Below are 117,368 nucleotides of genomic sequence, written 5' to 3' on the forward strand. Positions count from 1 at the left end.
ATTAATTTAACTATACATATATTTTAGACAATCTTATCATAACATTGAAATTTTAGTATTGATCCAGTTAAAACAGTTTACTCTCATCAAACAAGTCAATATTTCACAGAATGCTTCTGTAGTACTCGGGTACACTGATATGCAATACAAATACAAAGCATCTACAAAATGCAAAATCCAGAAACTGTGCAGAGAATAATTTTTAACATGAAGAAAGAAAATGAAAGAAAAACAAGAAAATAAAAATAAATATCTATTCACATAAAAGTGCAAGTCTTTTCCTACCCATTACTGGAACAGAGCAAAATGTTCTCATAGGACAGAGACAAAACTATTCCAACCACACAAAACTACCAACTACAGAATAATGCCTCTAATTACATAGCTACCCAATATAAATTAAGCCAGAGCCCTAGTGTGATATCCTACATCCCCAGATTACCTATGTCAACAATTATTCTAAATTAATATTTTAGAGATGAGCTACCCATTTAATACAATTTGTACAAGTCTATCACCCCTAGAAATTACTAAGACTATCCCAGAAGAATACAACACAGATATAGGGTTAAGAAAGTAAACCTATGGAAGTTTTGTCTAAGGTAGAAGATTAGTGCAAGTTTATGACCTTCCTACATCCAGTTTACAAAGATGTTGTTAGCTACCTGCACAAAGAGATACTTAGAAAAAAATTCCTAAATACAAATGAATAAAGATATATTTCACTCCAGCTATGAAAAGATTAAATTGATATTCCCAGTCACATATCAAACCTAATAGCAAAACATTGGAGAAAAGTACAAATCGTGATCTGAGCTATTAAAATGATCAACTGTTCAACATTTTAAACTATGAAGTCCTCCACTGATTAATTTAAAATTCACTGCTTATCAAAATTTAATACTATTTTTTGTTATTACTATCACAATATTTATTAATTGCAACTTCAATTCACAAAATATAAATTGTCATCTCATACAAAAAATGATCTACTGTTATTTGGACACTAGTAAAACTTTAACTTTCCAATCAGTAGGAAACGTAAGACACATACTTTCCTATTATATGGATGAGCCTGACAGAAACTGTTTCGTAATATCCTAATAAATTTTACTTAGGAAATACTATTACTCTGAAAATAACATATCACGATAAATCTCTATGTTCTATCAAATGTTAGAAGTTTTATAACAAAAACAATTTTTCTTCTTATGAGTTGAAAATAGAATAAGACTTGGTTATTTATTTGGACATAAAGAATTTTAGTAGATAAGTTTTGATTTGTTTTGAATTTCATGCAAAGCAACAAGAGGGCTATCTAAGCTAGCTGTCTCTAATTTCACAGTGTAAGACTAGAGAGAAGGCAGCTAGTCATCACCATCCACCACCAACTCTTGGGCTATTCTTTCACCAACAAATAGAAATTGACTGGCACATTATAATGCCCCCATGGCTGAAAGGGTGAACATGTTTGGTGCAGTGGGGATTCAAATCCGTGACCCTCAGATTACAAGTCCAGTGTTTGAACCACCTGGCCAGTAGATAAAACTGGCATAGCTGGAATTTTTAACACTAAGGAAAGTAGTTTATTTAAACTCTGAAGAAAAATTTGTAATTGTTTTATTAAACTGCAAACTTTGCAACTTGATAAACATAATTGCAGTTTATTATTTTATGATAAAGGGCCTGTTTCAATTTGTGAAAACTCAGTTTATTTTCATGAATCATGAAACTCACAAGTGAGTGGCTAAATTAATCACATGTACATCACAAGTGAATTACAGGAGTTCTTTATTCTCAGTAAGTCTAAGTTATGTAGTAAATCCTAACAAATCCTACTGAAAACACAAAATTACATTTAGCAGACAACAACAACACAGGTAAAAAAGTATAAAAGTTACTGTAATTAATAAATAATAATTATCATAACATACTTCTATTTTGGCAGCAACAAATAAAGCAGTTATTCCTAAGAGCTGGAGTTGTTGTTTTGGCACATTTTGCTGATTGGCGAGGTAACGGTCGATAAAATCTTGTGCTAAATAAAATGATTCTCTATGGAGCCTGTATACCTCACAAACCTTAAAAAATAAAAACAATGATTCATGAAAGTTCACTAATCTAATATACTCTAAAATCTTTCTACAAATAAAAAATATTAACACTACATATGTTTGCAAAAGAAATTCAATGAATATTAAAATTTAACACATCTGAGAATGAAAAAAAGACAGCTCATGAAATGCAAATTAAAATAGTATGTAATGCGCATTAGAGAATATTAAAATTCAGATGATTTTTTAAAATCATTGACAGAAAAAGAAATAAATTTTCATTTGTTTCAACATTTATTTTACCACTCAAAACTAATTGAACAATATTGTTGGAAAAATTATAAAAACAAGGCCATAATAAAAATTCCACATTTGCAGATACAAAAACTCACTTCTATTAACCAATCTAATAAAATTGCCCTCATCCGAGCTTGGAGACCAGGGTGCCGACAAAGCAGCTTGGGATCTCGAGGGTAAACTGAATCCTTCTGAACCATTAGTTCCCAGACTTCTTGAGGGTCTGCCCAGGAGAAATGGGGTAAAGGAGAGTCTCGTTTATTGTGTGCTTCTGGGGTGAGTATGCATGTCAGTCCGCGAAATTGACTAAAGGTGAGAGAAGGTAGCATGTCAGAAGGGGTTCTCTGACCATCAGGCATTTGTTTGGAACTACTGCTTGTGCTAGCACTCATAGTTGTAGAAGGAACAGAATAGCAGTTTTCACTTTGAGTGTTACTTTCTTGGCTACCTGGATCCCAGCAAGCCTGAAAAATATTATACAAGTAATTTCACTAAAAATAATATAAAAACATTTAAGACACTAAAAGCCATTCAAGTTGATAGTCTTTCTTCTAATAGTAACCCAACTTCATCTAAATTATTTTTTTATCATTTACCTATCCATAAAAGGTTGGAATTCAAAATGTCAAGTCCTCAGTTAAACCATTCCACACAACTTGTATTACTCTATGAAAAATGGGCTTCCTGAAAAAATAACTCTAGCTTCAAGTTTGCAAAGCTAATATTAATGTATTTCCACTATTAAAAATTAGTACTACTAGTAGTTTGTCTATGATTCCAGTTACCTCTATTTCTTTTTCATTTCAGTAACAATATATGTCAAACCTTTATCAAAGCTTCAAGTTTTTAGAAGTCTTTTTTTTAGCATCTCAATATAGAGAGAATTCCAGTTAAGAGGTTTCACTAATCTCCAAGGACACAATTTTAGTACAGTCATTAATCATTTATTTTTGAGTAATCTGATTCCAGAACTGTCTCCTCATATGACAACTTAATACAAAAATCACTGGTTTTTTATCACTGGTTATACCAATTTCCTTTTCTCCAAAACAATTAAGCTCCTTTACATTATCAATATTAACACAACTTCTCACTAGTTCACTAAAACTATTTAGGTTCATTTGCATTTAATAAAGAATATCTAAAATAACAGCATTACACAGCAGCTCATTACTATCAGCTTAAGCAAAAACCATGTTTACAGTATACTTATCCAAAGTACTGACAACATAATAAGCAAGCATTGTAAAACAAAGATATGAAAGAAAGCAAAAGGAACATCAAATGAGTTTCAAAAACACCCAAAAGGCATTTCCTATCCACTTTTCTTACCTCTTCCAACCAATGTCAAAAATATAGTTTTCTAACTAAACTTCAGTACTTTAGATATCAATGACATCATCACCAAAAATGCCACAAATTCTATCAAAAGAAAAATGAAAACACTTTTCTAAACTGTATACATAACTGTTTTAGAAAATGTAAATTTGGGGATGATTTGTGACAGGAAACTCCAACAAGCTGCTAAAACAGAAGTCAAATTAACATAACTTTAAAAAGCAAGATCATTCTTTTGTAGAATATGGAACCAATGAAACTACATTAGTACTTCTCCAATTGTCAGTGTCTTTAGAAATGCCAGATATATTTCTTTTTAATTCATTAACAATTCCAAACCTTCTAAATGCTTCAATGTTTTATGATAATCCTCTTCACAGCTTATTACAGTAAAATGCTTCTAAGAATTTAATAAACATTTTACTTCAATATTATTAGATATTGAAGACTTTCTCTAATTTAAAAAACATTTAATGTAGATAGATTAGAAATTTAAAATTTTTATTCATTTAGTTTTTGACATGTTATTTTTAAACAAAATAACATTCCTATCTAAACCTGTAAGTAATCAAATATTACTCCTAACTCATTTCATCATATTCTCACATGTACTGATTTCCTTTTAATTAAAAGTAACTGAAGAGGAGCTGCAGAATAAGAGGTTGATAAAAAAAAATTTAATGCAAAGAGAAAGTTAATTATTTGACTAAGTTTCAAGGAAAGAAAAACTGGACAAAAATTAAAACACTATGAAATAAATATCAAAAACAACTGTATCTTGTAGATTTATTTACTGAAGGGTTCTCAGATCAAGTCATTCAATATTTTAAATCTTCAAGTCCCAGACTTAGAAAATCTGCAAATGTATGCAAAAAAAATCAACAATCCTGTTCTTCTTAAGATGCAGGTATTACCCATGGGACTGGTGGTCACTCATTACAAAATAAGAAATGCTAAATCTGATCTGCCAGTAGAAAAGACCACTCAATTTCAATGAAGTATGTTACACAAGTGTACATGATAACCCTTGTTGAATGGCCTAGGTCAGCTGGTATGTAGGATGAGAAGAACTGAATTCTCTTGACAAACTTTCAATACTAATATTACACATAAAATGTAGAAATTTTGTATTAGAAAATGAGGTGAGCAGTAAATCACACCTTTTTAAATTCACAAAAATGTAAGAGAAACCCCATTTATTTTCACAATCATTTCATATATGATTTATATAGAGAAATAATTGTGAATAAACGGGATGCAATTACCAACAACGAAAACCGATACACAAATTTCACTAAAGAAAATAAAATACAGCTACCTCCTAGCATAAACATCATAAAACAGTTGAAAACTGAAAGTAAATTACATGCCAAGATAAAAATCCAGGCTTTATATTAGTGGATTAATAGATCAGTCTGAACGAAAACATACCACAAGGGTCCATAAGAAGTAAATTATGCCAAGTGTCAATCAAAATTAAATATTTTTCACTCCTACTGTTTGCTTTGTAACAACTATCATATTTAATGTAAGTAAGCTTGTCTACTGCTATATTATTATTTTTATATATGCATATAATTTCTTATATTCCACATCATTTGTCCTACTTTACAGCAATTTTTTTTAATGTGATCACTACAGTTAAATAATTTCAATCTTTGGTATCTTAATCATAATGAGCTATGATAAATATTTAGAATGGTTAAAAATGGCACTGGCTATTCTGTCATGATAACTACTGTTTATGATAAAAGGTCAAAATTAGATTTTCTTCAAATTTAAAAACATTTAAGTCTTTTATTTCATAATGTAAAAGATAACCACTGGGAAAAAACATTTTTATGTACACACTGTATCTGTCGATTAAATTGTATTTTACTTGGTAAAAATCAAGAGTAAATTGGTTACATGCTACAAATTATCATTCAATGAAATGTAAACTCCTCTGCAATTAATAATATTTAGTCACATTGTTTACCAAGTTGGTCATAAAAGTCACACAGAAGTAACAGCAAGATACCATTCATTAATACCAAGTGAACATAGGTGCCATTTGAAATGCTATATCATTGATTATCGAGCTAAAGACAAGGTTAAAAGTAGTTTTCTGCTACTTCCTACAATTTAACATTTGCAAGATAAAATGAACAAAATATATGTAATTAAACAACTTAATGAGAAGGTAAAATACCCATTTTACAGACCACTATCCTTACAACTCTCCTTGAGAGACCAAAAAAATGATACAAGTATGTTACATGAAAAACAAGTGTTACAAATTGGACATTACAAACACTGGAATGTGGAATAACAAGGTGGAAAAAATTATATTATCTAAGATATTTTGAGAGAATAAAAACATGAAAACTCTTCCAAGTTAAACAACTTGTAATATTTAGTCTGAAAATCCAACAAATTGAAAAGACATTTTCTACATAATTGTAAAATGAACCTGCATCTTTAATACATGGATAACCACAAAAAAAACTCAGCTAGAACACTATTACTTTAACAGAATAAACATCATTTTAGTTATTTAACTCAACATAAAAACAACAGAGCCATACACAAGTATCAAATGAAATTGTACTTCAATTTTTTGTTCACGTTTATATTTGTAGTAATTAACTCACTACTCTGTACTGCTATGCAACCATAAACTTCAACTAAACCTTTTTTTCATTCCAAATGTTTCAAAGTCTCCTGGACGAACACATTAAAATTACGATTGGTATCATTTGAAAAAATTTCAAAAATATTTTCTTATAATAAAAGAAATAAACTTATTTACTCAATAAAATACTACTCAGTGAAAAACTATACAACATTTATATGTAACATGCATATATCACTATCCTTACTAGAACACATTATGTCCATCTACAATTAACACATTTTTTCACCCACATTTGTAAATTACTATAAAATTTATAATGCATTCTTTGAATAAAAAAATTTAACATGAGATAACTGTCTTCTGAAATACTTACTGAGTCCCCTCACCAAAACTTAGCATATTTATTTCACTTACTTTTTATATGCATTACTAACCTTACAATCCTAATATTTATCACATATTAACAAATAACATTAGTACTTATTCTTGAAAATGTACAAATTTTAGCCTATAATTATTTTACAACTTCTTTTACATTACTATATTCAAGTTTGACGAGCATTTGTTAAATTTAAAAAATTATGCTCCCAAATTTCATTAATTTGCTTTAAAAAACTATTTCATGACTATAAAACATATGGTAAACACAAAAATGTTAACTTAAAGTATATTTCAAACTATTCCTTCTTTTATTTATTATAATCATTTCACACGTATACATTGCCGCCTTTAGTTTTAATTGGCGGGAACTACCCCCTAGCGTAGGTCTCACCTGATTTTCGAATTCCTGTCGTCTTTTACTCACTTCATTCTCTCTCTCACTGCCCTAATAAAACAAGAAATGAGTATTAAAGTCACAATCTTTGTTACTTTGCTGTTACAACTCCAAGTAGCGGAGTAAAAATAAATAAAACTTAACATTTTGTCGTTAACGAAACTCAAGAGACCTCCGAGTTAGCTTACCTCAAACTCTTTCACTGCTTTCCGTTTTCGGCGTAGAATGGTTGGCTGTAATCGAATCTCTAATTTTCCCCTGGAATTCCTCACGCTGAAACGAAGAAACAATAAGCTAATCTTTTAAAATAACTCCACACATTATAACCTAAGAGTAATTACACAATACTGCAAAACTTATTGTTAGCATAACATATTGTTATTAAATTAGTACACCAGTAAAGCATACCATACTTAATAAAATTTGTTAATAATAAACGACATGAAACTTACCTTCGTTTTGACATTCTATTAATTTGGATCAGTAAATCGCAGATGTAATCCTATATGTAAAATGATAATAAAAGAAATTACCAAAAGAAAAATATTAGGCCTAACATGAAATTAAAATGAGTAACAAGTACAAATTACGTAAGTTATCACTCATCTATAACAAAACTTAACATTTCTCGGCGGTAAATTTTGGCGGGACATACCAGTCTTCGATGAGTGTAGTCACTGCTTATCATTGGTTTAAGTTTTTTATTTCTCTTAAAATACAAGTCACGTTGGAAATCAAAGTCTCACGAGTTATAAATTAACCATACAAAAACAATACTTTTCCTTTTGCTATACAAAGGCGCCAAACTTCCGATGGAATGCACATTGTCCAGTAAGAAAACGATAGATGGGGTATGCAACAACCTCTAGTCCAAAGGGCCTCTCTCTCACCTATTGCAAAGCAGCGTTCAGTATGCTTCTACCTTAGAAGTTTAAGTCGGACATTTCATACTAAAGTAATACATAATTTGCATGCTAAAACGGTTTGGGCTATTCCGATATATCACTAAAGACCTTCTAAGATAACGAATACAAAATAACAAATGTCTAAACAAAGCGCAAGCCAACACCCATATTTTTAACAGACACTACTGAAATGAAACAACCTCTTACCCTATCGTTTTCCAGCTGACTGACCCGCATCGCGCCAAAACACATAGCGACACCAAGTTATTTACACGAGCATGATGGGTAATGTGTCGCTGTGATGAAGTTACTTACACTGATGTCGTATAAGTATCACAACTTGTAAGAAATTTACACTAATATTTAACCATAATTTTAAGTATTTTGTCTAAGTTACATAGACACACATTAGTGGATGGATTTTGATCATGTACATTTCCAGTGAACTAGCTAGTAGCCTTGTAATGATATTGGTATTGAAATTTTATAACAGTGAAAACTTTGCATTCAATTATTAGATTATATTCACGTGATAGAGCTTGTAACTAGCAAATAGTGTAAGCACATATTTCGTTAATTTCTAAGAATACTTATTCGAATAATTTAATCAAACATTATATAATCGGTGATTAGTACCTAGTAGGTTCCAAAACTTTATTTCTGTTTAGAAAGATATATATGTATGTATACACTTCCAACGCCTTGTTCATTTATGTGTCTATCGTGTCGAGTAAAACGTTATGCTATGTTCTTGTTCTACAACTTCCGTAGTTCATCGTTTTTAAATTAACTAGAAGTCGTTAATATTGTTATCGTGAGAATAAGCAGGCCAAAAAGTTTTCCATGCAAATTTTCAATATACACATAAGTTTTTTGTAATTAATTTTCTAATTGTATTATTCTTTCATAGCAATACAATGTCTAAGTAACACAATTTCGCCATAAAAATATATCCCAGCTGACGACGGCCATTGATACTAACGCATGCGCATTGCACTTTTATTTCCTGACGTAGAGTAGCATATGAACTTTGTAGCCTTTTCATTGGTTCTTATTTTTGCGGGAAGCTTGAAAACCGGTTCACGATGTAAACATACCCACGTGCTTTTATTGATATGGGCGTAGTTTTTGAGGCGGGACACCATGCTCAACAAAATTCACTCCCCATGATAATAAATTAATATTCAGGAAGTTAGTTTGGAAAAATATTTTATTATTTTCTCCAAATTACGTTTTGCTCATAACATTATTCATTTTAAACATCTTAATTATTTATTCTAATCAAATGAAGTTGTGTACTATAGGTGGTCTAGTTTAAGTTGATACAACTCACAACTCATTTCAGCTGATCATAGTATTCAACGCAAATAAATGTTTTTTTTTTGTTTCAAAGCAAACTTGCTTTACAATTTACACGTTACAAATCCAAAAACAATCAATTTATGTACACTTACTAATTTTCTTTCACAGGAGAGTTTCATTATTTTCTTTTATATTTAACATCCTTTTTAACCTTTCCTTACATTTTCTCACATTTTCGTTCTTAAAGTTACAACAATATTACAAATGGTTGTAACAAACATTATCCAAAGGTTATTACATAACCATTACCATGAAAATAACTTTTATGTATGTGCCTTTTTACTCTTTTATTTGATTTTAATTGGCATTCTGTTATTTTCTGTGAGAAGTGAATATTCTGCTTCTAGTATCATAACTACCTTTGTTTAATTATAATTCCTGTATGAAAGAGATTACTGAACATTTAATTCATTTAGGATACTCAGTCAATTTTCTCTTTTTTGTTTTGCTATCCATAAAACAGAATCTTTTGTAAAAATAAAGTTAACAAATAATTACTTAATTACTTCACTTTCATTATTCTTACCAGAAATGCTATTTTTATTTTCATGAATACTGTTATTTCAGTTGATATATTCTAAACATTTATTTTAAGTAAATACGTCTTTGATATGTGTATATATATTTTTTATCAATTGTTCAATATAGTTTAGATGATAAAACATCTAACTTAACAACTTTAGTCTTTTACACATAATGTAGACAAAAATTGACAAACTTTTTTTATCTATAGTACTTAATAAGACAAGAGATTCACATTTTAGTTATAAAGTAGGAATAACTGTACTTATAGATGCATATTATTAAAATTCTGCACAAAATAAAAAAACGTGTAAATTTGATTTTTTTTTGTTCTCATCCAACTCCAAGTTCTAAATCAATGTATAATCATCTAGCATCTTAAGTCACTCTTTAATTTCAGTTGTAAAGAATCTTACACTGAAAAATTAATAGAGGCAATACAGGATAATTTATTATATACAGTTGTGTATCTGTATAAGTTTAGTATACCACAAGTTTAGCCTTGTAAGTTCTCACCAGAAATGGAGTGGAGGCACTTGATAGGAGTTCGTCAATTTTTACACATATTTACCTTAGAATAACAACTAATAAATGTTACATTTATTATAAAAATAAAATTAACTGTGAAAGTACAAAGTTTTTAATATTCACTTCTCCTATTTTAATATTTCAATCAAAAAACAAAAACTATAAGTTTTCTTGTAGAGTTTGTTTTTGAAACTAAAAATATTGGAAAGTGAACCACTTATTTGAAGCTTATGTTACTTTTAATAAATCTGATGTCCTGGTACTTATGAAGCATTCAGATTGTCTCACAAAGTTCTTTTTCTTAATCAGTCATTTCTTTGAACTAAAAATATTAATAAAGTTATTTCAATAGAAAGCAGAGATATAAAATGTAACATTTTGTTCTTGTTAGAAACATTGATGACCAGATAAAATTATTATTTCACTATGTAAACCATTTGTGCAAATTATACAACTGAGATTTATGTGAACAGTTAGATATACTGTTGTCTGGTAGGGCTGTGCACATAATTAAACAAGCATTTTCTAATTTAAAAGAAAAAAGTTTTAATCATGTTTAATATATATTTTACAGCACATACATACATGCGCTCACATACATACAACACTATTTTTCTCTTAGCAATGTTCTTCATAAAAATATTAACAAAAAGTAACAAAATATCACAAAAACTGTTTTACTGAATATAAAATAATCAGTAAGTAGTCAGATGTTCTTATTAAAGGTAATTAAAAAAAAAAGAACTACATCAATGTTGAGTTAAATTAAACTACAGGTAAGGTTGTTATTTGTATATAGTACAAAGCTGCATAAAAGGCTATCTGTGCTCTGCCCACCATGGGTATCAAAACCCAGTGTATAGTGGTACAAATCTGCAGACTTACCAGTGTGCCACTAAGGGGGTACAGGTAAGGTAATAGAAATATGATGGTTCTTTTATCTCCAGTTTTCTGTTAATAAAGGTTTGCAAAGCTAATCAAGTGGAAGTGAACCTTTAAACTGAAGAAAGTTAGGTGAAAACTTGAATTAAGAATCTGAACTATGACACCACGATACATTCACTCATATAAGAAATGAGTATTTCACTTATAGGACACACAAACATTAATAACCACAGTTGAGGGGATTACTTTATTGCACTTCACTGTATATTGTTTGTAGTTAAAAGCTTCCAAGGTTTTAAACTGTAAAGCTGAAAATTGATGAGCTTATACATGATTAAAATTTTCTATTGAGTGATTAAATTATTTAGCTGATAAAGTTTCTTTGGAGAGCAAATATAGGATCTTGAAGATACTGCATGAAGTTTCAATAGGAACAGCACAAAAGAGGTTTTGATGCTGGACATTCAACAGACATTAATCAACATGTTAGAGGCTGTTCTTTGATCATCTCTAGAACATCAAAAATGTTGAATTTACAGTTTTCAATAGCCTGCTGGAAAACAAAACCACACAGTTAAAGATTCACCTAGTGGATAAAAAAAAAACATACTTATTTACATCACTAAAACACTGCATGAATATAACTCTTCAATCAAAACAGGATTGGTTAAAATATCCAAGAATAATTTTAAAGTATCATGATATTAAAAACAAATTTTTATTACACAAAAATTCAAAATATTATTCTTTTCTAAATAAATAGTGACAGAAACACAGATTATTTGAATGAGTAACAATTTTCATTCCCTCATTTTGATGATAAAATGTATTTATGTTAGTACTCATTCATGGTATCTATTTCCAGTATTCATTTTCATTACGTTCTTTCATATTATGTATTTCAGTGCCTTCTGGTTAAGAAAAAAATGCATAATTTAAATTTGAGCTTTTAAATTTTCCAGTATTGTGTGTGTTTGAAACAAATTAACAATAAACCTCAGAAAATAATTATAATAGTAATTTTTCTGCATACAATACAAATAATTGATATTTCTCTCTCTTCTAACTTAACCTGAATACTGCATATTCAATATGGAAAACTTTTCTTTCACTGTTTTTTACAAGATATAAAATACTGCATTTCCTGCTTGTATTTCTATTTTTTCCTCATAAAGTCAACAGCCCAAAATCATGGAAAGTAATGCAGTTTGACTTGGATTTTACTGGATTAGTTCAATTTCATTTTAGACTTCTGTTCTGCTAAATTCAGAGTTCTGACACATCTTCCCTCAGATCAAAACTATTTACCTTCACATGGCATTGTAATTGCAAGAATACTTTCCTAAATATCAAGTAGCCAAATAAACTTGTTATTAAACTAATTCCTCAATAATCATAAAAGCACTAGTCAAGAAATAACTACAATATCCATTCTCTACCAACATATAATAATGTGAAAAACAGAAAAGGAACTATTTAGATATTTCAATCACTGAACAACTAGTTGATGTCCAAATACACATACATTTTAATATTATATAAAGCCTGAGTTTTTAATTATTCATGATGTAGTCCATATTTCAGCAAAAAATAAAATATTAAAGTGATTTTATCAAAGACTTTCATCTGGTAAGTTGTGAAACCAATAACATTTCTACTTAAAAAAAACAACCAAAAAACAGTACATGTAGATCACTCATCTTTGTACAGTTAACAAACAGCCACATCTAACAGAAAAATGTGGCATTTGTAATTTTTAAATATATTTTACAACAGAAAAAATAAAACAAATGCTACTTCAACTGCATTGGCACTAAAGGTGGTTCTACAAATGCCATTCAACTATATGTAGCAAGATAAGCACAAGGGGCAATCAATCAATGACAATACATGAAGTAAACAACTCTTTTCTGTGTTTTTAAGTCATATTTTACAATTTCATTAACAGTATTGATTAAAATTATTTTATATATCCACATACATCTTTATTATACATTGTTTGTTTAGTCTTCTATGATTTCTATGTTGAAAGTTTCGTTAACTGTATTGGTTAAATTGTTTGTTACATATATGAGTGTGTGTGTAAGAATGTATATGTTCACCAAGTATGTGTATTTAGAATTAACCTCAAGTCTACTAAGTTCACTGAACCTCTTGAGAAGCTATTGCAATAATGACCAAATATATCACTAACAAAAGGGTATATGCAAGTAATGGATCAATACAGCTTGAAGGTGGCTTGAATAGGTACTGAATAAAACTTTATTACAAGTTCAACATAGTAAAAAATTTACAAGGATAGCAAAGTTTGTTGAATTGTTGTACATGTGTTAAACTGCAAAGTTTGTTGAATTGTTGTTACTGTGTTAAACTGCAAAGTTTGTTGAATTGTTGTACATGTGTTAAACTGCAAAGTTTGTTGAATTGTTGTACATGTGTTAAACTGCAAAGTTTGTTGAATTGTTGTACATGTGTTAAACTGCAAAGTTTGTTGAATTGTTGTACATTTGTTAAACTGCAAAGTTTGTTGAATTGTTGTACATTTGTTAAACTGCAAAGTTTGTTGAATTGTTGTACATGTGTTAAACTGCAAAGTTTGTTGAATTGTTGTACATGTGTTAAACTGCAAAGTTTGTTGAATTGTTGTACATGTGTTAAACTGCAAAGTTTGTTGAATTGTTGTACATGTGTTAAACTGCAAAGTTTGTTGAATTGTTGTACATGTGTTAAACTGCAAAGTTTGTTGAATTGTTGTACATGTGTTAAACTGCAAAGTTTGTTGAATTGTTGTACATTTGTTAAACTGCAAAGTTTGTTGAATTGTTGTACATTTGTTAAACTGCAAAGTTTGTTGAATTGTTGTACATGTGTTAAACTGCAAAGTTTGTTGAATTGTTGTACATGTTAAACTGCAAAGTTTGTTGAATTGTTGTAAACTGCAAAGTTTGTTGAATTGTTGTACATGTGTTAAACTGCAAAGTTTGTTGAATTGTTGTACATGTGTTAAACTGCAAAGTTTGTTGAATTGTTGTACATGTGTTAAACTGCAGTTTGTTGAATTGTTGTACATGTGTTAAACTGCAAAGTTTGTTGAATTGTTGTACATGTGTTAAACTGCAAAGTTTGTTGAATTGTTGTACATTTGTTAAACTGCAAAGTTTGTTGAATTGTTGTACATGTGTTAAACTGCAAAGTTTGTTGAATTGTTGTACATGTGTTAAACTGCAAAGTTTGTTGAATTGTTGTACATTTGTTAAACTTAGAGTTTTATTTAGTGCCCATTCAAATCAACTTTAAATTTAAGTGCCTGAAAGTGGGTTCCTTTTCATCAAAATGGATCAATACATTCTAATCCATGTAAATAACAACAGTATATACATATATATAAACTTAATTACATTCATTACTGGATTATTTCTTAGTTCTGATTACACAAGATTTCTTTGATAATAAGTTACTAAATAAACAACAGAAATTTAAACAATGTCTCATCTAACAAAATGTAAGTGTCATATGAACACAAAACATACAAATAAAAAGCAATAATGAAGCTCATAGATTCACCACTGACAAAGTCTTTATTCGTATATTTCCACTGCAGTGATGTGGTTCTGTTAATAGTTAAACCTCATTTTGATTTGATTTTCAAAAATAATAAAAACAAGAAACTTCAGTACATTAGCACAATAACTATATGTTTAATAAAATTTAAAAAATGATTTATCAGGGATAAACAGTGAAACTGTTATAAAGTAACAGCATGCCCATGGAAATATATATAAAATACACCAACTATTCCAACTATTAATTTAATTTAATTATTAACTAAGTTAAAAACTAAAAAAAAAATGAATGGAAAACAGTTCTAGCTTTGGAAGAGGCCTAATATTTTTTTATTTACTTCACAAGGAAGGAAACATTTGCTTTTTTTCCCCCTTTATTGTTTTTTGTATTTATTAACAAAGTTCTGAAACATTTTTGGGAGTTTGTGGGTTGTTATTTTTATTATTATTTGTCTTGATTTAACTTTTTTATGCTGTTTCCACCCCATCAACCATCTCTTCTTTGTGTTCAAATAAACTGTGAAAAAACACCATAATATTAAGACTGTGTGGCACAGACACTACACAAAAAATATATGTCACATCATTCTGATTTATTTTGCTCTATTTTCATTAAAGTACAATGCAGTACAAGGCCTATTACTTCACATTGCATGTGTGTTGTTTATTTGTTTCTTGGATTACCCATAAAACTATTAAGAAGTTATCTATACTTGCAGTCACTAATTTTGAGGTGATAGACTAGAAAGAAGACAGCTGGTCAATATCACCCACCACCAGCTTCTGGGCTGCTACTGTCAGATCAAATAATGGTATTTGTCTACCACCATATAATATATACAGGGTCCCAAATTGCAGAGTGAGATTTATTTATTTTTTGATAATAACAGTGTGCAAACCACAGAAATTTAGATCCACAGTCTGGAACATTAACCACTACAATGAGATAGATAATATAATTCTATATTTAAACATAAAGGAAAACCTGCTAACAAAAAACAAAAACAAAAACTTTTGATGGTAACAATTCTAAACTCTAAGAAATATAAATAATTACAGTAAGTGCAATAACATATATATTGGAAGCAGATTCAAATTCTATATTTATAATTCACACAAAAAGGAAATTGCATAAGAATACTTTTTCATAGAATACTAATTAGTTGACCTGCTCAAACACAATTCTAGGATTTTCAGACTTCAATAAACTATCTTTAGGAATTTCTTTTATTTTTTGAAATAAATCAAAGATAGGCTTCAAAGATGTCTGCATAAGTGATTGAAGCTCCAGTGATTAGTACAAAAATATTAGTAAATCTAAGTAAAGCAAGCAAGGTTCATTATGGTTAAATCTTAATTCCAAAGATCCAATATCTGTAAAAATGAATGTAAAATATCTGTAAGAGATATGCAAAAACATTCTACTCTTCATCTTCATTGAAATAACCTTTGCAGTACTCAAGATTTTTATTACTTGTTGTAAATCACTTACATCAATATTTACAAGAAATAGTAAATAAAATATTTTTATTCTTATGTTTATCAAAATATTTTTTATTTTGCCTAAAATGCAATTTTTCATTGAACATAAGATAAGTACAGTATTACACCAAATATGAAAAAAAACTTGCAAAAAAATAACTTTTAATGGTAATAATCCTAAATTCTAAGAAATGTAAATAATTTCCATAAGTGTAATAACATTTATATCAGAAGCAGGTTCAAATTCAAATCAGTGAAAGATTTACATTAAACTGTTAAATTAGTAGCTACAATACTTTAATGATAAAGAAAACAACAGTAATTACTTCACTAATACATTATAAAAATATAACTACCTAAACAAATTCAGAAAAGTTCTGTTTATAACTGTGATTAAAAAGGTTTTTTTTTTCACCTTAACTGAAACCAATACATTTCATTCTGCAGTCTTCTAATGTCTGAGTCCAGTCAACATAACTACTACATCCTTCACTAGAATAACAACATACAAATTATTAATATACTACACTCAAAGAAATAATATATACATCAAACAACAAACATCATCACCACATGCTATTATTTACAGTTTTACATGCTGTTGGTATTTGAAACTGCAATTCATGTCATGGACATTTTATGTAAATCTAGATTACGAAGTAGACCACTAGGTTTGTTGCTTAGATGTTTCTACACTTTAATAAAATGTCTTTTATTCGTCAAGGCATCTGCAAACTGTTACATATGGATTAGCATTGGAGTTTTTACAATAAAGTCACTTTTGTCAAAAATAGCAACATAAGATTCACTGTTATCTCCCAGAAACTCTTGTTATACACAGGATGGTAGATAATGAATTCTTCAAAAAGGAAAATTAAACAAAACAATGTCCCTTTAACACACAGACAACAAAGAACCATTTGCTTCTTAAAAATTGTCCCTAAATAATCACCCTTGAGAGAAAGTAATAACTTAAACTCACTCTTTATTCTTCAGAAAATTAATAACACCATTTTTCAAACTTTTGTAACGTTCTAGCATTACTAGTACTGAAGTTAACTCATTAAATGAGACATTCATCACAACAGAAGAAATAACTGTTAACTGGAGAACACAGCCTGTATTTAACATTTCTCATTTTTACTGTTTTCAGAACAGAGTGAAAAAAAAATCAAAGTCTTTAACCTATTGATACTCTGCATAGCCCCCGCTAGTACAGTGGTAGGTCTATGGATTTACAATGCTAAAAATCAGGGGTTTGATTTCCCTTGGTGGGCTCAGCAGATAACCCAATATGGCTTTGCTATAAGAAAACACACACACTCTGCATAAGCCTACATAAATATCAATAAGATCACTTCTTACTCTTCCTTTCTCAAACCAGAATAAGTTCAGAAACTTTATCCTATGAAATAGCTCTTCCATCTGTGGAGTCATCTTGGTAGCCCTCCTCTGAACCTCTTCTAAGCCAATATATATATATATATACACAGAAAGACCATATTTCTACAGTATTCCAAGTTAGGCTTTACCAGTAATTCATAATGAGACAATTAATTCTTTTGACTTGTAATCAGTAAATCTATAGATGCACCTGAAAAATCTATTAACTTTGCTAATAACATAATAGAATTGCTTAAGTAGTTGAATGACTTGTTTACCATTACATCAAGATCTTTCTCATTAGTAATGATGTTGAGTAGATTTCCATCTACATTAAAAATGTGATCCAAATTATGATACCCCAAATGCCTTACCTTGAATATACTGCAATTAAAGATCCCTTACCAAATTTGTGTCCAACTAACCAACTGATCCAATTTATGCTGTGGTATCTCAACATCTTCAGTGCAGCTAGAAATATTCTAGAGTTAAAAATTATCCAAAGACTTAATAATTTAATAGTTGTGTCATTATCATCATCATCATTATAGGTGCAAGTTAAAAGCAACAGCCCAAATAAAGACCCCTGACACTAGTATTAAGGGTTCAATCTGAATTTTAGTTGGAATTTGTAAAGGACCACCAGATAAAGGTGGTGAAATTAATGAGAAACTCTAAAGTGAGATAAGGTTTTCAACTGCAAATGAGAATACAATTTGGGGAAGGGGTTGTTAACTGAGCAAATGAATTAATTGGAGATACTGATCAAATGTGGAAAAAACAATTTGAATAAATTTTTAAATATTCATATATATGCTATGTTTGTTCCTTTGGACACAAAGGAGTGGCTGTAAGTAAGAGACCAGATTGGCTTATAAAGAGTGTAAGTGATAAATTTAAACAAAAGCATATTACTCAAGAAGTTTAAGTTGACTTCTATGATGGGAGAATTACAGAAGATAATGAGATTAAGTCAAACAGGATATTACATAATTTAAAAGAGTATACAAAAATGGATGGTTGAAGATGTGAAAATCAGCAGTAAAGATTACTTTAAATACATTAAGGGTAAGCAAAATACTGGGATTAGAGGAGGACCTTTGAGGTATAAAAAAAGGAAGTCTCATTTCTGATGATTATGAGAGATGACTCTAATACTCTAATTTTTTCTTCAATTCTTACTAACAAACATGCTAAGTGGGAACCAAATCAAACTAGATTACATTAAGTGTGAGTTTATTAAGAACAATTGAAAAGTTAAGAGAATGCTAACTCTCCTTAATCAGAAAATATCTTCCCAAGAGTCTTGAAAGATGTTAAAAACATGGATATGTGGGCTACTTGCTACTTTTTCTTTTTTTTGTAAGCCCTTAAGTAGTGGGCAAGTGCCAGAAGATTGGAAGCTGGCTAATGTGTTACTCCTCTTTTCAAAGGAAGCAATAAAACTTGTTCAAGTAATTACAGGTTATAAGAAGAATTTTTTTTGATAGACTGAAAAAAACAATGCTTTGCACAATTACTTAACAAAGGTTTAAAATTCCGTTGAATAGTCAACATGGTTCCAATAGGGAAAAATCTTTCTTAGTGTTCTCTTGACAATTTTTGAAGAAGTTACTGATTACATAAGTAATAGTAATGATGTAGATTTTGTGTATCTGGATTTTCAAAAGGCATTTGACAAGATGTCACATAAAATGTATATAAAAATTATGTGGGAAATAAGTGGACTTGTTGGATAATAAGGTGGCTGGAAGGAAGAGAGTATGAAGATTAATATAAAAGGAGTTCAGTCAAATATTGGGTTGATGACACAAATGGAGTACCTCAGGGCTCAGTGTTAGGACTTTTGATCTTATTTTACATCAATGACTTAGATGAAGGATTGGTCAATAGCTTACTTACATCTACTGATTGTATTAAGGTCTGGTGTGTTGCTAACTGTGAGAAGGATGCTGTTGCTTTACCAAAGGATTTATATTACTTGTTGAGTTGGGCAAAACAAATAGCAGATGGATTTTAATTTGTAATATATGCAAGGAAATGTATGTGGATTATTTTACATTAATTAGCAGTATAATCTAATGGAAATAACTTTAACAGCATTATTTGTGAAAGGGATATTGGTGTTGTAGTTGACCAGTCTCTTATGCTGAACAAAAGCATTGTGTAATTGCTTGTGGCAGGGTAAATAGGATTTTGGGTTTTATCCACAAAAATACTTAAGTCTAAAGAGGTTATAATTTCATATTTGGAGTATTGTGTTCAGTCTTGGCCTCTATCTTAAAAATGATATATAATAATTGGAAATGGTTCAGAGAAGGGCTACTAGGAGGATACCTGGAACAAAAAGGGTTGTCACACAAGGACAAGTTGTGACTCCTTATATTGTGTTCTCTTGAAAAAAAAAGCAGAGTTAAAGGAGATCTGATTGAGGTGCTTAAAACTAGAAATTAACAGTGTTGGTGCATCATCTTTTATATGTACATAATAATAAAAATGGTAGGATTATAGGCCACAAACACAGATATTTGCAGGGTTGTAGTCATCTTCAGATATTTTGTTTTTATAATAGCCAGGGTAGCTGGCTCTTTTGAATGGGTTTCTTTCAAATGTATTGAAATCAATAAATTCAAGGCAGTTAATGAAGAGGCTTGGTACTATTTAAGAGGTAAAGGCTAACTTTGGGTTGTTGTTTTTTTGTAGTGGATGGGGCAGCATAGATGGACAAACAACCCTTCGATGTCATTAAAATTATGTTATTGTATCAAAATTTGTATATATATAACAAATTTTTTTTCATTTTTTTTGTTTAGTATGCGATAAGTATTTATCACTAAAGAAATGGAATTACAATGAGTAAGTTTGGTAGCAATTAAAAAATAATATACACATTGATTTTCTCTGCACAGCTGTTACATATTAACTGTGTGTATACCTAAAATAAGCATCAGTGTCTACATTGTAAGTGCACCATGTCTCAGAACGTAACATTAATGGAAACAAAAAAAAACTCCTTAGCCCAACATAAATTGATATTTTTATTGTTTGAAATGGACATATTAAATATTGATCCTTTTTAGTGTTATTTACACTGAACTAGCATAAAATCACTGTTGATTTCAGTTTTTATGCTTCTAATTTTATTTGAGAAAAATTTAGAAGTAATACTATGAGAAATTTGTAGGCTTACATATGTGTACATATTGTTTAAGGAAGACATAACATAGCAATTGCCATACCAAACTTGTCATGTCTTATTACCACAAACTCGTCCTTGGCACTGTGGAGTTAGGGGTGCATTAAAATAAAAGTGATGTCAAATTCACTATTAACTTAATAGTAGCCTAGAGTTGGTGGTAGCTGCTTTCGACTAGTTGCCTTCCCTTTTGTTAACCATTTCAAAGCAAGGGACAGTTAATACAGATAGCCATCCAGAAGATTTATGCAAGTATCTGAAACAAACGTTTTTTTATATAACATCTGAGTTATACAGTTAAGTCTGTAAAACAGGGGAACAAATTTGGCTCATCTTAACATATGGTTACTATTAAAAGAATTAATCTTAATAATCAATGATTTACCATCATAGCATGTCACAATTGACTCCCTTATTGCCACAATAAGTGAAACAAAAACTCCTTGACCCAATATAAACTGAACTAATGTTTGACTTCCTAAACAAACTCAAATTACAACACATAACTTATTTAAATAAAATGTGTGTGTGTGCTTCTATAATATCAAACCATTAATAAATATTAAAGTTTATTTGTGGAATTTTGCTAGTCTTATTATTGAAGTCAGAAAGTGGCCAGTTATCATAACATTTTGGTTTCTATAAATTGAAATAACTAAAATTATCTCTTGTGAGACACCATAGGATGCCTGTTATAAAATAAAAAGATCTTAGTATTGTGGTTCATCAGTATCTTAAGCTAGCCAAGAAATGTGCTATTGATAATTGTAGGTAAGACAGGATATAAGGTTGTATCTACAGAAATACTTAATACAAATCTAAAGAGGTTACAATGCCAAGATAATGAGCATGATTCTCACAGTTAATGGTGAAAATAGCAAGATTATGGCAGATGGATGCCATCTTTATTTTTATAACAGGGTGGTTCATCTTTGGGACAGATTACCTTTAAATATGGTAGATGTAATTAAGGGAGTTTGAAGGAAAGCTTGATAAACAGTTGATACCATCATCTACAGAAGCAAAGGCCCTAACAAAAACTCCATGCTTGTGAGATTAAAATGCATGGTTCCTAAAATTATATTGGGAATTATTAAAATAATTAATTAAATGACAAGTTATTTTTACAAATATTTTCTAAATTTCTTTTGAGAAGAGATTCAAATATTAAACTAATCTGTTTATAGTATTCTAAACTATCCTAGTCCCTCAAAAAGGTTGGGGCAGAACAAAAAACAGTCACATATACGGGCTTATTGTCATGCTTACACACGTTAGTAACAAAATTTCATGTTTTAGTCAGGTTAGTAGCACAAAATAATGTTTTGGCACAACATAGGAACTATTGGCTCACCTTTGCTGTCCCATCTTCTAAACTAAAATAAAGCTATAAAAAAAACATTATTAAAGCCAGCCCTGATCATTCATGTATTTATCAAGCTTTCTCTTAAACCCACTTAAATTTACTGCCTCCACAACATCTGAAGGCAACCCATTCCAACAGCAAATCACTCTGTTAGAAAAATAAAACTGTCTTAGTTGAAGATGACTCCCACCCTGCCAAAATTTATATTTGTTTCCCATAGTTCTACTATTCTCACTGTTAAGTATAAAAAATGATGATGCTTCAACACCATCAATTCCCTTTTCAGCCTTAAACATCTCAATCATATCTTCTCTAACTTTTTTTCAAAAGAAAAAATTTGAGAAATTTCAACCTCTCCTTGTATGACAGCCTCTCTATTCCAAGTACTATTCTAGTTACCTTTCTCTGAAACCTTTCCAACAATTCATTGCCCTTCCTTGATTGACTGACTGGATGTAGGTCAATTCCAACATCACATTAGTTTTTAAAATGTACAATTAAAAAAAAAATTTACTCAGATTCCTAAAAGTTGGCAGTTCTGTTGGTATCACATTTATTATATCTTCCAATTAACAGGAATTTCTCCGGAAATGACTTTTGGAAATAATCTTCAAACTGTGTTATATACCAAAGTGATTGGTTATTATTAATTTTCAATTGAAAATATTTAGGAGATATAAATATATAAAGACCAAAATCTAAATTTCATCTTTCTCACAGTTATTTCTTCTGTATAAATAGAGTTTAAGATAGCATACTCCCCATGTTAACACAAAACAAGTTAACTTCAGAATATCCTCTTCATTAGAGTCAACACCACATCGTATGTACGTCAAGCGAGTCAATGTTTTTAAAAGCCCACATTACTGAAGTAAATATAACATTAGTAACCCTCATTTCACTTTAAGTTTGGATAGAAGAATCAATCTTTTTTTACTTATTTCCAATACATTATTGGAAAACTCGCTTTTAAACTATATAAACTTGAATAATTTACTTAATTATTAGGTAAATTATGAGTGATTATAACATATTTTGTTCATGAACCTTTATAAGTGTATTAGAAAAACACTATTTAAAATATGTTTTGCTTATTAACACAAGTCAACATTGATGTGGCTGAACCAACAGAGACAAAAGTGCTCCAAATTGATAGGCCTATTCTTTACAGTTGTTTTAATTAAACGATGCCCCCCACCCCTGTGACACAATGTATGTCTGCGGACTTGTACTTCAAGATCCGAAAGATTCGATACCCGTGGTGAGCTGAGCAAAGATAGTTCTTTGTGTAGCTTTGTGCATTTAACTGATTAAAAACAAAGAATAATTAATTATCACCCACTGGAGTGGATTTGCCGTACCTACACGAAAGTAAAGACATCACGCGGACTCTCCAAAATACATAAAACTTTGTTAACCTGACGACGACCGAAGAAGGTCGAAACATTGTTCGCTCTTCTACATTAAATACTTTCTCAACCCAAACGAGCCGTTTTTGCATATATAAAACGGGGATTCCCCCAAATTCGTTTCTCCGCTAGGACGCCAAAATACAATACTTAATCTACAGACTTGGACATTTAAAACTATAGCAGACAAGAATGAGCCGTACTGCATTTCACAGGTGCTACGAAATAAACTCTGACAATAATTGAATATCGAAAATAAAATGGGTGCCCTCGAAATAGTTGTTCCACTAGTGAGTCAAAAGTATGATACCTGTTCTGCATGAATAACATATTTAATTAAAGAAAATGCGGGAAACTTTTGCGAGCGGATTTTCACACATCATGAAATAAAGTGAAGTATACTACAGTCCAGAAAAAAATGACTAGTTACGAATACCTAGATATATTCTCTAGAACAGTGGTAAGCACATTTTTTATGGCATCTCTCTTTCTAAACATGAGTTTTGATTAATTTTTCCTTCCTCCACCTCTTTTAACCCATTTGTGATGGAAGGCAGCTAGTCATCACCACTCATCGTTTGGCTACTTTTTTATTAACGAATAGTGGGATTGACCGTGACATTATAACGCCCCTACGGCTGAAAGGGCGAGAATGTTTGGTGAGATAGGGATTCGAACCCGCGACGCTGGTATTAGAAGTGGAGTGTTCTAACCACTTGGCCATGCCGGGCCCAGTACATCGGTCTATCTTTTCTAGATGAAGAGTTTATAGACACAAGGTCAAATATATCATGGCCATGTACATATATTTAAGTATATACTCATTACTCACACACGCATACAAAAATAAGTATACATTTCTACAAAACCTTGGTATAGAATATAGAGAATTTTTGGAGTTTAGTACAAGACACTTTTATTAATGTAAGTACAATAAATTAAAACTTAAATGAACAACATAAAAGTTCGCTTATAGTATATAAATTTTAATTGCATTTTTAAGATTTTAATATGTTTGGATTTTAACAACAGTTGAAATACGTTTTTGACATTGTTATGTGTACGTATTGAAATAATAGGATCGAATAATACAAATAATAAACATTCTTATAGATACATTTATCCCACTCTATATTCTGTAATATTATAGTTCATCTGTTCAATTACACATATTGTCTACTTACCATTATTTGTTCAGTTTGTTTCAATGACCTAAATTCAAGAATATTTGATATTATTTTAATATTAGCTGAAACTTTAGGAGATGTATCGGTATTCGATTAACTGATGACAGTTTAGTTTCAACTAAACAAGCAAAGTTTGTACGTTATCGATTAGTCCTGATGAAGTTCGACACTTCATGGCCAGGTGGGTGAAGACGTTCAACTCGTAATCTGGCCATCGCGGGTTCGAATTCTCGTTGCCCCAAACAGCCGTGGTGGCGTTATAATGTGAAGGTCAATCCAACTATTCGTAGGTAAATGAGTAGCCAAACGATTGACAGTAGGTGATGATGATTAATTGCCTTCCCTCTAATCTTACACTGCTAAATTAGAGACGGCAAGAACAGATAGCCCTCGTGTAGCATTGCGCGAAATTCAAAAACAAACAAAATCTGATGAAGCTGTCAAAGCGAAACACTGAGATAAATTAGATGCATTCCAGAGATGCAAGTCGTTATTTTATTTACGTGATTGACAGACAACTTTAGTTTCAGTCTTTATGTATTCTTTGTTTTGAATATATGAAAGAAAAAACCCTTTAAGTTTTTCGTGTTTCGAGATACATGTGTTTTTTAGTTATTCAGGGGCAGGCTAATTCAAGAGCAATAACTAAATTGGGAGCCCCGGTTAAACACATAACATATTTTATTATGTAAGATGTACATTATCCTAATATCTGAGTGTATATTTTTTTTTCACGACTAATTTCATAAGGAAATTTCTATCAGATACACATGCATCAACTGACAAGTTTGTAAGCGTTAATATTGTTTCCAAAAGTAAACATTCTATTTATTTATTTTTGTTTGCGATAAACTCATCAGTTTCATTAAATCGTAGTATAATATTAAAAAGTATTTGAGCTTCTAGACGAGCTTAATTAATTATGCATCTTACTATAAGTTTCTAGCTTGGGTAAAAGTTGTGCGAAAGGCTCTATCCTTCGTGCTCAAGGTCCCAATAATTCTGGGCCTGACAGGGCCAGTTGGTTAGGGCCCTTGACTTGCAATCTGAGGGTGGCGGATTCGAATTCTCTTCCCACCAAATATGCTTGCCTTTTTAGCCGTGGAGACGTTATAATATGATGGTCAGTCACACTATTCGTTGTTAAAAGAATAGCTCAAGAGTTGGCGGTGAGTGGTAATGACTAGTTGCCCTCCCTTTAGTCTGTCACTGCTGAACTAGGGATGGTTACTGCAAATAGTCTTTATGCAGCTTTGCGAGAAATTCAAAACAAAACCCAACAATTATTTCTCTATCTCTGGACGAATAACTGTTATCGCCTGCGTAAAAATACCAACAGTAGTTGGCTTCAACGGCTGTTCAAATTATATATAGAAGTTATGACCCTCAAATATGCGCAATGAGAGTGACCAGTCACATGTTAGTTCATGTTGCTCTGGGTAAATACGAAATGTGTTTGAAACTAAACAACCTTAGATTAATCATTTTGGTTGACGATCTAGACCCGAGAGAGCATCCAGTAAAAATGACCTTTCAAAGTTAGTACACTGTAAGCATACACAGTGTGTTTTTAGTTTACATTCAATAGATATTGTTAATTTTGTCTTACACTTTTGTCCAATCTTTTTACTCCACTTAATAGTTACTATGTTAAGTTTGAGTTTTAGTTACACTTTGTAATCGATATGTTGATTGACTAACCAGTTATTTACTGAACCATCTGATAGATCTTTTTCTACTTGAATATACAAGAGTGGATTAGTAGGAGAAACTTGGTACTGTGATCGTAGGATATTGTTACTGCGGGCTTTGCTATTAGCTGCCGAGATCTGTACTGCTCTTTAGTTGCACTCTTTTTTGACTCAAGTTTAAAAATACTTCATAGCTAGAAAATAACATTTTCCACGACTAGAAGCATTTATAACAAAGAGGAAAAGGCAGTTAGAGAGGAAAAACTGATGGTTAATAGAATGGTTAGGCCTAGAAGAAGATTAATCTTTGGCTTTGGACTTTTGCTGATGCTCAAGAGATCAATGACTTTAAACTTGTTGCAACTATGATGTATATGCCGACATCTAGAATGTCCCGAATTATCCGCCTGAGAACTGGCTAGTGGCAGTAGGTGAGATAGCAAATGTCAACTCAAGTTAACGAGTCATGCGGTAGTGGTGAGCCTCCATGAGTACTGAGATATACTGCAGAGACGAACATGATTCAGAGAGGAGCTTGGAACCCTGTAGAGTCAATAAATTATCTGCCTAGAGCAACTCACTGCTTTACCATCCATGACCAAAAGTCTACCAGTCTTCACTGTTTCTACCATGCTATACTAACAATGCTGAGGAAATTTCATTTACACGATGATTGGGAAAGAGAGTTTCTGACCACAATCACGGACCGACTAATACCAAGCAGATTTCTCCTCTGATGTTCAGTAGTATAGCCATGAGCGTCCACAAAAGTTTTTCCATGGGGGGGGAAGAGTCTATATATTTATATATATACTGAATGGATAAAGAAATGTGTTTCTCATTTTCTCATGAGAAACAGATGCCCTCTTTACATGGCCCATGTGTACGTCCAAGGAAAGTCTGAAAAACTTCACTTGATTACTTCAAACCGATTAATGTTTGAAATGAACAGATTTAAAGACAGGCAGTGCAAAGCTAGATGTTGAACATTATTCTACTGTTCAGTTTTACGATGCTAATTCAGGTTTTGGGTTTGATTACTTCATCTCAGGATAGGCTTTTATTGGGTGTGAACTTTTTATTAAGCTGCTTACGAGGTGACAACCGCAGGGATTTCATCGACCAGGGGTGCAGCCAGAGGGGGGGGGGGATGTAGGTGCAAAAGCACCTGTGACGTAATACCAATTAGAAACTACTTGTCCGTTGAAACGATTTTATATTAACATGTATCTTAGTGTTCTTGACGTAACATTCACACCTATATTTATAGTAAATTATCTTTCTCATAAATAACACAGCTTCAGATATTTAACACAGCTTCAGATATTTAACACAACTTCAGATATTTAACACAGCTTCTGAATAAATCTGTTTTACTCAATACCAGTTTCACGTACCTTCTTCAGAATCTATCATATGCCCCAAGCTCGACATAGCCAGATAGTTAGGGCGTTCGACTCGTAATCCGAGAGTCGCGGATTCGAATCTCCGTCACACCGAACGTGTTTGTTCTCTCAGGCGTGGGGGGGTGTGTTATAATATTTCGATCAATCCCACTGTTCGTTGGTAAAAGAGTAGTCCAAGAGATGGCTGTGGGTGTTAATAACTAGCTGTTATATAACTTTCTTAACACGTATTTCATTTTTATATCAGGGATGAAACGAATATAGGCTTTACGATATGGTTATATGTATGTTTCACTTTCCAAATTTCTGATAGACATACTAATGTTTTCTATATATATGGAATAGTACAAGTGATTAGGTGTCCTTTGTTTTGTGGAGTTTTTTGGGGGGGTTTGTGCGTTTGTTAAGTGTCTCTTGTCGTTACTACTTTAATAAGTAACTGGTTTTCGTTAGTAAAACGTTGTGTTAAGTGTCCAACTTCGTCATCAGTGTTTTCAGAGATGCATACAGTGTATGCTAACTTTAAAATACTATTTAGAGTGCCTAGTTTTCGGTGGATTACATGATGAATTTTAATGGTGAAACCTTGGGAGGTGGTTAGGGTGTTCGACTCGCAATCAGAAGATCGCGAATTCGAATCTCTGTCACACTGAACATTCTCGTTCTTTCAGACGTGGGGGTGTTAATATAATACGATAAATCCCACTATCCGTTATTGAAAGAGTTTCCCAATAGTTGGCGGTAAGTGGTGATAACTAGCTGCCTTCTCTCTAGTCTTACACTGCTAAATTAGGGACGGCTAGCACAGATAGCCCTTGAATAGCTTCGTGCGAAATTAAAAACAAACTTATTTATAAAGACATGTCTACTTCAGCGTTTATTTTAATTTCACTACATGCAGATAAAATCAGCATAAATAAACTAGAGTATATGATTGCCCCTTATTAGTCCTGCCTTCTTAAACAGTGTGGTTATTCTAAATAATATTAAAAAATACGTAACTTGTTTTATCGCAATTTTACGTATTTTAAAGTCTGTTTCTATTAGAAACAATATAAAGTATGAAATTAATATTATTTTTCTGACATATTTACAAATAGTTCAAAAAGTCCGTTTTTAAAAACGAAACTTTGGTTCATACACGAGTCACTAAATTAGTAGGCCTAGCATTGCAGCATTTCTAGCCCAGTGATTCTGATTTTATGTATCAATCCAAAATATTTCTTCAAGTTAATAAAAGTAATTCAATATTCTGGAATATGAGTTATTTAATATGTGGACGAGATACGTTACCTAAAATATACATCACTATAACTCACGGTTTTATACAGTTGTACTTCCCAGCATAAATATTGATCATCTACATAAGAAACTGGATTGTCTTCTGCTCCACATCAGTGAGCTTTGAACTCAGTCTCTAGTGGGTTGAAGAAACAGCAGTGTTGTTTCACCAATAAATCTCAGCTCCTCAGCTATTTCTCTGTATCATCAAATACTATCTCACTGAGCAACAAGTGTAATATTTAGAAAATATAGTCTGTTTCTTTCTTAAACTTAGAAAAATGCTACACGTGTTTCCATATACCATTATATTGTGTTGTTTCCTGTTTGACATAACATTTGAGGTAAAACTTGCTACTGACAAATGGAACAAAGGTACTTTAAAGGGTTAAACTGCGTTGTAATCGTCTGAAACAATGTTTCGCTACCTGAGGATTCAAGATATTGTCATGCTGTTATTATAGAGTGGATCATAAAAAGCAATTTACACTTTTTAACCAATAATACGTTTGCATTTACACGTCTTTTTCTGATTTTTTGGTTGCAGATAGACGATGTATTATGCATACAGTTTGGTACTTTCAGAGAAAATTCAAGTCTTTCTGCGAGAGCTCAGACCTGCTGTGGAAATCTCATCATTTCTAACTGGTAAACGTGCATGTTGCCTTTTAGTGATCCTCATTCATCTACCTTCCTTTTTTTGTACAATAGCTCTACCACTCTTATTATCATTTATGTACTTCAATTTATTTTGCTTTATGAAATAAAGTGTTTTGATTTTGATTTCAACATCTTATATTGTCTCTCTTACGCCTCCTGTTATAAATCATCACCCCTGTCCTTCTACATGTTAGATCCACGATCCTCTCTTTATTGTGAAAATTGAGCAACTATGAGTAAGTTAGATCCTTCATGTACCACAGTATGTATGTGTACGTTTGTAAAACGATGCTTAATCTTTGATACGGTTTTTAACACTTCTTATCAAAATTCTTTTGGTTGTAAATATCAAGATATGAACTTAACTTTACACTGACCTTCTGATGTAGTAAAAACTAAATTATCAATTACAAATTTAGCAGGATAAAATAAAATTCTTCAACCTTTGATTTGATTGCATTTTTATCAAATTTAACCTGCTAGAAATTTTGCTCTTTAACAAATCATGAAACACCAGTTTATGTTTGGAAGCGAATTTGAAGATTTCAAAGAAATGCTAAAGACTTAGGGAGCTGCCTTAAATATGACTGAAGTTATTAAGGACTTGTTGTTGGTGGAAACTTTCCCTATTTAAATCCACGCTGAAGGAACCTTGACGCTGACCCAGAACCATGTTTTTGAACTGTATAATCAGTAACACCGGGTGTCCGTTAAATCCTAACATACCGATCGGAGAAACCATGACTATCCCAGAGTCAAGGCTGTGAACTTCACAGCCAGTTCCACCGATAAATTAATTGTGGTTCATATAAAAACAAAGAAATAGTTAAAGCTTAAACATATTGCAATGTATATTTACATAATGATATTTATGTGCACCTCCAGTTGCAAGCTGACGTTAATGGACCTTTAGTGCCATTGTTACGTAGTGGGGATGTCAAAAAACGACAAAGCTTCAGAATTGTTCTAGTCAAAACGTGTAATGGTTTTATATCATTATTTTGTTTAGCTCATTGTATTAATTAAATACAAGAAAATTAAACTTTAAAGAATGTCTTAAAAATAAATAAATATAATGATTTGCACGTTCCATATACGCAAGCCACCCAGTGGCACAGCAAAATGTCTACGGACTTACAATGCTTGAAATTGGGTTTCAATGCTTGTGATGGGCAGAACACAGACAGCCCATTGTGTAGCTTTGTGCTTAATTAAGAAACAACAAAAGAAACTTAATTTTCAACTTACAAATAGAGGGAAGACAAACAGACAAATCATATACGTAATTTGTTTGTTTTTGAATTTTGCACAAAACTACTCGAGGGCTATCTGTGCTAGCCGTCCCTAATTTAGCAGTGTAAGACTAGAGGGAAGGCAACTAATCATCACCACCCACCGCCAACTCTTGGACTACTCTTTTACCAACGAATAGTGGGATTGACTGTCACATTATAACGCCCCCATGGCTGAAAGGGCGAGCATGTTTGGCGCGACGGGGATGCGAACCCGCGACCCTCAAATTATGAGTTGCACGCCTTAACACGCTTGGCCATGCCGCGCCTCATATACGTAATAACTAATCTGTTGGCACGGCGTGGCCAGGTGGTTAAGGCACTTGACTCGTAATCTGAGGGTCACGGGTTCGAATCCCCATCACACCAAACATGCTAGCCCTTTCAGCCGTGGAACCGATATAAAGTCATGGTCAATCCCACTATTCGTTGATAAAAGAGTAGCCCAAGAGTTGGCGGTTGGTGTTATGACCTGCTGCCTTCCCTCTAGTCTTACACTACTAAATTAAGGACGGCTTGCGCAGATAGCCCTCGTGTAGCTTTAAGCAAAATTCAAACTAATTTGTTTTACTTAATACGTTTTGCATAAGTGCCTGCTAACCCATGCGTTCAGCATAACATACTTAAAACTATTGCTTGAGGCATTAGTTAGTTATGTCAAAAATCTGGCAAAATAATTGATATTTTTGTTTGTTTGTAGTTAAGCTCAAAACTAGACAACGGGTTATCGAACTCCGGTTTTTAGAGCAGATAGAAGTATTCTATGGTGGGAAGATGGAACTGTTACAAATACGTCATGCGTGGAACAACTAAAAAGTATTACAGAAAGTGATAATAAACAATTTAAAAATAGAATTAATCAAATGAAGAACTCAAACAAAGAAATGTCTTAGACAGGAACAAAAATAAATGTAAAATTAAATAATAATTAGGATTAATTGATAGTTATTCAATGTAAATACTTGAATGAGTAACGGGCTAATACGGTACACATATGGTGAAGTGAGAGAAAAAGAGAAATAATTTCTGGTTTTCTTTGAATTACGCACAGAGCTACACAAGGGCTATCTGTACTAGCCATCCCTAATTTAGTAGTAAAAGAAGGCAAATAGCCATCACAACCCACTGCCATCTCTGGGCTACAAATAGTAGGATTGACTGTCACATTATAACGCTCCCATTGCTAAAAGGGCGAACATATTTAATGGGACGGGATTCGAACCCGCAATCTTCAGATTGCGAATGAAGCGCCCTAACCATCTGGCCATGTTAGGTTTGAAAGAAAGCAATTTGAGGAAGCTCCAATAGGAAAAAGACACGTTTGAACATTTTTTACTCCTACTGCTTCGTCAAAAGGACAGTGAATTGAAGGGCCTGGCATGGCCATTTGGTTAAGGCACGCGACCCGAGGGTCGCGGGTTTGAATACCCGTCACACCAAACATGCCCTTTCAACCGTGGGGGCGTTATAATTTGACGGTCAACTCCACTATTCATTGGTAAAAAAGTAGCCCAAGAGTTGGCGGTGGGTGGTGATGACTAGCTGCCTTCCCTCTCGTCTTACACTGCTAAAGTAGGGATGGCTAACGCAGATAGCCCTCGTAGCTTTGCGCGAAATTCAAAACAAACAAACAAATAGTGAATTGAAAACTAGACAGGAAACAAAAAAAGGATTGTTCCGCAGTTTGAAGAAACAAACTAATTAAGATAAAACAAGATGCTGGAGTTCGTCATTTCAAATATTGGCTCATGGCAACAAGCTTTAGTAGACTGAGAAAGATCTGTGTTAAAACAAGGACTCTCCTAATGAAAATCAGTCTGCAAGACTATTTTCAAAGGATAATAATAATCAGAAATTGACAAATGTGGAAAAAGTGACACGTCCCAATTTGGCATATTTCTTAAAAATAACTGTAGTGTTCTGTTTCGTCCTGTAAATTGTTAGGCAAAAATAAAGTGTAGCTGAAAGATAAAGGTTTTTACTCCTGATAACATATTAACTAAAATTCAAGAATCTAACGAGGCAAGCAGTTTACACATAAAATGGACAAAGTGCTCTGGTTGAAAACGAATTATTCTAAAGTAAATAATACAACTCAAACATTAAACAATATAAACGGCAGTACTTAACGAGCATATTTGTTATTATAATTGCGCTAGCTCTGCATTTTTGAGAGAAAATCGAAGCTTGTTGTGGAATAGTTAGAGATTTTTAGTCTAAAATATTTCTGTGTTTCAAATGTCAGTTACTTTTGATATGTTTCTTAGATTGGCATATCCGAGCATTATCATGTAATCTAGTTTGTCAGAATGAAGATGTGAAGACCGTTACCATTCGGCTAGAATGTCGGCTGCTATAAACATTATAATCAAATATAAATTCTTCTTTAATTTTAAATTTAAGTCACTTACGTGCTGTTTAAATGATAAAACTCTCATTTTTTGACAGCAATTAACATACACGTGTTTGAGGAACTTCAGTCTGAGAAAGCAGAGAATAATTTGGTTATCTGAGGGCAAGATTTATAGTCACGTCCCCCCACTGGGTCGGCGGTAAGTCTACTGATTTACAACGGTAAAATCTGGAGTTCATATCCCCTCGATGAACACAGCGGATAGCCCGATGTATCTTCGATATCAGAAAGCAAAGAAACACACGTTTATATTATCCTGATGGTCATTTTATCTCGAGGGTTTTAATGCAAGGGAAAGAGATAATTTTTTTTATAAAATCTAATGTAAATTCGGGACACAACATGGTCAGGTGGGTTAAGACGTTCGACTCGTAATCTGAGAGTTGCGGGTTAGAATCCCGGTCACACCAAACATGCTCGCCCTTTCAGCTGTGGGAGCGTTATAATGTGGTGGTCAATTCCACTATCCGTTGGTAAAATAGTAGCCCAAGAGTTGGCGGTGGGTGGTGATGACTAGCTGCCTTCCCTCTAGTCTTACACTGCTAAATTAGGGACGGCTAGCACAGATAGCCCTCGAGTAGTTTTGCGCGAAATTCAAAAACAAACAAACTAATGTAAATTTAAACAACCGATACGGAGATTTGCAAAACAGTGTATGAGCCGGAATTTCTCTCTTATCGAAATATATTTGTAGGGCCGAATTAAGGAACTTGGGCGTCTTAGGTCTATTGCAATTTTGTGGCCCTAGGTAAAAGCTGTTAGACTGATGATTCACAGTCGCGCTGATAAGACACAAATAAGCTTCCTCCCGAATGTTTAGATTATATTCTTACATTTAATCTAATCAAATCAAGTATTAAACATCGAAAATAATTGGTATATTATTGTACATATTTTCTCATTTTATAAGGCACCTTATTTTTTATAAAGATTTATAACTTTATTTGCCCTTGGTCATCATATGCGTACAATATATAAACTGAATAATTAATTTTCCATGAAACACTACTAACAAGTAAATTATTCAAGAACGACAGGAAATCGAGACACGCAATAAGATACGTAGAAACTATGACTACCTGCTTTAAGCAAAAAAAAAAAAAATGAATACAACATTCCACTTTAAAAGTACAACTAAACATGATGGTTATTACCATAGCAAAAAATCATCCAAATCAACACACTAACGCATTAAAGGGATATAATTAGGACCCTTCAACGAAGAAAGAGGGCATGAGTGGTTCAAAAGACAACCCTGAAATTCAACACAAACTATGTGAAAAATAACCATAAGTTTACAGAATACAAACTGAAAACCTAATTTATTAAAAATATTTTAATATTCCTCAAATTTGATTTGGTAGGAAGGGCAGTACGAAAAGTGAACTACGTACTAAAACTCATGGTCTGGCACGCTAACAACTGTGCCGCGCTTCGTAGTGGAAACACAGACTTAAGTAATTTGCAGTGGATGGATTGAAATACAAGACATGATGTTAAAGTTGAAATTGAAAAAAGAAAAAAAAATCTCGATAAAAGAACTTTGTTCATGAGAAAACCTGGTATTTTGAGGATGATTTATTTGTTCTAATACAAAAAAAAACAAATACATTATTAAAATAATAATAAAATGAACCGATAACATTCTATTAAAATAGTGAAAAAATTGAAATAAATTTGTTTGAAAGCGAATCAAGGGGGACTCGTACGATCGGCAAAAGTAACAGCTAAAAGGTTAGGATATGGACAAAATTTTCACATTTTTCTCCTTTAAGATAAAATCGAATTTATTTGAAAATGGCAAAAAAAAACCTTTCTAGAATTCGTTTTTTTTTTTTTTCTGTAACTAACCGATCGAAAAATAGGTTTAAATGAATCAGGAAGTACCTGTCTCTACTGTACGTAACAGTCGTTCAAGCAGTCCTCTTCACACCAGGTGAAGTAGGACACAACGTAAGTACTTTGTGAAACAATACCGTATATTTCCGTGATCGGACCCCAATATGGAAAGTAACACTTCTATATAGAGTTGAATATAGCGCAAGACCACCGACAAATGTACTTGGGATAGTGATATGAAACTATTTGTTACAGAATATACATGTACATAGCGTAGAAAGTCGAGAGTAAACAAACTAGATTTATATAAACTCGAATGTGAAATGTTGCAAATCCGAACTTCGAAAAACTAACATTTTTATAGTCTATAGATATAAAATATGTAACGTGGATTTTGCGTACAGTAATTATTTCCCTTTACCTTTGGGTTGTCATCAGTCTGACATCAAGTTAAATTAAATGCAAATTTAAAGTTTACTACGCAATTTAGAAAAATTACCTAAATATTGTAATCTTCAACTAGAGAGGACAGGACGACAATGCAGAAAAGCCGGGACGTATTGCGTGATGCTGCACGCGACGAACCACCTTCTCGAGACTCGCTTAGCGTGACGAGTATTCTCACCTATCACACAAACTATTAACTAAACATGTAACATACAACAATAAAAAGGCAAGCACTTTAATACGTAAAAATAAAATGTGCAATCATACTACAAAATATAACTTTTATATACAGAACCCAGTAGAATACAAATAATACATTATAAACCCTACAGCGGTAAGTCTACGGATTTACAACGCTAAAATCAGGGGCTCGATTCCCTTCAGTGGGCTTTCACATAGTCTGATGTGGCTTTGCTATAAGAAAACATACACACAAACCCTAGAAATCAATGCTTTATTTTAGTGCATATATATGTATATAATAATAATAATAAACTGATTAAAGATCTGAGTTGGCCAATTTTATTGTTTTACATCAAAATGTGAGTATTTACAAGTTACGTTTGTTTATCTAGCGAGACCCGGCATGGTCAGGTGGGTTAAGGCATTCGACTCGTAACCTGAGAGTAGCGGGTTCGAATCCCGGTCGCACCAAACATGCCCGCCCCTTTCAGCCGTGGGGTCGTTATAATGTACAGTCAATTCTACTATTCGTTGTCAATTGTCAGTGAGCGGTGATGACTATTCACTGCTGAATGGTAAGCACAGAGTCTCAGCCTATGAGTTGACAGTTGAGTCAACTTGGAAGTCAAATACATCACATTCTTCACAATATATCGACAATATTTGTTAAATTGGTTTTACTTTGTAATTAGTAAGTAATGAGATTACGATCTGTATAATGGGCCGTTTTGAGTATACCCTAAGCTAACCTCTCGTTTTAACCCATCATTTCTGTCTTGGAAGAGACATGGGGACTTTTCAAGGTATTTTTAAAGAAAAAGTGCGCCTTACAAAGCGCCAAATACGGTAATTGTCGATCAGGTCTTTACTACATTCTCTAAATTCAAAATAAAGTTCACCTTCAGGTCGAGTTGGCCTTCCTCGAGGAACTTTAGATTTAAAATTTAAAGTAAGAAGTTGACAAGACTACAAGAATACTAGATGAGTAAGAATAGTTGATCTAACTGTTGTTCTGTGCCAAGTGAAAAATGAGTAATGTAATGACGTCATCACCAGTTAAAGCTCCTTGGGCAGATTAAGAGTTCATAGTCCACCATAGGATTTTAGTCTATGAAACATACATTCAAAATGTAAACCGATGTTTCTCAAAGTTTCATACATACCGTCTATGTTAAAGTATAGTTTATTAATGGATTTTTAATGTTATTTTCAATCACCAATAAAATAGTTTAGGTATTTGAATAACGTTAGAACTTGCCACTAAATCGTTATTTCGCATTATATAATGGAACAAGTATTTAATTATTCCATATATATATATACGTGTACTGATTTTTGATTTTACAATCTTTAATAAAATTGATAAAAAATCTGTAACATATGTATCTAATCATAAACTATATTTTGCTGTAACTTTCTTGAGATATTTCAAACAAAACTTCCTATTTGTACCTTTGTCAACATATACTGGTCAATTGATGTTCTCCCTACATTTTTCTAGGTATAGTGAGAAAACATTTCACATGCTGTTTAGTTGATTTTTATCCACTGAATTACATGTGTGCAAAACGAGAAGAACAGAGCATTGAAATAAATCATTCTCTGCACCTTTTCGATTCCTAAAAATAAAACTTCAGAGTTTTACCTATTTATATGTTCTGCTTTGTAATCACCGAATTTGGTTTTCTTGAGTTTGTACTGTTTACAAAAGACAGCTACGCATTGGTAAAGTCTTCTTTAAACTTCTCAAATCAAATACTGTGCATCAGTAGCATCTACTTTTATTCTTTTGGACGTAAATGCTTTATTCGATTTGTATGTTTTAACTAATATGGTTGGTTGGTTTGAACTTTCGCGCAAAGCGACATGAGAGCTACATGCGCTAGCTATCCGCAATTTAACAGTGTAAAACTAGAGGTAAGGCAGCTAGTCATCACCATCCACCGTCAACTCTTAGGCTACTCTTTTACCAACGAATAGTAGAATTTACCGTAACATTTTAACGCTCCCACAGCTGAAAGGGCGAGCATGTTTGGTATGACAGGGATTCGAACCCGCGACCCTCAGTGTACCAGTCGAGTGTTTTAACCACCTGGCCATACCGGACCTAACTAATCTGTTTTAATGAGTGTTTACCACTAATAAGTATGTATTTTTGTATACAATACAAACACAGATTTTGATTAGCAATCAAACTACAATTTATACGTGTTCATTACCAGAAATTAATTTATTCTGACTGTTCACCATTATCAAAAGACATACTTATCAAACACTACTAGTATATAACACAAATACAATTTGGTAAACAATTCAGGACATTATAATTTTTCGAAAGGAAATAAACACTTTTGATTCATGCTTCTTTTGGGTGAAAATCACGTTTACTTTACGGTGTAATTGTGATATAAACAAATTCCATTTCATGGTATTATTTATCTCTGTCCATCTTATTTCTATGTTCATTGTATGTGTGTGTAGTGTTATATTTAGGTAGGGCTAGAGGAGGCGCAGCCCCAGGGCCCATGGTCTTATTTGGGACCCATTAATAATTTTATTCTATGTAAAATTACATGGGATATAGGACTCACAAAAATTATTAACCCCTGAATCCACACAACCTTAAATCCGCCACTGTAAAAGTGCCAAAATATTCACTGCACAAGTACGACCTGATATCGCTATACAGATTTGTTAGTATATTCTTCAGAAAACCTTCATGTGAGCTCTCCAGTGGCACAGCGGTATGTCTGGGGACTCATATCTCTAAACACCGGGTTTCGATACCTGTGATGGGCAGAGCATAAATAGCCCATTGTGTAGCTTTGTGCTTAATTCTAAACAAACAAACAAAATTTTCATGTGAATGCAAACTTGAGAGTTCTTCGTGAATAATACCTACATATGTGGCGAAGATATATTTGACACACATACTCACAAACAAAATGAAAATGTGATAAGGACATACCAGTGATTGTGAATAGTTTGCCAGCTGCCACTATTCCAGATTTTCTAAAAATTATCACGCACTATTCTTATTAATAAAAATCGCACGAATTACAAATATTTTGTTGCCAAATCCCACTCAATAGCTATGAAAATAAAGGTCACATACCCCACTCAAAAGTTGATATCATACCCTCAAAGACTTATGACCACATATTTGTTCTAACAACTGAGGGCTACCTCTGAGTTTCAATCATAATGACTGGTGAGTGACATCACTAGTGTAGGTCTTGTTGCACATTTTCTTGAACATTAAACTCCCCCCCCCCCCCCAAACTTTATTCAAATCGTCATATCACCATAACAATGATATCACTGCTAGGAGCTGCTACAGCACGCGATTTTTGTTCTAACGTGTGTCAGCGCCTCACCTCTCTCTACGAAAAGGCTCCTAGTTGATCATGAATACATCATATATTGGACTTAATGGTGGCCTTGGAAGTATTAATTTGACAAATATTGTTCACCATCTACAGCTTGTTTCTAGTCACTTCAAGGAGTTCTCTCCACCATAGTGCTTCAGGAAGTCAACCTATATGGCTCATTATTTAAACTGTCATTGGGAAACGTCAGGGTAACAATGCTCAGTATCTCTTATTTGATAGTTTTCACCATCGTCTTCAAACGTGGCTGATTTGTACAAAAATTACTAACACCACCAAGATTTAAGGATAAATGAGGTTTTTATTCATTTATCTTTGTAACTGGAACGAATGTAAAACTTTGCCTATTAAAGTTCTTGATAGCATTTAGTTTAAAGAAAGTACTTCTGCAAGTAAACTGGAGGTATACTTTGATATCTTTCTCAGATCAGGTTAATTATCTTTCTCTCTGGTAAAGTTTTCGTTGAGAGAAAAGGTATCTCTTGGACAGTGTTTCACATCCAAAAAAGGATTAATATAGAGGAATCATTGATACCTCCGCTTTAACTAGATTCTAGCTAATAACACCAACGTTTGTTTGATGGAGGCAACTAGTTCTAATTATAGGATCAACCAAAACTAGTTACCTAATTACCTGTTATTTGCAACAATGGAGATTTTTGGATCTAACATGTGAAAGGACGGGCATAGTGATTCGTAGCATGTACAATGAATAAAATAAGAAATGTTGTAGTTGGGATGCAAATAAAACAATTAATTGAGAAAAAATAAAAAACAAGGCAATTGAAGAAGTAAACAAACTACTGAAATAAGATGAAAATGAATTAAAATAACTATTTAAATAAGAAAACAAGAAAATAAACTGTGTTTAAAACTGAAGTAAGAATAACTGACATTACTGACAAAAGCAAGAGATAAATGTTTAAGTAGGAACGAGATTTCAGTTAATACTTTTACTACATCGAGGATTAATTTTATTCGTTTAAAAATGCGAAAACTGTACTCACAACTCACATTCTTTCTATAGGTGTTCAGTAAAAAATTAGATCACAAGTACCCAGAAATCTGTTTTTCACAGACAATCTCAAAGCATTAATCTATATACAAGATAAAAAAACATAATACAATATTCAGTAAAACAACAGATAGTGTCACAGTGCGATCAAATTTAGCACTTACTGATCTTGAGTGGATATATTATGCTGAAAATCAGAACTTCAAAATATAAAAAAAAGATGTAGCTATGAAATAAATTCCGTGGGAAAGTGAAATATGGAATATTTTCCCACCACTTCCTTAATTGTAAAATTCCAAAGAACACTGGAAAACTGAAGAGGCTGACGTAAGGTGCACAATCTGTATAAATTATTTATGGTACAGTAAAAACGATCATTTGTCAAACAAGCAATTACCACACACACACACCACTATATTTGTATAGTGTAAGTAATGAAAATTGCTCATTTGTGCTTTAAGTTCTAAATGTTTCAAAAATCATTAATTCGTTGTCATAAATTGAATTTGTCAGAAAGTTTACAATTATTCCTTGATAAATATCTTAATGAAACTCCTATTATTCAGCAGATTTAGCTCATTGCCCTAAAGAAAATTAATTTTATTTGAAGACATCACATGTGATACTATGATCAGTTTTTCCAAAGTTAAATTATATTTACGATTTCCAAATTTGACGTCGAAAGAGCAAAATATATATACGACTAAGTACAGCAACTTAAAAAAATTATAAAATAAGAACGTTTGGTCATTAGTATTTTATATGATTATATATGCTGTTCTAAATAACATAAAAATATTCAACTCTGTCGACTTCTTCCTATATTTAGGAATAATCAGAAGATTCAGAAATGTCACTTAATACTGTCGAAGCGCTCCAAAGTTTTAACGAGGTACTAGAGACAGCCCTCTGTGTCACATTTTTCCTAAAGATAATTTAGTTTTGTTGTGTTTTAAATTAGCACAATGCTACTCACTGGACTATCTGTGCTCTGCCCATCACAACTAGTAAATATCATTTTTTACCGTTGTAAACCTGAAACGTACTGCAGAGCTACTGGGAGCCCCCCCCTCCCAAAAAAAAGTCAATTTATTAGAATTTTTCTCAATTCACTATTACAATAAATTTTAATTCACTTTTTAGGTCTGCACACTGCTCACCACAATTTTAAACTTATTGTTGAGCCATTGGGAAGGTGATTATTTATCATGTTTCTTTTACATTTTCATAGGTTTGTTTGTTTGTTTTTGGAATTTCGCACAAAGCTACTCGAGGGCTATCTGTGCTAGCCGTCCCTAATTTAGCAGTATAAGACTAGAGGGAAGGCAGCTAGTCATCACCACCCACCGCCAACTCTTGGGCTACTCTTTTACCAACAAATAGTGGGATTGACCGTCACATATACACCCCCACGGCTGGGAGGGCGAGCATGTTTAGCGCGACGCGGGCGCGAACCCGCGACCCTCGGATTACGAGGCCCCATTTTCATAGGAATCGAATTCAATAAAGAATATTATGTAAGAAAAGAATTTTATTACTTAAGTGCTTTTGGAAAGTTGACTTTCCCTTGATTGTGGTAAATGGCAAACCATACTTCATCAAACATGTCCTGGGTAAAAAATGGTGTAGGTAAAAGTGTTAATACCCTTACAAGCCGTTCTGAGATACATTTTTATTTCAAGTGCGTTTTTTGTCATCAAGAATTATTATTGACTCATTATAAGCTGATTTCATTATTTTTAACGGACTTAAAACGTTAAAATGAGAGTTCGATTCTCCTTGGTGGACTCAGCAGGTTTCATGATGTGGCTCTGCAAAAAGAAAATTCAAACATTATTTTAAAATAAAATATCATGTAATTATACCAGCGATCCCTTTAATACTACAACCAGGCAAGCCATGGTCTGGTGTCGTAAATGTAAGGGAGTTCATTCACCATGTTTTTACCGTGGTAAATTGAATAGGTAGTGTACTCTTGTGCTTGAAATTTTCACGTTTTCAAGATATAGCATTAAGAATGTAGAGTAGATAAAATAATTAACATCGCAATGAGCAGTGTAAGCGATGAATGTTTAAGGGAACTATTTGTTAAGAAGGAAGCAGATAAAAACGTAAAAGAATTTCTGGCTGAAGTAGGGCTTCATTTACCACCACAGAAGGAGATAAAGGTATTGTAATTAAGGTTTATCTAACTTCTGTAAGTTATAAGTGAAAATATAGGACTGTAAGAGTAAGTGAAGAGTTGCAAAGTAGCTGTATAAGTGTATCATATTGCTGCCAGTGTTGTATGATGTACCATCCATTAAACAGCGTGTATATGGGTTTTGTGCCATTTGGTACAAAATAAAATTAGTTTTAAATGTTGATCATTAATGCAATGGCCGTTGGAATATATTATTATATCGGATAGTACGAAATTTGTTAAACCATTATTTTTAAAATATGCTACTCACCAAAAGTAACTAGCGTGCCTTAAAATGATACTGGTTTTATTATTTTTAACGTAGTATTTGATTTAATAAGGCAAATCCAAAGAACATTAAACAGTGGCATCAAAGTGAGCCTCATGAGGGAAATTTATTGATTTTTTCAACAATTGAGTTTGGTTTCAGCTTTAAAAAATGATAGATATTATTGTAAATAAGGAAGTAGTAATGTTTATAACGTGCAAGAAGTTTCAAAAGAATTTGGTGGACTTGAAAGCATCCACACAATTTATGACTGAAAGTGGTCTCATCTTTGCAGCTGTTAGTAACAGTATTATTAGTTTAATGCCATGGTGGATTTCAGAATTATTATTAGATAAAAGGCCTCATTAGCAGTGTATATGGTAGATGTAGTGTTTGACCTATTTTTCTTTGCAATATGGTAAATGTACTGTGTTTTACATATAAAATGTTTTTATTTGCAGTATGGTAAATGTACTATGTTATACATATAACATGTTTTTCTTTGCAATGTGACAGATAGTGTGCTTGACAAATAAAATATTGTGTTTTCATTTATAAAGTCTGACAATACTGAAATGAAAAAGTTTTATCTCTTAAATATATATCCTAAGTATCTGAACAAAGTACTAAAATTGTGGAATAGGAAATGGGTAAATTAACAAATTATTTGTGAATTTAAAGTTGAGTAGAGTGTGGTTGTCATACTTGTTTAGAAAGCCCAATAGGGGTCTTATTTTAGTATATATGTGTACATTGTTTGCTGTGCTACTAATATTACTTTATTAATATGACCTTTAAACTACCATAATGGGGTCTTCAGGAGATGTAGTTTATTTACCAACCAACTCAATGGTAAGATTGTTATTTCTTTATTTATTGCTTTGTTTATTCTGAAAGCATAAATCTTCCTACAACTGTCTGTAAGCAGGGAAAGGTGAGGTAAATGTGGGACTTTGTGAGCTTGAGTGCACACATCTTGCTCTTTTATTTTATTTTAAATATTTTCTTATCTTACTTGTAATATTTTTCTTTATATGTGAGGCTTTGCAAGTGGACGATAAGACTGACAGACAGTGTATTTCTGCTGCTATGTATGTTTTGGTGCTGCAGCCATTTCCAAAAATAAGCCTCTATACCTTTTACTATAACCTGTACCCTGGTGACTTTGTTTTGCTGTGCAGTGTTATTGTTTAAGGCTTGTTTTATATTATAAATGTTTTATTTTCTTCTGTGTTTGATTTTGCTGTTTGTAATGCAGTTCTTTTTTATTTAAATATTAACTCCTTAGATAATGTTTACCTTGCATATAAGCACAAACACATGCACATAGGTAATTCAAAATTGTGTAGCTTATAAACTTGTTTGCCCAGAAGAAATGAACCAAAGTTTGAACTACCCATTTAAAAATACAAGTTATGAACTGATGACTTAATACTAAACACCAGAAAATTAAGGTGATAAACAATGTATTGAGTATTCTTCAAGTTACAGTTTTCACAGTTATCAAGAATCTTGATTTCAACTAATATTTCCCCTCGGTTTGAATTCCTGTATGTGGTGAGGGGACCTCCCAGGGAAGGTTCTGTTCTATCTGGTTACCTTCTCTGGGATCTAAACATCCACCCACGTGTTTGCTGTGCGTGATGAACCATGAAGGGGAGGAGAGGATTCTGGTGGTTGAGGGGTTCAACCCTAACACACCACTTTGGCCTTGAATTCCTGTAGATGGGCGGCCTTTGGGTGGCCCCCCTTGGGTTAATCAGCTGGTCCACTTGGGCTATAGTCAACCAAGTACCAGTGTTGGAAGTTTTCAACGGGTGATGTGGATATTGTCCCTGATGCTGGTGTTTGGGTATAGTGCTCACGAAACCCTGGCGTTGTTGCATTGTCCTTGCATGACATTCTAATGCATCCTCTCGTAGGGCTCCATGGTGGGTGGGGTCAGTGGGTACAGAAATTTTTCTCTTTTCCTATGGATACTCCTTAAAAAGATTTAAATAAAATAGTGAATAAACAGTCAATAGGTAAGCGACCACATCTTGAAGACTCTGAGCAGCAATCTTCAACATCTGTAATACACATACCTCATTTTCTTATATTACATTCGCTTTCAGAAAAACCTTTAGGGCAATTGTCCCCCTTTTTTATTCAGAAGGGACGAGAGGGTCTTACTGGCTCTCCAAAGTCAGTAAAGAAGCTTCGATCTGGAGACATATTAGTTGAAACATCTACAATCCAACACAGTGAATTCCTCTTGAATTAAATGGCAATTGGGGATATACCTATTGAGGTTACCCCTCATGCTACCTTGCATTCATCATGAGGAGTTATTGTTGAGAGGGGATTTGAAGAACGTCCCCGAGTCAGAGATTCTTGCTGGTCTCTCCACTCAAGTAGTTTCTGCATTGAGGTGCATCTCCACTCGCAAAGATGGAGTTACACTGCCAACAGATACCCTTGTTTTGACATTTACATCATCATGTGAATCTGCCACCATCAAGACAGGTTATCTAATTTGCAGGGTACGGCCATACATTCCAAAACCTCTCCGATGTTTCCAATGTCAGAGGATCGGCTACTCAAAGACATCATGTTGTGGTTCCCTGACATGTGCTTGTTGTGGTGGCAAGGACCATGATGCCTATGAATGTGACATGGACTCACATTGCATCAACTGCAATGGTACTCACCCTTCCTACTTTTGTTCTTGCCCAAAATGATTGGAGGAAAAAGAGGTGCAGTGTTTGAAAACGACTCATAACATTAGTTATCCTGAGGCTCGGAAATTCCTGCCCACCACTCCATCTCGGACATATGCTGCTGCACTTCGTTCCACAACTACACTGGGAGTGCAGACAGATCTCTCTGTGCCTCTAAGAGAATCATTTTCAAAACAAATGAAAAGGCTTTTGACCTCCATGGTTAAAAAAGTTGATCAATCGACTTTCACACCCATCTCTGTTCCTCCCATACATTCCAACAAACCTCAAGATCCACATCCTTCAGTTTCAAATACAGGCATTTCTTCTGATACATCTTTTTTCTCCCACCTCAAGAGGCAAAACAATCATTCATTCATATCCTCAGTCACTGGAATCCCTTTCCAATAACAAAGACCTGCCCAATCGACCCAGGGCAGGATCCATGGAGGTTGAAAGACCTTTTCTGACTAAGGACAGTAAGGAAAAAAGACGTGGTCATAAACAGAAGGGTTCTCCAGCCACTTCGCCTACCCATCATTAAAAATGGCCACCTTGATACAATGGTAATGTCAAGGCTTACATTCTAATCTGGATGCTTTCAAAACACTGATTGCTTCTTACCATCCTGAATGTCTTTCCTTACAAGAAACATTTCTAAAACCTGCTGATACAGTCACCATTCGGCAGTTTTCTCTGTACAGAAATGACAGGCTGTGTGATGGACGAGTACATGGAGGGGTGGCACTATTGGTTGATCAGCATGTGCCCACCCTGTCTTTGTCACTCAGCACACCCTTGGAAGCCGTAGCCATCCGTGTTTCCTTGGGTCATACCATCACTGTTTGTTCTCTCTACCTGTCCCCTGGAGAGACATATGATCAATCAGACCTTGATGCTCTCGTTGAACAGTTGCCACCTCCCTTTCTACTCCTGGGGGACTTTAATGGACATTATCTCCTCTGGGGAAGTGCTGTTATTGATGGGAGGGGTCACTCTGTAGAGCATATGCTCTCTGATCACAAACTTTTTCTTTTCAATACTGGTTCTTCCACTTATTTTCATGCACCTAGTCAGATTTTTACCGCTATTGATCTCTTAGTTTGCTCCCCGTCATTATTCTCCCATTTTTCATGGAGGGTTGACAAAAATCCACTAGGCAGTGATCATTTTCCTATACTTTTGAGGGAGACTGGCCGTGATTGATGCCACCCTACTCGCGTACCCCGGTGGAAGCTGGATCAGGCAGACTGGTCCACTTTCACTGCTCTCGCAGAACTTGATCCTGCCATTGTGAATCAGTCATCAATAGACAACTGTGTGGCAGCGGTAACTGGCTGTATTATACAAGCAGCTGTTCAGTGTATTCCTAAAACCTCAACATGTTTTCCACAATATCCTCGTCCATGGGGGAATCCTGCTTGCCACTTAGCATGGAAGGCTCAAAAATGGGCTTGGGATACTTTTCGTAGATATCCCACACTTTCGAAAATCGTCACTTTCCAACGGGCCTGTGCACATGCTAGGTGGGTAAGACGTCAAAGCCAGAAGGAATCTTGGATTAAGTTCACAACTAGCATATCTTCTACCACCAGTTCCAAGGTCATATGGGACAGGATTCAGAAGGTCAATGGGCACTACAATTCTATTTTACTCTGGTCAGTAGGTGGCTGATGTTCAGAGCATCGCTGATACTCTAGGTAAAAGCTTTTGCCAGGTATTTAACACTTCTGCTTGTTCCTCCACCTTCTTGGCCATCAAGACTCGGGCAGAACGTTCACCTTTTTCCTTTTGAACTGACTGTCTCTTTGACTATAATTGTCCCTTTACACTGGTGGAACTGAAAATGGCTCTTCATTGATCCAGCAGTACATCTGTTGGACCTGATGATGTACACCATGACATGCTGTGCTATCTCTCTCCTGCTTCTCTTGATATTCTTCTAATGGTTCTCAACCGGATCTGGCAGGAGAATGTTTTTCCTAATGCCTGGCACCAGGCTATTATCTTACCTTTCTCTAAGCCTGGAAAAGATTCCAATATTCCTTCAAACTACTGTCCAATTGCTTTTACGAGCTGTCTCTGTAAGACCTTAGAGAGGATGGTTAATGCTTGTCTTGTTTGGTTTCTTGTATCAAACCACCTCCTCTTGCCCACCCAGTGTGGGTTCCGACAACAGCACTTCACCACGGACCACCTAATTTGACTTGAAACATCAATCAGAGAAGCCTTTCTCAAATGACAACATCTTGTATCAATATTCTTTGACATTGAGAAGGCTTGTGACACAACATGGAGGTATGGAATTTTGTGAGACCTCCACGTATATGGGTTACGTGGCCATTTACCCATGTTTATTAAAATTTTTTTAATGGACAGGAGATTCCAAGTTTGTGTGGGTTCGACACTTTCCTGTTCTTTTCTACAGGAACTTGGGGTCCATCAGGGCTGTGTTTTGAGTGTCACACTTTTCATTATAAAGATTAATGCCATCGCTGAACAACTCCCTCTCACTGTTGCAAACGGGCTCTATGTCAACAACTTTCACATCTTGTGTCAGTTGTCGAACATGAGATATATTGAGTAACAACTACAAACTGCTCTCAATCATGTACTGAAGTGGATCATGGCGAACATGTTTAATTTCTCTCTTTCTAAAACCATTTGCATGCACTTTTTCTGCCAACAGGATATTCACCCTGATCCTGAACTCTGTATTGGTGAAGTTTCGCTGCCAGTGGTCCCTGAGACCAAGTTCTTGGGGCTTATCTTTTACCGTAAGCTGACCTTTATACCACACTTAAAGCAGCTACAGGTCAAATGCATAAGAGCACTGAACATTCTCCATGTCCTCTGTACCGCCAGTTGGGGAGTGGATCGATGTTCTATGTTACAGATATATCATGCTCTTATTAGATCGAAACTCGACGATGGATCAGTGGTCTATGGCTCTGCCAGATCCTCAGCCTTAAAGATGCTAGACCCCATTTATCATCAAGGACTTTGACTCTGCACTGGGGCTTTCCGCACCTCCCCAGTTCAGAGCTTACACATGGAATCTCATGAACCTTCTCTGCACCTTTGCCATTTGCAACTATCTTTACTATATTCTTCAAAACTTTGTTCCTTACTGAAGCATCCCACTTGGGGATATGTTTTTCTTCCTTGGAGGGCCATACTTTTTCAGAACAGACCATCTGCCATTCATCCTCTTGGCCTTCGCATCCAGGCGCAATTGGATGAGTTGGGTCTGTCCTTGGATAACATTGCAGAATCTACTGGTCAGCCCATCCCACTATGGTTTATTACAGTCCCCAAATTGGAAGTACTGAACATCTTTCGAACAATTTTTCCTTTTCAATTTATAAGGATGGTTCCAAATCAGGTAACTCTGTGGGCTCTGCCATGGTTTTGTGGTTGCACACAGAATCCCCTCTACAGCTTTTGTGTTCACTGCTGAACTGTATGCCATTTCTCTTGCCCTGGATCATATTGAAGCTAAGCAGTACTCCAACTACACTATTTATACTGACTTGCTTAGTTCTCTACTAGCCCTGGAATTTCTTCACGTTAGCTCACACCCTGTTCTCGCTGATATTCAAAACCGACTGGCCCATATCTCATTAACATCTACTTCTATCCAGATTTTCTGGATATCAGGCTATGTTGGTATTCGCGGGAACGAGCTTGCAGACACGGCAGCTAAATCTACCTGCTCTGGCACTAACACCACTGTTCCTATTCCGTACATGGACTATGGTCCTGTATTCAAGGCTCGGCTCCCTGCCAGCTGGCAGTCGACTTGGAGTGAGCAACGCGACAACAAGCTTTTCAAATAAAACCCTTTATTGGGCTTTGGCCATCTAGCTTCCATAAGGTTCAGAAGGAGGAAGTTGTTCTCACTAGACTATGCATTGTTCACAGTTTTTTAACTCATCCTTTTCTTTTATCTAGAATTGTTGCACCAGTGTGTAGTTTGTGTAACACTCAAACCACTCTAAGCCACATTTTACTTTCTTGCCATCGTTACGACTCTCAGTGACTGCACTATTTTAAACATGTTCTGTCCCAAGGTTTGTCCATAACATTAGACAGTGTTATCAGTGATGGTGACATTGTCTACCTTGATAAAGTTTTTAGTTTTTTAATGCTTTTTTTAATGTCATTTAAGTGTTTGATATTTATTTATCACACCTTTTTAATTGTGGTTTCCTCTCAATCTCTCTAGTTTGATTTGAAATTGGAAAATGGCCATGACATTAAATAACTCGACACCAGGACTGGAAAGGCCAACTTCAGGTGACTAACACTGCTGTTTGAACTATCCGTTTGAACTACCTGTTGGTCGTCCTGGCGATTTATTATTACAATTTTGCTGCATGTCTTTTAACACTTTTATTACTTTACTTTTTGATACTGGCCATAATGACACACAACCTAGATCCAGGACTGGAAAGGAAACTTCAGGTGACTGACGGTGGTTCTTGTACTTACCTGTTAGTTTTCCTGGTAGGTTATGATCATTACCATTATGTTACAGAAAGTCCTTTATAACTTCTATTACTGTAGTTTCTCTCTTAACATTGTAGACTGGATGTTAACATTGGTTTTATGCCATTTGTGTCTTTTAATTGCTGTTTTGTTTTTTTCTTCTTTTCTTTTTATGTATTTTACTACATTTACTTTACTTTTACTTTTTTACTGGACATTTGGTTAATCATTATTATGATTTTGCTATATGTCTTTTAACACTTTTCTTATTTTACCTTTTGATAATGGCTGTAATGACACATAACCTGGAACCAGGACTGGAAAAGCCAACATTTATTGTAAATAAATGTACATTATTACATTTTTGATAATGGCTGTAATGACACATAACCCGGAACCAGGACTGGAAAAGCCAACTTCAGGTGACTGACGGTGGTTCTTGAACTTACCTGTTAGTCTTCCTGAAGGGTTATGTTCATTACCATTATGCTAGAGTAAGTACTTTACAACTTCTCTTACTCTGCTTTCTCTCTTGACATTGTAGACTAGGTGTCAACATTGGTTTTATACTTTTTCTGTTTTTCAATGCTGTTTTGTTTTACCTTCATTTCCTTTCATGAAGTTTACTATATTTACTTTTTTACTGGACGTTTGGTGTAGATAGCGTTGCTGCTTTGTGCCATAAAATGCTAAATCAACCAACCAACTAACAAACTTGAGTAAAAGAGGTAATAAGTAAGTTTTTGAAGCCATATTATTTGTCCTTATTTCAGTACAATACTAAATTGTTTGATAACTTTGCTTTTTGTAAATTTTAATTGGTATTTTAACTTGTATTCATAAACTATCTATGATCTGCAAAATATTTGTGGTAATTTTCATGCCCTTTGCTCAGACTTTCCCATTCTTCCATTTTTGCACACATCATTTAAATTATGCTTTCTTGCAGGCATTGTGTTAGAAAAATAAATCCTAGTTTGTTTTAAGAAAATTGCAGTCAGGCAAACAAACTCACATACACAACCTTATTTTGTAAAACTATACATAAAATAAACAAGTCAACTAATGATGTGTAATATCATATAGAGTAAGAAACAGTTATTATTGTTCAGTGTATAATGTGTTTTTGAATTTAAACAGTAACTCAAAAATGAATAAAACCCTTACTAAAGAAAAAGTAGCTAAAATGGGTTTATAGATGTATATGAAACAAACTTATTGTAAAGTAAATGTGTTCACAGATGTATATGAAGCAAACTTATTGTAAAGTAAATGTGTTCACAGATGTATATGAAACAAACTTATTGTAAAAGTAAATGTGTTCACAGATGTATATGAAACAAACTTATTGTAAAGTAAATGTGTTCACAGATGTATATGAAACAAACTTATTGTAAAGTAAATGTGTTCACAGATGTATATGAAACAAACTTATTGTAAAGTAAATGTGTTCACAGATGTATATGAAACAAACTTATTGTAAAGTAAATGTGTTCACAGATGTATATGAAACAAACTTATTGTAAAATAAATGTGTTCACAGATGTATATGAAACCAACTTATTGTAAAGTAAATGTGTTCACAGATGTATATGAAGCAAACTTATTGTAAAGTAAATGTGTTCACAGATGTATATGAAACAAACTTATTGTAAAGTAAATGTGTTTTTAGATGTGTATGAAACAAACATATTGTAAAGTACATGTGTTTGTAGATGTGTGTGAAACAAACATATTGTAAAGCATGTGTTTATAGATGTGTGTGTGTGTGTGTGAAACAAATGTATTGTAAAACATATGTTTATAGATGTGTGTGAAACAAACGTATTGTAAAGCACGTGTTTATAGATGTGTGTGAAACAAACGTATTGTAAAGAATGTGTTTATAGATGTGTGTGTGTGAAACAAATGTATTGTAAAGCACGTGTTTTATAGATGTGTGTGTGTGTGAAACAAATGTATTGTAAAGTAAATGTAATATTGTTACGAATATAAACTTCTGTTGATAAATATGTAAATAGATTTAAAAAAAATGAAAAGTGTAAGGTTGTGAATGAACTGAGCATGTATATTTTAGGCCTAAATAAATTGAGAAAGCCCTTAAAAATTGTATTTATGTATATATTTTTTTTCATCACCTGAAGAGTTGTTCATCCGAAGAATCACCACCTCAACACATGATTAATATAAGTTTTGTAATGAGGGTAGTAAAAATGCAGAAAGTCAAATTTTGTGTTTCACACATTAACATAAATTTTAAAATTAATATTGGCAGTATTGTAAAATACACAGTATTTATTGTAATTTACCAAAAAATCACCACCCCAGATTGTCCACTTGGAGAAGCACCATTATGTCAAATGTTTAGGTGGCAGTTGTTTATCTGATCTTTTTTGTAAGTAATTACACACAGGTTGAGTGTTGTTTTTAGGAAATACTGTGCAAATTTGAAAACTAAACTTGAAATCAAAGCCAGATGACTAAGCAATTAAAAAAAAAGTGCTTTGGTTTTGAATTAAAAACTGATATAGAATTTGAACTTCTTGTACAAATACCTTTCTGACAATTTGAGATTTATAGTGTTTGATCAAGAAATATTTTAGAAAAGTACCAGACATGTAAATGCAAGCATATTATTCATATAGCAGAATGTGAGGGGCTGCATTTAACTTGGTTTTGATATTATGATTTAATTGTTTACATGAATGGAGTTATGCATTCAGTAGACAAAATTATTATATTTGTATGTTGATTTAATGTAACGATGATTAGTGCATTCAAAGAATGATTTACTAAACTTTCACTTCCTTTGAGAAGCTCTAGAACATTGAAATTAAAGTAAATGAAGAAAATATGGATGTCAGTGTGAATGAATAATGTTGATTTAAATATTAATTCCTTTCTGTATCATAAGTTAAATGGATAAACCTCTGGGAAACTTTAAGTATCTTTAGTAGTTTAATAATTATTACTGGAGATCAACACAACAGTTGCATACTAAACACTTAGCAAGTAATTTTTGTGGAATCCACAGTAATTAATTATCTTTTTTTGCTGTTATTTAATTTCTAAAGATTTTTTTTTTCCTTCTTCAAGTGTGAAAGAGAACCAGTAACACCACCATCTGCAACAAAAAATATGGTTCCTTATGATGCATGCAGTGTTCCATACGAAGATATAGCAGAACAACTTAAGACTGATTTATGGCGTGGTCTGACATGGAGTGAAGCCCAAAACCGTCTGTTGTTATATGGTTATAATGAGTTTGAAGTAAAACCAGATGATCCTTTATGGAAGAAATATATTGAACAGGTAAATAAAATAATTTACTGAAAGTGAATACAACTTTAGTGTATGATTGAAATTTCATTGTGCCATTTTTCTAAAGCTCTCTATATAAATAATGTAGTTTTAACAACAGGAATTAAAATTTAAAGTGCAACATAATTTGGTGAATTTGTGGTATTGCAACACACTAAGATTTTCTTTTAATAAAGTTATTTAATATGCCAGTTTTCACCACATTCTCTCTCATTCACAGTTACTACACATATCAGTGTGTTCTTTTGTGCAGTTGCAATTGCATGTACAGTTAACATAAACATAAAATTTAAAAACAACAATAAAGGTATTCATTCATATTGGCTGCTCATCTAATAAACATTTAGAAAAGAACAAAAGATTGAAAACAAACTTAACAGTAGACATAATGCTGTATTTAACTATTTAGTTTCAAATGTATTGAACATTGATGTGGACACTTTTTTTTGTTATATGGTTGTAGCAGTGCACAAAATGTATACACTAACTTCTCATTATCTTTAATTTTATTGTAAAAGTACTAATTTTTTAAAGTATCCTTCTCATTAATTTGTGGATGTAATTTTTTTTAACATGATTTGACACAACGTAACTTTATGGAGAACAAGGAGTCTATTGTACATTCAAGTTGTTCCATCAACTAAATTAAATCACGTCCTCACACAGAATAAGTTATTGTTTTACTCTGAAGCTCATGTGAACTGCCAAAGGTATTTGCAAGCTTCCAGCCTTGGAAAAGCTCCCACCTAACTTCATGTGAAACCATGTGTATTTGCACCTCTGCATGGAGAAATAATCAGTCTAACTGAACCATAAAAAAAAAAAAAGAAATTATAAAAAATTACACATTAACTGAGGGAGTAGCAAACACATGGTAAAATCTTCCAAGACCCATTTGCCCCCAACTATATTTTTAGGCCATCCCAAATTTTAAAACTGCTGAAAAATAAATCTGAATTGTGTATTTCTATAAATGTAAATAAAATCAAGCATTTGAAGTAATTCACCCTTTATCCAATAAACCACTTGCTCAACACTAAAAGGTACGTAAGAAAAAAATGAAAGTATGAAATTAGTAGGGTAGTGTAACACACTGTGCTGTACAAAAAAGGAAATCTCTAACAGTGAAAATAAAATATAGAATGCATAAAATTAAATATTCAAGAAAGAACATCTACGTCCTTTGAGACTGTTAGTAAACAACAGTAATAATAAAAATACTTTCCAAAATATACCTCTTATAGCTATTACTCAAATGTCATGGTTTTTCCTTGAGATGTATTTCTGTACATGATGAGGGGATCTCCCAGATAGTTCTGTGCTTTCAGTCTACCTCCTGGGATCTAAACATCCATCCATATGGCACAGAAGACTCAAAAAACAGGCCTGGAATACCTTTTGTAGGTATCCCACACTTTTGAACCTCATTTCTTTTCAGTGGACATGCTGGGTAGGTCAGACATCAAAGTTAGAAGGAATCTAGGATTAAATATAGATCTAGCATCTCTTCTACCATGAGTTCCAAGATCATATGGGACAAGATTTGAAAGATATCAGTGGATAGTATATTTCTGCCCCCTTTCAATCTTGCTCTCTGATGGTTAGGAAGTTGCTGATGTCCAAAGCATTGCTGATACTCTGCAAAAGCTTTTTTCATGCATCTAGCACTTCTGCTTTAACCACTACCTTCTTAGTGATCAAGACACGGGGAGAACGATTGCTTCTTTTCTTCCAGGCTGATCATCTCTATGACTTTAATTGCCCCTTTATTCTCATGGAACTTTAGCATTAAACATTTTTTAATGGACCAGCAATTCCAAGTTTGTGTGGATTTGACACTTTCCTGTTCTTACCCCCAGGAACTTGGTATCACACAGGGCTGTATCTTGAGTGTCACACTTCATTATAAAGACTAATTCCATCAGTGGACAACCTCCAATACAGTTGCAAACCTCTTCTATGTCGATGAATTTCACATCTCATGTCAGTCATTGAACATGAGGTTTACATGAATGGCAGCTACAGATTGCCCTTAATCATTTACTGAAGTGGACCACAGCAGATGGTTTTTACCTTTTCTCACTAAAACCATTTGCATGCATTTCTGCTGCCAATGGGGTATTCATTCTCATCCTGAGCTCTGCCTTGGAGAAGGTGTGCTTTCTGTGGCCCCTGAGACAAAATTCTTGAAGCTTATCTTTGACCAAAAGCTGACTTGTATTTCACACATGAAGCAGCTACATATAGGCAAATAGCTCAAAGTTCCTTTGCTCTTACAAGAAAAGTTACTTTACCTTGCTAAATGCTATTTCAGTCAATGATAATCATCACAGTCTTTAAATGATCTATGAAAAATGCAAAAGAAGCAAGTTTGGGATAAGCTGCCTTTGAATCATTTTTCTTGTGTTGATTCTTTGATTGTGTGATTTTGCTCACCACCACCAGGTGGAAGCATTTTTTTTACTCTAAAAAAATACTTCTGCTTCTTGAATTTTGGGGTTCTAAGGTGGAGTTCACATATATAGTTTTATGTTGAATCAATTGCTAGCATGCAAGTTGGTTAAAATATTTGATTTATACACTCCTCCCAGTTTTTATTTGAGTCTTGAATTTCATGTTATCCTACATGGGAGGCATAGTTCTGCCCCTACATTTGATTCCTGACTTCTAACATTAGCTCCTTGGTACATTGTTACTCAGAATACATTCTGTCTGCATCCAAGGTTTCTACTGCTTATTTGAATTGCCAGCATCATTGGTGATTATTGTACACCCTTAGGGGTGTTTTGGGTCTAAGTTGCAAGAATTTTTGATAACCCTAGCTATGGGTCCAGAAGTTTTATAGGTTCTTTGGTTAAAATTTGTCATTCAGTTTATACCTTCTCCAAACCCATCCTGTATGGTTTCTGTTTCCTGTAGTTTATCTGGATTCAGAGCTTATTTCTAGGGTTATCTGAGTCTGGGAGTAGTGAGAGAGTTGTGATAGTTCTTCAGAGTTTTTATTCCTGTTTGTTTTTGGTTCTGTTAAAACGAGATTGGCATCCAGTCATTAATCTTCCTTGTCTGTACCAATGCTTATATTCTCCAAGGTTCATAAGTTTACTTCTTCCTCAATTTGCACTCTTTTTTTTTTTTTTTAATTGGAATTTTGTGTCCAACTTGTTTGTAATTGGCTCTTATTTGCACTTGCCTTAGCAGTGAAGTCCCACAAGCTTCAAGTCAGAATACCAAATGCACAAAACCATAATTCTTATTAAATAGATATAATCAACTTTCAAATACGGTTACACTGCTACAAGATAAGTGCAAGTGTTAGTTGTGAATGTACCAAACTGGCTAGAGAATGTAAAAAAGAAAAGAAAAAGTGCATTAATTTCCTTTCACTAGTTCAATATGAAACCCCTATAAGCTAAAAAATCAAATTAAACTAAAAATATAAGCTCTACATGTTAAAGTGAAACAACTGAAGTTTTAAGGTAAAAACATACTTAACCCAAACATTTTGAAAGACCACACAGAATTTATGAAAACAACCATGCCCAAAAATTCTAAATCTAAAAATCCCTACAAAATGTGCCTAACAGTGAAGAACCTGGCTTTGAATACAGTATACAAGCAAAGCTGAGTTACTCACATTATTATGTGTTCAAATGTAAGGATTTGGAAACCATAGATCAATACATGATTCATAGTAAATAAAGACAGCCTTCTATTCCAGGACATCAGGAATAAAGTCACAGCTTGTTTCCAGCAAAAAAAAAACAACTAACAAACTTGTTTAATGACCAGTTAGTGGACCCTTATGCAGCTATAGTAAGGAAAAGATGAATTACTTACTTGAGCATGCTCTGCATGCAAATGGAACAGAGAGAAAATGTTTTGTTTTAAATTTCTGTACTCAGGGTGTAGAAACACATGGTTATATCTTGTAATACATCATGCATGTAAAAGGTTAAATTCCTCTAAGTTCGACTTCTGTTCTTATAGTTTACACACTTTTTTCTCTGTCTCCTTTATTTTATTTAGGATAGTCTCAATTTTCTTTAATCTACAAACTGTACAAACAATTGGCACCTCTTTATTACTAGTTTTTTTTGTTTTTAACGTGTACATCAGACCTGATTTCTCAAATGAAGCACACTTATGTTACACCCTTCAAACTATAGGCCCTTCACAACTACATGTTTATTTATGAATGAATAAATAACATCTTAAATAATGTAAGTACAACTTGCTTATTGAAAATGCTATTAACTATAATTGCTTAGGACTAAATATATTGTTATTTTATAACTACTCTGTTGTCACACTACAGTAATTAACTTGGTCTTTAAAATACAGAAATGACAGATAACTAGCATTTATGTGACATTTATGTACTGTTTATTAAGACTACTTTATAGCCTACTGATAAGTTGAATTACAGAAAAAAAGTGACTGTACACTTGTTAAGCTTAATCTAATTTTAATAGTTAGTAATACTTGCACAACAATCATAATTTTAAAGTTTAATGCTACTGATACCGTTTATTAATTTTATTAAACCTGCTTGTAATTATTCACACAAATTTGAACAGTATAGTAAATTTATGGTCTATACCATAAGAATTTGAACTGTTAACTTTTAAGATATCGTTTAGCTTTAGTAATGCTGAAACAAAAATGGATTTTACTATTCAGTAAAAACAATGAAAATGTTATACATTGTTTTGTATATTTGCTTACTAGAAATTAAAATTTATTACAGTATAAGTAGCAAAATATTCAGGCACACTGGAGGGTCTTTAAGAATACTAAATAAATCTAATAAATTGGCTTCTTCCACAAGATTGTCCATTCAGGATTATACAAACTGCCAAGATGATTGTGTCGTTACATATCCAGTATAATATCTATCTTGTATCATATTGCAATCAACTTTGTTGTGTCACAATCAGTCCTAATTATGTGTCACAACCAGTCCTAATTATACTTTTTTTTCAATTGTACTTTCAGTTTCTCTCTTCTTTTTTTTCTTTTTTTTTTATAATTATAAAATTATAATTATATTTATAATTATATTTAGTGCCTATTTTCTTTGTTTACAGATTTAAGGAACAGATTTATTACTTCCCACAAATATTTGTATTTGAGCTGTCTTATCCAGAAAGTATATTATCTGACTATAGACTACTAGAATTCATCATGCTTCACACACTCACTATATTGGTGGGTGCGATGAAGTCAGAGGAAAGTGATGTAGTTTCATTTGCTCTACGAATCATGATGATGAAAGCATTCCAAGATATAAGCATTATGTACTGTAATGAATAACCAGCTTTAGTTGGTGTTGTTAATTAAGATACTGTTATTGTATGGCTGACTACGGTACTGTAATGGGTGATGAAACATGCAAAAAAAAAAGTTTTGGTAGAAATGTTATGAAGCATGAAATTAATACACCATAAAAATTTAAAATGTTACCCAGTAGAAAAGAAGATCAGTTAATTGTTCATTGTGAGTATTCAGACTAGTGAAAACAGTATATGAATAATAAACTTAATGTATCATCCTCCTTTGTCTTCACTCATATCATACTAACATCAGTCTTCCTGTATATGGTTCATATAGTGCAAGTCTGATTTCTTTCATGCAGTAATTAACAAACAAGTTTTTGTTTTTTTGTATATTTAACTCAGCTAAACATACTAGTTTTTACATGTGTTTATGTTTGATTAATTATCATTAATTGTGTTTTCCAGTTCAAGAATCCTCTTATAATGCTGTTACTGGCATCAGCTGTTGTCAGTATTTGTATGCAGCAGTTTGATGATGCTTTCAGCATTACAGCTGTAAGTATTCTCAAAACTGTTTTTTTTGGCTTTTGGATTAAGTATACACTTTAAAAACATGTTTCTTAAGAAAAACTGTTTCTAACAAGCTTTTTGAATCATATTGAAAAAAAAATGAAATTATTGAGGGTTGTAAGTTTAGGATAAGAAAGTGAAAAAGTTAATGATTTCACCTTGTAGCAGTATTTTATTAAAATCTACCATATTCTTTAAAATTAAACTGTCAAGACCAAGACTATTTTTTGTATGCCATGAAAAATATAAAAAGTGATAGTTACACTAGGATATAAGATAAATCTTAATGAGACAATTGGATTATGTTTCAAGTCTTTAATGTGCATGTTATATTAAAATATTAGTCCATGTAAGCCAAATCATGACTTAACATTGTTTATTTTAATCCAAGATGTAAGTTAGGTAGGTTAGATTTTTTCCCACTGATTTAATTAGTTTTTTCATATACATATGATGCTTTGAAAACAAACTTAAAGTGTAAAAACTTTGAAACTAGTTTTTGCATGTACAAAATATCAGCGATGTTTAAAGTGGGAAATATGTAATCAGCTGGAACCATAATACTATTTAGCTAAACCAAGTATACACACACAGAGAGAGAAAGACTTTGTTTGCCAAGGCCAAAGAACAACATGAATGTATTATATATTGCTTGGTTTATAATGTTAATACACCTTCATACCATGTAGAGAAACAGGTAGTTTTATGAGTGTAAGTTAAATGAGAGCACCTTCTTCACCTAAGAATTCTTAGAACATTGTTTTCGATGTAATTGAGTTTTTGCTCATTTTGAATCTCATACAAGGAATAAAAATTTAGAAAAATCATTAGTACCGTAGAAAATTGTATTTAAAGAAAAGGTATATCTCCAAATCAGAGATTGGAGCCTAATGATAAAATCATAGCTAGGAAAAAATGTTTGTGGATAATTTCCATCATAGTTAGTCTTAACACGATTTATCATTTTATAGTTCGTTTGATGTATGATATTGCAGTTGTGATTGATAAAGAAATATCTTTTGTAGAAAAAATCACAGAGAAATAAAAGCATAATATTGATCATTTTATAGTCAGTCATATAAAGTTATATTCTAGCAAAAAAAACTGCTATTTGTTGGGCAACTTTTACTTAAATAATAGCTTGAATGGGCAAATGAGAATAATTGAAAATGAATGTGAAAAGATATATGTATAATTGAAGATAAAAGTGTTAGATTTTTTTGTATATATTAAATGAAATATTCTCATTTCACTAGAGAAATATTGACTTTTTTATTTTTGGTATAGCCAAAATGTTATGTGTCAATGATCATAAAAATTGAAGCTAATTAAGGTATTTTATTGGATAGTTTTCCAAGAATGTAGGAAGATGTAAAAGTCTGTAAATGAAATGTAAAATAAATCTAAGAGTTTTTGATAGTTTCTTTAAAAACAAATCTTAAATAAATCTATTTGAATTCCAAAGCTGACAATTCATGTGTGTACCAGATATGAAAATATATTAATTTAGAGATGATAAATATTAAGTAGAAAGTTCATGTCAAGCTCAAACACTTTTTTCCAGTAAATATGGTTTTGATACATAAAAAAACAAATCATATTTCAGATCCATTGAATCAATGCATCTAGATATTTTGGTTTTAAGTTATTTTAAAAAGAACTGAACAAAAAAATAAATACATTTCAGATATTCTTTTAGAGCTTTATTGAAATAACTTTGTATGATAAATGTAGAATGAAAAACATGCTTATTTAAAAATTGTGGTTGAAAAGAAAAAGGAAAGAAATTATAAATTTATCACCTTATCTATTAAAATCTATGTTTAGTGGAAAACATTTCAAGTAGGTAGGAGTTAGAGACAATTTAAAGTTTAAATTATTTCAAACAGAGCACTTTTGCTTTTATGTCATAAACAGTCCTATTAAAGGAATAAAATATTCAGTTAGAAACAAATATATTTTTAATAGCTTTACAATATTACACATTAGTACATAGAGAAGCTAAAAAAGAAATGTTTCAATAATATAAGAACATTGAAAATTTTCTGAAATTCACCTTTTAATTTCAACTGTAGAATGGGTAGCACATTTATTGCAATCATGTTTTATTTTGTATACATATGTAATAATGCTTGGAATGTGTTCCAGGGGGGAGTAATAGTTTGTTTTATGTAACATAACGTTATGGACAACAAAGGACCTATTGATCGATCTCGGCTGTCCCATCTTTTGAGCAAACTAAAACTATTAAATAAATAAATTAAAAAAAAAACAGCTCTTATTATTCATATGTATGTATCAAGCTTTCTTTTAGACACTGAAATTTACTGTCTCCACAACATTTGAAGGCAACCCATTCCATAGACTAACCACCCTATTTGAAAAATAAGATTGTCTCAGCTGAAGACGGTTTCTACCTTGCCTAAGTCTACATCTGCATTCCCCAGTTCTATAATTCTAGCTGCTAAGTATGAAAAATGCTGATGCATCAACATTATCAGTTCCTTTTACAATCTTAAACACTTCAATCAGATCCCCTTTAACTCTTCTTTTTTCAAGAGAAAACAATTCTAAGGATCTTAATCTCTCCTAATATGACAACCCTTCCATTCCATACCATTTTATAAACCCTTCTCTGAACCCTTTCCTACAATTCAATGTTCTTTGTAAGGAAATCAACCCATGAATGAACACAATACTCCAAATGTGGCTACCAATAAAATTATAATGTCTTTAGACTTCAATATTTCTGAGATACAACCTAAAACCCTATTTGTCCTACCACAAGCAAACGACAACACACTGCTTGGATAGCTTAAGAAAACTGATCAGCCATTACACCAAGATCCTCTTCTTTCATGACATTAAGGCTATTGCCATCCGAAACATTATAATTCAAATTATGATAACTCACATTAAGTATTTTACATTTATCATAATTAAAACCTATCTACCATTTATTTGCTCAACTCACTAAATGATTTAAATCCTTTTGTAAAGCAACATCATCTTCACAGCCAACAACACCAGATATCTGGATATCATCAGCAAATTTAAGTAATGTCTTGAGAATTTCTTCATCTTTGTCATTAAGCTAAATCAAAAATAGTAGTGGTCCTGAGACTGAGTCCTGAGGTCCACTGCTTGCAACACTTGTCCAGTTTGGCTGAACATTTTTTGTAATAACCCTCTGCTTTCTTCCATTGAGCCACTCTTCTATCCAGTTAACTAATTTATTTCCCACACGTATATAGATGTTTCTTTACAAGCCTTTTATGTGGCATTTTGCTAAATGCTTTCTGAAAAATCGAGATACACCAAAGCTTCACCCTCAGCCTCATCTACCTATACAGTAACATTTTCAAAGCATAACAGAATATTTATAAGACATGTTGACTATGTGATAAAATTCTAAACATTATTAAATCACTTTGCAAAATATTTTTATCAGACTTTCTTAAACTTTTTCCACAACTGATGTAAGACTAATAAGCCTATTATTACTGGGACAACTTTTACTATCTACCTTGAAAGTAGAAGTGACATTAGTTAATATCCAGCCTGTTGGTATTTGTCAACTATTCAAGGACTTGATAAAAATTGTGGAAAGTGCCTCACATATCCAGTCATTGACCTCCTTTAAAACCCTCAGAGAAATATCATCTGGTCCAGGAGCCTTATCATTCTCTAAACTTCACAGTGTTATTTCAACAAGCTCATAAATTTTTCACTTGTCTTATTCAACTTTGCTTTTGTCTGTCAGCTGCTCAAGATGAGGAATACTGGTTCAGTCTTCATTAGTAAAACCTGAAGAAAAACCAGAATTTAATAACCTAGTCATCAGATACAAGACTTTCTTTATCATCCTTCAAAGGTCCTATCCCCATTCTAACATCTTGTCTACCCCTAATATTCTTTAAAAAATCCTGACTGTTAATTTTCAGCCAAATTTTTTCATACATTTTTTTTGATGTCCTAATTTTTTGTTTGACTAACTTTCTTGATCTTCTGTAACTTGGGTAAATTTATATTTCTTAAATTCATGATGCTTTTATTTAAATTTATCTTTTTTACTTTATGAGCTAACCTGGTCTTTTTTACTTGCAACTACCCTTTTCTTTTTGTAAGGAATATATTTATTTTGAATATTGAAAAAAAAAAAAAATTAAAATTTATCCACATTGCTCAGTGTTTCTAAATAACTCAACTGCTCAATTCACAACAGATAATTCTTGTTGCATCCCTTCAAAATTAGCTTTTTTGAAATTTGGAATCAAAATATCATTATCCCAATTTCCATATGCAACAAACATTAAACCTAACACAACAATGGTCACTTGTACATTTATGTTCCCAATTTTCCACCCTCTCAGTCATTTCAGTGTTAGAAACTATCAGTAAAGCTAATATAGCATTATTTCAAAAAGGTTCTTTGACCAGTTGGTGAAAAAAATCTTTTTTGATCAGTTTTCTGAAACCTTTCTTCCTCAAAGTTTGACCCTAGCAATTTTCAACCAATATGTTTGAAATTAAAACCACCCATAATTATGACTTCATTAACAGATGAAATCTTAATCTCACTGTAGAGTTTCTCACTAATTTAAACTTTTCCATTTGGTGGCCTGTAACAAAAACTAAGACCTTTTTTTCTTGATATACACTTACAGAAACCTAAATGGATTCAATCTTCTTGCTGTCGTCCTTAATATTCTCAACTTGGACAGGATGTAACTCACATTTACATATAGAACCTCTCCTTCTCTTTACTACTTTGTCTCTATTAAGTAACCTATAACAATGTATTTTAAAGAAATTCCTGTCACCAAAATCATCTGTGTTTAACCATGTTTCAGTTATTCTTATTACATTAAAACCTTCTACCAATATCCTAAGGTCATTTATTTTATTTCTTATACTTCTAGCAATACAATAGTAACAATTAAGCCTATTTTTATAACTACTTTTGTGCTGACTTCCTAGGCTAAACTTTCCTCTATATCTTAGTTTTGTTTCATCTAGTTTACTGCCACTCTCAACATTATCTAGTCCTAGTTTAAAACTTCCCTTACAGCTGAGTTGTTAACCCTTGCAAATGTGCCAACCATTGTAAAAAGTTCCTTTCTCCCACTGAGCTGATTCTATAAGTCCAAACAGTTAACCTGATCATCTTTACATATTAATTTCAGGCTAGCATTTAGCCCAAGTGACCTACTCAAAACTTCATTTCCACAATTAATTCATGGTAGTATCCCTGACACAATTAATTTATGGTCTTTATCTTTAAATACTTTTATCACCTCCCTGTATTTTTTAAGTAGCTGCTCTGACCCACTTTTTCTTATATTGTTAGCCCCTACATGCATAACAAAAACTGTATTGTTGCCAGTCCCTTTCATTATATCTATTGCTCTGTTAGTTATATATACCTTCCATCTTTGTGCCAGGGTAGCATAATCTAACTCTTCTCCTCATTTACCTTGAAGACTATTCTGTCCACATGGTGTTTCAAGGAATTACCTATAACTACAACATCTTTTAAGTTCATAATCCATATTTTTGTCTAATCCTTTTGCTTTTCCACCCTCTACATAAAATCTACATAAAAACTGAAATTTGTTGCTTAATAGAATAGGGTTTTGGCAATTATGTTTACTACTTTTAACCCTAATACATTCTAACTTTCTGAATGTCATTATTAATTGTAACTGATGCCTTCATTACATGTAAAAGCTTGAGCTCGTATTGAAATCCAGCTGTCATTTCCCACAATTTATACTTCTCTATTTCCTCAACTTTAGTTAGGATAGCCTTCAGCTTTTCCTCCAACTTGCAAACTCTACATATAAATTGAACATTCTCACTACTAGCTTACCTAAAAGTGCATAGTGGTCCAGAGTTTCCAAATAAAACCTAATTATTGCTCTATCACATTTAACAAACTAAGGATGCTTAACCCTGAACTATTCTTAACTATTTTATTATTTGTAGAATTAAAACTAAGCCTGAAGAACTGATACATGTACTAAGCCTAACCTAATGTTATACTACTGATTCCAAAATTGAAAACTTGTACGTACTATTTTAGTCCCTAGTCTTACTAAATTTAGTTGGTTGTTTTGCTATTCAACTCTAATTTCTAAAGATAAAAATAATAAAACAAAATAACATTAAAAAATCCACAACATTATAAGAACTTTGCATTTGAATTGCTGTTTAGCAATAAAAATCACTTCTTTCTCTATATGCTACTTCATTGTTCATATCACTGTGTGAGACATTGGTAAGACTATGGATTTGCAATGATAAAAATCAAGGTTTTAATTCTCCTTGGTGGTCATGGCATTCATTTGAAAATTACCAAAGTAAAAAACTGAAATTTTTTGTCACAAGTTGTAAATATGTCTTGCTATTATATTAGATGCACATGCAGCATGATATTCCTTCCATACTGTATTTTAGTATTACTGTATTGTTCAACACCCAGTTTGCTAATCAGACTGAATATGGGACAGAAGGAGGTGTCACAGTTTCAGCTATTCAAGTAAAGACCAAAAATAATTTACTCCAATAAAGGGCTTGATATAGTAACTTTATAAAACTATATTGGACCAAAATAACTCTCCTTTCAATAATAGTTGACCAGAAAGATGCAGTTTGTTTAAGTGAGTTGTATAGACTTATGTTCTTTTTTTTTGCACAAAATTAACTACCTTACAATGGCAGACAAGTAAGCATTGTGAAGCCTTTTTTGGCCATTTTTATCAGTAGAGTTAATGAAAATTTGGAGAAAATGGCTGAAGAACCAGATCACGTATTACATAATATGAGCAGTCATTACTATGTTTTTTATGGAATTTTTAATGGGTGTATGGACTATCTCACAGTCTGGAAGCTAATATGAACTCTGCTGAGATGGTATAAAATTTCAGATCAAGATATTACAAAAATGTCCAAAGTTATACTTGGAATTAAAAAAGAGACCAGTAGAAAGTTTTAGTTAAAAATCAACTTATCAAACTTTGACATGTATATTGAGTGTTAAAAAGACAATTCTGATAAGTCAACTCTGGTTAAAAAATATGGTTGTTTAGCATTAGAGTATTTTAATGATGAATATTAGTTTATAAAAGTATAGAAGTCTAAGATGATATTTAACAGAAACTCCATTTCACCCATTTAGAGATTTAGAATAAAAACTGTTTAAATTCTTCATTAAAATGTGAATATAGCTTTGAGTGAAGGAATGGCATTTATCACTGTGATAAAAAGAAATGTTTACCATGCAGATCTCTGAAACAACTAATATTTTTGTTTAATAAAGTTTTAATTGAAGGATTTTATGCAACACAGTACTAAACATTTCTCTATACTGCAAGTTTACCTAATGATTATATTATACAAGTTATCACATTGCATTTATTTTGTGTACATAATAAAACACTCACTGGAGGTGGTCCTGTTTTATTGTAGGGCAGTGAATGTGTATGTACTCTGAGGTTACATTTTTGTTTTTTAACAGAGCATTGTTTCTCACCAGACAACTATAGTGATTTAATATATACTCTGATTTGAACTTATTTCAGGCAATTCTCATTGTTGTCACTGTAGCATTTGTTCAGGTATGTGGGCTAACTTATAAACCTATAGTTATAAGTATATGCTTTAAGAAATAATGTAATCTTGCACTTAAGTATTTTGTTTGGCGTTAAGCATTGGTTAACAAATATATATTATAAATTGGTTTTATTTTCATGAACATGTTTCTAATCTCTGCAGTATTCAGTCTTAAGCAAATAGTTATATTTCAGTCAATTTATTATTAGAGTTAAACATAGTAGAGATAATGTTTACAAAGAGATTAATTACACATTGTTTAAGGCTATTAACTGTCCAAATTTGTTATTGGAAAGATCACTAAATAACTAAATTGATTCAGACCTTTATTACAAATGCTGATGCAAAGCTGAATAAATAGTACATAAATGATAATGTAAATTCATTTAAGCAATTTCACATTTACTAAAAATATAAGTTAAAATATTTGAATAATAGGTACTTTCAAGCAAAAGCATCCATCCCCAGTGATGGGAAAAGTTTAAGTTAATCTATCAATTAAAATTACTTGATGGACTATGAAAAAAAGTTAGTTGTGTTGCCCTCTTGGTTTCACTTAGAGCCAAAGTTTTGAGCTATTTATATTACCCAATGTTAAAGGTAATTGTTAAGCATTTCAGGTATGGTAAGAGCCATTCAGTATAACGTGGTAAATCTACATTTGTATTCTTTAAGTTATGTCACATTTTGAAATCATAATGATAGGATGATTAATTCCTAACACTGGGCCAGCATGGCCAGATGGTTAAGGCACTTGACTCATAATCCCAGGGTCATGGGTTCAAATCCCTGTCACACCCTATCAGTTGTGGGAGTGTTATAATGTGATAGTCAATCCTACTATTCATTGGTAAAAGAGTAGCCCAAGAGTTCGTGTTGGGTGTTGATGACTAGCCGCCTGACCTCTAGTCTTACACTGCTAAATTAGGGATAGCTTGTGCAGATAGCCCTTGTGCAGCTCTGTGCAAGATTCAAAAATAAACAATCAGTTTCTAACAATGTATTGCAGAATATCCTGCTAACATAATAAAATTTTGGAGGACCTAAAGGGGGACAAACACCATGGTTTGCAATATATATAAGATTGGTGCATATTGGTAAACATTAAATTTATAGTAATGTTTAGGTTGATTTTTGTGATTATGGTGTTTGTTTTTTTGTAGTAATTACTTTAAATTATGTATCTCAAATTCTACTTTATTTCACAAATATAATTTTTTTCATGAATTCTAGAGGTACTTTTCTTAAATCTTGCCAATTTTATTTTTACAAATGAAGCATTTTCTTCTTGTAAAAACAAATTTTAAGTAAGTTACAGTTAAATAGTTACTACAAAACATAATGCTTATATGTTTAGAGACTTGTATAAAAAAATAATTTTGATATGATTACCTCATTACAGGAGTATAGATCTGAGAAATCTTTAGAAGAGCTTAATAAACTGGTCCCACCCACTTGTAACTGGTATGTAAGAGAAAGAGTTGTTTTTCATTAATTGAATGTCATTCTTTACTTTTATTTCTATAATTAGAATTTTTATATAGCATTTTTAACTTAAATACTATGAAAGAAAGTCTTACATAATGATAAATAAGCAATTTTACAAGTTTGTTGCCTTTTTTAAGTTAAAGAGCTTCTTGTAGTAATGATCTCATTGAAAAATGTTTGGTTCTAAGAGATGGTGGCCCGGCATGGCCAGGTGGTTAAGGCACTCGACTCGTAATCCAAGGATTGTGGGTTCAAATCACTGTCACATCCTATCAGCTGTGGGAGTGTTATAATGTGACGGTCAATCCCACTATTTGTTGGTGAAAGAGTAGCTTAAGAGTTGGTGGTAGGTGGTGATGACATAGCTGCCTTCCCTCTAGTCTTACACTGCTAAATTAGAGACAGCTAGTGCAGATAGCCCTCATGTAGCTTTGTGTGAAATTCAAAACAAACCAGATGGTGGTTCTATGGCTATGTCTTGGTATTTATACACTTTAATTTAATTACAAACCACTGTAGTTAAAGAAATTACTAATTCTTTTACAGTTTATTTTAGATAAGCAATTCAAATAATTCTTGAACAGTACATTTTGGCATGTTTCTTTATAATGCATAATTTCACTAATTATTAATAAGGTTTTCAGATTTCTCACCTTTTATTTATTAATGTCTGTGTGTAAGATTTTTAATTTGTAAATATCAATTATACTCAATTCACAGGGCCTGAAACTAACTTTTTTTTGCTTACTGAAAAGTATTTTATAGTTACTGACAAAAGAACCACATATGCTTTTAAAAATAGAAATCACAAACCAACTTTTTTCTTTTTTTTTTTGTTAAGAACAATAACACCATTTATTTACAATAAGATCTGAAATGTGCTGGCATAGCTTACAGATTTATTAATAAATTGTTTCACTCTTTTACCCTTGTTCAGTGCATTTGAAAATCTGGTCTGTGAATGAATCCTCCATAACCTCCCTCATGTCCTCCTGTTTTTCTGTCATCTTTGGTGTTGATTGATCAAGAAATGTGAAAGTGTTAAAAAGAGCAGTTACACACATGTATGTGCACACATATTGAAGTTTATTTATGTAGATATGTTATTCAGTGAGTGTCCCCTTAATTGTAGTTCTGAAATGTATATCAGAATTCATTTTCCTTCAGGTCTTTGTCATTTTGCCAAGTATGTCATTTCATCTGTACACCAAGAATATTTTGCCGATTTTCTCCAAAATCTTAAAAAACCACAAACATGTAAATCCGTAGACATACCGCTGTACCAGCAAGGGACTTTTACAATTAATATACAACAAATGCATATCAACTGGAAATCATAGGTAAAAACATTTAAGTTTTAAATTTTCAAAGAAGTACGTGCAATATTGTTATATGTCTGGCACACTTCTTGTCTTCTGCAGAAATATTTTACCATTTGCACTGTTATGCTTGGCTAGTTATTCAGAACTTTGGAAAGAGCTGTACTCTATCGAGTTTTTCCATTGGCTCTGCTTGGCTAAGAGAAATGATCTTCAATTATTTCTGTTGCTTCATTTACTCTCTTTTTTTTTAAGCCTCTTTGAAGAATGTTTGATATGTATTTGTGTATGAAACTTTAAAAATTGGCTTCATGGCAATTTTCAACATGTAGATCTTGCAGAATTACTAGAACAAGACTATTTCCTTAATCATGTAACAATCGAAAATTACTGATTGCTGATTATTTTTAAACACTATTGGCCAAATTCCAGTTATGTAGAATAAAGTTGTTGGTGTCATTTTATAGTATTGTTCACTGGCTTAAAAATTGAAATGACTACAGAGAGTATACTTTGAAGTTTCATTAAATTTGAAATGGTTCAACTTATCACTAAATGCGCCATACAAAAAAAAAAATCCAATTTTTATTTTTTTTTGAATCTGTGTTTTTGTGAAAATGATCTGGGTGACAGTGTTTTTAGTTTCTCAGAAATCAGTTTTCTGTGATAGGATGTTCTACAAATTCTGATTGTCACCAGATTTTGATTGCTGAATCTGTTATTGGTAAAACTTTGATCTGGTGCCAACAGTGCGACTATGCTATATATATATATATATTTTACCAAAATTAGCACTTGTACTATATGTTCCATATCCTCCCATCTTATACTTGAATTCACTAGGCAAAGCAGTTACAAACTTGAATGGTTGCTTCCATTACATCTAGAATATTTTCAGATTTAGCATTTCATGCATTTAAGAGCTTGAGGAAAAAGTTTTTATTATACAGACACAATTTTTTTTTTACTATTTCAGTTTCATTTTGCAAACATTGGTCACCAAGGAAAAGAAATTAATATGCAAAGTACCATTAATTTTGGTGTTGAATGTCCTACATGCTTTATCATTGTGGTAGATTCTGTATAATAATATGTAGTTTCTCTGACACTGTTTGCTGAACATAAATTCTGAGTTTGTCACTGTTAAGTGTTGCAGTGAAATGTGTAAAATGTCTTCAGGCATTCAGCTTATGATTAGCTTGAAAGCCCCCTTTGTGTAGTAAGGTTAATAATGTTTAATGTTTCAGTTTATGATTGAAGTCTTTTCGTGATATATGTTGTTGTTCTTTGGTGTTTTTTACAAAACTTGCTACTTTGTCTCCTGCTTCTTTGTTTTCTAGGCCTGTTGTGCCTGAAATCTTGTGCTTTTATAAAATACATAAACAGTGAAGAAAATTAGAAAGAATCAGTGATTTCTATACTATTAGCTTTTCTGTAGAATATAACACAAATTTATTATACATCACAATTTGTCTTTATTTCAAGTTTGAGAGAGAGTCGAGTGGAAACATTTTTAGCAAGAAACCTGGTACCTGGTGACATTGTATTGCTTAATGTGGGTGATAGGGTTCCTGCTGACCTAAGACTTTTTGAAGTAAGTGTCCATAGTATTTGGGTTTAATATGTCCCTTGTATTTATTACTATATAATAAATATGTCACTAAATATATTTATAACTGTTAGGTTATGTTAGTATGGATTTATCTAATATGTGTAAAATAAAGTAATTGAGAAAAGCTATCAAAAATATTAATTTATGAAAGAAAAATAAGATATTAACAGTAATTGAGAAAAGTTATCAAAAATATTTTATGAAAGCAAAATGAAATCTTAACAGTACCCATTTTTATATTGTGGACAGTTAGGTTGTTCTGAACATGCTCTTTTAACTTGATTGGTAAAAACCAGTCAGGTTCAAGGTAAGTTATCAGACTTGGATTTTTTTTCTACATAATAATTTTCCACTGAAAATTTCCAGTGGGTCTAATTGATCATTTCTGCTAATTATTGGTGAGATTTTATTTATTTTTGAGCATGTGCTTATGTTTAAATGAAGTTAGAGTACAGAAACAGATCCAAGGAATGAATGCATTGGATAGTTGTCAATGTGTGTATGCATTGTTATACTGGAATACTTAACAACATAGGTTTATTTCTGGTAAAAACAAGAAAGCTTGTATAATGTATTTAAATTGTTTGCTGAATTCTTTATGTTAAATGGCAATTCTGTGTTTTTTCTTAATATCTGCCTTTCAATGACTTGTTTTTTAATGCTTAAGTGATGACATGTTGCTACTTGTTTAAATAATTTTGCAGGACATGTTAAAATAATAGAGAAATGCTAATTACTCGTTATTGAAACATTTAAAGTGTTACTTAGGTCTTTATTTCACTGTACTCTAGCAGACCATAATTAATCTTTTTCAGTTTCAGATCTTTATTTTATTTTTAGCAAACATGTATATTTGATACAGATATTTGTTGTAAAAACAGAGTTGTACTATTTTTTAAAATATATATATTGTGAAATTAGAATTTTCAGTGGCATACCTTTTTTCTTAATTTTCTTAACTGTACACGTAATGTGTGAAAAAATCATTGTCAACCATTCCCATAAAAGAAACATTTAATGAGAAATATTGGTAATTTTAAAATAGGAAAATGTGCAGGACAGCATTAAGCCGATAACAAGGCAAAGTGAACTGCTTTCATTGTGTGTAAGTTATAACTAAATATAACTCTTTGGAACAACAGATAACTTTTAAAATAAAAGTGAAAGTACAAAAATAAAGAGGATTATAATTAATAACTGATGATATAGTGTATAAAAAGTGCAACAGGTAATAAAGTATAAATTTTTTTTTTAATATTTCAATATACCAAATGCTTCAGCCTCATTAACCAATTTAAGCTACATAGAGACCAAAGGCATCACGAAGTACTGGCACATGGGCCTGTGTTCTGATTCTGTTTGATAGTTCCCCAAATACCCAACTGGTATACTGAAAAATCAGAAATCCATAATTGATATTATATTGAGATGGTGAAAATTCTTGAGCCCTGTGAATATTTTAAATACATAGTGATGTCTGTTGATGCTGATAGAATCATGAAAATTATTTTAATAGTGTTTACCATATATTGCAACCTACCATAAAAGTATTACATTGATAAGCAGCTGTTATTTAGATTTTCTTTTTCATTAACAATGTCTTTGTTTTATATTGGAGACTAATTTAGCATCATCCACAAGAAATTAAAAACTTACAAACAAAATTGTATTTGAAATGTGGACACTTAAAACATGATGGCCAATGAAAAGTTTTAGATCTAAGTTAGATTTTTTGATGATGTAGCTGTATATTGTATCATTGTTATACATCTGTAAATACTTACCTGAAATCTGGGCTTCACACGTGCTTGTTAGCAAAATATAATCATTGACCCAATGACATCACATACTTATTCAGTAGTTTTCAGCCTTTTCTGAGCTGGGGGCCAGTTCTAATCGCAAACTGTTATGGACTGTTTCATACAATATTAAAATTTTAAAAGTATTTTTAAATTATATTGTAAAACAATATACCTAAGTATCAGTATTTTATGAAAATTTTTTTTATTTAAACCATATTGTGGAATATCTGAAATATTCCTGTGAGCTGGTGGTTAGGAACTACTACAGTAACTCACTTTGTGGGAAGAAATTTGGAAATATACATGTATGTGATTCTGCATAGAAGACACACATTTGCATATACACACTCACAGAAACTGTTATAACAAATAAAAGAATACTTTAGACTCTCCATCACAGATTATGTTTTCAGTTTGATCTCTGGTTGAAAGAAATCTATAATCATTAGACAGTTGATCTACTGCTTAATACCAAATAATAAATTAGGCACAATATTATAATATTATTCACACATCTAAAGTAATGTAGGGTACAACATGGGAGGTAGAAAAAGATGTAAAAACTCCCTAAATACTTTTACATGTTACAATTGTAAGAAACCTCATTGTATATTCTTTCATTTTTTTCATTGACCAGGCTGTGTTGATAAGTTTTTAGTAGACAAAACTGCAGTTCAAAATGGAGGGTACAGCAAATAAAAGAATTTCTTAGGCTCTTTGTTATAAATTAATTTTAAATTTTTTACCTGTGATGAAAACAAAAGAAATCTGTAATAGTCATTAAACAGTTGGTTCACTGTATAAAAACTTAGGTACAATAGAATAATATTATTCACACACACAAATTAATTTAGGCTACAATATGGTGAGCTAAAAGAGATCTAATCTTTGGTAGTTTTTCATTATACGGGTAGATGAGCACATTTGAATTTTTTTCAAGGCATTCTGTAGGGGTCACCTGCAGCCCCTGGATGATTTGACATGGAATGACCCACAAGCTATACTGATAAGCTTTGAATAGATACAATCCATAAGTATTTTTTAAAATCTTAGTGGGTGTTACAGCACAAACTTTAGCAGAGCATGGACCAGATATTGGACTGTTTTGCAACATAACCCTAGACTAAGTTAATCTGAAAAGTTTCATCATGCTAGCTCCAAAACTGCATTAGCAGCTTGTGGACACATACAGACGTATTCACTGTTTTCCATTCATTTTAACTAAAAAAATATATATATATGAACTTCAAAGACATGCAGCTTTATTTCATTTGTTAACGAGTTTTATCAATACAGGTGGGAAGTTAATTGTTTCTACTTTTCACTTTTTGAATTAAATTACAATTAAGGGGAACAGTTTATTTTTTTTGTATTTATCCTTTGTTACAAAAAATACATATCAAAATGAAATATAAATCTGAAACTTTTTTTGTAGTTTTATATCTTTGTAACTAATTTGAGAAGAGATGAGACAATTTTTAAGACTAAAATGTAATGATACCATTTGCCCTTGTGAAAAAAAAACACTCAGTATTGGGTTGGATATGGTTCTGATGACCAAAATGGTTTTACTTTTATTGGTATAAAGTTCAGTCAATATTTATAAATTTTTGATACTGTTAGGCCTAGTTTAGAATCATGATTAAGATATTACCAAATTGTAATGCATTAAAGACATTTTTACATTTTACCTGGATTTTATTGGATCAAATGATTAATGTACAAGGAGTGTGCATTTTTAATTTTTTAGATTCATACAATAAACTCAATAGTTATTTCTTCAGCAAAAAAAAAGAGCAAAAATACCTAAAAATAAAATGGAAGGTTTACGTGTAAAATCATTCTATGACAATATTTTACAGATAAGTTAGATTGTATTTCAAAACAATGTTTAAAATCCTAATCCCAATATATATTTTGCTTAATTTATACAGACAGGAGTAATTTCTGAAGAGGATTGGTGACTGAAATAAGGCAAACTTTTGTAGTTTCAGATATACTTCTTTTTTTCTATCTATATATTTTAGTACTAAATATTTGCTTTTTATCCAAGGCTGCTGAGCTTGCCATAGATGAAAGTAGTTTTACAGGAGAAACGGAACCAGCAACAAAAGTGACAAGTAGTTTGATAAAAACCAATGGAATTGCAAGAAAACAGAATATGGCATTTATGGGAACTCTTGTGCGTTGTGGCAGTGGCCGAGTAAGTACTTGATGCTTGCTAGATAATTTCATGGACAGGGAGTTTTTGATGGTGTCTCTCTCTCATTGCATGAAGAAAAAATTCCTTTTTCTAATTTTATATATTTTCCACCATTTTCTTGAAATAAGAAAAAAGCCTAATACAGAAGAGCTAATATCTATAGTTTTATACAGCAGCAAATTAAAAATTAGATATGAATCAATTGTAACAACATCAGTTAAAAGTTTTTTTATTTTTTAGGGTGTTGTCATCAATACAGGTAAAAAGTCAGAATTTGGAGAAATATTTAAAATGATGCAAGCTGAAGAGGTAAAACCAGTCATGTTAATTTTATGTTTTATATGTGCCGTGTGTGTGTGTGTGTGTGTGTGTATATATATATATACAACTATGAAAACTTGATGTGTAACTGATGTTATTAGTAGTTAGTAATGCAGAGATGCCAAACATTACAATTTGAGCGTAATCATTACGATTTTGGTGTATACATTACAGCTGTATGCTCATACAGACAAATATTACGACTTGTTGTAACTCCCAAATTATTATATATTATATAGGCCTATACGATAAAGTGATAAATTGTTCCCCCAGGGCTTGAAAGGGGTGAAAAGAAAATTTCTATGAGATACAAATAAATTTTGATAATAAATAAAAGACATAGTCCAGATGGCTACTTGAGATAATCATGTTTGTGCTTGAAATAATAAAAAATATTTGTATCTCAGACGTCTACCAATAGTTTGAGTGTGGTGCTTCTCCATACTGGGTACATGGGGGAATCCATAGTTACATCATCAGTGCTTGTCAGCCAATCAGCACTCGCATAGATGGGTATTTCTCGTTTTCTAAGCGGTTTAGAAACACCAATGCGATCGTTCACAAGATGGAAAAAAAGAGGCCTTGTTCACCAGATTGTCTTGTTTCTGGCAAATCTAAAAGGACTAAAACTGTGAAAGGGCTCTGTCTACAATCATATTACGCTCAGTCATTTGAAATAGTTGACATCTCTGGTAATGTGATTTAGATTTTAGTCCTAATTTGAAACTGCTGTCAAAGCAGACTGAATCTTATAAGGTTTTATTGAATTTAGTTTATGATGAAGGAATACACTGGAGGATATAAATTTAGCCCCTGTAAGTTATTTGTTGACAAAAAGACTCTAATGAATATATATGTTAATGTAACTTTGTGTAAAATAGTTGTGGGTGTATGCATTGTTGTGTAAATGTCAGAAGTCTAACAGTTAGAAAAGGAATGTGAAACTGAAATAAGATGTTTTTAAATGTATAAACTGTGAGTTAATCTATTTGAAACTGTAAATGTAAAATAATCTTTATCACAAACTCAGTTAACCTGCTGTTTTATGTTGGCAGAATAATAATTTATCAAGAATACTTTTAACATTTGAACATTTTTATTCATTGTTTGTCAAGTCTCTGCATAAGTTGGTATACGAATTTTAAGTTTTTTGTATTGATTTTTATTAAGATTCATGCTATTTAAAATTTCTATACAAATGTGTAGTTAAATATTTTTACAAGAAAATTAATTTATTAAAAAAATCAATTTTTTTTCAAGTTACAGTTTAACCAGCTTATTAAAATTGTAAGTTATTGCTTGCAATTTGTATTTAGGTTTAGGTTAATGTGAATCCAAAGATGTATTAAATATCAGTTTGAATTATATACACCAGTTTCAGTGTCAGTGTTTATGGTCTTATTAATATATAAATTATATGCATTATTAATTTATAAAAATATAAATTTAATTTTTAATCTTTTTTTTTGTGGATGTAGCAATATGTTTGTATTGATATAGTATAACCAAAAGTATTTTTGTGTAATAATTATGGAAGCAGCTATGTACCTGTGTTGATATTTGGAACAGTATATATCTCTGTGTTAATATTTGCAAAAAGTTATTTTTCTGTGTTGACATTTAAATGAAGATATATGTTTGATTTTCATTCTGTTATTACAGGCTCCAAAGACACCTTTACAAAAGAGCATGGATATTCTTGGAAAGCAGCTTTCATTGTATTCATTTGGTATTATAGCTTTAATCATGTTGCTTGGATGGCTGCAAGGTAGACCTGTGATGGAGATGTTCAACATCAGTGTAAGGTATGGAATTCACAAGTTCATTGTTATAAGATGTTTAACATAATTTTGTTTTGGATTATTAGATTCATTGCAAAGAATCCTTATTAAAGTATATTGAAAAGATCTCTTGAAGTGGAAATAATTGTATACAAAATCTGGCCCTGTAATAAGAAAGGGGTTGAAACCTATTTTTAATAATAGGGAAAGAAAAAAATGAAAAGTATAAAGTTATAATTGGAGCAAAATATCTTTTTAAGTGTAAAGTGAACAAATGCTTGGTTAACTCTCTCACTGCAGGCTTAGTCCCAGGGACCAACATTGAAACCATTTTGTGCTTGTTATGGTTTTTATATAATAACTTTCAAAATGTACTTACCATTAGCTGACAATATAGCTATTTTTCAACATCATCTTTGCTTATCCAAGTATTGTTCTTGCATACTCCAGTCTTTTATACTACCACTTAAATGACCTTGGCCATATCTAATTTGCAAATTTCTCCCCCTCTTTTCAATGCACCCTCTATACAGGTACTGTATATAAATACCTTTGTAATTACTTTTTTGTACCATGTCTTTATCCACCGAGAGATGGACACATTCGTTTGGCCTGGGGTGATTTCTTTTAGAGCCTCTGAAGTTGCCATTTTGTTGACCCTGTAGAGAACTTGGATTCTTTTTTCTGACACATTTCTTTTCTATGTTGGTTTCTCACAACTCTTGTTTGAACCCTATTACTTTTCTTCTATAAATCATTGGGATATGTGCAAATGTGGAGCTTTTTCTTGTCATCTTAGAGTCTACTCTTCCCTTGTTGATAGAGAGGAAAGACTATTTAGTGTCTTCTTCTCCTTGATTTTTGTGGTTCATTTTATTATGTGACAGGATGGATTGACTTTGTATTTTCCTTGTTTGTTTGCCTTGGTTTTCTCCTTCTTGGTGGAATTATATTTTTTTGTCTGTTGACATGTTAATATCATAAGATGGAGTTGGTATATTTTTTGAACTTTCTCTCTCTCCTTAGGTCCTGTTACATCCTGATAAGTCCTTTCTTTTTATGTGTCTCCTGACTCAGGAAAGATACAACCATCTCTGCAATTGTTTTGCCATCTGTTTTCACCATTGCAGTCAGTTGTAATCTGATAATTTGCTTTGTCCTGTCAGGCCTGAAAGTTTGTTTCCCACTTTACCTCCTTTTCTGGTGATTGTCTTGACTGTTTTCATTGGGATCTTTCAGTTTACCTTGAATTTCTCCATTTCCTTAGAGATGGGTTTTGAAATATCCATTTTGCATATTTTGGTCAATACATGTGAGATATCTTCTGAGTAACATCTCATCAGGTTCAGCACATTTGTATTTTTTGGTGGCAGTTTCATTTATCCAGTGGGGCACATTTTGTGGGCTGGGATTTGGACTTCTCTTAGTGCTGTTCTCTCACATTCTTCTGGGAGTTTTCCCCTACAGCATGACTGTTTTTAACAACGACTGCAAGGACTAGAGGGTACTTTTGTGCAATCTTGTCTCTGTTTTCCATGGTCCTTTACATCTTGCTTTCACTGGATCTCAGTTTTTTGCAAGTGTTGCCCAGACAAGTGTGATTCTCTTTGTCCATTTCAACACTAGCAACCAATTTGATTATTATTACTACCAGTTGCAACAGGCTCTGGAGAAATGAGGTGTTACTATATTATCATGAATCACCACTCATGACTATTATAAGTAAAACTAAAGGAAATTCTCAGTGATGTTGAGAAAACCCACTTGTAGAGAAATATATATGTGAAGGAAATTCTGCCTGTTTCTTCCAATCAATCATCAGATTAAATAAATTTGGATTAGTTTGCTTTTAAAAATTTAAGGAACTTGGTTCACTATTGCACTGTTTCCAGAGTACTGTCCCTCAGGACTCCCCAACACATTACTGCCCCCCCCTTTCAGGTTCTACTGGTAGAGCAAGGGAGACCTTATCCAGGTCCAGTTATTGAGGTGGTAGACAGAGGCTTTTCCCTCAGAGCATTAGTGTTTTCCTCCACTCTTGGAGAAGAAGGCAAAGGGCAAAGTTGGGGGCCCTCCTACTCAGGTCCCAGCTCTGTTTTTTTCAGATGTCAGTAGGAGTGGTACCAACTTCTGAGTGAGTCTACTTGTAATTGTGGTTCAGATTTGACACCAAGCTATTTAGTTGTGGAATGCATGGCTTTTCTCTTTGATCAGTGTCAGTTTCATATATTGTTCATGGAAGGAGTTCCACTATTTCCTCATAATTTCAAACAGGAAGTGATACTATCCTAGACTCTTGGTTGAACATAGGTTCCATGTCCTCTTCATACTTCCATGGACAAGCAGTATACCTACTCCTTTTGCTCTTGACTGTGGAGTGAGGATGAGTGTTCATAATTCCAGACTATGACTTCTATTGCTTTGGTTGAAAAGGCATACACAATCCTGCCATTCCAAGTCTGGGGTGTTACCTTTTGGATTTCTTCATTTGGAAGAGAAAGTTTATTCCCTTTGTTGTTGCTTACTTTCTCATTATGATTCCAGTAATGTGAAATGGATCATTCTGTGGCTGCAAGTTGGGATCCTGCCATAAATATGTATATATCTATGATATTGTAGTGCAATAGCCCTATTCACCAATGTGGGATATAGGGACCAAGATCCCTTAATTCTTTGGAACTTTGGTTGTCTGGTTTGTGCTTGCTTATAATGATTACTCTTATACTATTCCATCCTTGATTCAGGAACTCAGTTCTGAGTGAAGAGCATATCTTTTCTTCATGTTGTGTGGTCCTGATACTTGTGTGCCTCTTTTATTATAGTACACTACTGTTCTGTGGCTATACTTTCTGTATGAATAATGCCTGCAACCTCTCCATCTTTTGAGTCTGGGATTTTAGTTATGTTGTCAGCAGATGGTGAGTATATTTTAGAAGTTAACATTTTTCTAAACTGCAAATGTACTTCCAGTAATCTTACATCCATTGGCACTCTTTTGTCATGCCTCAGTGCTAAAAGCCAATGTAAGTCATGAGAAAGTGATTAAGTTATGTAAGTGAGATGCTTATATATATAGTACCACAATAGAGGGCTCACTGACAAGAGTGGAAAAATTAGATATTGTCAAGGGCATTTAAGTTGGATAAAAAGACCAGCATGCAGGACCAGTGCTAAGATAGGCAAAGCTGATGTCAAGGAATAGATATATTGTCTGCAGAGGTAAGTTTTATTGGAAATACATTTTCAGTTTAGGAAAATGTTAATGTGTAATATAGAATGTGTATCTTTGTAAAATTTAGCAGGCTTTTAGTGAATATTACAAATCATGTTGTACACAAAAAATCAGACATTTTAATAAATTATTTCTACTAAAGATTTGTCTTGGAATATATATGTAGTGTTTTCACATATTATTCTAAATGCTTAGTGATTTCCACATAAAGATTAAAGATATTATTTGATAGATTTTTCAGGCAGAGTATTCATTATGAAATTTTTACACACACACACCTCATCAATTAGAGGACATTTATACTAGATCAATTTTAGATAATATCTTTACATGAAAAATCTTGATTAATATTTATAGCTGAAGAATGTCAGCTGACATTTATACTTGAACTTTAGTGCAAAATTTTTACATGAACATTGTTAGGTGTTTTTTTTTTTTTACATGAATAGTGTTAGATACTGTTTTTACATGGATAGGGTTGGATAATATTTATACTTAAATGATGTTGGCTAGTATTTATACCTTTGCAGTGGTAGGTACTACAGGATAATTCATCAATGTTTTCTCATACTAGAGTATTGTAAATGCATTTCTTGTTTCTTGAAATGTTTGCAAAAAATAAAGAAGCTTTTGATGAATTATAAATAGGTTTCCTTTTCATTTTTGTCAGTATCTGTTAAGGTTATATAACAATTATAAATAGGTTTTCTTTTCATTTTTGTCAGTATCTGTTAATGTTATATAACAATAAATATCCGATTATTTTTAGTCTGGCCGTTGCAGCCATTCCTGAAGGACTTCCCATTGTTGTGACAGTGACCTTAGCCCTTGGAGTGATGCGAATGGCTAAAAGAAATGCTATCATTAAAAAGCTACCTACAGTAGAGACTTTAGGTACTACATTGATGTCCAGTTTTAAAATGTGTTTTTGTCTCCAGTGTTAAAAGTGATGCTTTGTAAATGTGTTTTTGGCTAGAGTGAAAATTTACTTGAGATCCAAACACTGACAAGCATATTGGGTCAGCCTGACATATTATATATATATATATATTACATATGGATGTAAAATTAAATAGTACATGTTATATTTAATTAAAATTTTTAGTGGAGGTTCAGATCTATGTGACCTCATAGCTAGCTATATCTATGCTTGTTAGTAATCTGTTAAGTTCAATAAATATTCCAGCATGTTATTTTTAAAGACCTTTATTATTAAAGTTCCAGAATGTAATTAACCTAAAGAACTAGTGAAAACTTGCTTGTTAATAGAAAGGCAAAATAATGTTTACAAATAACATAAAACAGTTTAAATCAGTTTGCATGATTAATAAAGTATAATTAATGGTTATTCTTAAATAATATTTTTTGTTTCAGTTAATTCTGAATTTTGATCTAATTAGCCTAATCTTGTTATAACTGGTGATCACCTTTCAGGTGTTGAGTGTATCCAATTTCCAAATGTAAATTAAAATAATAATTTTAATTCTATTTCAATAATTTTACCCAAAAATTATTTTAGAGTTTAGACTTTGTTATTTTATGGAACTTATTTAGTGTAGTTTGCAAAAAAATATTTAAACTGATTCTTGTGCACAGCTCTCAGGAGTTAAGCATATTATTTACACAATTATAGGTTTTTTACAATTTTTCCACCCATCAAAAAACATTGGTTTATATTTAATAAGAAATTGTCATTCCTTTTGTATATTAAATGAAAGATATAGATGAAAATCAAAATGAAACTGACTTTATGTATAAAATGTGTTAATTAAGAATAAATAAAATTTAAATTCTGAGTCAAAAGAAAGCATTTTAAATATTTTTTCTTTTCATAAAAATATTTCAAAACGTTTAAAGTCTCACAACTAAACATTGTGATAGAAAAACTAAAAAAACTCATATGAATTTTGAAAATCAAAATTGGATGCTAATTATCAAGAATGTTCTAAGTTTCATGCAAATTGAATATGCATTTTACTCTTAGAAGGGAAAGAAATTCAAAAAGGATTAATTATAGAAGTTTTACAAGTGTTGATTACTTCATGAAGTCCAAGCATAGTGACCAATATTTTAAAGAAAAATTACTTTTATGTTTATATTTTTATCAATAGTAATAATCATTTAAGGTTATTTTTTATTATTGTCCCTTTCTGTATGTGGTGGAACTGGAGTATTTTAAAATTTCTGTTAAAAGATCAATTAAAAATATTAATGTTTTTTATTTGGTATTTTACAGGCTGTGTAAATATTGTTTGCTCAGATAAGACTGGAACATTAACAAAGAATGAGATGACTGTAACAGAAGTCGTGACATCAGAATTATATCATGTTGAGGTGGGAAATTATGTAAACTGTTTTGTAAAAAATACTAAAATTTTGTTTCTTTAAATCGAGTTTGTTGACTTTAAGCCTTGAAGTACTGATGAAATATTATTACTATTTTAATCAGATTTTTTAAACTATTTATGCAAAAGATGCTTGTTAATTTATGATTTTGATGATAATAGTCTCAAATAATTGCAAACGACATAAAAACTTTTGTATAAGTGAAAACAAAATTACTGAAGTTTCATATGTGTATTATAAAAATAAATGCTCTTCTTGTCAGCTCTTTACATTAACTGTTGTTATGCGAAAAAAATTGTCCAATATTCTGCTTTAAGTAAAAGTAGTAAATGATATAAAATGAAGTTTTCAATTTTAGGAGAAAGAAAAGCAAGTTTTAAGCTATAGTTTAATATTTACTGATATGTAAAGTGTATATATGGATGTATCATACAAATCTGAATTCACAAAAAGTAAGTTGCTGTCTTGTTGTTTGTTTCAGGTCACTGGAGTTGGATACAACTCAGAGGGTAATTTCAATTTTACAGCACAAGATCAGAGGGATTATCTTTGTCAGGAAAATTCTGTGAAGAGGTTGCTTGAGGTAAGATTTATCATAGCATCAAAAAGTTTTCCTGTTTGGATTGTTAGTCTGTCACAGGAATTGTCTGTTCTCAGCTTTCATGGTTTGGTTTGATCTTTATCATTGCAGTGGCAGGTTACAGTGTATTATAGAACACTTGTTCAGTGCAATATTTGTGTGTCTAGGCTACTAATAGGGCTGAGCTATTTAATTGATTATTCAATATAATCAGTTACCTATGAGGAGCAATTATGACAATTAATTTGTCATTTTGATTAGATAAATATTGAAATAATCAAAAACATTAACTCTGATTAACAGATTTAATCGTAATTTCAGTCACTCAGTTAGTGTGACATAAACTAATTGATTGATTGAAATTATGATCAAATCAGTTAATAAGAATTAATGTTTTTGATTATTTCAATATTTAACTAATGAAAAGGACAATTGTCACTGAAATGCTGAACTAAACAAAATTACTGTTTCAAGTTATTACTGCTTCTGATTATTCTGACAATTGATGAAGTGAAGTTATGATTAAATCAATTGCTATGAAAATGAGCAAGAAATCAAAATTAGGGTTTTTGGTTTGTTATTCTTATTATTCCAACTCTTTATATGATTGAAGTATTGCTGTTACATTTGTTGTTAAGTGCAGAGCTACGTAATGAGTGATCAATAATTTCGTTTTTAACGTTTCCTCAGTGATATAGATGCTAAAGATCTTGGATGGTTTAAAAATGTAATGATAGAAATGTTATTTAGCTTTAATGTGTAGTTTGTTTCTTATAAATTTGTTACATTTTGTTACACAACATTTGGAGATGTCTTGTGTATTCTCATAGTTTGGTGTAATTTATTATTTAAGTAATTTGTGACTGTAATAATATTACTTTTGTAAATAAGAAGTTGCTCTTTCACCAATAAACAGATAACATTTTGACCTTCCTAGAGTTTGCAATTGACCATTGGCAGGTACAAGTCTTAGGGACGAGAGTATAAATGGCTACAGAATTGTAGGGGTGCTCTGAGATACATTTTTATTTCAAGTGGGTTTCTTATCATCAAGAATAGGTTGCTCTTAAATTTTTAAGGAGGTTAATTATATTAGTTATTTTCTGTAAAAATGTAAACATGTTTCTCCCTTTGATTTCTTCATTTTGTGACCTATTTACTGCTCTTTCCTTTTTAAAGCAAATAAAATATCTAAACTGGTGTCAAATATTTTCTTGGAATAACTGGTAAGATTGATTTCAGAAAGCAATTTAGAAAATGCTTTTAAGACAAATGTTATTGTACTCAGATATTATTTCTGTATTTATCTGACAAGTTGTGACATGTGAATAAATTAATTTTCAGATATTAACTACTTCCACATGGAACAGATGCATTTTATCCAATTTGTAACTGTCAAAGTAACCATGAAATTGGTCATACAATAATTTTCAATGATCTGTGTTCCTTCACAAAATTTTGTAAATTATGAGTAAATACTAGAAGTCTTTTGTACAAAAATAAATAAGGTTTTTAAACGTTTTTCTAAAATGTTCTCTGTAAAAATATGGAATCAAAAACTATTTCAAAATGCTGACTGCTTTGAATGCAAAATGATTTTATGTTAATATTTAATGTATTTTTCTTCCTCTGAGAAATTTTCATGTTTCATTTGTATAATTTCTAAAACCTCCATAATAGATGTTATTTTTCAACCCTAACTCTCTTTGAGGTAGGTAAATTTGACCAACCTCATAACCACCATAAAATGAATCTGTATTACCCTTTTATATTTCCAGAATGACTGTAAGTTTTAACAGAAAATCACAACTGTTTACCTTAAATAGATTAAAATTCATAACAACTATTTCTACTTAAATTATATTGTTTTACTGCCCTTTAAACCATGTCTGACTGGTAATTCTGCTACACAAGTGTAAATCTCTTGCAAATGTACAGCTTGCTATTACTCTACCAAATTACATAATACACAAGCAGCTGATGAACTGCTTGCAAACTATACTTCATGAAAAATATATTTTTTTCTTTCTTTATGTTACCTAAAAAAGTAGATTTACTATCATAGAAATCAGGACAGCTATCTAAGTCACTCTTCATCAGTTGCATGTACTAAAATCTTAAATGAAATAGCACATCTAGCATTAAATCTAATATTTGTAATTTTAATGAGAGCTATGAGACATTGGCCAGAATATTCACTATGTACAATTCCATGTTTCTGGGTCTCATCATTAAGCTACAGTTTGTAAGCAGATCATCACACCTGAGAAAGCAAAACACTGGCTCTAATTGTGTTAGCAGAGCAGATCATAATGGAGAATAATGAATATTATGTTCAGTGTAAACTTTGTATTGGTAGGCAGGCCTGACTCTGACACTAAATTGGAGAATGCATTATATTTCTATATATTTGGATATAGCTATATATGTGTTTGAGTCTGACTGTTAGACCAAGTTTGGATGCAGCTAAGTAGTTAGCATTGTAAATTTGAATCTGAGGATCCTCATAAATGTATCATTGCTTAAAAGACTAGTTAAGACTTACAGTGTGTTATATATGTGTTGATCAAATAGTGAGTGTTGTTTACTAGCTACCTTTCCTATAGTTTAGAGGTTAGCTTGATGTTTGGATTTGATCCATTCATAATAATTTAGAGAGAGCTACGAATGTCCTATCATGTTATGACAGTTTTGCATTGCTTGCATTGTCATTGGAATCCAGAAGTAGTTTGAGACAATAGGGGCAAAAGGAAAAGTAGTGTTATCTGTCAGTCAGTCAGTAGACACTAAAAGGACATCATATAAGGGATGCTTAACATGTGCATGTCAGGAATCATGAAAAGAATTATGTAGTCCATAGGCCTATAACACAGCATGACATAAAAACTTCAAAAGTAAGAAATAAAAATAGTTGTTTTTAATTTTTGTTTTATCTGCTCTTAAAACAGAACACTTTCAGGGCCCTGTATAAGCACCTCTAGCCATACAGTGACTAGTCTTTCTAAATCAAATAATTGAAGGAAATGCATGTAATGTAAAGTCTGTTTACGTGACACCAGAAAAATTGGATACTCATATGGACATGCAACTTGTATGTTTGTTTATTTACAACTTGTCCCTATCTGTTTATTGGAAATACCTTTTCAGTTTAGGAAAATGTTAATTTCATACATTAGCGATATAGGTGGATTAAAATACAAAGGTGAAAAGACCTAAGAGGTTTCTGTGTATTGATGTTATAAATATGTTACTACATCTATACAAAAGTAAAAGAATCATAGGCACACTTTTGTATTTACTCCTAAGTTGTATAATATTGTGAACACAGAAAAAATGAAGTAGGCATGGACCAGATATTAGATATGCCCCTTATGAGGTTGTGCAGAAGAAGCTTTATTACATCATGCTAATTTCTGTCTTTTTTCTCACTTTTTGGTGCACCCATTCCTACTCTTTCAATTTTTAAAAATGTTTTTACACTTGTTTATGAACTTTTTCCATGCAGTGTGACAATCTTATGCGTCTTTCATTTATTTGTATTGATATCCTAGGTGTATATCATAAGCTTGGGTGTGCACCATAACATTATAATATGTGCATATAATGGTGCATGCGTGTTTGGTGTGCATGCTATTCACATACGTATGCATTGTGGGTGTGTGTTGTGCATTGTAGTGTAAAATGTCATTTGGGTGATGTAGTGCAGGTTGTAGTTATGTGCATATACTGATGGTTGATAAATTAGTTAATTAGTTTAGCTACTGTACACTAGTATGTGGTCCATGTGCTGTTTTATTTGGTGCAGTTATGACTATAGTAAGTCTGTGTGTTATACTGCTAGAAGTATTCAACAGTGTCAGTGAGATTAAGAAACTTGTGATTTTAGTGTTTTTATATCTTCACTGCTGACTTTCTCAAGCAGTTCTATGACTTGTAATTTTGTATGCAGTTTGTTTACCAGCTAAAAGTCTCTCAAATACTTTTGACGATTTAATAATTGGCTATTAAAGGTGTATATAAGTAAATAGTTTACATACATTCATACTATAAGTACTACTTTACTTACGGTAACATGTGGTAATGTTACTGTGAACTATTAAATAAGTGGAATTTTTTTAAAATGAGTGTATATGCATTTTCAGGTTGGATGTGTATGCAACAATGCAACAATTATTGGAACTCAGTTAAGAGGCCAACCAACTGAGGGCAATAATTGCTGCTGCTCAAAAGGTAAATATTTTAATTAATATTTTCAGAATGCAAGTAATTTTTATTAAGGAATTTCAAGTAATATTTGGATGAAATGTGATTAACAAATGAAATTGACAGTGAATACATTTTTTGTGTTCACGAATATTATATTTAAAATACTAACACCATAAGTTTGTAAAAGCTCTACAGTTGTTACTTTATCCATTTTCAGTGAATTTGGTGTGATAACAAGTTTTTCTACAGTTGTAACTAGTTTTCAAATATGAACTTGTTAAGTATGTTGTATGGCATAATTTTCTTAAAGTAAACAATTTTTATATAAAATCATTTGTAAGTCATACTGGCTTTTTATGTTTTATTTTAATCTTTTGATGTTACTAATGTTCAAAGAATACCTGTGTGTGTGGGTGCACATGTGGAATTGTTTTACATTTTAAGTTTTTGTTGATTTATATTTTTTGTGAAAACAGTGGCTGAAAATATTGTTTCATTTGCAGCTAAATATGTTTAGTGTTAGAGACTGTTATCACAGAGTACAAGAGTTCCCATTCAGTTCAGAACAAAAGATCATGGTGGTAAAGTGTAAACAAAAATTTGATCTGGTGAGTTTTGGAAAAAAAAAGAGAGAGAGAGAGATCATGCTTGGGAAATATGCAGGAGCTTGATGAAGGAAATATATAAAAAAAATACATGTTTGTGAAGTGTACTAAGATTGATTAGGTAAACAGAATAAAATATCATTGTGGTAAAGTCTGTATGGAAGTTTGATCATGCAATCTTAGAACCAAAGATCATAGTGATGAATTATAGAGCTCAGAACAAAAGATGTTGGTGGTGAAGTATATACTGAAGAATTATCAAGTACATTTCGAACTATAAATCTTAATCTGAAGTATGCATAAAAAATGTGATTGAAAAAATGTGTTTTACTCAAGTCTGAAAGTGTAAAAAAATGACAGTGAATTGTGTGTTTGAATATCATTGAGCAATATTTGAATAGACATTTATAGTGGTAAGATATTTACCAATGTTTCACTGTGTTTATATTTTAACGTGAATTGAAATGGTCTTAAAAGTAAATGAACATATTAAAAGTTGCATGTTATAATAAAAAGTAATGTATTGGACCAATTTGTTTAGATAAAAGTTGATTTATTTTTAAAGAGATTTTAATTTGAAATAATATTTTATATATCACAATAATAATGTCAAAATAATGTTTTTTATTTTAAATTAATACAAGTGAGAGTAACTTACTGTTCTTTTATCCATATAATTTAAGATTACTGAAAACATTTAGCCTTAGAAAGAAATAAAATGTATTTTTTTTCATTCTGTAAATTAGTGATTGTTAGTCAAGTTGATATGCAGGGAATTTTAATTTTAAATTGATTTCAACAGGGACAGGAAGAAAAATATTTTGTGAAAGGAGCTCTTGAAAGAGTTTTATCACATTGTGCTTATTATAGTGATAATGGTGAAAATGTGTTTTTAAGTAAGGAAATTGAAACCAAGTACATTCAGGCAGCACAATACATGGGAAGGAAGGGCTTAAGAGGTCAGTAAACTTGTATTAACTATATATATTATTTAACAGGATTATCTTTTTTATGTATGAAAAAAGGTAAAATGTTGAAATGCTTATAAATAGTGAAACTGTTCATGCTTGAAAGGAAAATGTTTTTTAAATTTTACTTGATCTTTGTTTTACCATTGTTTTTCATAAGCAGAACTATTACAATGCTAATTCTGTATGATACTCTTTAAGTACTTTAGACCTGAAGATATGCTGGTTTTTAGTGTAATAGACTTTGGTCTTAGGTTCAGAACATGGTGTTAGTAGATGTACATGACGCTTTCAGTCATAGGTTCTCTGGTTCTGTATAAGAGTAGCATTCACTCTTTGTTAAGAGAAGATACTTCATGTAGTTGGTTCTACTGACTAATTGCTTTCCCTCTGGTTTACAGTTTAAAATTAGTGATGCTGTATACTTGAATTACAGAGATTTGTTGATTAAGTTGTTTAGTTTCTTATATGCATAAGGTGTCATTCAGGTAAATAAACAATTTTTTTTATTGAAAGATATTTTTTGTAGGGTTCTTTTAAAGCCAAATGCAAACTTCTTTGCAATATTTTGGTTGAGTGTTGATGAATTTGAAAGGGTTATTTTAAACAAAGGATATACTTTGCAAAGGAGAATAGTGACCAGTGTTCTCTTTTATCCCTGTGGGTCAAAGTGAGCATGCCACAATTTTTTACTGAGTACCATTCAGCATGTTATAATAATATCATGTCAGTGTTATCAGCTACTCATTTTAACCTACATTGCTGATTTAGCAACATTTCATGACAGAGGAGAAAAATTAATGTATGGGGAACTGAAAAAAAATGTAAATTGCATTTCAAAGACCATAGAACTTGTGCAACTTCAATCTGTAAACTCTTCATTGAACAAAATTAGTTCTATTATTCACATGAAAATCAACTTGCATTCTAATTAGACAGTGTATCAGTTGAATTGATGTTATGAATTCAAAGACATATCTTGAACACACATACTTTTGTGACACATCTTATTTTTTCTGTATAGCAGATTTATTCATTTTACCAAAAATTGTCACACTTTATACAGCTACAATTAGTAAATTCAGAAATATAGTCACCATCTCTTCTCCAAAAGGGGTTGATCGAAAGGATTGACTCTGTATGCAATCAGTTAACTCTCTCCTTACATGTTCAGTTGAATCAACCAAGTTTGATCCTAAATTAAACTTCATAGTTTCTATACTTTAACTTCTGATATGTTTGTGTATCTTCACAAAATTTTGCAATCTACAAGTAGTTGTTAAAAGTCATTTGTAGACAACAAAATCAGTTTGCAATGAAGAATTTTCTCTTAAAAAGTTTTCCAAGAATATATGGAGTCAAAAGTGACTGCTCTGAGTGCAAAGTTATTTTCATGTTAAAATTAAAAATACTTCATCTGAAAAATCTCAAATTTCATTTGCTTAATTTCTAAAACAGCTAAAATACATTTCAAATGTTTTTGGTAAAACTTTATATTTTATCTGTTATTTTCTCTACCATAACTCTGTTCCAGGTTGGTCAATTTGATTAACCTCGTAACCTTTCAGAAAACTAAAGTAAATCTAAATTGCATTTTTTTTCTCTAGAATGTTTTCAAATTCTAACATGAAACTACATATGTTTATCCCAAGTAGCTTTAAGTTTGTAGCAGTGTGCATCTATTTATTTAAATTTAATATTTTATTCCCTTTTGAGTTATATATAACTGTATTTCATGCCATATATAAGCTGCAAATAACTTAGCAAGTGTGGAGCTTGTATTATCCCTTCAAATCACAATGCACAAGCTGCTCATGAGTTGCCTGTGGGTGTACCTTGTGAAAATTTTATTACTATTCATTTTGCCTTATTTAAACTTAAGTTTCTGATTTTTATATTTTATTTACTTTGATAACAATAAGTAAAGAATATACCCGAGAAACAAGAAATAAAATACTAACTTGGGTTCTTTTGTTTTTTCTGTCAACTATGGATGACATTTAACTTCTTTGATACTGATGGTACTACTGCACTAGATAAGTATTGATTTATTTCTATACTGTGCCAAATAACACTGAATAATCACATGCAAAATGTAGCCAGTGTATCAAAACTATGAAATTTTTTGTTTGTTTTCTAACTATGGGACAAGAGCCATTCAATATTTAGCTAGGCTTGTCAGTATGTTTCCCATGAATGTCAGATGTTAAGGTTGCTTTTACAATTGTCAATAAAGGCTTTTAGTTATATTTCTTTATAGTATTAATATATAATGTTGTTGGGCTTAGAATTCTTCTGCAGTAGGTGTCAGTGACTTGTTGGTGATAAATTCAAAGATAAAAGGGCAGCACACTCTCAACTTATTTTCAAAATACTATATATATTTGAGATAGTTAAATATATGTACAACAAATTATTTACACTATAGAGATAATACTTCAAAATATTCTCTGTTCCAATTATCAAAGTGCCCTCAAGTTGATCCAGTTGCTTTAGAACTACTCTTTGTTGGAATAAATTATTCTTCTTGCCTCTTTTTCTATTGTTAGTCTTACTCTAATGTATTAAATGTTAGGCCTGTCATTTCTACCACAGTTACCATCATGCTGAACTTTTGCATGGTCATAACTTTACCCTCTTCTGCTCACACTGCTGATATATATAAATCATCTGTTCACCATCATTGAGTTACAAACTACAAATTCCAATAAACTGCTCTTAATTCTTATAATAAAAAACAACAACTAAACCATAAAATATTCATTTACAAAATAATCTAAGTATTAACATCTACACTAAACGATCTTTTATATCTGGACAATGGGAACAAAGTTTGAACTGGAAATGAAATGCACAATTCTCTATACAGAAAACATAATCTGTCATTTGTAGATTAAAATCTTGCCATTCTGTTGGTTATAATCAATATATTATTAAGTGTTATAGAGAACTGTTGGCAATTTCTGAAAACGAGGATGGGCTATGTGGGTGTGGTAAGAGGGGGTGTGATTTTCTATTTGATCTCTCTAAATCCACAAATTTAAGGCTATGAAAATTATGCTTTGCCTGAGTGATGATGAGTAATTTACATTAAATTTCAATACTTATTGGAGGGTTTGTAAATAAATTAGGGAAAAGAGTGATGGCTAGAAGGAAAATGTCACAATTTTCATAAAAGGGGAAATTTAAGATTTGTTTTTCTATTGCCATATAAAGTTATGAACTTAAAATTAAAACTTGTGTAACATTAAAATTGAGATTAATAGCTAAATTTTTATGAAAAATGTATTTGTATACCATAATAAGTAAGTAGCTTAATAAACTTTTGAATCTAACTCACTAAATCTCTGTGACATATGCAGAAATGATGATTGTAGAGAAAAAGTTAACCTAGTTGAGATATGTAGGAGTCAAAGGTCATGTCACCATTTTATAAACTTGCATTCAAAATTCAGTAATGTTGAGAAAATCCACTTGTAGAGAAAAATATACATGTAAAAATGGCTCATTTGGGTTGAGAAAATTTATGCATTCAAAATTGTTTTAATAGCTCTTTTATGGATGTATATCAATATATTTGGTGTCATATTATAGATTATAATTGGAGTTTTAATGTTATGCATTATTTAATTTTTAATTTGAAAGTAAGTATAAAATAAACTAAATATCAATTTTTAGTATGTCACCTCTGGGTTTGCTATGATTACATTTTAAATATCAATTTTTAGTATGTCACCTCTGGGTTTGCTATGATTACATTTGTGATATCCCTAGTACAAGGTTTATAGTTTGATAGAATTATAAACTCAAATGCTCAACATTAGCAAGATAGAATATAAAATAAGAACCTTCTACACTTTTCTACTTGCTGAGATATAGTATTTATCAAATCCACTATAATGGACTGTTTGAGAAGATTCATTTTCCTATATCTACTTTTCTATACTTATAGGTGCAGATAGCCTAGTTGCTTTGTGCCATAAAATGCCAACTATACTTATAAGTTTATAACAGCTCAAATGATCTACATTTTCTCTACATAATTCTGTAAGCACTTTCAAGTTATTTACAAGAGAAAAACTCATATTGTTGGAGTGTGTGAACAGAAATTAGATTTTTTAGATCTAAATATAACAGTTAGGAAGCCTGGTAAATTACAAGAGGTTGTTGTAGTATTAATGTAATCATTTATAATTTTTTGGTATTTAAAAATGCATCTATAAAATCTACAAAAATTACTTCTTCATCCACTGTGAATTAAGACAAGGCTCACGATGATAATTAGCAAGTACAACTCATGAATGCAGTGAAAATCTTCAAAACGTTATATGTAGGGGATGTCATTATTTTTTGAATATTTCATATTCACTTCTATACTCAAAAGAAAACTAACTGAACTTTAAATATTTCTTTTTCAATGGTTTTGTATGTATATATGTTTTGAGTGTGTGTGTGTTAAAAAAAATAGCTTCAAAACTATTATTATATTAATTACATTAGTTGTAAATGGGCAGTTATAATTAGTACTATAAAACAGTCATAAATTTAATATGAATTAAGCCTTAAAATAATTTTAATTTCAAAATTTCATTGTTGTTTTTCCAGCTATATCCTTGAAGTCATGATGGAAATTGTTTGTTATAACACTCAAAAGTGTTGGGGATATCCCATCTATTAGACAAAATTCTAATGCAGATGAAAAAAGAGTTAGCACTCATGAAAAATCAAATAAGTATGCAGAGTTGAGTGCTCATACCTAAAATATCTTAACTTTTGCAGCATTTCACTGTCTGCAGCCAGTTGTGGGAAAGCAGTTAGCTCAGCAATTTCTTTTAATATAAAAAGTAGGAAAAATAATAAGATCACCCAAAATTACTTCTACTGAAACTTTTTCAATTTATTCAATTAAAGTATTTCTAGAAAATTTGCTTAATTTGTAAAAGTGACTAGGGATCTATTATAATTAGTGGAAATTAATAATACTGTTGGTATTTATATACTCACTGAAGGGTGTTTCGTTTAAAGATCAAGTAAGATCTATAATACCTGGAATGTTCCAGGTGACTTCATGAAAGTTCAACAATTCTCATGAATATTTAGAAATCACACATTAGTTATAAATGAGAGAACTGGTGAGAAACAAGTTAGTGAGTTTAGTATTTGGATCGGTGTCAGTTATCACATATGCTCAGTTCTTTTATCAGTTAACTGTGAAATTGTGCAAGTAAATTTATTTTGTTTGTTTCATAGTAACACAAGTGTATTTGTCTTTAAATATTATTTGTAAACTTAGACCTATAAGTTTTAAAAGTTTACAAGTGAAGATAGCTGTAGAAATATTAAGGACAAAAATAAATATATTTATTATTGTTATGTGAAATGAACTTTGAATTATATTCATCAAATGACTTTAAAGATCCCACTCAAGAAATAAACAATGTTATAATAATACAATCACAGTTTTGTTTTTGTATCTGAACCTTTTTTGTCCTTCCAAAACTTGTTTCTTTCATGTCTGTACAGCTAAGAGCTCAAACAAGATAAAACATTGAATTTGGTACTATAGTATTTTAATAGTTTTATTATAACTATTTTGCTGTAAAGATGGCATTTTATTAACTCTGTTTTTGCTTCATAGGAACAGAAATATACTTTTGATAATTTTTAGATCTGTACACTTTTCATTGTAGAGAAATCTGATCATATTATCTCACAATTTATTGGATTGCTGACTCAATCAGGCTGTTTTTAAACTGTTGGTTAGAATAGAATTTAAGTTGATTTTTGAGATGGTATTAAAAGTTCTTGAATTACTTTAAAATTTCCAGTTTTAGCTATGGGAGCTGGCAGTAAAAAACATGAACTGACATTTTTTGGAATGGTTGGTATGTTTGATCCACCTCGATCAGGTGTCAGAGACTCCATTCAAATTCTCCACAGTAGTGGAGTATCCATTAAAATGTTAACAGGAGACTCAAAAGAAACAGCATGTGCTATAGGTATTTATACAGTATCTTTATTACAATTGATGATTGATATTTGTATGGTTTTAAGGTGCATGATGAAAACATTTCACTTTTTTGGAAACTACTAAACATGTTCTCACTGGTTTTTAAAAGTTGTACATTATGAAATTTCTGTTGAATAAGTAATACAATTCTCATTCAGTTTTTATAAGAATTAAGTATTATTTAGAGAGTAAATTTAAATATAATTTATTATTGACTCACTTATGTATATTTATGAAACTAACCACATTGTATTTAATTCAGAAGAAATTAGTGACTGGAAAAAATTAAAAAATCTAACTCAGTTATCAGTTTAATTAGTACAGGTTAAAACAGAATGAACATTTCAAAACGAGCACATTATCAAAGCTTGAAGTACTAAACTATGAAAGTGTGCAACTTGTTCACTCTGTCTCTTATATTCCATGTACAATTTATAAATTGTAAAGTGCCAATTAAAAATTTAATGTTCCAAATTGTTAAAAAAAAATGTAAAATAGTTAGACAAAAACAGTCAAACTAAATCAAAATATATGTAAAGTAAACATTACAGTAAGTATAAGATTAAAGTTATGTGATGTCAATCTTCTCAGTATGACTTTATTATTAAACAGCGTGGGTTATGAATGAATCTTCGTTCAATTTTCTTTCCTTTATTTACACACTGTACAACAATACTTAGCTGGAATTCAGAAAGTTGCTATGACATACACAGCTGCTTTATTTGAATTTATCTCTTGACTTTCAATATTTTAATATTTGACTTGAGCACTCCACACACTTTCCTTTATTTTGACTTTTTTCTTTCTAATTTTTGTAGAGATCAGTCATAATACAAGTTTAATATTTCTTTGCCAATTCATCCAAAGTTGCTGTAAATTTGTCTACAGGCTTATATCAAGACAATTTAGATGCCGTGATTCTAAAATACACTGTTCATTACATTGATTAGTTGTGTTGTCTGCCTGATGGTTTGCTTATGTGAATATGCTGTGTTTTGTAGGTGTGCACATTTAGTTACACAACAGTAACATCCTCTTTACTAACATATCAGGTAAAATTAACTTTAAAACACAAATGGTAAAAGTAACATAATTTTATTAAACCAGTGATAAAAACCTGCCATGTATTTTAACTCGTTAATATCTTCCTCAGTAGTTATGTAGCTTTCTAATACATTGAGACTTCTATTCAAATTGATAAACTTTATTTTTCTTGATCCACTTATGATTGAAATGCTAAAATTTCTGTTATATCATTACAGTCTTTCTTATGAATACCTTAATCTCTTGGTGTCCTATAGCTTTTACTATCAACTGAAAATAAGGATTTTTTAGGACGTGCTTCTCTTGGATTGACCATTTTCATGGTGAAACTTCTGTCATCAACAACTTTATATTTGTTTAAAACAGTTGTGCATTACAAAATATATATTATTTATCAGATAATGAATTTTTTTTATTACTGGTACTTATAATAATCAAAAATACCTCTTATTATTAATAATATGCAAGGTGGTCTTGCATTAAGTTTAAATGCTTGGCAAACTTTCACAGGCAGTGATTCATATGTTTGACATTCAAATAATGTTGTGTACTTGTGGGTAATAAACCCGAACAGTTTTATCTTAATAGTTATTTGATAACATACTAACTGCTACAGTACAATAAAGGTACTTACTGTGACAGTGTGAGATTCCATGATGTAGAATAGAGGCAAGACTTGAAAAAAAAAGTGGGTGGGTTCACCAGTTTGTTTGTTTTCTCTTAATAACCTTCTGTTGGTATATCACTGAAAAGTTTGAAATTGAAATATTACCACCATTATTGCAAAGAAATGTTGTGGATGAAATTTTCTTTTCTTTCTGTTTTTCCCAGGTGCTCGACTTGGTTTATATGCAACTGGGAGCGTTTCATTGTCTGGAGACGAGATGGATAACATGCATGATGGTCATTTAGAACACATCATCAACAGTGTGACAGTGTTCTATAGAGTCGGTCCAAGACATAAGCTTAAAATTGTTAAGGCAAGTTCTTTGGAAATGAAAGGTTTTGTTTTTGTAGTGGTTGTTGGTTTTTATTTAAGTTATGTGGTTTTATCTGATTGCTTATCTCTCCTTATTTTTAGTATTGCTAAGTTTAGAATTTTTGAAAAGCTGTTGGTATATAATTATAAATGTGTGCAACATTTGTCTGGATATATAGGAATAATTAGGCTGAATTCGGTAAAATAAATATATAATATTAATGAAACGTGTATGAAAATTCCATGTGTTATGCCATGATGAAATCTGGCAAAATTTAATTTTAAAAGATACCAGTTCAAAGGTTTATTGACCAGTAACTCAAGTAGCTGAAATAAATTTTATTGACCCCATGTCTGTCTGGAAAGATGGTAATAGGAGGATTACACACACATCATAAAAACGAACTAGATAGAAGGAATGCATAATAGTAGAAAACTTTGTTACTCTAGCTGTTCTTTAACCTGCTCACAATAAAACATAATGTTTTATGTAAACAAATATTATAAGACTATAGATATAACTCTACTTTGGACAGAAATCACTCTTATACCAGTTTCACTTGGTATTGTGAGGTATTATTAATAATTTATTTAACCCAAGTAACAGATTATAAAAATATTAGTGCATATTACTGAGGCTATTTAATTTTGTTTATACAGGATCTCAGATTTTTACGTAGGTAAAAATATATTCACTTTGCTAGAAGTTTTGATTATCTTAATGAATATTATCAACCAAGCTCCTATATTAATATATTAATGCATTCTGGATATCAAAAGGAAGATATTATTATATCTGGAAAACATAAATTGAAAAAAACATGTGTTTCAATATGTAAAGCTTTTATATTTCTAATCCTCATGCTTTTATATATGATCCTGCTTTGCAATAACTTAAAGAAATTCAATAAGTTCTAATCTTACAGTTGAAACACAAACAAAAATAGATGTAGAAAATGTTTTTATTGGTGATAATAAATTTAAGTTTTGAGGTTTTTGATAGAAAGAAACTGTTCTGCTGGGTGTTACTTTAAATGATAGTTGACTGTACATGTTTTAGAATACTGTTTTGTGAGTTAATACAAAAATTTTAAGCCATACAGACATGGAAGCATTGATTTATAATATTCTAGGATAATTGTACCATACTTGAGGATATTTATCTATACTGCACCATACATCAGGATGCTCACTCTGTGTCTTATTGTACTTTAGTTTTGTCTATATCATACCATACTTCACAACATTTAGTCTGTACTGTACCATGCTTCAGAACGTTTAGTCTGTACAATACCATGCTTCAGAACGTTTAGTCTGTACTGTACCATGCTTCAGAACGTTTAGTCTGTACTGTACCATGCTTCAGAACGTTTAGTCTGTACTGTACCATGCTTCAGAACGTTTAGTCTGTACTGTACCATGCTTCAGAACGTTTAGTCTGTACTGTACCATGCTTCAGAACGTTTAGTCTGTACTGTACCATGCTTCAGAACGTTTAGTCTGTACTGTACCATGCTTCAGAACGTTTAGTCTGTACTGTATCATGCTTCAGAACGTTTAGTCTGTACTGTACCATGCTTCAGAACGTTTAGTCTGTACTGTACCATGCTTCAGAACGTTTAGTCTGTACTGTACCATGCTTCAGAACGTTTAGTCTGTACTGTACCATGCTTTAGAACGTTTAGTCTGTATTGTACCATGCTTTAGAACGTTTAGTCTGTACTGTACCATGCTTTAGAACGTTTAGTCTGTACTGTACCATGCTTCAGAACGTTTAGTCTGTACTGTACCATGCTTCAGAACGTTTAGTCTGTACTGTACCATGCTTCAGAACGTTTAGTCTGTACTGTACCATGCTTCAGAACGTTTAGTCTGTACTGTACCATGCTTCAGAACGTTTAGTCTGTACTGTACCATGCTCCAGAACGTTTAGTCTGTACTGTACCATACTTCAGAATGTTTAGTTTGTATTGTACCATACTTCAGAACGTTTAGTCTGTATTATACCATACATCAGAATGTTTAGTCCATATTGTATCAAACTTCAGGATATAGAATGCTTACATTGTTTATTATACTGTACTTTATGATGTTCGACATTTTAACTGTACTGCATGTAAAAACGTGTTCACTCTCCATGTTTCAGGATTTTATTCTGTGATAAATACCAAATGTAAATAACCACATGTACTTCCTATATATCTGCTCAATATTTAGGTAGTGATATTAAACTTAAAAAGTATGCCATAATCTTCTTGATTCTCAAATGTTGCCATTTTTATATGCAAATATTTCTCTGTTGACTGAAATTAATGTTGCTTTCCATATTTCCTGAACTGATCATAGCTTGAAATATATATAGTGTATGTGTGTATGTGATTTCTCACTCTTTGATACACATTGTTTTAGATTTTTTTAATATTTAAAGAAGACAAAATCTTCTGTACATAAAGTTTCAGAAGTATCACATTGTCAAACTTTGTTTTGGTACTTTTAATGTGGTTATTGTTACTTAACTCTTTAAATCTCAGTGACATTGTTTTGGTCATCTCTGACCTTGCAATGATAAAAATTAATAACTTATAAAAATTATCATATGTGAAACACTTGTGTTTTAAACATATGGTATAATGATCATGAGAACCTTTTCAAAATATAAATTTTAATTTTTTTTCCCAATTAAAAACCACTACATAATATAACTGTTTTATATGCCATGCATATAACTGCCATATCATATTGCACTAGACTGTTTTGTTGAAAGAATTGGAGCAATAAGATATCTTTAAGGGAGTAAAAGAAATGTAAATAAATTGTATTTATCTTTAAACCTCAGTTAATACAATATTTAAATTTACACAATAATATTGAAATCACTGTGTACTTTCAAATGTTGTTTCAATTGAGTTTTAATAAATATCTTTAAGCAAGTGGTGTTGTTATTAGTATTTTTAAGTATTGAAGTAATCAGTGATTGTAGATAATTGAATTAAGTCACCCTGCTCTAGTTGTTATTATTTTTGTGGGTACAGAACTGTCAGTAGTGAATTCATGTGTTTGTTAAATACCATAATTACAAGGTCTAGCTAAAGAAAGCAAAAATGATTGCTGTTTTTGTAGATTGTTACTGAACAATTTTGTAAACCTGGTAATTATGTAGTTCAGAATTTATTAAGTTATTTCTAAAGTTAATGTCTAGAATACAACTGAATATGATAAGAAGCAAGATTTGGTAGAATAGATTTACTTTACATAAAAGTCTTTAACATACAGCTTACAAGTGCAAGTTATCACTTGTTTTTCAGTAAAAATGCTTATCACACACTTTGTAAAACCAAACATCAGTGTTTATTCTGGTTGTAACTTCCTCTGTGAGCATTCGTATGACCACCACTTCTCACCTAAAGTAACAGAACTTATTTTGAAATTAGGACACCATTTTAAAATGTAAATAAGATTAATTCCTTTTGAATTTATATGTGGTTGGATTTTTTTTGGAAGTGCATTATATTCCACCAGAGTTGGACAAAAATTATTCTAAAGATGTATTCATTTATTGCTATACTGTATCAGGGTATTATTCTGGTTTTTATTCTTTTTGTTAAGAGTTGACTGAATATAATCATAATTTGAATTTTCATTCTTGTGAAATTTTAAAGCATGGATACTTACTAACAGGCACTTCAAAATAATGGTGGAATTGTGGGGATGACAGGAGATGGTGTAAATGATGGGGTTGCTCTCAAAAAAGCAGATATTGGAATTGCTATGGGAAAAGCTGGAACTGATGTGTCAAAAGAAGCTGCTGACATGATTCTTATTAATGATGAATTTTCCACTATCATGTAAGTGTTTTTCAACCTTTTGTTAAAGCAGTGTTATGTATATAGTTTAACAGATGTGCTCATGAAACTGTTGGGTAAATTCATTCCACCTGTTTATACTATAAATGTAAGAAGCAGTGAAAAAAAATTACGACAATGAATATGAATTTCATCTTTTTCAAATCCTAGGAAAACATGGTATCATGATTGTATACCACATAATTTTGGTTTTAAAGTAGAATTATTCCAACTAAAGTCTGTTTGTTTGTGATAGTATAGATTTATAAGTTGAACCCTGTTGTGACAGGTCAAGAAAGGTCAAAGGTCATGTCATCTTGTTTGTTTATTCACATTCAAAATTTTATTGAACTACTATTTTATTAATTAATGTCATTAAGTTTGATATCAAACTGTATATTATAATTTTAGATTTTCATCTTAATTTATTTAATTTCTTAATTCAAAAGGAGCTATTTAGAAATCACATCTAAACATTGACTTTTGTGTGCCACATGGTATGTTGAATGCATCACTGGTTCAGGTTGGATATTTGTGATGTCAAAATACAAAATCTATAGTTTTTTTAAGAACTCAGATTAATGATATTGACAAGGTAGAAAATAAAAACTATCATTTCTTTATGATATATCACTAATGTAGTGAATCAAAGACAGTGACCCTCCTCTTTACCTCCTTCAATTTTCAGACAGGGTCCCTTATATAAAATTATATTTTGGTTGCTCAAATGTATATGTAACACCTAAATTTCATTTCACATCCTGTAATAGGCTTAGCACCCTTTGACAAGTCAATTTTATATTCTTGGATATAATAACATGAGTGCACATATGCCTGGTCATTGTAAGTTTCTAGCCAGCAGAGGTCAAAAGGTGAATATAATTAAAATAACTATTTCCAAATGTATAATGTTATGATATTTAAGCTATTTAGATTAAATATTTGTGCCTTTGTGTTATAATTAGTAGTCAATCAAGGATGAAAAATGCATAATTTTTTTTATAGTTGTTACAAGATTAGTCAAATCTATCAAACATGTATAGAGAAATTGATCTGATAGCGAAAATATTAGTTTTATTTCTTAAAAAAACATTTGCCAATTATCTGGAGGTTATAAAGATTTCACATGTTAAATTTGAAAATTTTCTTATGCATAAAAGTATTTTTACTCTTGAAATGAAAATTAATCTTTGTCTTGCCTTGTTAACAAACTTTGTTAGAAAACCTTGTTAGAAAACTGTATGAGAAAATCTTTAAAATATATTACTACTTAACTTAAAAATCTGATTTTTTTTAAATGAAAGCCTTAGTGTTTACTCATAACCTGCAAAATTTTGTAAACATATATATACATTATAAAAAGTCAATTATTCTCATGGATACCTTTGTGGTTATGAGCTGGGTGGATTCCACCCAACGCATGATGAAAGGGTTAAACTGAATTTCATACCAAAGGAAAGAAGATCAGTACCAACTTTTCTCATTATTCTTGTTGGACATTGAAGGCACACCAAATGGATAACTTAGCTCAAAATCAGAACCTATCCTTCTCATTACTCTTTAGTTTATCAAGTATTTTTTAAGCATTGCTTGTCAATATGTGATGATCAAAGCTCCTGTAATTTTCTCTACATTCTTTGCAATTGAAGATGTGGTGATAGCACATTCATTTTGTGTTTAAGAGCTAGTTTTCTTAGTTTATGGTAAGAGATTCTAGTATTCTAAGGTGAAATTATTTTTGGGAATGGAGAATTGCTTTCAAAAAACTAGAGGAAGGCATAACATAGTTAGATTGTATTGGTGATATTACTGATGCTTTAGGTTTTAGCATCACAATGTTATTTTATTAGATTATTAAGCTTGTTTGGTAGTGAATCCAGTATATCCTTGGTTGCACTTCATGCAAGTGAATTCCTATAACACCAGTGAGGTGTGTTATTTGTTTTTAATTGTAAAGAGCTTCTTCAACCTAGATTGTTTTAATTTTAAAGATACTTTTAACTAAACTTGTAAATTAATCTGTTTGATAATTGTTCTCATAATCTTGTATGTAATGATCAGGCTTGTACCTACTACTAAAGTTTATCATAAAACCACTTTTAATGAACTCTTTTCAGATTTTGAATGTTTCAGTTATAAAAAATTAGTTAAAACCTTTTTGAGTCAGACATTGAGAACATTAAACAGATTTACTCTTTTACATTTATTTAAATATTTGTTTGTTTCAGTTTTATATATTTAGAAATGCATGTAATATATATTCTTAAATATGTATTGTGAAAATGTCCATTTGTAGAAGATTCACGAGCATAAAAATCAACATTACATATATCTACACAAGTACCAGCATTATTAGGCCAACTGAATTTTGGAGAATCTCACCTGATTATAAAAGTTAACCATCAGAACATGAAGGGAGATAGTTCAATATTATTGGTCTGCTACAGTCAGTATACTATAAACTACTATACTATACTACAGATATTTGATTAGGAATGTTTATAGAATTTCAGATATTACATGTCATTCAACTTCAGATAATTAATTTTGAACGTTATTATTTCTAAAAACATATCGTGTAACTTCAGTAGAAAAACTTGTGTAAGCAGCCAGAGATAGTTTACCTGTTAAGTGAATTGTACCAATATCAACATTGAATTATTTGTTTGTCATGAACTTTCAAGAAAATATCCAGTTCCAGACCAGATAGAAAGTTTTGCATTATTTGTAAGTTTATAAAATTCTTATATATAAACAATTATTTGTAATAATCATTATAATAAATTATTTATATATATATTTATGTTATAAAGAAAATTGTATGTATCACTTTTGTTGGCAGATATCATAAATTTGATACATATTAACATTAAATTAACTTCTAAATTAAAACTTCCGTTTATTTGAAATCTTAATACATAATGTATGTAAAATAGTAAATTGGAGACTCTTTCAAGATAAATTATAATACACAACAGAAGAAATGTTTTCTGTTCTTGTTCCTAAAGAGAATAATTCACATCTATACTGAAAAATTCAATACCCCATATGTTATTTTTTAAAGAAAACTAACAAATATATCCTGCTTAAACTACTTCATACATGATTAAGATGAAACTAAGAAAATGGTCAAACTTACCTACAAGTTTGATTAAAACATGCTTTCAAAAAAATTTTTTTTTGGTTAAAAGAGCTCTTCATCTTTAATCCTTTGTATTAAGGTGAGTCAAGTTCACATGTCAAGACATTTTCACAGAGTTACATTGAAGATGTAGTAGAACTGTTTTATTATCAATTGTAATATGTTAATAATCTAGGCATCAAAGCATAGTTTATAATTCAATTTTTAATATTAAATAATATTTTATTGCTTCCTATAAGTTGTAGAGTGTGCTGGAGGTATTTAGATGATGTAATTAATATCATAACTGTAATATAATATTAAAAGTGTTGTTAAAAAACAATAATACTCTAAAGATTGTTAGAACAACATTATGAAAGTTTTGAGTAATAGAATACCAAAAACAGATTAAGAATTTAATGTATATGTTTACATCAAACATCTCTTGTACCATTAGCACTGACAAAGTTGCATTGGTGAAGCATTAACTGAAATATAACCGTTTGTTATCTGCATATTAAAGGTGGTGTTTAAACTTAATAATGTACAAGTTTTAATTTGCATTATGGTATTATCACTTCTCACATGTCTAGGTATTCTTGATCAGTGCTGCCTTCTATACTTTTTTTTTTTTTGCATACCATAAGCCTTGAACTGCCATGTACCCCATAGTCTACTGCTTCCTTGGTTTCAACACTAAATGTTCTGTCACTTTTGAGGACTCAGCTTCTCTGGAAGACTTTATTCATTTTGCTCAGATATGTGTGTTTCCCTTTGGAGGTCTCTGCATGGTCTATAGGATCTAGTTCAGGATCCATTGGACTCCCCTAGTTACCCCTCTTCCTTGTCTGGATTTCCATCAAATCACAAATACTTCTCTTCTAGGTTGAGGAGTGTTTGTTTATCAACAAGAAGCTTCTGGGTAGTGATTTCAGATCATTATATCTTACCATTTCTATTTTTGAGCTTATAGAGTTCTGATATGCTTTGGTTCATTTTCTTCCACTGGCACAGTACTAAAACATCATGCTCAGTTCCACTGTTATGACTTATTTCTTTCAATGTGAGGATACTTATTCCTGTTCTCTTTATGGTTTAGACATTGGACCTCCTTGTAAGACCCATATGCTCTGGTTAAATCTCTGCGTATGTCATATTCTGGGTGCTATTCATCTTATGGCTATTCATCTTAGGGCAAATTATTTTTCAAGATCTGACCACATTTATCCCATCTGACTCTGATATTTTTTAGGTAGCTCTGCAGTAATAAGCTAGTCCTCATTCAGATGCTTTTGCCAGTTTACTCAAACAACAATTTATTTCTTTTTATGGGCTCCAGTAGTGTATTTTTTCACTTACATTCCTTCAAGATTCATTGACCCTCTTGTTGTGTGGTTTTTACAGATTGCTTTTTCCAACTCAGAACTTCATTCTTCCTTCATGCTGTTTTTTCTTTGAACCAATTCCCATTGTTATTCCTGGTCTGCTCTAGATAAACTTCCATGTCCAATACGTGCTCTTCATTCTTCCACTGTTTGCATGGCCTCCTTTTATGGTTTTCTTTTCCACCATTTATTTTCTGGCACCATTTATTTGTATGTGACATTTCTTCTTCCTCTTATAATTTAGGATTATTACCTTATTCACTTGGTATATTCCTCCCTGTAGTTTTTCTTCTAGAATTCTTTTCCAGGTGTCTTCACTTCCAAACAGACACCTTCCCTTTTCCTTGGAGTCCCATCTCAAGTATAAATTGAAAGAAACTTTTTTGTAAAGCAAGTAACCTACTTATTATACCTTCATCTTAACTGTCTCCATTGGGTAGCTGTTTCTTCCTTATCAGGTTACATCCTTTTGCCTGTTGCTATCCTTAATTTTCAATGCTGCCGTGACTCTGTAAGTTTTTATTTTCTCTTTGTTTTTCCTAAAAGTGGCATGTGCTATTTAGGATTTAGATCCCACTCAGGGATGAGCATTACCTTTTTAGATATGCTTAATATATCTCAAATCCACACTGTATGGCCAAGATGAAATAATAAAAAACCATATACCCATGGCCAATAACACTGTTGAGATGGGGTGTTCAATAACATTGCTAGTAGGTTTTTCAGTGTGATATATTTGTTTTGTTAATATGCTCATTTTGGACAATACTAACCTATGGACTTACCTGGCTAAAGCATAAGGGGATAGCTGCCCATCCTTACCATTTTTCATTTGAATAACTTACCCCTTGCATTGTCTCTGGTGTATATCTAGATTCTTCACTGCATTTTATCCTCTTACTCTTCCAGTGGCATATGGAACTCCTTACCACTTTCCAGTTCATAGCTGTTTGGGTGGTACACCATGCAGATATCCTCCCAAATGTGATCTCTTCTATTTATTAGAGTAGAGGAGTGGTATTCTACTGGTGTAGATGGCATACAGTTCTCCAATCTTGTTTTCCACTTTTGTTTAGTGGGTCCCAGAGGTTGCTGTACACCTGGGTTCTCAGCATGTTTATCAGGAGGGTGAGATTACATGTGTTTCAAAGAGGTGGTTTACATCTGTGATGTGACCTGGAAATTTCCAAATACTTAAGCTCCACCTATATATGGTTGGTCACAGAGGTTGATGCTGCACCTGGCTTCTGTGCAATTCTATCCAGAAGGGGAGGTTGCATATATATTTTACAGAAATGATCACTTCTGTAAGTGGGACACGCAGGTTGATATTTTTCTCGAACTTCTGTGCAGCATTATCCAGAAATGATAATATTTTGAAGTAGATTTGTCACACTGCACTTCTCCATATTGATTGGTACATCTCATCCTGCAATTACTAAACATTAATGATAGAGCATTTCACAACAGTATCATTGATTTTTGTTCATGTTTCAATTTTTTCTCATTTGTATATTAATGAAACATTTGGGTAGATAAAATTAAAATATAAAGTTTTGCCAAAAAACACATAAAAAACTTGTGATATTAATTTAGGATGTTGTTAGGAAAATTAAATATGAAATAAATATTTTTTTTTACTTATAATGAAAATCACTTTTCACTCAGACTGAATTAGTAAAGACTTTGTAAATTTACAGACATATTATCTTATATTAGGTATTCTCTAAGTAGCTGTTTTTACCAGCTGACTTGTATAAGGTATTCTTTTCTACCAGTTACATAAGGTACTATATAAGTGGCTTATTTTTAGCAGTTGTTTTATGTAAGTTCTTCAAATGACTATTTATATACCAGTAGTTTTACTTAAACTATTATTTAAGTGGTTAGTTTGCTTCATTAACAGAATTTCTATCTGTGTGTTAATTTGTTTTAAAATTCCAGTGAGTCTTTTGAATTATCAGGAAACTGATATATCACATTTTAAATGTTACGTCTAAACAAATACTGTAGTAAATAAGTTGTATTAGCAGAAATGAATAAAAATGATTAATTAGTGCTTGTTTATTTTTTGAATTTCACACAAAGCTACATGAGGGCTATCTGCACTAGCCATCTCTAATTTAGCACTGTAAGACTAGAGGGAAGGCAGCCAGTCATCATCACACACTGCCAACTCTTGGGCTAGTCTTTTACCAATGAATAGTTGGATTGACCATAACATTATAATGCTCCCACAGCTGAAAGGGTGAGCATGTTTGGTGTGATGGAATTTGAACCCTAAACGTTTGGATTATGAGTTGGGTGCCTTAATTAAGCCACTTGGCAATGCCAGGCTTAAGCAGTGTTTATGGTTATTTCTCTTTTTGAAAACTGAATGTGACCTTTCTTACTTTATAAAACTAATTTATTTGATATTGTTGAAAAGGGTCTGGTTGAGATGTAGACTCAATGTTTACTAAATTTTCTTTTTTTTTTATATTTGCAGGGCAGCTATAGAAGAAGGCAAAGGCATATTTTACAACATTCGTAATTTTGTTCGATTTCAACTCAGCACGTGAGGCCACATTTTTATTTTTTATTAGATTTTTTTTTTTTCAAAATGAATATTGACTTTTTTTAAAATTTAGTGTGTTACTGTATTTAAGTATATTTTAGGTTAAGTTAATGTTAGGACTTAGTATATTACTGAGTATATATATGTAATATTTGCATACATTGATGTTAGTTTGTTGCATTGTTTTTAAATATATCAAGGTTACATATTTAGCTTCTTACATTTCTTGTCTTTACAGTACCAACTATGGAGGTTGAGTTTCAAATATTGTTTTTAAATTACCAATTTAAATGAGATATAAAATATAAATTTTATTTCTCATTAATAGTATTGGGATATATTTACATTGAACATGTTGCTGTCAATGTTTTGTAGTTTCTACAAAATTATAAACTTGTAATTTGTTCTAAAACTTGTACTGAAGTAAAATTATTGGAATATTTTTCTTTCAGTGATAGTACCAAATGAATGAAGTAAATTTGAACTATTTTAACCCTACAAAAATATAGCTAATAAGAAAAGGGAGATAAATGTCTCATAAATTGATTTACCTTAATCCTGCCTTAAGGAATTTGAAGTGTTGCAGCTATTAAGACTTCCTTCTTGTTTATATATATTACAGAACAATAATAAAAAGTGAGTATATTGAAGAAAATGAGTTATTAGTGTTAATTTTGTTAGCACACATGAATGACACGGTACTTATTTGAAAGGTTTTGCATTTTGCATAAGTGTGTCAATATTACTGTTTGCCTAATTATATTCAAGCAGGTACTCTATTAAATTTTATCTTTGTTTTGATGAAAAGAAGTGTTCATGACATAACGCAGGCAGACAATTGGGTATTATATGATTTTATTTTTGTCATCACAAATTTTCTAATATGGCAGGTTATACAACTAGCAATATTCAATATGATTGAATATTTAGGTGGTTTACAGAGGGTTCAATATACTATCTTCAAATGATTTTGAAGCCTCATCATGTTACAGTCCATGTTGTTGTATTTGATCATGTTCTGTTTGACAGATGTCTTAGAGTGTAGTTTTTATTACAAAAGACACTTCTGTAAGGCTGCCATGTATAAAGCACACAATACTTCTCTCTGCAGAATTTCAATAATTCATTGTATTAGGTGATGGTTTATTGGTGCCTGTTTAAACATTTCAGTTCTATAGAAGTCCATCTAGCATTTTGACCAGAATGTCTTTCTATGGAATATAATTAATGAATACCTGTTTTGTTCTCCAGCTACTTGAGGTATATAATAGTTGAATGGGAGGTATGACTGGAATCTTTATCTCTCGGAACCTGTATTCTGTATTCTCAAGACATCTGATATGGACATTCTTACTTGGGGTGTGTGGATAGTTTTTGCCACTGACTTTTATGTAAGACTATGCTGCATTTGGTTTGCCACACCTAGGATATGACTGGTTAGTTTTCTTGGGGCCCCGAGTTGATTTATTCTTCCATGTAATTCCAATACCACTAAAAATAAATTTTGAAATTTTAAATACCTGACTTAAAAATATCTTAATATGTAGATATTTTGTTTCAAAAGGGTTATTAACTACCTTCCCAAAAGCAGTCAGCTTTGTGGCATCACAATACCTATGAAATGTGAAACAGTGTTAACATTTAATTTTGATTTGTGCTGTTCCATCACAATTTTAAATCGTTTGTAATTTTCACATTACTTGCTCATTTGTGTATCCAAAGTCATTATAATATATTCAACATTTCTACATAAAAGATTAGTTGTTTTTTAAAATTCCTCATTTTTTATTCCAGTTTATGATATATTTGCTATTTCTATAAGCATTTAGTTTGTGAAAGAAATATTAGTGTTAGAAGAATAAAAATCACTGAATAGGGACACAGATATATCTGTATTTTATAGTGATTACAGGCTTCAGTGAAAGAGTTCTGATTTTGTTTTACAGAACATATGCACACATGTCTGACCCAGTGGATCAGATGAAATATTAACTTTTCTCTCTGGGTATTCTTTACTATATATGACAGAAAGTTTGTGTCTTACATTCAAAACTTTATTAAACTACTTTATGTTATACCTATTAGTATAGTATAAAATTTTAGCTTATTCTTTGGTGCATTATCAAATTATATAAAAAATTTATTGGATTACTACCATTAAAATAAAAAATTAGGTGTAAGTTTCACTGACAATCATGGCAAGATAAAAAGATTAGGTAAGTACTTTATTTCTGTGTTTTATGTTAATTTTTTATTTATTATTATAAAAGTAAATAAGATATAAAGATAGCAATCATCTTTGGTTAGTTAAGATTATATTAGGTACAATATATAATAATTTTTTTTCATGAGGCTCACATGCAAGGGGAATATGGGTAATTTGATTGAATAGTATAACATGAGCTGCATATCATGAGTGATTTACAACTTATCAGAAATAGTAGTTAGATATGATTTAAAGGGCAATAAAACACGAAAATTTGATCATAAATAGATATATACTGTAACAAGCTTAAAGCTACTTATAATAAATGAATGTAGTTTCATGTTACAATATGAAGTCACTCTAGAAAGAAAAGAGAGCCACTTAGATTTGGTTTTTCTTTTGTGGTTACAGTGTTAGTCAAATTGAATGATCTTGTTTTGAGTTAGTGTAGAGAAAATAACAGATGAAATATAACATTTTACTGATAAAAAATGTTTGAAATGTATTTGACAGGTTTAGGCATTTCACAAAGGAAATTTGAGATTTTTGAGATGAGGAAAAGTATTTTCAGTCTTAACATGAGTGTTACTTTGCACATGGACTATTCAAAGTAAATATTCTGTATATTATTGGACAAATGTTTATGTAATTTATTAAATTACCTCTCTAAAAATATTTTTTATATCTGAGAGACTTGCATTAACTGAAAGACTGTTAAACATTTGTAAAGATATACACACTATATTGAATCTTAGAAGTATTAGATCTATAAATACTTTAAATGAATATAAATAGGTCAAGGAGTTTATCAACTTTATCGAGCTATTGCTGACAGAGTTATACTGGTTATTCTTTATCTTGTTTAGAAAGATAGTAAAAAGAAATGTTAAGTTTCCTTTTTTGTTTATTATAGACATAATGTATGAGATTGTAAACAAGAGTAGTAAGGACTCGATATATATATATGATAAAAGTATGCTTATATTAAGATTTTCTTTACCAGTTAACACTTTAATAATATGATTTTGCAGGAGTATTGCTGCCCTGTCCTTGATTGCTCTTTCTACTCTAATGCGCATTCCTAATCCTTTAAATGCCATGCAGATCCTGTGGATTAATATCATTATGGATGGACCTCCAGCTCAGAGGTGGTGAAATAGAATGCTAAGTTTTGTATCACATTGTGTGACTTTGATGTTATTTCTGAAGTCTGATTTTTGTTTTATCACTAAAAACATTTGTAACCATCTCACTACTTGTTTTATCTACTTTCAAAACTGTGTTTCTCTTAAATCATTTGCTTTCATGTATTAGGTTTGTTGTTTAAACAGCTTTTCAAAGTAATTAGCAGTCATTCTAGCTCTTACTCTTTACCATTGAATACAGTCCTTCATTTAATATTTATTTTGTGAAATATTTTCAGTTTTCAGAGTGATTATGAAAACCTAATTTATCAGTGAGATGTTAGATTTTGCTTGAGCTCCAAATTCTTGACTAGAAATTGTTATGAATGCAAAATGATTTATTTCAATAATTAAAAAGTGAAAACATGGGCAAATTTTGGGCTTAAATTCCAGGAAATATTCAAGATATGATTTAAAATTAAAAGCATTATTTCTGTTGCTTTTGGTTCCTATAATAATATGAATAGGTTATAGTGATTGCAAAAATAAACTTGTAAGTATATGTGTGCAAAATATTGGTTTCACTTAGATGGTATCACTGTTATTTTCTTACTGGCTGTGATGTCATTTCTTAACAAAATCTTGTGTAATCTTTCATAGTTTTATAGGATGTTTATATTTATAATGTGATCCACTGATTTATAGTTTTTAAGTAGTTTCTTTGCTACTATATTTCTTTTATGTTCAAGTTAACTGATTTGAATTATACTCTAATGTTTCAGTCTTGGTGTTGAACCGGTAGATCATGATGTTCTCAAGCAGCCTCCACGTAATGTTAAACAACCCATGATTACTCGGGATCTCATTGTTAACGTCATGATGTCAGCACTTATCATCATCTCAGGAACACTTTGGATTTTTAAAAAAGAGGTAGGTTTTACTGTAAAAATAGAAATTATAAGCAGTGTTATTATACATCTAGTAATTATTGGTAACTGAAAACATCTCATTTTTTATAGTGACATCTGTTTCAATGAATTGAGATGTCGATATGGTATTGCAGTTTGTATTAGAACATGAAGATTTTGCTTTTTTGTTTAATGCTTTCTGTGTTGTCAATGGGATTTGTATTTAAAAACTCACCTGTACTAAAAAAGGAAAAAGAACATGTGCAAGTGTAACTTGAATATACAACTTCAGTGTTATTCATGTGTGATCAGTGTAACCTACAAGTATTTGTGTGGCATTGTCATTATCCTGAACAAATATGACATGCTAAAAGTATTGTTAAGTAAAAGTGTAAATTAATTGTCAGGTTTCTGCTTAACAAATTATCCATTTTGTCTGTTAGATTTTCAAATTGATGACCACTTCACAATAATAGTTTTACATAAAACATAAATTGTGTATTTAGAAAATTTAGTAAACGATGAAGTAATTAATATGGAAATTAGTTTTATTGCTAAATAATTTATCATGTTATATCTTGTTCCAGATGAGTGACAGAATAGTGACTCCACGCGACACCACAATGACCTTTACTTGCTTTGTATTTTTTGATATGTTCAATGCTCTTAGCTGCAGATCACAGGTAAGGGGTTGGATATTAAGAGAGAAAAAAAAAAGAATTTATACCACATTTTTTTCATACAAGGTGATGCAAAAGTTACCCTTCCACCCACACACACACACACACACACCATTATGGTATTTTTAATGCATGTTTATGTTTATTAAGTATCAGTTTTTTCTTGTGTTGTAATTATAATTCAGTTTCATATGTTAAACAAGTAAGAATGTGTTAATTTTGTTAAGATATATCAACAGTGCATATTTTGAATGGCTGTTAGGACAAAACCTAGAAAAGTGTGGTGGTGCTTGACTTTTTACCACCTTGATTATGTAAAATAGGTGGCATACAGTAATATTGTAAAAATATATTGAAATAAATCTTGCACAGTTTTATTGTGTATATAGTATGGATGGCAAATAGATTTTAACTAGTGTACCAAAATAAAGTAAGAGTTGTATAGTTTTAGGTATGCTATGTATATATAGACATGCAGACATACCTATATTTTATTAATTTTTAAAGTTACAATATTCCATGTTCTATATACTGTATTTATCTATTTGTTTCATCTGTTTTGAATCATTTTCAATGAAAGTTCTTTAATTTTGGTCTGTAATTTATTGACATAGGTTATAATATCAGTTTTCTTTCTTTTTTTTTCAAAACATTTTCCCTCATTATTGCTAAATTTCAGGATACAAAGAAGATTTCATTGCATGCCATGTTTGACGTGCATGCTGCCTATTTGACATGCTAGGTATATAGGATAAGCATGACTTGATTATGTGGTGGCATGAAATCCTGTGAATATTAGATATATTGATGAACTTTGGAAATTATGGTATAAGCTAAAACCTTAATAAAAACGTCTTTGTATTATACATTTTAACCTGTGAACTATGTTAGAATTGGAAACCTGCAGATATTTAAAGTTTTAGTGATTAAACTGTTGGATATTATTAAACAGTTTTATTATAGCTATATATTTATTTTTCATTAGAAGATCCAACATTTCTTATAATGTTCAGTCTTTATGGTTTAGTATAACCATAAAAATAACTTTTGAAGTATGACTATTTATATTTTTAGTCAATATAACTATATATTTGAAAGTTAAATAAAAATGAATACAATTTTCTTTGGTAGACCAAATCTGTTTTCACCATTGGATTTTTCACCAATCGGATGTTCCTGTTTGCTGTTACAGGATCAGTGATTGGTCAGTTATTAGTGATTTACTTTCCTCCACTTCAACACATATTTCAGACAGAAGCTCTTTCTGCATCAGGTGAGCTTATAAGTTACAAGTTTCAGTAAGTAAGTAAGTTTAGATTTATTGGTATTAGATAGAATTATCTAACATTATAATTGAAACAAGTAAAAAAAGTTGTAATAAACTTATTATGCGAGCACACACACACACACACACACACATAAAATATAAAATCAAGAGTTTTGTTGATGCCATTTATGTTTTACTCCTTTTACATTAATATATGCAAGGCTTTCTATTTTCAGATGTGTTACTCACATTAATATACAGAAGGCTTTCTATTTTCAGATGTGTTACTCACATTAATATACAGAAGGCTTTCTATTTTCAGATGTGTTAGTCACATTAATATATAGAAGGATTTCTATTTTCAGATGTGTTAGTCACATTAATATATAGAAGGCTTTCTATTTTCAGATGTGTTACTCACATTAATATACAGAAGGCTTTCTATTTTCAGATGTGTTAGTCACATTAATATATAGAAGGCTTTCTATTTTCAGATGTGTTAGTCACATTAATATATAGAAGGCTTTCTATTTTCAGATGTGTTACTCACATTAATATATACAGAAGGCTTTCTATTTTCAGATGTGTTACTCACATTAATATACAGAAGGCTTTCTATTTTCAGATGTGTTAGTCACATTAATATATAGAAGGCTTTCTATTTTCAGATGTGTTACTCATTAATATACAGAAGGCTTTCTATTTTCATTAATATATAGAAGGCTTTCTATTTTCAGATGTTACCGATGTGTTAGAAGGCTTTCTATTTTTGTGTTAGATGTGTACTTTAATATACAGAAGGCTTTCTACATTAATATACAGAAGGCTTTCTATTTTCAGATGTGTTACTCACATTAATATACAGAAGGCTTTCTATTTTCTGATGTGTTACTCACATTAATATACGGAAGGCTTTCTATTTTCAGATGTGTTATGCACATTAATATATAGAAGGCTTTCTATTTTCAGATGTGTTATGCACATTAATACACAGAAGGCTTTCTATTTTCAGATGTGTTACTCACATTAATATACAGGTGTTTTTATTTTCAGATGTGTTACTCATTAATATACAGAAGGCTTTCTATTTTCAGATGTGTTAGTCACATTAATATATAGAAGGCTTTCTATTTTCAGATGTGTTACTTCTTGTTCTTGTGGCATCCACAGTTTTTATTGCTTCAGAGTTGAAGAAATTTGTAGAAAGACTGATTGCCAGACGCCTCCGCCTTAAACATCATTTTGGTACAGATTTTGTTTGATGTCACTGACCAGGTTAAAATTATTTAAGAGCTTTATAATTTATCACCAAATTACAAATGAGAGTGTGAACAATTATGTGCTGGTTAATGTTTCCAAAGGAAAAGGCTGTAATTGAAACTTTTTTAATACATTATCTAAGTAAATATTAGGAAAATGCAACACTGAAACCACAAATGGAGAGTTAAGTGGAAGAATTTGTATATTTAGTCATTTCATTATTCAGTGATTGATCTTGTATATAAAGAAATTATTTTATATGTAACACATTTTAATGCCATCTAAGAAAATCTTAAGGAAGAGCTCTAATCAGTTATCTCCATTTGGAAAAAGAAAATTTAAATTGAAAATTGTATGTAATTTTGACGGACAATAACAGTGTTGTATATGAGGTTTAGAAAGTAACTTATTTTAATGTAGTGCAGAACTACTTGTTACTTTTGATACAAAATATTTGTTTCTGAAATTTACCTGTGATTAAGAATGCTAGAGCTGATAATTTGGGCATTGTGTATTGAAAAGCACAATGAGATTTTTATTAGATCAAAATTACAAGTGTTGAGCAGGGTTTGTGTTTTATTTCAGTATAGTGTGAACAGTATTGTTAATCTCAGGTACACTTAATATATAACTGGTTTTCACTTTTATCTGGAAGTGGTGATACTTTAACAGGTTTATAATTAAATGTTGTTACAGACACTTATGTATGGAAGCACATTACAGTAATATAATATTATATTGATAAACTAGTTACAAGCATGATGAGGGGGTTTATTATGGGTGTCACTAAGTGTTTGGCAGAATGTTGGTCCATCTTCTTCAGATAGACATTTTGCCAAAGTTGTACGTTACCCAAAATAGAGCCACTTCATTATGCTTCTAAATCATTGTTTGTTGATTATTTGCTGACATAGAAAGTTACAATTATGAAAAGTATCATATTCCTATGAACCAAGATGAAGTTATTTTGAATCCCATGTTTATGATATTATAACTTGCCACACATTAAGTGCTATTGGTGTAAACCCGGAGTGTAATGCTGTATCATAATAACTATGAAGAACAGAATTGTCTTTAAGGCACTAGAAAACCTCTGTGGTCTTTCTAGCTTTAGTTAGACATTTAAATCATTTTATGGAAAAAAAAACTTTACAAATATGTTGCATTTAAAACAAATAAAATTGTTTTTTAGTTGTGGTTATTTTACATAACCACTTCTGTTGTAACTAGAGAGTAACACTTTTTGAAGTTAGAATATCATTATTGTCTTTCTAATAAACAAAGTTCACATCTTTCACAAAAAAATAAGTAATTAACCAATGATCACATTTGAAGGATGTAAGATATTTTACACCAGTGTTTTCAATGTCAGAATGTCATTTTAAGTTCATACAGAAAATGTAGTTGTAATTTCATATTCAATAGCATTATATTATAATTCTACTGAAGATTTATAGCTGTTTTGACATTTCACAATACTCTCATAAGATCCCTAAATCTTTTCATCACAGTTTCTAGAAAATCTTAGTTTATTGAACTACTGGAGATGTTTAAAAATAAAAGTATAAAGTTTTACATTTGAAAGACTGAAATTAGGTACAGATTTTCAACAGTAA

General features: G+C 31.5%; 2 protein-coding genes and 1 long non-coding RNA gene across 4 annotated transcripts in view; 1 reads left to right on the plus strand and 2 right to left on the minus strand.

Moving 5' to 3' along the window:
- LOC143233093 (G1/S-specific cyclin-E-like) overlaps nt 1–8,292 on the minus strand; it is a 16,038-nt gene extending 7,746 nt beyond the window's left edge. Inside the window, exons 1-6 of one of the 2 annotated variants that reach the window (XM_076468989.1) lie at nt 8,194–8,292; nt 7,534–7,583; nt 7,270–7,354; nt 7,079–7,132; nt 2,447–2,815; nt 1,935–2,081 (exon numbers count right to left, since the gene is read on the minus strand). In XM_076468989.1, the coding sequence (XP_076325104.1) occupies nt 1,935–2,081; nt 2,447–2,815; nt 7,079–7,132; nt 7,270–7,354; nt 7,534–7,583; nt 8,194–8,238 (750 nt within the window). In that variant the 5' untranslated portion in view covers nt 8,239–8,292. Of the gene's footprint in view, nt 1–1,934; nt 2,082–2,446; nt 2,816–7,078; nt 7,133–7,269; nt 7,355–7,533; nt 7,584–7,736; nt 7,855–8,193 lie in introns of those variants that run through there. The other variant, XM_076468990.1, reaches the window with a different exon arrangement.
- A 2,641-nt stretch (nt 8,293–10,933) lies between these two features.
- LOC143234964 (uncharacterized) lies at nt 10,934–23,760 on the minus strand. Its single transcript, XR_013018874.1, has 3 exons — nt 23,635–23,760; nt 16,744–16,820; nt 10,934–11,836 (listed from the first exon to the last, which is right to left on the minus strand). It is a non-coding gene; the product is annotated as an uncharacterized LOC143234964 (long non-coding RNA).
- Nucleotides 23,761–42,391: 18,631 nt separating this feature from the next.
- On the plus strand, nt 42,392–116,978 carry SPoCk (secretory pathway calcium atpase). The gene is given in 25 exon segments (XM_076468992.1): nt 42,392–42,653; nt 53,222–53,437; nt 59,188–59,277; nt 66,876–66,911; nt 68,309–68,370; nt 71,199–71,307; nt 75,181–75,330; nt 75,571–75,639; nt 77,314–77,456; nt 81,434–81,558; nt 82,901–82,998; nt 83,492–83,593; nt 87,733–87,794; nt 87,796–87,820; nt 88,300–88,404; nt 89,204–89,360; nt 95,198–95,368; nt 97,255–97,403; nt 101,081–101,247; nt 108,239–108,307; nt 111,545–111,661; nt 112,420–112,567; nt 113,133–113,228; nt 114,357–114,498; nt 115,630–116,978. Coding segments are annotated over 25 exon segments (2,853 nt in total). The 5' UTR covers nt 42,392–42,533; the 3' UTR covers nt 115,755–116,978.
- Nucleotides 116,979–117,368: the final 390 nt, after the last annotated feature.

This window comes from Tachypleus tridentatus, chromosome 12 (genome assembly GCF_004210375.1).
Source record: "Tachypleus tridentatus isolate NWPU-2018 chromosome 12, ASM421037v1, whole genome shotgun sequence".
Taxonomy (NCBI): domain Eukaryota; kingdom Metazoa; phylum Arthropoda; class Merostomata; order Xiphosura; family Limulidae; genus Tachypleus; species Tachypleus tridentatus.